Here is a 142,431-nt window from a genome sequence, read left to right on the forward strand (position 1 = left end):
TTGGGTATAGATTATATACGTAATGGAGGAGAATAAAAAAATGATGGTATCTCATCTATAAGAAGAGCTATGGAAGCTATTTTCATAACATAGGTTCAAGAATCAGTGACTGAAGTTTAAAACCAGAGTTTGATTGGTTTTTATAAACTAGTCAAGACCCTTTACATGAAAAGAAAAGAAACAAAAAGAAAGAAAAAAAGAAAAGGGAACTAGTTCAGATGAGAAATGCGAAAAGTACTTTCAGATGCTTATATAATGATCAAGGAGCGAAAACTGTTGATGGATAGCAGATAAAGATATGGTTATTGAGTTCGACCAAAGGTTGTTGGGGAGTTGTATTTAGAATAAATCATCACTCAAGCTGGTCTAGATCAAACAATATAGTTTACTAGTAGCTGAGAAAATGAATTTTCTACAAAATGGTGTGATTGGTATAGAAAGCAAGGAGACTATCTTTCATTGAAAGGGGACAAGACTCCTAATGGCTATTCATCCCATTCTTTAAAAAGCATGGTATGTGCTTCATTAAGAAGCTATTGAAGCAGTTAAACCCTTTTTCACTACAGGCAGGCTACTTGGGGAAGTTGATGCCACCAGTATCATATTGGTTTATAAGTTTGTAGCCCCTATGAAATGAGTACTTAAGAGCAATTTCATGTTTCAACATAATCTAAAATCTAATTACAAACATCTTAGCCAAATGGTTGGATAAGTGCTTGACTGATCTCATAAGCCTAACCTATACAGCTTTTATAACAGCAAGGAGCATAACTGAAAATGTACTCCTAGTCCTTGCTCAAAAGCTGGTGAAAAATTATCACAGGATCCCTGGCCTTGCTAGATGCACCCTGATACTAGATACAATGAAGGCATATGATTTTGTAAAACAGTAGCTCTTTTCTGAATTGTGCCACTATCATTGGCTTTCCTATAATATTTGTAGTGTGGACGAATGAATGCATCACTTCTCCTAGGTTCTCTTGCAATACATGGAAGTTTAGTGGGGTATTTCAAAGGGGAAAAAGGAATAATACAAGGATATTCTTTATATCCTTATTTGTTTGTTGAATTCAAGAAAGTATTTACAAGAATGTTAATGAAAGCTGCTGTGAAGAGCTTTAAGTTTCATACTGGGGTGTGAAAGATTAAATCTCACTTGAAATTTGTTCATGAAGATGCAGTGTTCTTTGCTAGGATGTCACAAGAAGCCAAAAATTTAGAGTCACTCTATCTTGCATTCAAGGACGGTAGGTTGTTAGTAATACCTTGTATTGCCTCTAATCTCAGCTAAAGTCAATGCTTGAGATTGTAGGCTAGTTGAAAAGATTACAGTTAGGATAACATCCTAAATAGGAGTGGAAAAAGAAACTCTCTTTTACAGGGAAGCTTCAAATGCTGCAATTTGTGCTTTATGAAATCTAAATGTATTGGACCAACATTTTTATCTTATCAATGAAGATCATAATGGCTACTGAATAAAGGTTTAACTGCTTTCTATAAAGTTCCTCCCATTCGAGCAAACATAACTTGGAAGAAATTTGTCTATCCAATATGAAGGAAGGTTTAGACATGAAAAAAATCAAAGAATGGAAATTATGGAATAAAGCTACCATTCTCAAGCCTGTACAAAACCTATTTTCTCAGTCTAGCTCGATATGGGTTGCTTGGACATATAGGTAATTATCAAGAGGAAAAATCTTTTTGAAGGTCAAAATTCCTTTAGCCAGTTCATGGGGAGGGGGAAAATGCAACAGAGTAAGAGAAATAGCTAGACCTTAATCAAATTTTGGGTGGGGAGGGGAGATAGGATCCTTCTTTGGCATGATACTAGCATCCAATGGTGCTGTACTTCATAAAAATGGATTCAGAGTGATACATGCATGGTTCAAGAAGTTCTACCACTATTAAAATTTCAATTTTCATTTGAGACGGGCAAAGATATTGGATACCTGCTACATTGGATGATCTGGTGGACTTCCAACATAATCTTACCAAGTTAAATTTGATCAGGAAGATAAGGCGTATGAGATTCCATCCAAATCAGGGAGGTTTCTTTGCCACGGTGTCACTAATCACAGAATGAAATAAAGAGCAAGGCTTTGAGCCTGTGACAATTGAATGGTGAAAGCTCATATGGTGTTCGACAGTCATTACTAAGCACTCATTTATTTACTTATTGGTTGGCACTGAACGATAGGCTCTCAACTCTAGCAAAATGGAGTCAACACTGGAGATTTTCTATTCGTTTAATGCACAAGTCTAATTGAGAGTCAAAAACATGTAATCTTTGAGTATTCTCTTACTTGAAGAATATGGCATCATGTGTTATATGCATGTCTATTTGATAGGATTTTTTTTCCACAATGGAAGACTCTTGACAGAGGAAGAAGCCTCTCAAATTGATATGGGATGATATTTGGTGTAGAAAGGGAGTTTGTAGAAATATCAAGAACTGAATCCTAATGATCTCATTTTCTGTTTTGCATGGTGGCTTTGATCCTGAAAGCCGATTTAGATACTGCAGTTGATTTACGAGATTTTATAGATAAGGGTTGTGCATCTATGATTCAGCTGCTTGTAATATTGTTATTTTGGCAAGTTGTATTGTCCTGTATTTCAGCTTGTATTTGTTGCTTTGTGCAACTTTCATTTTGGTGGTAATTAACGGATCAATCAATCGGTGAAGGGCAAGGGTACCTATGTTTCGCGAGTGAATGAGTCTTGTTCACGTGAATATAATGCAAGATAATGATCAATCAATAAAAGGGCAAGGGTAAAATCTTTGTTTCATGCGTTAACAGGTCTTGTTCTCGTTTGGATATAATGCAATTAGACGACATAAGTCTTCCACAAAAGGACCTCACAAGATTGGATGTTGGTTGCTAAACCATTAATTAATTCCCCAAATAGCAGAAGAAACAAGACTATATGTTTTTCCCGACTAAAACCCAGGAACCAAAATAAACAAATAAATAAAAGAAGAGATCTCAGCCAATTTCAATGAAATCCTGAGCTCTTAAGTCATAAAAAATTATGAAAAATCTGTCACGGGAAGAACAAGTCATTATTATGTGCCACATTTCGTGAACCATGCTCACAGGCCACAAACCTAGGCAGGAGGGTCTTAAATAATTTGCTAATTACGCAAAACGTCTTTATATTACAACTTCGGGGAAACCAAAAACTATAGCCGACCCTTACTGGACTGAACTCCAGAATTTTATTAGGAAGCCATTGTTTCGTACAGTTCGATAATCAAGGCATTCATGTGGAATTAATTTCTAATAATAAACACTTGATATTCTTGGAGGAAGGACAATCGTACAATATAGACAGATTCTTGTGGCAACACGTGACAATTCAGTCTCTGTATCACCCAACAAAGGTACTTCATTTATGAAACATTGAATTTTTTGGTAGAAAAGTTTGAAAATCAGAACCTGCCCTTTCTGTTTTTCCTAAATGTGGGAGAAAAACAGAGAGAGCAACTTTCATGGATGGGGGTAAAGAATCATCAGCCCTATTTAACAAACACCGCCCCCATTGATGATGTACAGAAGGCTCTTAAAAGTTACAGTCGCCTATCCAACCTCCAGAATCCATCTTCCGACCTGCTCAATGTTGCATCATATGAGTTAGCCCAATCAAACCGGTTCTTACAAATTTACATTAGTTGCCGGCTTCCTTAACATCCTTCTCTTCTTCTCCCTCAGGAGTGCCTTCCTTTTCTTCAGCCACCACCACATCATCAGAATCAGATGGGCCTAAACTTGATTTCTCATTATCATCCCTTTTGTCTTCTTCTGCCTTAGGAGTGCCTTCTATTCCTTCAGCCACAGCCACATCATCAGAATTGGTTGGGCCTAAACTTGATTTTTCATCCTTTTTTTCTTCTTCTGCTATAGAAGTGCCTTCCATTGCTTTGGCTGCAACCGCATCATCAGAATCAGTGGGGCCTAAACCTGATTTCTCATCAAAATCCTTTTTTTCTTCTTCTGCCTTAGAAGTGACTTCCATTCCTTCGGCTGCAACCACATCATCCGAATCAGTGGGGCCTAAACCTGATTTCTCATCAACATCCTTTTTTTCTTCTTCTGCCTTAGGAATGCCTTCCTTTCCTTCAGCCGCAACTACATCCGAATTGGTTGGGTCCAAACCTGATTTCTCATTAACATCCTTTTTGTCTTCTTCAGCCACCGCCACATCATCAGAATTGGTTGGGTCTAAACTTGAATTCTCATTAGCTGATTCCAACTGCTCAGAAGGATCAGGACTTGAGTTTGCATCTGCTGATTCAGGCAAATGTCCTACAGCGGTTTCATCATTCTTTACCAATCCATCAGTGGAAGATGAAGCTTCAGCTGCATCTGCCTCACTAAGTTCTAATCCAACTTGAATCTCACCATTGGGTAGAACATCAGACGGGTCACTGGAATCTGTAGTCTCCCTCCATTCAACCCATTCAGGTGGTTTATCAGTTTCAGCGTGTCCCGTTTCTCTTGAGTTATCAAGATGTGTAGTGTCTTCTGACTTTGTCCCTGCTTCTGGAGAAGATGTTGCAGTGTCAACCAAGTCGTCATCTTCACCAACAATAACATTATCATCACTGCCACCATTAATTACACACGTCTCCTCAGTGTTGGGTGATGGGGATGCGTGTGAGCCAGTTGAGCGTTCATTGGCAACTCTGTCATCCTCAAAAGCAAACCAGTTGGAATTTGTAAAGAGTGAGCCACTGCACACACCCCAAGAAATGCAACATATCATTTAAGTTTCTAGAAATAGAATATGAACAGAAGGTTTGAACTACAACAAGCCCCACCCAAAGAGAATTAACCCGCTAAATCTTCAAAGTGCATATAAGCCAAAATCACAAGTTAGCCATCACTAAGGTTCAAAATATTCCAGAAAATTCTAAAATAGCTCCCCTAGCCAATTGAGGTATAAGCTGAAATTCACACTGCACCCCTACCATCCTGATCAACAGTTCAACACATTAGTTTTTGAAAGGCCAACCATTCTTCTCTGTACGGACTTGGACTGTTAAGACCATTATCAAATTCAACAAAAGGCACATGCAAACATTAGGCACATGCTCTTTCTTAAGGTTCTACGTAGTAAGGCCACTTTTTAATAGTATATGAGATTTATTAATTAAAAATAATCATTCACTCAGCAACCGATTAAGATTGACCATTGATTTGTAATACTCACTTCGTTGTTATGGTCTATTTCACTGCACGCAAGTCAATTCTTTTTTCTTACGCTTAACTGCGCCTTGAGCTTCTAACAACACTAACCTACATGCATAAATTGTCACCTATCACCCACCGCCCCCATCTCTCAAGACGCATATACACACGAAATAAATAATAATAATAATAATCCAATAAAACAGAAAGCAAAGATGAAAGGCAACTTCCAGCTTTGCAACCGACAAAACAAACTGAGTTCTAATAAAGAATTGGAAGTGTACCTTTCCTGGTCATCTCCCAGTCGTAGAGAAGATAAGACAACTTCAGCAGATTCATCATCAAAGTAAACATCCTGCCAAGTATATCCAGGTAAGAAACTTCTATTATTCACAAAACTTCTGTTTCCCACAAAAACAGCCTGCTACCAAGAAATAGAACAGTAGCTACATATGAAATGCATGTGTAAATGAGATCATGATCAATCAAAACCATGCAAACCGTGAACCAAGTTTCTTGTATTTTCTTTCTCAAAAATAAAAATCAATATTAAAAATAACTTCAGGAATTTAAAAATAAATAATAATAAAAAATAGGGTAAAACATTTGACTGCTCTGATAACTCAGTTACAGAAACACCACTTAAAGGGATGAGATGCTAACATTAATACATATTGAACTGCAACCTAAGTAATCTAACTCAAGCTTTAGCATAATTCTTTAACCCATCTAAATTCTTGGACATGTGACTTGAGAAACATGACTCATGCATGATTCATCATAGCAAAAATGCAGATAATATGACCCAATTTAATTTAAGAAAATCTACGTCCATAACATTTTCACAACAAATCCTAGGAGACAGATTGTTAGTAGTTTTAATCTGAACCCACCACTAAAATTACTTTCTTGCCGTCCAATAACAGCAAGTAACAACTTGTGTACTTGGGCTGTTTTATTTTCTTAATAAAAGTTTTAACATTACTTACCAAAAAATAACAACAACCTGCCACCAAAGATTTGAGGCAGAAATGTTGTGAACATAGCATTTTCCATTTAATTTTTGCATGACACATTCAAGCCAACATTGTTGCGTTCATCCCAAAAGACCAATTCAGTTAAGATCAAATTGTACAATTTCAAGTTAAATAAAGAACATATAAATTGAGTATACTCCTATTCATTTAATCCCCCCCACCCCCAAAAAAAAAAACTGTATATAGCCCCCTAAGAGAAGGGTTAAGCAAATAACTCTTAATGAGTAATGTCCTAGTCAATCCCCAAAGAGGAAGTATGAACTACTTAAATGCAGTTAATCAGACAAAAATGAAAGACAGTGGCCTCTTCTGGAAGTACTTGGCAATTCATAGAAACTAAAAACATATTCTTCCTATACTAAATTTAAGTTTAAGCTAAAATGTGCCTCTTAATGTACAGTTCTGATGACTACATCAACCTTCCTGACTGAAAACGCGAGTAGCAAAAGATATTCATAGGCTGCCAAAAGATGATCCCTTGTACAGACCTAAGATCATTTCCAAATGAGGCACTAGGCTAATGATAGAACATAGCACTCAACATACAAAACCAACATGTTATATACTTATATTTTTCTAACTAAAACCAGTAAGTTTCTAAGGTATCTCATACCTCGTCATCTCGTTCAAGTGAACCATGAGCCTGAAAAGTATGAAAAAGAAGTCAAATAAGTAAATGAACAATTATCAACCAAATGAACTGTAACTGGACATAGCAATGTACACATGATAATAGTATGATAGTAGGACTGAATTAAAATACACTAAGGTTGCATTTGGAAACTTGAATTTGGATTTTAAATCTATAGATTTGAAATGCCTTGATTTTAGATGTTATTTCAAATCCAATGATTTTAAAAGTTTAAAATCCCTGGTAGATATGGTCCAATCCAAATCCTTGATATTTTGAAGCTGTCCAAACAAGAAATTTGGATTTTAATTGCTCAAATCCAAATCCACAAATCTTGCTATCCAAATCACACCATAAATTAAAGTGAGTTCTTGAAATTGCATTTAGTGTGGACACTGGCCTTCCAATGATTGTTTAAGAAATGAAAGTGAACAGAAAGTTTGATTAAGAATTGTAGAGAATAATACATGTTTTCAACCCTGATTGGTCTGTTTGAGGATTTATGGCTGACCCAATAGTTCTGGGACTAATGCTTTGTTGGGTTATATTCTTATTAAAAAAGAGTAACATACAAAATTATTAAAATCTTAAGTTGCTGTTCAATAAAAGCTCAGGGGAAGAAAACACAACACAGTGTGATATTAGGTAAACGGGTAAAGACTGACCAAGCCAAGGATGCTTAGCTGGTCTTTTGGGATGCTAGCCACATTTTTTATTTTTTATATTCGTTTATGCTTAGTGCTTGTTCATCTCTTTAATTTCACAAATCTCTACTGAATCTTTTCCTCAGGATCCTAGCCCAAAAGCTAATATATAGCCATAAGATTGGTCTTGAGGTATGCCCATCTTATTAGGGACTTATATTTCATACATCCCGTTTTGTTGCTAACTTGTTTTATTCCTATGGCAAAATCCTTTCTTTTAAATGATAATGAGATTATAAGAAATTATTTCTGTAACTCTCATACTGCCACTTAAAATATATGTTTCTTATCTAAAAAGATAACCAAGAAAAGCAAAACTAAATGAGCTATTATGTGAAATTTTTAAAAGTAACCTCATCAATATCATCATTACTGTAAATGCCATATCGAAAAGCCTGGCTTAAGTTATTTGCAAGAGCTGCAACATCATAGTCTCTATCTTGGTAATCGTCGTCATCGCTATCCCTATTCCGATCTTGCAGTGCTGTTGGGCGCCTATTAAAAATAATTAAATCATGATAAATATAAAAAGTAAATGTGGAAAGAGAAAATTTAAATAAATAAATAAATTAAAAATAAAAATAAATAAAAAAAACAGGCCCATTATTCTATATGATACGGTTATGACCAGCTCACTTCCAATTTCCTTCACCTCCTAAGTCTCAGAGATTACTGTAAAGCATGAAATATTTACAGTTCAGTAGGTTATTTAAGACTCTAACCCATGCCTGATATACCTCTCATATCAGCCATACCTGAGAGAGAAGCAATATTGCCTCACAAAAAGCTCTTAACTGTGAGCAAAGCAACAAGTATATCTAATAACTAGAAAACCAACTGAAAAAGTGGCAACACACCAAAAAACAAAACAAAATTTTGGCTTTTGCAAGCATCAGTGGCTGCTCTGACATACCATTGACGTGATCATTAGCATATTTTGCATTATATATGGTAGGATACATGAAAACAATAAAAATAATAGATTCACAAGTACAAATGACATTTATTACAAACTACAGACATAATCAATCAATTACTTATTTTATGGTCATTAATGCAGTAATATTTCACAAAGACTAATTTCAATTCATGAAAATATATTACCATACTCAAAATTTAGGAAATTATTTTATTTTCAAGTTACAATGCATAAAGTAAATAATTCACACTTCACATTTAAAAGACTCACGAGAAAGTGACAACACATCCTTACGGATAACATGATTTGAGAGCTTTAATGATTCTATACCATTGTTTGATACGATACATGATACACTCGATTATAACAATTATGCTCCATACATATGTAGCTAAATGATACTAGAATACACAGACACACAAGCACACAATAGGTACTTTTTCTTTTTTAGATTCGTAAGTTACAATAGCATCTATTGGGTCTTTGTACCCAAGACCCTCCACCCTGCTCTTATTTGAAAATTTATTGCCATTTAAGCAAGAGCTCATTGGCGCATGCATAGTGTGGTTTTCAACAAGCTGTTCCGCTAGTTGCAATATGACTTAGTTCAAGTTATTCCATGCATGGTCCAATGCAGAGTGATTCATCAGAATATCAACCATGCCTGTCTGGGCCATGCATGGAATAATTATAACATATGAAAGTACTTTAATTTCATTTACTTAAGCTGGAATCAGAATATTGGGAGCTGCAGAAGTGAGAAGAGTTGGAACATTTGAAATGAAGAAAACATACCCACATGCCCATTGAAAGACATTTTCCACTGCATTCCGCTTGGATAGAACATTTGTATGCCAATCAGTCCACTCACTATTTTCCTGTCAAAAGTAAATTCACTTTAAAGCATGATTTTTGTGGATAAAAATGATAAAGCGTAACACTGCTATTTAGCCTTTTCAGCATCACTTTATTACTTCTACTGTTCTACAGCTCATCTCATTTGATCACCACCCACAAGCAAAGAGGATGTACAATACAACCAATGGAAGAAAAGAAATTTACAGTAAAAAAATTTTGATATAAAATCAATTAAAGCTTATATCTCAACTATAGATCTTATTCAAATATAATTAGAACAACCAAAATTGTGGAATGGAAAATTTTATTAAGGCCAAAGAGACATATTACTGAACTTGATAATAATATGAAGTTGTAAGGCAGATGTAACCTTTTTTTTTCTTTTGATCTGTAAGGCAGATGTGACTTATATAAGAGAAAAGACACAATTAGATTGCATAATTGTACTAACAGACTCCAGTCCATTTTTAACTTAAAAAGCATGTCAGATAGACAACAAAAGCATTTACACTGAATCATAGCCCCACAAATATTGTTAGGATAAATATGTCAACAACAACAACTACTGGAGACTTAACACTACACCTGCAAATATGCCTGAATCTTAGAGCTGTTATTCCCCAGTTGAATAAGTTTGTTAGATATACGTGTCAAGTGGCCAATATTCCCAATTCTGGGTGGCAATCTACCCTCAGAAGGGACAGTTGGCTGCAGAAAAGAATTAAACAAAGATAGTGTCATATACTTTTTACACATCTGTAACAAGATCCCGAGAATATTTAGATTTAAAAGAAGTAAAACAAAAAAAATCAAAAATCCTAAGGCCTGTACTGCCATGAAGACATTAATCAATTATAGATGACTGCACCACTACCTTGTTCAAATCAGCTGCCAATTTGTAATTATTTTCAGCTTCAAGAATTCTCCCAACAAGATTACATTCATGAAGAAGATGTTCAATAAGAGGAACATTCTTACTCTCCAAACACGACACTAGAATGTTCTCTATATGATGATGCAGAAAGTTATTGTACGGGTACCTTCACAAGAAAAGAAATGAATAAGAGTTGAGTCCTGCCACCCTTCATAAATAAAAATTTTAGATTTTAAAAAAAAAAAAAGAAAATTAACTTACTCAAAGAACAAGTCTAAAATTCTTTGTACAGCACCAAGGCGAATTAATTCCTTCTCAGCAGCTTCACTACCAACTGTCACTAAGACTGAGATGAACTCTACAATCTGAAAAAAATTCTATGCTCAGTGATTACCAGCTAAAATGCAAATATCACTAATCAGAATCTGTTAATATAATCAATACCATATGTGTACAGGTAATCTGTTAATAACAAAATTCAAACAAATTAAGACAATCAAACATAAAAAAAGGTCCATGATTATATAGGAAAGAAAACATATGAAATAGTCAGTACTCCTGACACACCATGAACAATACCTTTACATGAACAATACCTTTAAACGATGTTTTCCAAGAGGTGGTTGTAACTTTCCATAAGTAGTTAACAACTCATTCTCCGCAGATGAGACCTCCAAAAGCTTGAGTAAATCACCTGCAGGATAAATCTGATCAATACTTGATTTGCTGATGGGAATTTTAACAAAATAAAATGCTCATCAGATTTCCAGGAGATTAATTCCCAAAGAGAAGGAATAGAGGAAGTAGGGGAAGTTAGTGTTAAATAATTAAAAAAGAAAAAAGACACGAAGATATAAGAGGTACCCTTACCTAAGCTTTCCAGCATGCCTTCAACTGTCTCAGGATTAGCAGTTACAGGAGGTCCCTGAGTTATCTGGCGGTTGTATGTATGATGATATACTCCCAAGGTTAGCCTCTTAGGGTCTAACAAAGATATGCATACAGACAATGAGTTAACCAGAACGGACTTTGGTCGTGCATCTTCCAAAGCATGACGAAATAATCTTCCTATAAAACTGCAACCAGAAAGACAAATTTAAATAAATAATGGAAAAGAGAGTAGAATTATACATATTTCCATGCAACATGAGAACAAAAGCAAACCCTACCTTGGGCTGGAGATTTTAGAAGCCAGCCCAGGTGGAGCAAATCGTGTAATAGCACAAAGTGTTTCTGCTGCATTAGCATGAACTTCAGGAGAGTCCTGTAAAAACCATGTCCCACAAACATTTCTTTAACATCAGTACAAAGTTCTTACAAAAATATATCATACTCATCAAACAGATTATCCTATAAATGAGACAAGCAATACGGGAAAAAAGGCGCAGTATATGCTGGCATGATACCAAATAACTATCTGACAAGAAGATTATCCTGCCTCAGTTCTTATATTTGTGGGCAAAGATTCCGGTAACAAACCTTAAGAAACCAGATTTTGGTTCCTAAAAGGAAGTTTCATCAGCACTATAGTGCAATGAAAGATCTGCGGGTAGTAGCAAACAAAATTTACAAAAAGAGGCATACCAAATTCAAGTGTACAAAGGTGTAACATCAAATTTCCATCAATTCGATCAAAACTCTTTTATTCTAGATAGACACACCCATGACATGTTCATATCCTATATTGAATTTTCAGTACAGCATCTACATTCAATCAAAGGATATTTAAAATCCAGGTGATGTTGCAGTCATAGCATCATTGAATAGAAAATCTTATCTTTGCAAATCAAACCTAAAAAATAGTATATAAAAGTTATAGACGTTTCAAGTACTCAGAAATATCTAAACAATATATCTAAATATGATGATATTTCAATTACATCATTTATTATTATTTATTTTATAACTCCTTCGCAATAGCATGATGCAGCCACAAATGATCTCGAGTCTCCCCAGCCCCTTTGCACATACAACACCAACTCACCAAAATTGCACTTACGTACATGTGGCTAACCTTACTAGTTTGTTGAGGATCCATAGCCAACCCCAAAATTTGGGCTTAGTTAGAATTTTGGCCTCTCTCTCTCTCTCTCTCTTCACATTCAAAGCACTAATTATAGTTTCCAAGACCTTTATTGCAATCATGTTAGATAAAGTCTAGAACTCTATTCATTAATCATTTAAATCCTTTAATTCCCCAGACTGTAGCTGCCAAATGATCTATTAAATCATACTCAAAAACCCTTCTAATGAGCTACATTTTTCAAATTTCAGCATTTTGATTTCTTAAAGAAACAACCCCTCTTGCTTTTGTTCCATATATTTTCTAACCTGTAATCAATCTACAAACCATGTGCACATTCTTCTAATTCCAAGCACTTAAACTAAACACTCTCAGATTGCTGAGCCTGATAACATAGGCTTGTCAGAAAGTGGGCATCAAAGTGGTTGGATCTATGTTAGATTTGCCAACGTGGGATCACTGGGATGTGGCTGGTTTATTGGTCTGTCTTCCTCACCCATGGGCTAACGAGTGAACCCCATCCATCATGGGTAGGTAGCCATCACAAACCATAGCCCACCATAAAAACACTCATAAGTTGATAGGAAGGTTATCTAACCCATCCAATATCACTAAGTTTCCTACTTAAAAGACTATCAAATAATAAATAAACCTCGTTGCACCAAATCTCTTAAATAAGAAAAGAATGCTAAAGGGTATGGCATATGGGGATGATATGCGAGGAAAGGCTAAGACAGAGATGGATATGAGTGCTGGCAATGAGTGCTGGAAAATGGTTATAATCCAGAGGAACTTTGAGCTGTGATTGCAGGGAGGTCTTTAAATTCAGGAAGGATAAAGGCTACATTGTTTTTCAAAATGTCTAAGCTAGATATCAGAGTGCAAAGAAATAAAATGAGAACAGGAAATGGAACACATAGTAACATGTATAAAGTAGTGCCAAGAGCCTTGTAGCTCCACTGGTTGGCACCTCCTGATGTTTCCAATGGAGACATCCAGGATTCAAATCTCCCCTCTCCAATTGTAACTATTGAATTACGAAAATAAAAAATAAAAAGAGATCAACCAAGCACTGAGAGAGGACCATTCGCATCTGTAGGTTCTCGGTATGCATATTACTTACTGAAGAACTAAACTTGTCCACTATCATCTCTAGCACATCTGTGTCTTCAATCCACTGCATTGCTTCCATATAGTTTGTATACATATGTTCATCAGCACCAATCAGACGTATTAAAACCTGTTGAACAGGAAATAGGTCTCAGAAACTACACTGCCAAATTGAGAATAGTCAATCAAAAGTACACTAAAACTTTGACAGCTTCTTTTAATAGCTGATGGGGTCAAAAGTTCAAAATGCCAATCATTGTTTTAACTTTAAAAGATAAGAGGAGGTGAATTCAGTAATTCAGTTGCAAACTAAAAAATAAACTATGATAATGATGATGATTATGAAACATGTACAAATGACACTACAGGAATACACATGTACACAGACTGCAGATAACATATATTTGCAACTGAAGATGAATAAACACTTATGCAAGGAGTTCAATATCAAAAGCAATAAATGGATGGTATCAACAACTAACCTCCATGATAGATGTAATTCCAATCAGCTCAACTAGCTTCTTGACAATACCCTGATTAGCCTGGATGAATGCACAAAAAGAACAATTCAACCCTTATCTTTTTCTTTTTTTTTGGATAGGTAAATAAACTTGTTAAAATAAAGGTGAATTCCCAATACATAGGATGTGTACTTAAATAACACAAAAGAGTACAAAAGAAGAATATGAAAGCATAGAAAAAGGAAAGCTAGCTAATACAAAAGATCCATGAAATCTACGGATAATTACATTAAATAAGAAGAAACATTACACTTACTTGAATATAACGCATAAAAGGAACTGTCTTACGCAACAACAGGCATATGACAACCTAGCATTAAGAAATTAGGGCACAAATTACCCCAGGTAATATGTTATTGATAATTCCTTTGAAACAAAAAAGAAACTGAAGATATAAAGGGGCTCAAATAGAATGCATGGTAGTAAAAGTTACATCTACAAAAGGACCATCCTACTGAAGTAGAAGATAAAATAGATTCTAAAAGTTCAACAAAGAACAACCTTGCTAAAATACCCAGCCAATAGTGTGCTATGGGGCTGTTCTGGCTCCAAAAAGGAAAACAGCAAGTTCATCAACTGCCAACAACCAATGATCAAAAGAAATCAGTAACAGAAATAAGTTTTCAAAGTGTAATAGAAGTATAGTTTCAAACAAAAAGGGGCTTATATGATTAATGTTTCTCACCTCCTCATCCTCCACCAGTGTTTTGAGTATAATATCAACTTCACAAGTAAAAATCTCACAGGCAATAAAAGGAAACCTGTGAAAACAATAACTTGAAAAATCAGTCACAGGATTCATCAGTGTAAAGAAGGGCATCTGGGAAACAAAAGCACCCTACTTGAAAGTTCGCCTCTTTTCAGCATCCTCAGGAGCTTCTTCCACAATAAATCGTATGAGCTGTTCAACTTGAGCTCTTTCTCGCAAACTGCAGAAAACACAGTACAAGAATATCAAATAAAGCCAAAAAAGGATGAAACAAAATTCAGTTGATAAAGTAATTTAACATCTAACCATCATGAACACTATTCTACTAAAAAATAGAGTAAAATTTTTCTTTATTTATTTTTTATTGGTATGTTTCAAATGTACTAGCTTGATCTTGAACCCACAACCTCACCATCCATCTTTCTCTTATAGCGGAAATATGTGCCACTAGAGCAAGTGCTCATTGAACTGTGAAAATTAACTGACACTGTCTTAAGCTGTTGTTGGATGGCTGTGCCATTTCATAAGCTTTGTAGTCATTAACATGCCATAATTGTCAGTTTTGAAGGCATTTGGAATAAATAAGCTATTGTTATAAAAAAATTAAAAAAAAATTAAAAAAAAATAAAAAAACTAATCATGTAATGGCACAGCCATCCAACAACCTTAACTGGCATTTTTTTTGTTGGTAACTCAATAGTTACAATGGGGGAGAGGAGATTTTAACCATAGACGGCTCCGTGAAAACACCAGGAAATGTCAAGTGAGTTACAAGGCTCTTTGCCTTAATTGAAAATTCTGACCATGGCAACATTGTTACAAAAGGTATAATCATGTCCCTCACACAAAGGAAATTATTATCACAATCGATTTAACAAATAATTGGATCCTTAATTGGTTTAAAATCAGAATATTTTATTCAAACACATACTTAGAAAACCATAATCTACATCCACTTGACAAGATATGAATTCAAACCATGAGGGCCTACAATTTCAACTACTTATACCATATGAATTCAAACCATCCCCTTCTTCAATATCACGTAGCACATTCTTTATGGGTATCTATGCTTCTGGCTTTCGGTATTTAGTGGGTTTAGCCCAGCTCTATGGCAGAAGCATTATTTTGTTCGAGTCATTGGCTTGAGAAACATGATTCAAATGTTTGGAAATTGATTCCAAGTTGTTTGATGTGGACTATTTGGACAGAACAGAATCATCGTTCCTTCAAAGATTCTGAGAAGTCTTTGGTTGAGTTAAAAGACTTGTGTCAGCGTAGCCTTTTTAATTGGTCTCGGTTCTGGGATTTACAAATTGTTCTTCTCTTTTACAGTTTTTCTCTTCTCTTAGTTTAGTTTCCTGATTGTTTTTCTTTTTGTTTTCTGTTTTGAGCTTTGCTGTTGTTCATCCTCATGAACACATTGTATGTTTCTTTTTTATGATTTCAACAATAATAGTACTCATATTACCTATCAAAAAAATATTGATTGATCACTTAATGAACAAACTGCTCCCAAAATGCATAAATAAATGGCAATACTTGTATGAATGTATTTTATATTGTCACTTATAAATAAATAAATAAAGAATGTATCGAATATTGTCGCTTTTTATTAATATAGGTGGCAAAAGGGGAGTTTATAGTTGAAATATGTCATGTTACACTATAAAATTTTAACCCTTCATTGTCTATATTCAAATTATCAAAGCATAATGTCACGCCATACAAAATCCTGTTAAAAGCCTTTCTCCAAAAAACATAGTACGAACATCAATCACTCATTGACAGACGGTACATCTTGACACTAAAAGATATGGGAAAATGTGAAAATGAAGAGAGCATTACAAATTGATAAGGCGGCCATTAAGAGCTTTGCATTCTTGAATAATTTCATCCTCATCAAGAAGTTCCTCCAATGTATAATTTTCCTTATCCAATATAGTCTCCACCTGCCATGAGCATATATCAAAAACAAAGACAAAGGAAGAATAAAAATCACATATCAAAAAAACCATTCACAAAGAATATATGTTACCTTCCAAATTACCAACAATCAAGTAAGGTAAGAAAGGACAGTTGAAATTCCTCAACAGAAAACTAGCAACAAGCAAAAGGTGATTTCAGCAAATCAGTCCAGCCCTCTTACAAGAGGCATGGCAAATGATAACCCTACTAGTCCACTCCTAGGTTTGGACAAAAGTTGAGATCACATCATCACAAAATTGCCAACCCTACTAGCGTGCTCTCAGGTTTACACATAAAATGAAACTCTATTCTCCTAAGCTTTATTATAAGCAGTTAATTTCTGCTTATAATGCATTAAATAAGCACAAAAAAGGTGCAACCCTAGTACACAGGAAGTATACAATAGAAACGCCAAAAAAAAAAAACTATCCCCTAAAATTTTATGAGTCTATGACTTCCAATATATATTATAAAAAAAATAAAACAAACAAACTAGTCTTTATCCATGCATATGGTGACTGCAGGAAATGAAGCCTCAACTCCATAAATTTAGGTTAATAAAGACCAATATTGCACTACCAAGTACCAATAACTCAATTACATAGCTTTCAAATTAAAGAGGCTATTCCAACATATGCTCTTCAGATTCTCATCGTTTAAAAAATACAATGTTACATCAGTATGAAGGAGAATGCTTATATAAAAACAGCATTATGGGTCAATTGGAATCCAGATTCTAGCATGTGAAAGGATTATATCCACTTTAGCTATATGACACCACTCTAGATACATCATCCACCCTGCTTCAAGGTAAAATCCTACTCAGTTTCCCCTTCAATAAGGATGCTCATTCTAACACATTGAAGATAATCCCTATTAGGTCTCCTCCTCTCTAATAAATTTTTAACACCTCCACTCGTGTTAGAGCATAAGGCTAAAAAAAATTGCAATCCAAACATTCTCATCATACTTAACCAAAGATCCGTATATTCCAATGTTTTGATATCATCAACTAAGACTATATTGGTGTAAATGTTTTGATAAGTAAGACTATGTCAGTGTAAAATACATGCATCAAAAAGCATCATCCTAAACATCCTGTGTATTGATATTGCACTTTTATTTTAATGAATTTATTTAGCTATCAATATTTACATTGATAGATAAAAATAATTCAATTAACAAGAGACTACTTCATGAGCAACATGAATAAACCTAAAGAATTACAAAGAAAATTATGTACAAAAGGGCAGCGATTGCAAAAACATCGCAATAGAGTCGAAATGCATAAGCAAGTACATGAAAAGGCATTTTTAAATAAATAAGTAACAAATACAAGAAACATTTTGATAAGTAACATTTTGGTTGGATACTTGTGTGATGATGGACTTCTATAAAATCTATGTTTTTTTTTTTTTATTGGTTCTATTTTTTTTTTTTTTTGGTAAGTTTAAATTTTTATTGGTTCTATTCATTATTATGGTTATAAGCACAATCCGTAATTCTCATTATTTGCTTAAGCATTCCCCACCAAGCAGCGTACTTACTTCAGAGTAACAATCATCACCAAATCTAATAAGTATCCAGCACGCATGTGCAGGTAACAATTAAAATATATATTCAAATATGTACCTGTAAATAACAAGGTGTAATTTTATCAAAATAAGAATGCTGCTCATATTACAGATGAAATTATGCATGGATATGTTTAGTGATCAATTCTTGAGAGTCTTTAAAGGGGAAAAAAAAAAGTTTTAAGTATCAAATACAGAAATGCATATACAGTGAAAGTACACATTTCAAAAGCTACCAGTAAGTAGAAATGATAACTTTATCAGGATATGGTAGGATAAAGCTTGACTATGACTGGAATACTGTGTGGATATGTCAGCAATAAGTTTTGAATCTTCTAGAGAGAGAGAGAGAGAGAGAGGTCTGTCCTGTACATATATGCAGGGAACAATGGAAATACATATTTGGATCCATAGCTGTAAATAATTTTTAAAAAAAAATTCATAGGATGGTAGGTAGGATACAGATTGAATACGATTGGGATATGGCATTTTTTTTTTTTTTTATGACTAGTTCTGCCCTAAGGGATGGGGAAATGGGAGAATCAGATTGGGGGATACAGCATGGATATGTTTGAGAGTAATTTTGGATTCTCATTAACCAAAAAACAAAAGAGGGCTTAAACATAAGCTATGAGATCCAATGCTTAAGTGAGAAACATTCATATTCTCAATATCTACGTATGTCAAGTATGGGTTATGTGGACTTTGTTATATATAGCTTCAAAATAAATTTTACTATTTTCACATTTTATACATACTGCCTTGACCATTTTTTTTTGATAAGTAACGACAAAATTTTATTAAAAAATGAAGAAATAGCCAACCCGAGTACATTGGGAATGTACTATGGGGGCATAAGTCTACTGCCTTGACCATTTCCTCAGCTTCATATAATTCCCCATTATCAAAGCCCATCTATGCTTTTTGTACCAACCAAGTTTAGCCAACACTATCCTCAAATTTGAATGGGCAACGATTGCAGTGACACCCATCAAAGCAAGAACATGAACAAAACACCTAAAGTTAGTCTTCCCTCACAGTACCATATTGTAATGTCACTCTCACAAAGAATTCGGTGAGCATAAAAGTTCGTTCCAACTGCCATTTTACCTTAGTCCTGATAAAATCCAAACTTTAATGAAAGAACCATTCAATCTAAATCTCAAACCCCCCCCCCCCCAAAAAAAACAAAAAGCAAATGATATTCATTGAGTTATATTCCCTAAGAAGATAAATAACGCTTTTAACAAATAAAGACTCAAAATCTACAAAGACTCCTAAATAGCTGTAAAGTGCGCATTGTTAAACAAGATTCACAAATTCAATTTCCTACATTTTCCCAGCAACCAAACATGAAAAAAAAAAAAAACCAGGCACAATCCACACAAATCACAATTATCTCATTGCTCACAAAAAAATGCAAAACGAAACCGAGGACTCACAGGAGAGGCCGTGGACAAGCCCGCCATACGCCAAAACATTTTGGAATTGTAGAGCGAAATCTCCCTCCAAGGGAACGAACCAGTCTCAGATCTACGTAGCCTCGGAAACCCTAGGGCGAAGCCCAACGAATCGCCGCGCGAATGATCGAAACACGAAAACCCTAGAATCCGATTCGAATGGAATTGGATCGAATCCACAAAGCGAATACAAGAGAGAAAGAGAGCGAGCGATAGAGAGAGAAAACCAAACACCTGCAATCGCGGGAGTGAGTGTTTGGAAATGGAAATGAATAGAGATGTGGTGAATACGGCTGAATAATAATTTCCCCTAATATATAATACAGGGGTCTTCTTTGGTTAATTTTAGTGTTTTTCTTTTTTTTCTTTTTCTTTTTTTTACATAGGAAATGATTTCTTTTTTGTAATAAATGGTTTTTTTATTTTTTTTTAGTTATGAAATGACGTTGGGGTATTAGCTATTCGGGTATGGAGAAGAGGTTATGATCCGCCAAGTAGGATATTGTTGCTTCAACTCTTCCTTTAATGTTGGAGGTTTGTTGTCCACTAGCTTCAGGGCATTAATGTGTCTCACTGTCTCCACGACTTTTGTTTTTACTTTTCTTTTCTTTACTTTTCTTTGAAAATATATATATAGAAAGCAGTATATTGTAAACCTTGTATTCTCTTTTCTTTTCTTTTGAATTTTATGATAAACTTCTTCTTCTTTTTTAACTTATATGGTAAACCCTTAAACTATAAACCATATGATTTGATTTGGGGCTCGTTTGATATGTGTGTTTAAACAATAATTTTCAGTTTTTTTAAGAAATATTTGTGGGTGAAAAAGTGTGTAGAAATACATGTAATGTTATTTAAAAACTGAAAACATGTGTTTAAACACATGTACCAAACATGCTAATTTCTCTCATGTACATATGCTTTGTAATACAATTGCACACTCACTAGCACGAAGAATTATTTTTTCTTCTTATTTAGTAATTTGGATAGAAGATGTTCCACTAAATATTTCATATATATTTCAAACTAATTTGAACAGTCTTCCTTAATTATATGGTGTAGTGTCTTTCTTCTCAAAAAAAAACATATGATTTCAAAATTAACAAATTTTAAATTCTAAGATTTCTTTAAACTACGTAATTTTAAAAGTAATAAATTATTCTATCTTTTATCTCAAAAAAGGCAACAAATTAGACCATATAATTTCAAAATTAGCAAATTTTAAATTCTAAGATTTCATAAAATAATAAAATAAATCTAAAACACAATATTATTCCACTTAAATGGGTTGATATTTAATTTGTTAGTTTTTGAAACAGTAGGATTTGATTTGTTACTTTTGAAAACACAAGTATAAGTGCTTGTAGGGTGTAAGAAATAAAGGTCGAGGTTCAAGTCTCCAGGATGAATTTTCACACACATATATACTTAGATTAGACTAGAATGTAATTTCTATCTTGTATAAAAAAAAATACAAGATTTGATTGTGTATTAAACTATACATATACGGTTTAAATTGTACCTTTCGTATTTTCTACAGGGGAAATATGTACTTTTTATATATTAGAAAGAACCCCAAGGGGTTGGTCTAGATTTAGTGGTTCTTATGGTCTCATGAGATCCATGAGGCCCTTAACCCACAAGTCCTAAGATCAAAACTTAGCTCCAATACTAATGGTGATAATCAATGTCTTTCTCAAATTGAGATTTGAATGGTGGTGTTTGTTACATGATTGAAACACATAGTATCCATAATCTCATATGCTTTTATGAAGTTGATAAGAAAGATTAAGATTTGCTTTTCTTGGTGTTGTTCCATGCAATACTATGTGTTAATTTTATTTCAATCATTTGCACCAATGATCCCTAACCCCTTTTATATAGACAACCAAATGGTACAAAGATAAGAGATGCAAATCTTTGTCAATAAACACAACATTTTGCAATGGGTTGGTCTGTACTCACTATTAGGCACAATTTATTTAGGTTTGGAATAACACAATATTTTGAATTGTTTAAAAACCTTTAGCCAACATTTTGGAACCACCTCCAATGATTTTTCTCTATAATTATCTAGTGTAAGTGAGACGAAAGTACTACACACACCCATGGAAATAGTAATGTTTTCAAAGATAATGATTCTAATAACTCATTGTATGGATGAGATTAAAAAAAAACACTCATAATGTGTGTGTGTGTGTGTATTTTGTGAATGAGGGTTTTAAAAAAATTTAAAAAAAAAAATTTATCAATATTGTATTAGCCATTTGGGTAAGGAAAAAGGGCTATGATCTACCTATATACTCCTAGATTAAGCTGTATTGTTGAAGGTCTATTCTCTATTGAAAGATACTACCTAAATACTCCTAGATTAAGTTTTCTCTATTGAAAAATCACTTTTAACCTAAACTAACATTAAGTCCCAATACAAGTGAATAATCAATTTTATAAAGCAATATGAAAAGTGGATCAAAAATATACAAACCACACAAAAACACCAAAGTTGTTTTCAAAGAGAAAAGTTCAAGCTCTCTACACACACACACACACACAAAAATCTCTAGTCTCTGCGACATCACTGTCAAATCTCCACTAGTGAATAGTTGTAGTATAAGTTTACAATAGACCTTCTAAGCCTAAAGCAACCCTAATACTTGAGCACTCTAAGCTCTAGCTAATAACTGATTATTCTGAGTACTTTTTTCATTTAGTCTCTAGAGTTTACGAGTTGAGCGATCAACAATAAGCACCAAGTCCTCTTAGATTTGTGGTATTACTTCTATAATGATTTCCAACATCAATCAATCACCAAAAATACTCAAAGGCAATATGGAGTCTTTGGATTCTTTGGATAATCCCCTCTCAAGCTATGGAGATTTTGAAAGGGAAAGGGAAAGAGAAAAGAGAATGGTAGAGATTCACTCAAGGAACATAGGTTCTCTCTCTCTCTCTCTCTCTCTCTCTCTCTCTCTCTCAAAGGGATGAGTACATTGTTGCTCTCATAATTTACTCTCTAGGGTTTCTCACATAGTACATGCAAATTGGAATGGGTAGAGATTGATTGGAATGAACTGGCCTAGATGATAAGAATGACTTGCTAGATTCTATCCTCGAGCAAATAGCAAGTGCTACTTGGTCATGACTTGCACAGAAAAAGGTCTCTCCTTTATTTGTCATGTGCCCATCTTGCAGGCAAGGCTTGAATCTTGCGAGCACGACTTCGTCACAACTTCTTGTTCACAACAAATTTGACCAAGACTCAAGTACATATATTCAATCACATTGTAATTCCAAGATACATGAAAATTAAGTAGAATTATAAGTAAATTTGACACATAATTAAGCCAACAAAAAACATAAACTTAACATTTGTTGTCTACAAGAGGAAGAGCTCCACAAAGAATACTAGAAATTACAAAGAAAAGAATGAATAAGCTATTCAAAGCGAGAAAAAAAAAACACTAGGGTTTAGTGGTTTATGAGCTAGTTGTTTCTCCTTACTACGATTGTAAGAATGAGGAAAAGCGCAATTGAATTTCTATAAATAAATAAATAATTAATGGGAATTGGGTGTCCTCGAGAGTAGGGAATTGTGGTTTTTTGTGAAGTTCTATAAGAAGTTATTCAAATCTAATAACCCATAATTTCTAGAGGAAGCACAAAAATGTAATATAACCAATGGTTATAAGAGATGATAATGATGAGCTCATTAAGGTCCCTATAGAAGAAAAAAATCAAGAAAACAATTTTTAGTATGAGATTCTTTGAAGCCTCAAGATCATATAGCATGCCCCCTTTATTTTTTAAACACTATTGGAACATTGTTAAGATGGAGGTGGTTGATGCAATGCACTTTTTCTTCGTAAACAAGTATATGTTCTTCTATAATAAGAAAAAGTATATATGTTAAAACAGCTTAACCACTCCTTCATAACTTTAATTCCAAATGATGAGGGAATTGCCAAAGTGGAAGGGTATAAACTTATCAGCCTATGCAAATAGGCTAAAATAATCTCCCTAAAATGATATCCCCTTAATGGCTTGTTTGGAAGTTTAGAGAGGGAGGAGAGTAGAGGAGAGGAGAGTGGTGGGGAGGAGAGTAGAGTGAAATGATTACCCTCCACATTGTTTGGATGTTTTAAAATTAGTAAGGGGGAAGAGGGTAATTAACTCTTCCCCTTGTTTGGATGTTTTTAAAATTGAGATGGAAAGGAGAGGAAATGATTAAATAGACAAATTTACCCATATTTGAAAATAAATTGCAACATTGGTTTATGATTAATTGGTTTGTAATTTTGTTAATTTAAAAAGGATAAATTGGAGAATTCATTTAGTCAATAATTTATCTACTCTACTCTCCCTCCAAATCTCTCCAATTTGGGGGAATTAAAAATGAAGGGTTAGAGGTAGTTGAAACCCCTCCAAATCCCTCCCCCTCCTTCCTTAAAAAACTTCCAAACAAAGGATTTAAATTACTCTCCCTCCCTCTACTCTACTCTCCCTCCTTTTTTAAACATCCAAACAGGCCATAAAGGATCCTTTGTATGGGGAGGAGTTAGACAACACAACAATACAAATAATAGTGTATGAGCTAACTTGGGCAATGAGAAAAATGAAACGAAAACATGACTCTAAAAGTTTGACATGGAAAATGCCTATGATAAAATGCAATGATGTTTCATTTTGGAGACAATCGGGATTTTTGATGAATGGATTGATATGGTAAAGCAATGCATCTTAAGTCTCAACCACATTCTTCTCATTGATAAATGGTTCACCCTCAGGTATGATTATTCCTAAAGAGGTTTGAGGTAAGGAGACCCTGTTTCTCCATTCCTCTTTTATCCTTGGGGTTGAGGTCCTTTCAAGACTTCTCCAAAATAGGAAGGTATCATTAAGGGCTTTTGATGGAGTGTTTTAAAAATAATAAAAAATTATAATTTATTTCCCCACTAATATTAAATGAAAATTTGACCATGAGGTTTTACCTATAGATTGAGGTTTAAGATTTATAACCATATTAAATCCATTGTTTTATGCCCATTGTTTTAAATTTATTTGGTCTATTTAATCTCTTTGTAACTAACAAATCCATTAAACCTATAAATAGGTTCTTCTCCTCCTTTTCTCCGGGGAAAAAAGGTTTTTCTCCTCCACCTATAGAGATACATACACCATTATATTAATATATATTCTTGTTTATTGTGTTATGGAAAAAAGGTTTTTCTCCTCCACCTATAGAGATACATACACCATTATATTAATACATATTCTTGTTTATTGTGTTATTCACTCGAATTCCTTACGTAAAACCTAGTTTTTATATATAAAAAAAATTAAAACTTCGAGTATGAAGGAGAGTACTATTTTACTAAGTAGTCCAAACTAGTAAAATAATGGCAAGGGTGGCTAAGTTGTGGTATCTTGGAGATGGTGTCTGTAAAAAGTTTGTTGCATTGATTGATAAAATATTATGCAGACAATGGATATCGTCTCAAGAAAGCAACATTGTCTACACAACTTGGTCACCCACAAACTCATGGAATTAATAGTAACATTTCTATTTTTCATGTTAAAAGATATGTTGAAGCACCAAGAAGGTAACATCTCTTTTTCTTCTTTTTTCTCCATCTTGTGGTGAAATTGATCTTCTGTGGGATATTATAATTTAAAGTATAAGTTTTTACATTATGAAATTCATTTTATCTATTAATTTATGTTCATAGGATTAAGTTTAAGCTAGCCCTAGGGTTCCCTATAGTCTTTTTTTTTTTAATTTTATTTATAATTTGATAATTTCAAAAGACAAGGGGAAACTTGAACCTTGGATATTGGTCACTTATGATTTACGAATAATTTAATCATTTTTATTAAGGCCACTCATGAAAATGTAGTTAAAGATTGGGAATGCTTATCAAAGAATAAGCAGTGGCCTGGCCAAATGGTAAATTTCAAGAAATCTACAATAATGTTCAGTAAAAATGCCCCCCCTAGAAACAAAAAAACCAAATATCTAGCTTCCTTAAATTTAAGTCGATGGATTTGCACTATAGATATCTAGGTCTCCCCCTGAATCACAATGTCTCAAATAGTAGCACCCTAGAGCAAGTTATTGCAAAAGTACAACACAAATTACAAGGGTGAAAACAAAAAATACTTTCCCAAGCCTCCAGTTCTTGTCTAATTAAGTCAGGGAAAACTAACAGATTTACTATGGGTGTTAATTTAAGAAATATTTTTAGAAATATTTTTATGAAAAAAGAAAAAAATAACTAATTGTTTTGATAATTTTTTATATTTTCTATAGAAGTGGTATTAAAACTTTTCTAAAAATCCATTAACAAATATTCTAAAGCAGTCATTAACCGAACCTCAAAACAATAGTTGCAGACACCTAATTATGCTGTCATCACTTAGATTCCCAATAAAAAAAATGTGAGAAAATTGACTCAAAACTTAAGAGACTTATGGTGGGGAAATAAAGAAGAGAAAAAACCATGTGAGAATCAAGAGAAACGCTGGAAAAAGGATATGTTGGAAGATTGGAAACAGTAGGGTATAGCATATTAGACATTTGGAATGCTCCATGGACCCCTGAGCTAAATTATTTTAAACCAAAATCTAGAATAAAGGTGTGTTTGGATACTGCTTATTTTGTTGAAAACTGAAAACACTGTAACAAAATAATTTTTAAATATGTAAATAATGCCGTGTGACCCATTTTTAATAAAAGTTTTGTTGAAAAAAAAGGTTTGTGGGTCCTGTGAACAGTGCACGAGACCCACTGAAAGTGCATTGGCTTTGCTGAAACACACTTCTCATAAAAAAAAAAAAAAAGCAAACATAAGGATAGTGCTCAAATGCTTTTCAGCACTATCCAAACGGGTACTAAATATCCCAAATAACCCAACTTATGTCTTGAAAATTATCATGCAAAATCTAGTTATATGGGATGAAAGGAAGATTACAAACACTTTTTTTTTTTTTAGAAAGTTTCAAATTTATGACATCTGCTCTTAATGATAGCTTTTTATTATCAGACCAAGACATCAATCGGTTTTTGGTGTAGGCGAGGATTGAACCTCAGATTTCTTATTCAACTATTAGATACTTTACCAGTTAAATTAACTGGAACCTACGATTACAGACACATTTGATAGTATAACGACAAGGAAAATACTCTGGATCCATTTGCCTCAATCCCAAAACTCCATTTTGTAGGTCCCCGGTTCTTTGGGCAAATTCTCTACAAAATCAGCCTATCAAATTTCCCAATTAGCTGGAAACCTAGGGATTGGACCATTCAAAGCCAAATATTGGAAAAAGTTTTGGAAATTGAGAATACAAGACAGATTAAAACTTTTTTTTTTTTGGGTGGGAAAATGGCTTGGCAAGTTATCCGTACAAGAGACGTGAACAAGAAGAATGAACATTAATGGAAAGGAATGTATCTTGAGTGAAGCTGAGGAAGAGAGCATAAAGCACCTCTTTATAAACTGTCCAATTGCTAAAATAGTATGTGTACTGATGAGTCAGACATTTATGATCGTCACTAAGCAAAGATCATCATTGACCTAGAGAAGATGTTGCTCATTTATTACGCTCATTGATGACGAAACGTAATGGACGGAGCAATGGTCATAGAATGAGCTATAAACTTTAGACAAAGATTTTGTAACGCACTAGCCGTTGAGCATAAATACAGCAAATCATTGCCCATTAATGAGGCACACAACTATAAAAAAGAAGGCAATAAAAGTTAAAGGGACACACAAATAATCTACTAAATCACTCTTTACTCATTTTCTCTCTAAAACCTTTTTCCCTCACTGACTTAAGCATCAGAGGCAGTTTGGCTGATGCCACATCGACGTATTACTCTTCCACCTAGTCATTCTTGTAGGTTCCACTACAACAAAGGCGACTCCAATCACAACTTCGTCCATTCACTACAACGAGGAGCTCAACTAATGATTTTTCGTATCATGACAAAAGAGTTCCTCGAAGTACGAGATGGAGGCAAAGACTGCACCTCAGCTAGACGCTGTGCAACAACAACAAATACAAGCCCTCTTAGCTAATGTGGAAGAGCTGACTCGCCAAAATGAAGAACTACGAAAGACAATGGAGTCTTAAAATGCAGAACGTCGACGAATAGCGAGACAGGAAGGAAGAATCATACTCTTAAGCTAATAGGCGGGACAGCAATTCAGGAGAAGATTCCACTAAGGTGGAGAATGTGCTTCTCAATATGAGGAAAGAGATGGACAAACTAAAAAGCGCTATGAAGGATAAAGGCGGAGAAAATTTGGATGGGATGATTCGAAGGACGGACTCACCATTCACTAATGAAGTGTTGAATCCTCTCCCACCAAAATTCCATCTCCCACAATTGGAGTCGTATGACGGTTCCAAGGATTCCTTGGATCACATCAAATCATTCAAGACACTGATGTTATTGTAGATGACCCCAGACAAGGTAATGTGTAGGGCATTCCTAACAACACTAAGGGGAGTAGCCAAGGTATGGTTTAGCAAGATACCCCCAGGAACTATTGCAGATTTTGAACAACTTAGCAATGGTTTTGTTCGTCATTTCATTGGGGGGCAAAGACACAAAAAGTCAACTAGCCATCTTCTCAACATTCAGCAAGCAGAAGGAGAATCACTAAGACAGTACGTCACTTGGTTTAAAAAGGAGCTGTTACAGGTAGATGAAGCTGAAGATCAAGTTATCCTAACAACTTTCCAAACAAGGTTGCTACCAGGAGATTTCTTCTTCTCAATCACTAAAAGTCCACCAAAAACAATCGTGGAGTTGCTTCGTAAAGCTTAGAAGTACATGAATGCAGAAGATACAATGCTTACAAAGGAAATGAAAGGAAAAAGGAAGAGAAAGGAAGGAAAAAGTAGCAATCGCAATAAGAAGAAAGAAACATGAAGTATTCGGCAGACCATAAGGAAAAAGAAGGAATTCCCAGACAGGAAACCCAAGTTCACTAACTTCACTCCTCTATAAAACCAATTAAGCAAGTCCTTATGTAGATAAGGGATGATCCTTCCTTGCAATGACCGAAGCCAATTAGCACTCCAATGAAAAGAAGAGACAAGAGCAAGTAATGTAGGTTCCACCAAGATCACGGGCATTGCACCGAAGAGTGTAGGCATTTTAAAAACTAGGTGGAGACTTTAATCTAGCAAGGAAACTTTCAGAAGTACGTTAGAAAGATAGAGCCCCACAAATACCAATGGAAGGGCGATCAAGACAGAACTCTAGAAGTAGGAGATAGCAAACCCCCTGTAGGAGAAATAAAGACAATCTCAAGAGGACTAACGGCAGGTGGAACACTGAAATCCTTGAAAAAAGCACATGGGAGAGAAATAAACAGCATCCATTCGTGGCTACCTCCAATGAAGATGCCAAAGAATGACGAGCCTGATATTGTCTTCTCAGAGAGAGACAGTTGCGGCATCAAGCAACCCTATGATGATCCATTGGTGATCATGCTCAGGGTAGAAGAGTTCAATATCCACCGGGTACTCATTGACAACGAAAACTCAGCAGATATCATCTATTAGCCTGCATTTTAGCAGATGAAACTAGATAAGAGAAGGATCAAGCCTTTCACCTCGCCTTTGGTAAGCTTCACAAAGGATAGAATCGTCCCTAGGGGCATCGTCACTCTATCCATGATTGTAGGAACTTATCCAGCATAGGTCACCAAGAAAATTGATTTCCTCATAGTTGATTGCCCTTTAACATACAACATCATCTTGTGAAGACTTGCATTCAACAGACTAAGAGCAGCAACATCAACATATTACTTGAAGGTGAAGTTTCCAATAACCTATGAGGTAGAAGAAATTAGAGGAGACCAAATTTTGGCAAGAGAGTGTTATCAAGTTGCCTTAACACCTGGAGAGAACCACACATGGGTGATCAATGAACCAGAGCCTATTCCCAAACTATCGAAAACACCACAAGAAGTTGAAATCGTCCCAGGAGATTCGACAAAGATATTGAAGATCAGAACAACACTCCTAACGTCAGAAAAAGAGAAGATGATTTCCTTCTTAAAGGCAAACTAAGATGTTTTCGCTTGGAAACACGAGGATATGCCTTGGATTGATAGGAAGATCATACAATATCATCTCAACGTCAACCCATAATGCAAACCTATATAGCAGAAGCGAAGAATATTTGCCCCAAAGCGCAACAAAGTTGTAATTGAAGAAGTAGAGAAGCTACTAGAAGCCGATTTCATCAAGGAAGTCTTCTATTTAGATTGGCTAGCAAACATGGTCATGGTAAAGAAAAGCAATGCCAAGTGGAGAATGTGTCAATTTCATAGACTTGAACAAAGTCAGCCCAAAAGATAGCTTCCCCTTGCCAAGGATTGATCAACTGGTAGACTCAACTACTAGACACAAACTCTTAAGTTTCATGGACGCATTTTCTAGATACAACCAGATTTTTATGGACAAATACAATCAAGAGAAAACATCATTTGTTATTAGTCAAGGGTTGTATTACTATAAGGTTATGCCCTTTGGATTAAAGAACGCATGAGCCATGTACCAAAGATTGGTGAACCGCATGTTCTCTCACCAAATTGGAAGAAATGTGGAGGTGTACGTAGATGATATGCGGGTGAAAAGTAAGGACCAAGCCAATCACTTAGATGATCTAAAAGAAACCTTCGACACACTACATAAGTATAATATGAAATTAAACCCTGCAAAATGTGTTTTTGCTATTGCTTCAGGAAAGTTCTTGGGATTCATAGTGTACCAATGAGGTATAGAGGCAAATCCAGAAAAAGAAAGAGCCATAATCGAGGTCAAATCACCAAAAACAGTGAAGGAGGTGTAAAGCTAGACAGGAAAGGTTACGACCCTAAACAGATTTGTCTTTAGGGCAACGGACAAATGCATGCCATTCTTCAAGGTATTGAAAAATGCCTTCCAGTGGACTGACGAATGCGAGGAAGCCCTTGCCAAGTTAAAGGAGCACTTGACGAAGATGTAGAAGCCAGTTTACTATGCTAGCCAAGCATTCTAAGGAGCAGAGGTAAATTACCCAAGGATAGAAAAGATAGCTTTTGCATTATTGGTCGCCTTTAGAAAACTTCGTCCTTATTTCCAAGCACACCCCATTGTCATCATGACAAACCAACTCATAAGAAAGACGATGAACAAGATAGATGCAGCAAGATGACTCATTCAATGGGTGATTGAATTAGGCCAATTTGACATCGAATATCGGCCCCGACGGCAATTAAAGCCCAAGTGCTAGCAGACTTTATCGCAAAGTTCACTTACCCCTATAAGGAAGAAAAACCTCCTATGGAAACATGGATAGTCCAAACAAATGGTTTGCCACGAAGAAAGTGGGAGGAGCAGGAGTAGTACTCATATCTCCAGAAAAAGAAACATTGAAGTATGCAGTTAGATTGCAATTCCCAGCAACAAACAACGACGCAGAATACGAAACATTGCTGACAAGCCTAAGTTTAGCAAAAGCTATAGGAGCAAAGAGTCTTATTGTCCAAGCTGATCTCAGCTAATAATTGGACAGGTGAAGGGAGATTATGAAGCCAAAGAAGAAAGGATGCAGAAGTACTTGAAGATCATCCAACAACTCTCATAGCACTTTGACAACCTAGACTTTGTGCAAATCCCAAGAACCAAAAACGCAAAAGCTAACTTCCTAGCAAGATCGGCCTCGTCAAACTACTACAATGCAACCTCCGAACTATGTATAGAGATAAAGGGGTGGCCAAGCACAGAAGGTGAGCATGTTCTGAAGATAAAAAAACAAGATGAGTGGATGACTCCCATCATCTATTACTTGAAAGAAGGATGGCTCCTTGAATATAAGACAGAGGCAAGGAAGATACAAATCAAAGCAGCTCGCTTTGTCATTATTGATGACATGCTATACAGACGAGCATACTCACTCCCATATCTAAGATGCACCAATTTAGAAGAAGCAGATTATGTGTTCTACGAGATACACGAGGGAATCTGTGGAAATCACGCTGGGGCAAGATCCTTAGCAGGAAAGGCGTTCAGAGCAGGATATTATTGGTCAACCCTACAAAAAGACGCATACGACATCGTCAAAGCATGCAATAAGTGTTAACGCTTTGTAAATGTTCAGATGAGACCAGGAGAGACAATGACACCTATATCTTCACCATGGCCCTTCGCCCAATGGGGAATTGATATTATGGGTCCATTCCTTCTAGGGAAGAAGCAACTCAGGTTTCTGATCGTTGCAATCGATTACTTCACAAAATGGGTAAAAGCAGAACCAGTGATGCCGATAACGGAGGCTACAATCACAAGCTTTGTGTGGAAAAACATTATCTACAGGTTTGGAGTCCCATATGTCATAATATTAGACAATGGAAAGCAGTTTGGCAATCCCAAGTTTCGAAAATTTTGCCAAGACCTTGCAGCTTATTGGGGGACCTAAAGCTGCGTTTTTATAAACGCGGCTATAGATCCCGCAGGGGGTTATTGTCGCACAGGATAGGCTACGTTTGAAAACACAGTTATAGCCTATAGCTGCGTTTTTAGGGTCTATAGCTGCGTTTTTCAAACGCGGCTATAACCCTCGTTTTTTGTAGTGGTTGAAAGACTTTTATTTTTTTATTTTTTATTCATGATAAAATGTCAACCAAATGAAATATGGATATATGACAATGGAATGAGGATTGTTGTATATATATGTAGATACAAGATAATTGTAATATATAATAGAGAGTATACCATTTGAATAAGATGATGAGTTGTTTAAGGAGTTTGACTCCTATTCAAAAGGTCGAAGAATTTCGATTCCTTTTTGACAGGTTGAAACAATGGTTGAAAATTTCTGGGCTTTCGAATTTTTTCAATTTATATTTGATTTATGTTCAACCATGGTAGCCATAGTTTCACCTTTGTGGTCGCATATAATCAACATTGATTTTGTACGAACCTGAGTGTGGCGATACCCATCAACACTCTTTGTGTTGCTTTGACTCTTGGCACCTGTGGTTGTGAAGCCCCCATTTCTTGAATCAAAGTCAAGACTTCATTATATATTTGCTATGCTGTGATTCCGGTTTCCTCATGAATAATACGGTTGAAGTGTTACCTTACAGTCTAATACCATACAAAGAAACTTCTTTAGCCTCTGCTGCAAATCGACACTCAAACAGTGCATGCCTAACAGATTTGGCCTCTGTTTTGCAAGGAGGACATGCTGGATCATTGCTTATATGGCATTGGAATTGATTATTTTTCATTGGCAAAACGTTACGGCTAGCTCTCTAGGCAAACATTTTGATCTTGTTCGGCGGCCATATTTTACTCCACCACAAATGAATATTTTCTTTTAATATTGTCGAATAATACTTGCTTGACAAACTAAACATATTTCTTTCATATTTATTTACATATGCTTCATAGCTTAAATTACTTGAACATGAAAAAGCTATTTTTCTCATCACTGCTTATATTATGGTTTTTCCTAGGAAAAAAAAAAACCCACAACAATAACAATCATTGAGTGATCCATTGATATGAGTACTAGACTTGATTACTGGGAATATTGGACTTTTCCCCTTATTTTGTAAAATTTTTTGCACAATGTCCCTATTTTGAAACTATTTAAGTCTATGTCCATGTTTTAGTACTCGATTTTAAAAAAATCGAGTTTTAGGTGGAACTCGACATCAGCAATATCGAGTTCTATGCATAGTTTGTCACTTAATTTTAAAAACAATTTTAAGTGAAACTCGACTTCTCTAAAGTCAAGTTTATTAAAAATTTACATATAACTCGATTTTGAGGATATTAAGTTTTATAGCAATCTCGATTTTGTTAAAATCGAGTTTCAAAAACAGGGACATGAAACTAAATAGTTTCAAAATAAGGACATATTGCTATTATTTTTGTAAATTAAGGGCAAAAGCCCAATTTCCCCCTTGATTACCCCAAAGAATCTGCTCTAGTTACTAACCTATCAAAGTATGACATGTGTCATGGCCATAAAAAGGAGAAAATGGGCATATGCCCCTAATTTTCTAACTATGCAGTAAAATGTCCAAGTTTTGAAACTATTTAGCAAAATGCCACTGTTTTTAAAATTCAATATTAATAAAATCGAGTTATATGTAAAACTTGATACCCTCAAAATCAAGTTATATGTATATTTTTATGTGGTATATTTTTATGTGGAACTCAACATTAACAATGCTGAGTCTTACTTAAATTTTCAAAAAAAAAAAAAAATAGTGGCAAAATATGCATAGAACTCGATATTGCTAATGTTGAGTTCACTTGTAACTCGATTTTTTAAAAATTTAGTTTAAAAAATAGGGATATTTTCTTAAATAGTTTCAAAATAAAGGCATTTTGCTGTATAATTTTCAAAATAGGGACAAATGAGAAAAAGGCTCATACAACTTCTATTATTTTTTTGATTTTTTTTTTTTTAATTTGGTGACTTTTGTTAGAGTGGTAAATATAAGCTTTTGCATCTGTGGGGAGTAGAAGGACCCGAGTGGGCATATGGGCCTTTGGGCTGTAACATGGAGGGCCGACCTGCTCCAGGATTAAACTCTATGAGTTGGCCCATACGCCGAGGGTCCGAGGATACAGCCGAGGGAGAGTTTCACCTCGGACAGATCCAAGAGAATTCAAGATTTCATTATAAAGGTCAAGGCACAACTCTGGAAAGACTAGAGGTTAAAAGGGGGCATCCTGAATCTTCTAGATGCACCAGTATTAAAGAAAATATCAAGAGTAAAGGCTGCCACCTCCGCATTAAAAGCTCTGCACCTACCTCCCTGGCCGCATTAATGGGGAGGTGACCCCTGAACAGTGAGGTGGAAACTTCTAGTCACTGTTCAAAAAGTATCAGAGAAATAAGTATAAAAGGGGGGTAAAGGCCAAAGAAAAAGGGGCGGTAGCTAAGAAAGAAATTAAGAAATTGTAATCTTTAAGGAAGAAAGAGAAATACTAAAGAAGTAGTTCTCGGCTCGAGTCCGAGGAGATCCATTGCAATTATTGTTCGTTATTTACCTGTATTTGTTTATAAAAGCCTGTTATCAAGCTCCCAGTATTTCTAACCTAGGTTTCAAGCCCACACTCTACAAATTTTATTGTTTAAGGCTCATTGGGCCTGAGCCCGTGATTATCTTTGGGTCTAGGTGCAATTGTGCACTTACAACATCAATTTCTTATTTAATTTAATATATATTTTTTCAATTATTTTTTGCAATAAAGTTAGGTACCCTAAAAAGTTCATAACAATTTCGTAGCATGTCTAAATTAGCATACTACATCATATAAGAATTTACCACAATCTATAATTTATAGGTCAATTTGAAAATGTTGTCAAATTATGATTTTTGTTATTAAATATCACAATTTTTATGAAATTATGATATTTTTTCTTTAAAGCTTGTATGGATTTCTACCTAAATTTTAGAAAAAGTTATGTTTTTTACACCCCTTAAATTACTTAAAACTTTATTCCTTTTGTCAATTATATATATATAAAAAAAAAAGAGACTTACACTATATTTACTTAAACTTTGAAAGGAGTTTTTTTCCTATAAACTTTTTTTTTTTCTTTTTAGTCTTGTAATGCATATAGAATAAAACACTTTTCATCCTTAAATTTTATAAATATCAAATTTCATCTTGAAGCTATTTTATTCAGTTAAAATAAAAGTTATTTTGTCTTTTATTGTATTTTTTCTTTAATTTTGTCCTTCAAAGTTGTGCTAAATGAATGCATATACAGTTGAGCTTAAAAAAAATAAAGAAAAAATTTGTTTAGAAATCGCAAGAAAGAACAAAACTTAAATATAAATACAAAAACATAGGCAAGACAAATTTTTTTAAAAAATTGTTGAAAATAGCTTATTTAGTTTTTTTTGTTGAATATTTTTTTTAAAATTGTATTAAATTAAAATATAAAAAAGTAAAAATTTTAAGAAGTTGTAAATAAAAGTGTTATAAATTAAAAAGCCCAGCAGACTTTAATTCCATTGTGAAAAAAATAAAATAAAAAAACCCCTAATTGAAGCCAATCTCATTCTCTCACTCACATAACATCACACGCCCAATTCGATTCAAATCAAGCCTGCTACTTTTTACTGCCGCATAAATCTCTAATAATTCAAAACCCAAAGCTCCCACCTTTTCAATGAAAAATTTCCCAGCTCTTTGTTTCTCTAATTATCATACTACTACTACTTTGACTGTGTAAAAAAAAAAAAAAATCGACTTCGCTAGGGTTTTCCAGAGCCACACGTGTCGAAATGCTAGGTGGGTTGTATGGAGACCTCCCTCCACCCTCTTCGGCCGACGAAGACAAGCCGAGCAACACCACCGTCTGGTCCAGCAGCGCCAAGATGGCTCCGCCGACTCTCCGCAAGTCCTCCTCGGTCTTCGCTCCGCCGCAGACCATTCTCAAATCTCAAACCAAACCCAAAACCCCCAATCCGGCACTGGCGGCGCAGCCGAAGAGCGTGACGTCGTTTTCGGCTTCGGCAATGCCATCGCTGATGCAGGAAGACTCGGCGCAGCCGGCATTGGTTGGGGTGACGTCGTCGGTGATCGAGGAGTACGATCCGGCGAGGCCGAATGACTACGAGGAGTACAGGAGGGAGAGGAAGAAGAGGGCGATGGAGGCGGAGGTGAGGAGGGAGCTCGATCGGCGGCGGCAGGAGGAGGAGGAGAGAGAGAGGAGGGAGAAGGAGGAGAGGGAAAGAGAAAGGGAAAGGGAAAGGGAAAGAGAGAGGGATTACAGCGATTCGCGGCTGAATATATCGGGAGAAGAAGCTTGGAGGAGGCGTGCGGCGATGAGTGGGGCAGTGCCGCGGCGGTCTCCATCGCCGCCAAGCAATGCCGACGGGTTTATGATCGAGAAGTCGGAGACGGTAGGGTTGGGCGTTGGGGCGGGCGGGCAAATGACCGCGGCGCAGAGGATGATGGCGAAGATGGGGTGGAAAGAGGGGCAAGGGCTTGGGAAGCAGGAGCAGGGGATCACTACTCCTTTGATGGCGAAGAAGACGGACCGGCGAGCTGGGGTGATTGTCAATGCCAGTGAGGTGAAGCAGGATAAGAAGGTGAAAGGCGTCAGCTTTAATGGCTCGCCTACTCGGGTTTTGCTGCTTAGAAACATGGTATGCTTATATGCCCAACTTTTTACAAAACTTGATGATGATCAATATGAACTTCAATTATTTCAATTGTTTCCATGTGAATGCACATTTTTAGTGAAGTGTATGTGTGTATTTTTGTGCTTGTTTCTAATGCTGCCATCAAATATAGCCAACTTTCTAAGCAGTACTAAAATTAAATTGATCTGTTCTGGGTTGTTTGTTGTTTCTGATTCAGTTTTTGCTTTAATTTTTTGTAGCTAGAAAATATCAATTCTTTCTGTTCATTTGTTTCGTTTAGTTGTTATTGTTTCTATCTATTGTATAACAGTTACTTACATCAGATAGAAAGTATGGTGCTTTCCAGGATTATGTCTTGATGTATAAGTTGTTGAGTAAATCATCAATTGAGTTTTAGATTTCAAATTTAGTACCTTTTGCACCTGCAGTTGTCAATAAGAATGTTTGTTAACAAGGTAGAGGTTTATTCATAGGGCTAGTCCAATCTTTTATGGTCTGCACAGACCATTTTTTAGCCTAGTTAGGTTGTTGGAAACTAGGGTATTTGTGTAGGGCCTAGTTAAATAATTAGTTTTTTCAAAGCACTGGCTTTAACATATTCATGTAATGATCATGTTCTAAGCTGTGAGTGTGTAGTGCTGATAAAAAGTGTTGGCAAGCTAGCGTTTACAATGGTCTTCAAGATTTGGTTTTGCATAATGTTGGTTAGGCAATATCTAGAACATTCGTTTGTTTATTCAGGATCCGTAGCCTTTATATAAGGCTTAAGTCAGTAGCGGTAGTTCACAAGTGTTGTCATTATACTTTAAGTTCATGAATTAATAGTTGGGCATGCAGCCAGACAAAATGGGTGTGGGATAGTTCTTGTTTGGTTGGGAATTGAGGCATTTCCAGGCTGATCTGGAAATATACAGAGCCGTAGAAGATCTTTCTCCTCCACATGTTAGTGGCACTAGATAGATTTTTATCAGTTGATTATCTTATTGAAAGAAATTGAGTTATTCTTTTGATTAAGTAAGTTGGGTAAAGACTAAGCAGAGTCAAATGGACCATCTTTTTATCCAGTGGTTGTTCTAGGATGAGAACTGGTCTTTCTTTCTTACAGATTTTTTCATATCTTTTGTCATTTCTAGTTAACCAGCTTGTGGGTTATTGGATTCAGAAGGTTTGGCCTCTTAAATCTATTAAAGATATTGTGAATTTCTTAAATTCTTGGTATTTATTTTGTATTTGATGCCTTATTGTTGGTATGTGTGGATGTTCCTTTTGAGTCTGTTTATTCATCCTCATTGTCATTCATCCTTCTTGTTAGTGTAATACATGCCTTATTAGTATTCACCCTTAATTGCTTTCTGTAAATGCAGAAACATTGGCTTTTTTTTTTTTGTGTGCGTGTGTGGGGGGAAGGGAGCTGGATCATTGAAGTTACTTTGTGATAATCAGCTATGAACTTGGTGTTGATGGAAATCAAAAGTAAAGTTAAGTTGTTACTAGAACTGTTACATTAACTTCTAGAGGGTGGACGGCTACCATAATTATGATCAAGCTTAAATGCTGTAAAAGCCTATGACTTGATTAAATTTATTGGTATTACCAACAGTGAAATAAAAAGTGTTATGTAGATGATAAAGAGTTTGAGAAAATACAAAATTAAACTCCACAACATTCAAGAGTTGTGGTCTAGTTTTGATGTTGGACCTTCTTGGCACATTTCATAGACTACTTTAGATATTATTGAGTCTAAGTATTGAGTTTCTTTAGGTTAGAAAGTTGCTGGTTCAGTTTTAATTAAGTTGTTATAATAAGGGCAATTTGGTAGATTCCAAATTTTCTGGAATGGGCTATCCTTGGCTGTAGAAAAAGGTCTTTAATAAGTTGTATAGAGTCCTATTACTTCTAAGAAAGGATGTAGCTATAGCCTATATAGAGGCTTTATTGTAGTCAATAGCATTTGTAGTGAGATTGATTTTAATAAAATTCCAACAGCTTATTTAAGCTTTGAGTGTGTGATTGCCTTGTTCTACCTAAGTGTGATTACTTAAGAAAACCTAGGTGAGATTGCCTAGCGTTTATCTTCCTTTTCTCTCATTCTATTCATTTTTTAATACCAAAGCCATCAAACATATTAAAGATCCAATCTTATATTGACCTATATCCACTTAAACCATTAAACATCAAACCCTTTTCAAGATCTCATCCAGAATCTAATTTAGTGCTGAATTTCTGAAGATCCTCTATCAAAGTGATGGCCTCAACACTTCACTCCTCTTGCACATACAACACTAATCTACAACTGTACTATTTTGATTGCAAAGATTGTCAACTGCAAAATTTTACCCAATGTTACTGTCAAAGTAAAAAGGCAACCTCTCAAGGTACCTTAGCACCCCAAAATGCCCTTCATGGGAATCATATGCATGTAGATCTTTTCATGTCATAACATGGGCAAACTTCAAACTTTTCTTTCTTAGTAAAACGCCAATGTACCTGATCCTCTTTTTGAGTACATGGGAAGTTAGAATACAATTAGATTAAAGAAATTCTCTACATTCTCTAATTTTCAATCCTGAAGGAACTAAGTGAATTTAAGATTACATTGCCAAGTACCTTGATTATCTGTGAGATACATGACTATAGATGCATCCTCTTTTTTTCTTGGTTAAGTACTATTGATGTATTATTATCCACCGCCAATCTAAACTGCTCATGAAAGAGATTGTTGAGGGTGCAATCTTCACACCATGATCAGGCCAAATGTGAACACAAGAGCCATTTCTAATAATAAATTTAATATATTTAGGTTGCTTTTAGGTTTTACTGGTTAAAGGAGACGAAAGGCCTCCTTTAGAAAGGCCTCCTTTAGAAAGGTTCCTTGCATTATTAAAAAATTATACTGATAGAAAAGGCATTCCACCCTCCTCTAACACTATTCATAGACCAACCTGCCGTGTATCTCCATGTTTCACTAATCTAACACATCTCCAAAGGTGCTCCTTCTTAACTCCAAAACTTCATAGCTATTTCCCTGAAATGGCTTTATTAAATGTACTCAATTTATGAATCCCCAAATCTCCCTTCTTCAATGGAGAATATGTCATATTTTTTTTTTTTTGATGAATAATAAAGATATATAGAGTCCGTTTGGATAGAACTTATTTTGCTGAAACTGAAAACTGAAAACTAAAAATACTGTAGCAAAATAATTTTTAAATGTGTGAATAGTACTGTGAGACCCATTTTTAATGAAAAAGTTACTGAAAAGCAAAATTTGTGGGACCCATAAACAGTGCATTTGTGCACTGTTCATGGCTGAAAAGTCCAAACTTGCGGCTGGGTTAAAAAAAAAAAAAAAAAAAAAGCAAAACGCGGACGTAGGAAACTTGGACGCGCTATCCAAACTCCACCATAATGAAGAACACTACCTTATGCAAAAGGAAAAGAAAAATACAAAGGGAAAAGAAAGAGAAAAAAGAAAAAAGAAAGGAAAAGATACTAAATACATAGGAGAGAGCTAAGGAACATAAGGAAAGGATCACTAGAGGTGAGTCTCCAAGCCCTAGACCAGTCAAACAGAGAACCACTGTAGGTGGATCCGCACATGCATATCTACTGTCCAATTCTTTGTCTTGTTTAATGGGTCTCCAGTTGATTTTTTTGGGAGTTCGAGGGGATTGAGACAAGGGGACCCGCTTTCCCCCATGTTGTTTTTGGTTATGATGGAGGTCTTTAGCAAGATGATGAAAAGAGCTGAAGGGGCTGGTTTACTTCGAGGCTTTAGGGCTGATGGTAGACGGGGTGGACGGGTATGTGTCTCGCATCTTTTGTTTGTGGATGACACGATCCTATTTTGCGATGCAGATGAGGAGCAAATTCTACATGTTCGGATGCTTCTTTGTTTTCAGGCAGTGACAGGTTTAAAGGTTAATGTGCTGAAGAGTGAGATGGTTCCCATTGGGGAGGTTCCTAATGTCAATGTCCTGGTTGAGATTTTGGGATGCCGGATCGGGTCTTTGCTAATGACCTATCTTGGTATGCCATTGGGGGCGCCTTTCAAGTCCCCTATTGTTTGGAATCCTATTTTGGAGAAAATTGGGCGTAAGTTGGCTGGTTGGAAGAAGTTGTATTTGTCAAAAGGTGGAAGACTAACGTTGCTTAAAAGCACGTTATCTAGTCTTCTCACTTATTATTTATCCCTTTTTACCATTCCTACGCATGTGACCAATAAAATTGAGAGGATACAAAGGGATTTCTTGTGGGGGGACTCCAAGACTCATTTGGTGGGATGGGGCAAGGTGTGTGCACCTTTGAAAAACGGTGGGTTAGGAGTAAGAAAATTAACTACTTTTCATAAAGCCTTATTAGGGAAGTGGTTATGGCGGTTTGGGATTGAGGAGGCAAGGCTTTGGAGAAGGGTTGTAGCTCTCAAGTTTGGTGAAGATTGGGGGGGATGGACTTCCAAACTAGGTAGAGGGGTTCATGGGAGTGGCTTGTGGAGAAGTATCTGCATGGGTTAGGAGGATTTTAGCAAGAATATTCGCTTTGAGGTAGGGGTGGGAGATAGAGTGAAGCTTTGGACAGATCAATAGTGTGGGGATTCTCCACTTAAATTGACTTTTCCGAGTGTGTATGGGATTGCATCCAATAAAGAGGCATCAGTGACCTTTTCTCTTGAACGATTGGGGGTAGAGGAGCGGAGAAGTTGGGATGTTCATTTTACTCAGAGACCAAATGATTGGGAAATGGGTGGTATGAATGATTTTCTCCGTACCCTGGGCTCAAATCTACCTCCCACTGAGAATGAAGATCGTATGCGATGGAAGTTGACAAAGAATGGGAAGTTTGATGTACGATCGTTTTACAATAAGTTGAGGAGTCCCTTGCCCATTGCTTTTCCTTGGAAAGGTGTGTGGAAGGTTAAGGCTCCGCAGCGTGTTTCCTTCTTTGTGTGGACTACTGTATGGAATAGGATCCTTACAGGTGATAATTTGAGGGGTAGAGGGATGGATTTTGTAGACTGGTGTATCATGTGCCGTAGTAATGGAGAGACGGTGGATCATTTGTTACTACATTGTGGTAAGGCTTTTTGGCTGTGGAGTTTAGTGTTCAGATCTTTTGGATTTTCTTAGGTCTTGCCAAGATCGGTTGCGGATGCTCTATTTGGTTGGTGGAATTGGCCTGGAAAACATTTGTCTAGCATTAGCATTTGGAATTTAGCTCATTTATACTTGATGTGGTGTCTTTGGAGGGAGCGAAATAGGAGGACTATTTTACCATACCAGATTGAATTTAAAGGCATCTCCTGTCCCTCCCACAGAAAATCTCTTTGGAGATTTTCCACCCTATTTACCATATAAATTGACATAGTGTCAAGTTATATGACATACCTAGGAAGGGAAGATAATGTGTTTTTGCTGAGAGTGACCCTTCCCACCTTTTGAAAGATACAACTTTTTTCCCCCAGCAAGCCTTCCCATCAATAATGGCATTCCAAATTGCTCAATTTTTAAGGAAGAACTAAAAAGTAGTTTGAAATTACCTACTTTACGACCCACTACTAAGGCTAACTCAATTTTTTCGCTCTCTACCTTCACCCACTGGCACTAGTTCTCTAATTTATTTCTAAACTTGGAACTGCTTCAAAACAAACGAGGAGGCATCAAAGGTATCCTAGCTGTTCTGGATTTGCATTGGAAAATTTTTTGGTGTCATTAGTAAAGAGCAAGTGTGAAAATTCCATAACTCCTCTATTGCCTCCTCCAACCTTGAACCTCAATAAGAACTCAACACTGAAAAATGCTTTGTAAACAACCATTTTGAACACGATTGGCACATTGGACTGTGTAGAATCACATGAAGTTGAACACAAGGTTGGAAGGTAATTAGAGAATGTCAGGCAAAATGTCAGTACAAAAATATTTTTGCCTTGCTGCAATCCCCTCGAACTTTTAAAGAAACTGTCTGAGTTGCCATAAACTATAATGGAGAACCGAATGGTTGAAATGCAATTCCAAATTAATTTTTTCTGTTTTTCACCAAATCCAAACTTTTCCAATCAGAATTGCAAACAATCCCAATTAACACGTTTGTATGGCTTTTCAATATCTTGCTTACGTAATACCCCAGGGATACCACTCCACATTCTACCGTCCTAGCCATTTGTTTCTTTAACAATAATTATTGAATCAAGAATTTGTCTTCCGGTAATGATCCCGATTACTCTGATTGTTTGTTTTTGAGTTCAACGTATTCCTAGATTACTACTTCAGGAGATAACCCTTTTTGTTGAAAGCTTATTTTCTTATTTGCTGAACATATAAGCTGTTGCCAAACTAAATACATTAATTTTTATCACATTAAAGGAACAGTAAATGATATACATTTAAAATACTGTTATGAGCAAAATGTTACTTTACCTATTTTTAGTATGAAATTCTCTTCCTTGACAATTTAATGCAATGCTACATTCCTAAACATATATGTGGATAGATGAGTAAATGAAAGAGTTGGAAACAGGGTTTTAGGTCATTTTACATTTCTTGTATTTCCATGGGAAGTAGTGTATATTGTTGATGTATTCTAGTGGCAGCATCCATATACTTCCATTACCTAATTGGTTTCTCTTGGAATCAGTTTCAACCTCACACATCTGAACACATTTCCTTGGAACTCCTACACCATACATAATACATGCTATATACACCATGAATCACCAATAATAGTTTAATCATGCTTAGTGCATAAAATTTGGTGTGGATTAAAAAAAAAAAAAACTGTATACTCTTTATTGGTGTTTTGGGAAAGTGGAGATTATTAAAACGCAGCTAGAAACCCTCATCAATTTCTGCTTGTAGCACAAGAATGTTAAATTTATGTTGACAATTATACCTCACTTTCTAAAATTGATTGGCTTCTTCTGATGTCAGTTAACCCATGCTATATGGGCCATGCAGGCTGTCATCTGTCTTCCACCCTCTCGTATTTAAAAATCTTGGCCAGGAGCATTGTAGCGCTCCTGGTGTTTTCAAATGGAGACATCCAGGGCTCGAATCCTCCCTCTCTCAATTATAATATAAAAAAATAAAATAAAATAAAAATCTTGTGCAGGATTTTCCCAGTGCCAGCTGAGATATATTTCCCAAAGACATTCATATTGGCTGTATCTTTTATGTTTTATCTCTTTCCTTTTCTTATTTAATTAAATATTTTTTAAATCACTATTAAAATCTCTCTAATTGGATGGAGTAGCTATAAATCAATATTTAAACAAAAACTCAGTGGTCATCATACTATATTATTGTCTTGAGACATTTGTTTTCTTCATGCTTTTCTATTATATGATGCTCTCCTAAACAAAATGAAGATGGGGATGGCTAATTATTTTGCTTTCCCATTCCCCCTCCTCTTGGTGCCAAAACTTATAAAAAAGAAAACTGTTTGCTTTCTTCTTGAAGGTGGGCCCTGGTGAGGTTGATGATGAGCTTGAAGATGAGGTAGGATCAGAGTGCGCCAAGTATGGAACAGTAACTCGGGTTCTTATCTTTGAGATAACTGAGCCAAATTTTCCAGTGACTGAGGCAGTCAGAATCTTTGTTCAGTTTGAGAGACCAGAGGAAACAACCAAAGCGCTTGTTGACCTAGATGGTCGATACTTTGGAGGTAGGGTGGTCCGAGGCTCATTCTATGATGAGGAGAGGTTTAGCAAGAATGAGCTGGCTCCAATGCCGGGAGAAATCCCGGGCTTTACATAGATTAACGGACTGTTTTTGTTCCAATTCAAACGTCCCTTGTCTAGGGTGGTGTTGAAATAGATAGATCAACTTGGATTTGATTTTCGTTGCTGTGTGAGAGTTGCGTGGTGTTGTAAGTAGCATGCAAATTCAAGGAGCAACTCTCCATCTCTTAACTAGGTCCAGGTGATGTTTGTAACAGAAGCAAACAGTAATTGCATAAGGAATTTGTTGAAATCATATGAACAGACAGCCTTTTATTTTAACAATTGGCCCGCTGATGGTGTATTGTGGTTAAATTGTGTCCTGGAAAAAAAGTATGGCTATTGCAAAGTTATGATTTCGTTGGGGGAAACAAGGTTGGAAATCATCAAGGCTGTCCTTAGATGTGAAAGGAAAATTTACTTTTAATGCTTTATGATAAAATGATTCCTGATAGACTTTTTGTGCATTCGCTACAAATGGTATTGAATTTATTAGTTTTCAGTTTTATCTATTTTGTTGGAATCCTATTAAGAGCTCTCTCTCCTCTGTTAAATGTGAGGAGATTAGTCGTTGGAGTAATATCATTATTTTGGATGGATAACTTATGTAATTCTATTCTTTTTGAGTTTCTAACTTTTAAACTTTTGAGAACAATAGTTACCCAAACACATGGGTCAGTGATGATATTATCAGGTCACCAGTTTAAAATGGCAAACTAGTTGTTCTTTCAGTGTAGCAGCAACACTTCAGATTGAGTACTTCAAGTTAAAGGGAATTTGCATGGTTTGAAGATCACGTTTCATCAGCTCCAGTGGTCAACTAGTGTGTTTCCAGTTTTGTTTTGGAGCCAAACCTCTCTTACCCCTTTGGCTAAAAACTTTGTAAAGCAAATTACATCTTTGTTTTTTGTTTCCAGAAAAAACAAATTACATTAGCACTTAGCAGTGTCTGACAACATTGTACCCAGAAAAATAAACTACTTGTTTTAAAGTCAATTCACTGCATCTGCATGTAGCAGCACAAAGGAAGGAGGATCATGTAAACTCCTTTTTCTTTTGGAGTTCGTTTTGAAATTCCAACACGAATGGTTGTCGTTGTTACTCGGTTAAAACATTTGATCTTCGTGAAAAAAAAAAAACTCTTACTATCTACAGCAACAAAGTTGTTCGTTCTATCTTGAAGCTGTTTCCAAGACAGATCAATTTAATTAAATAAAAAATGAAATTGGGAGCCAGGTCCGACCTCGGTGCAGCTAATTCTGTATGAGAACAAATAACAAATAAATAGAACAGAGAGTAAAAGAATCAAAGAGTATATATATGACTTGGGACATGTAATAGGTACCCCAATAAAAAAATATTACAGGAAAATTATTAGTTTAAATAGATCTATGGTAGACTAAACAAATAAATTCAACATTGTACAATAAAAAGAGTGTAATATTATATATATTTGTTTAGTTTATAATATAAATCTTATATTGGTAGTAAAATATAAACCAATAATTATCTAAATAAATATTTAATATTTTATACTTGTTCAAACAGATATCTCAATATTTTATACTTGTCCAAACAGATATTTCAATATTTTATACTGTTTAACATATATAAATTTTATGGAAGTTTTTGATGATCCAATTAGGTTACAAAATATACTTTTTAAATTTGTTAAATAAAATTTTCTATATAAAGAAAAGATTTGGAATGAGAAATTTACTTAAAAGATAGGAGTTGTCTTATTGGTAAAAAAAAAATAAAGATTGGATAGATCCTATTGGTAAAAAGAAAATTGTTTGAGATTGTTTAGTTATGCTTAAAGAAGAGCAATTACTAGATCATTGAAATCAAGTGAATTGATTTAAGTTGAAGAAATAAAAAATAGAGGTAGATAAAAATAACTTTAATAGATATAATAAGAAAGGACATGACAATGAAGAAAATAACGGTGAGAAAAAATTACATGTGAGGATTTATAACTAATCTCATAGATTTTGGAACTAGTTTTATATATATATTACTTATCAAATAAATATTAATTATCTCTTTAATATTATACTAATGAGAAATTACTTTGCTTAATATCATCTGTCTTGACTCCTGATCTTTTTTCCTCCATGAGTTCTAAAGGTTCATAACACCTAACTTCCAGATGTGTAATCCCTGTCTTACTATTACAATATTTATTAAAAACATATATAACCACTTTGTTTTAAAATTTTCACTACAATCAAGGCACCAATGGTAAGCAAAAAAAAAAAAAATATACATATATATACACACACACAGTTACAAACACATTATCAATGATCCTATTCTCTTTCACTTAGTCATTAATTTGGACATCTTATATTCTCTTTCAATCAATCTTGCATCTCTATAACCATTTTACGATGATCCTTTCTTTTTTTCTTTTTTAATGAAAGGCAAGTAAATAAGAACTATGACTTTCTTGAGTCCGATATGATATATATCTCTCTTTTATAATTTTTTTGATATTAGGTTAACATTTAATATGATTAGTATTTCCTCAACAAAAATAAAAGAAAAAGAAGAAAGATTAGGGCTAACCCCAAAAAAGAAAAATGAAACATTTTTATAAGATACGATCAATTGTTAACACTTATAAATAATGTTTCTAATAACTATTTTTTTCCACCATTAATATGAGCCACAACCCTAAGCCAAAGAGAAAGTGATATAGTAATATTAATTCAAAAACTATTACTAATAACAAACTGGGCTTCTTCTTCATCAATTAAGCAAAAAAATTAAGAAAAACCCACATCCATACCTGTTTTTTTCCTATTCTTCTATTCTTTTCCATTACTATTTTAATTTTTTCCACTTTCAGCCTCCTAGTACCACACAATCAAGAAAAAGTTTCCAACTTTTTAATATCTAATCAAGCTCGACGCAGTGGTGAACCCACCGGCGTGTTCTGGTTGGACGCCATGGCTTCTTGCACGTACAACTGAATTTGCTGCTGCTGCTGAGGATATTGGGGTCCCATTACCAACGGCCCACCAACACAACCACCAGAAGCGGAGGAGGGGTGGTGGTGGAGCCCACCGGGAAGCCCATTATCGTAGATGTAGAGCTCTAGTGGACTATTCTCACCTTCAGGCAGCGAACTACTCGTGGACCCACCAAATCCAATCCTGTTAATGTTGTTGTTCACCATAGACACAGACATAGACATAGACATAGAGTCTCCTATAGGCGACGCAGTGGTTGAAGCACAGTACTCTCCTCCACCACCACCACCACCCCCCATCACAACGGAGCTGCACGGCGTCGTATTGTTGCTCGTTATCCCTGTCCCACACATTGCACAGCAACTCAAACCCTTAAACCAAACAAAACAAACACAGTACGGTCAGTACTAAATTAGCTTCAGTTTGGTTGGTGAGAAAGTAATACTTAAAAAAAGAGAGAAACTTTGTAGCTGCTACCATACATTGGAAGAGGAGGAGGTGGAAGAGCGGAAAGTGGTTCCGTCAGGAAGGACGACCCAGCCAGCCTCACTGGCGAGGTGGCGAAGAAGCTCGTTGATGTCGGCGCGAGGAGAAAGGCAGTAACAGCCGTGTTTCCTCAAGCCCTGAAAGATTTTGGTGGTGATAGCCCTTCTGTTCCTCTCTCTCATCTTCGTCTTCTCCTTCTCGCTTTCTGTTCTCCCCACACTACTACCACCATTTGATCTCTTCATAGTCTTTCCCTGATGGGTCGCACTAGTTTCTCCTTCCTCCACTGCATTTCCCATTGCTGCTTCCTTCATCTTCTACTCTCTCTCTCTCTCTCAGTCTCAGTCTCTGTTGCTTTGTTTCTGTTTTTCTTTTACTTTTGTAGTAGTGGTGGCAGTGACGGTTTTGGCTTTGGGTTCGAGATCGGACGGGTGTGGGAGTGACACGTTTACGGTTGTGATGTGTTGAGAGAGGAAGGAGATTCTCTATTTGATTTTGTAGTGTACTGATGATATGTACTGTTTCTCTTCTCTTCGTTTTGCATGAGATGGGGAAGGTGGAGGAGTCACAAACGCGTGTTCTGGTTTTGAGAGAGAGCTAAGGATAGGTACGCGCTGAGATTAGCGCGTGAGGGAGATTGGGATTGATTGATAGTGTCTGGAAGTGGTAACTGGGAACTTGGAAAGAGAGAGAGGAAGACGGGTGGGCTTGGCGGCTGAAGTGACAGACTTACTCATTGCTCAAGATCAGCATATTATAGAGTGCCTTTACTTTCTCTGACAAAATTAGTTACTCTGTTTGTTTTTACTCAGTTTAATTTGGTCCCTTCGAAACTAAATCAACGATTAGTCTGCTTTAATTATGTTTTCCTTTCCAAAAAAAATAATCTTTTAATTAAAATGTGTTAGTTAATTTATCACAATTGGCATCTGTTTGTTATGATTTAAGTGAAAGGGAGATATGATTATGAAATTTATTTTTCTTTTTTGGTTGATAATTTGATAATTGAGACTTGAGGATGAGAGAGGGGAGTTTGAATTTTGTATACCTTTATTAAAAACGTCAAATAGTTTCTCATGAGTTACAAAGCCTTCGGGATTATAAAATTGAATTAATTTTGTATCAATTAATTAGTTCATATATTTTAGTAATAATTAATTTGGTAAAATGTAAAAATGACCTTCTAATTTTTTTCAAATTTCATTTCAATCCTCTAATTTTGTTTTTGTTCATTTTAGTTCTCTAACTTTCAAGTTTATTCAATTAAGGCTTTTCCATCAACTTTTGTTTTATCTTATGGTTAATTTTTCAATTTTATAAATTTTTCTTCAAATTTTTTAAATTAAAAAAATTCAATTAATGATTGAAAAATATTTTCTAGATTTTTTTTTTCAAAAAATTTTAACAAAAGTTAACGGAAATGCCTTAATTGAATAAATCTAAAACTTAGAGGACTAAAATGAACGAAAGTAAAGTTAGAGGACTGAAATGAAATCTGAAGAAAATTAAAAGGTCAGTTTTGTATTTTTGCCTAATTAATTAATTACATAATTTTTCATTAGTGTTTTAGCTCAATCAGCTCAAGAGAAAGTCTATGTACATGTACAGTAAATTATCATAATAACTTTATTTTAAATTGCAATGATTCTATTTATTTTTAGTTTATTTAAAGTTATGGTAGGTTGACACTTTTAATATATTGTGAAAATATTATGAGATTTTGTCGTGACCGATAAAAGAACTCTTTAACCCAAACATCCTAAGGCCCAAGATTTCATGTGAGAATTTGAGATATCAAATAGGGTTGATGAGAAAATTATTAGATATACTGAGTATACTATGTGTGAAGAGAAATGAGAGGCAACAAGTAAAACTAGTCACATATAATGCAACATTAATGAAATATATAAAAATTGTATCAACTAGCATGTAACTGTACTATGTGTGACTACAATTCTACATACACTAAGATTTGAACATCCTTTACTATAAAAATAAAAAAAATAAAATAAAAATTCTAGATCATATGTTTAGCTATAGTATTTTAATATTTTTAGGTTGTATTTTTTATTTTAAATCCCTTTATATTGTAGCTTATATTTAACTTAAACACTGATAATTTCATTAATTTTTTCTTATTTTGAATATTCTATCATATAGTTTCAAGGAGTTGTTTTGATCCTAATCAACATGTATATACTTACAATTTGGTCAATAATTTATCATTTTTTAAGGTACTAAAACGAAACTAATCAGTTGCCACATGTTGCTTCTAGCATATTACATAGTTCATAAAATGCCACATATTATCCCAAGATCAATCTTAAGGTGATTTAGATAATATGTATTTATGCAAAAAGAAAGATTAAATTAGGTGTATAATTAGTTTTTTTTTTTTTTTAATATGGTTCATTTAATGTTGGACTCTACGTTTTTTTTCAATGAATAATTAACTTGGCACCAAAAAAATAAAAAATAAATAAATTGGACAAGTGGTGCAAAATTAAACCTCAATTGAAATACAATTTAGCACTAATTGTATTTTCTCTCAATTTTGGTTATATATATATATATATATATATATATATATATATATATATATATATAAATATGGTCCGGTATCATAGGTTGAGAAAAACACAATCTTAATTAAGTTCTTTACACAAGAGCACATTAATGATTTTTTTTTTTTATAAGAACAATTCAATTGTCACCCAAGAAAAACCTATGGATTGGGTTGGATTGGTCAACCACGCATTGTATATCTTAGGTTTTTTTCCCCTAAATAAATTAATGAAAAAAGAAGAAGTGAATGGTATCTAAAAAATATGCTTTTAAACCTTTTTTTTAATCTAAAAATTATTTACGATGCCGTTAACTGCAGCATTTTGTCCTTTTTTTTGCAACTTTATTGCAACTTCATGTAATATTTTTGCAACTTTTCAGTCGTGGGACCAGCTTCACAAAGAAAAAAAAAATATCAAAATAAATTGTGAGATTAATTTTATGTCTTTTTATTTATTTATTTAATTTTTTTATTAAATGGACCCACGTTAGTATAACTTTAACAATCACCAATTTGTTCACATTTGCCTATTTTAGAGAATCAGCATTGAAAATGGTAAATGGGAAATGAAAGGAATATTTTGCCATTAGAGTCAAAAACACCCAGCAATGAAAATTGTAAACTATCAAAATTGTAAAAAAATTTACAATTGAGCTACAGTAGCATCTTATTAATAAGATGCTACTGTAGCTCAATTGTATTTTTAAAAATTAGTATTTAATTGTCTCTCTCCTCTCTTCCTCATTTTTCCGTTCATTTCTCTATCTTCCTTCTCTCTCTCTCTCTCTCTCTCTCTCTCTCTCTCTCTCTCTCTCTCTCTCTCTCTCTCATTCTGCTCTCCTCTCTTCAGACTCAACCCAGCCACCACACCATGGCCTGACCCACTGTCACCAGCCATGGCAAGCCACATCCACTCATTATTTCTTCTCTCTCTCGTTGCAGATCAGTGTGGTGGCGTGGAGATCGGCGTTTGGGGTTTGGCGCGGAGATCGGCATTTGGGTGTGGTGTGGAGATCGGCGTTGGGTTGTGGGTTTGCCGTGAGTTTTGTTTGGGTTTGCCGTGGGTTGCATGGGTTCGGATCGGCGTGGGTTTTTCTTGGTGGTTGTCGGCGTGGGTTTTGGTGGTTGGAATGGTAGTGGGTACTGTGATTGGGTAGTGGTGGCTAGCTGATGCCGTGGTGGTTTTGCGTGGTGGTGGCTGGGTTTTTTCGCTGGGTAGGCCACGATTTCTTGGATTTCTTTGGAGATTGGTGGAGTTGTGGCAATTGGGTTGACAGTGGAAGTGGGTTTGGTGTGGTGTGGTGATCGGCGATGGGCATGGTGATCGGCGTTGGGTGTGGGATGTGGAGATCGCCGTTGGGCATGGAGATTATGGGATGTGGAGATCGGTGTTTTTGCTGGGTTTTTGTTCGTCATGGAGATCGGTGTTGGTTATTGTTGGTTATTTGTGGGTTTTTGTTTTGGCGGTGTGAGATTTTGTTGGTTATTGTTGGAGATCGGTGTGAGATTTTGCTCGGTTTTTGTTGGTTATTTGTGGGTTTTGTTTTGGCGGTGGTGGGTGATGGGCAGTGAAGCAAGTGGAGGTGGAGGTGCTCATGGTTTCAGTGGAAGAGAGACAGAGGAAGAGAGTTAAGAATCAGAGAGAGGAGAGAGATGGGAGAGAATGAAATATATTAATTTATTGGGTAGATATATTATTTTAAAGAGTAGAGTAGAAGAATAAAAGTTTTGATGTTGGGTATGTTGAAAAATGGTATGGTATAAATAATAAAGTAGCTTTTTGATGGTAAAATAGGATAGAATTATGAGAAATGAATGCTGATGCTCTTATATACATGATTGTATTAGGCACAATGTGACGTGACACATCACAATGTTATGAATCTCATTCGGAATCTCAACCTGGAGGAGATACAAAGTAAAATGGGAGAAAAAAGAAGCTTAAATCTTAATTGGTGTGAATTGTGAATTTGGAATGTATTGACATACCCAATTTTGAAAATGGGTATGGGTTCCTAGTTTTAAAGGTAGCAATCATTCTTCTGACAAAAAAAAAAAAAAATTTAATTTTGGACTGGTTTGGAATAGAAAGATGAGAAAGTAAAAGTAACTGTGGTTACAATTTTGAACCGGACAATGATGGCTACAACAAAGGCATGTCTGTGGGAGTAATTCTTAGGAACTCCCAGAGCACGGAGAATGGTGCTCTTTCCTCTCATATTCATGGTGGAGTCTGTTCATTAAATTTATGATGGGGTCTACCATGAATGTGAGAGGAGTAAGCACGATTTCACTATACTCCGAGACTACTTAAAATTTTTTTCCGTTCGTGGAGTTATTTAAGAATAGGTGAATGTGGAAGCTAGGTACAAATAATAAGGGGTTTCAGAGAGAGATTTGGGGATCTTTCTAGTTAGGGACTGACTGGTTAAGCATAATAGAAACTGTGTGTCCCTCCTGTGTAATCGTCCCAAGGAATAGAGAGGTTGAGCTACTACTTTCCAATGCTATTAGTGTGATTTATTTATTTATTTATTTTTGATAGGATAGTGTGATTTATTAAAACCACGCACTTCTGAACTTTAGGTTGCGTTTGGTTCGACAGAAAATAACTTTCAGAAAATGTTTTACGCGTTTGCGTGTGTTTGGCAACAACTGAAATCTTGGTCAAACAGAAAAATCACTAACATTGACCGTAAAATACTCCCTCCCCACCCGTAAAACATTTTCCATTTCTATTTTACCTTCAATTGGTTTCAGTCTCTCATTTCCCCTCTCACGCACTCTCGGCTTCTCGCATTCTTCCTCACTCCAGTCGAGCTCCACTCTCTGCCTCACGCCAGTCCGAGCTCAACCATCTCCCTCACGCCAGTCTGAGCTCCACCCACCGTCCGTCGAGCGCTGCCACTCTCCCACGGTGAGTTTCCTCCACTGTTTCTCTTCCTTTCACAGTTCGACTGAGCCTCTACAACAGCCGATCCACACACCAAACGACCCATACACCTCCGATCCACACACCTCCAATCCCCACACCTACGGCCCACACACCTCCAACCCACTCGACAAAACCTCACCCACACACCTCCGGCTCACACACCTCCGATCCCCACACCTACGACCCACACACCTCCGGCCCACTCGACAAAACCTCACCCACACACCTCCGACTCATTCTACACAGCCCGATCCACCCACCTCCGACCCACACACCTCCGACCCACTCTACACAACCTAATCCACCCACCTTCGACCCACTCTACAAAACCTCCGACCCACACACCTTCGATCCACTTCACAAAGCCTGATCCACCCACCTCTGACCCACTCCACAAAGCCCGATCCACCCACCTCCGACCCACACACCTCCGACCCATTCTACAAAACCCAATCCACCTACCTCCAACCCAAACACCTCTGACCCACCCTCTACAAAACCCGATCCAAACCTTCGACCCACCCTCTACAAATGCTACTCTCAGGGTTGAACCAATATATATATATATATATATATATATATATATATATATATATATATATATATATATTAAATTATTTAATTAAATACATATTTAATTATTTATTTACTTTTTTTAATTATCTAGTTATTTATTTAATTATTGATTTCATAAATTAAATTTTGATGCTCTTACAATTATACAGAAATAGAAATGCAATGTGATTTGTTGGTGTTAAAGCTCTTGATGTTTTTGTTGATGGTTATTCTACTGTTTAGACAGAAAATGTTTAGACACTTAAAATAGGGGTATGGTTAATATAGTAGATTATTATTTAAAGGGGAATTAAACATTTTATGGCTTCTCATAATGGTTTTGATCTCACTTGTCCAAAAAATAAAAAAAAATAAAAAAACTATAAAATGTGCATAAATGTTTGGGAGTTGGCTGGTTTGTATACAATAAAATATTGATTGTGATGGTATTATGTTGTGTACCTTGTTGATGGCTATGGTGATATAGAAATATATGTGCATAAATTTTGGTACTCGTTATGACTGTGATTTGTGAGCTGGCTGATCAATGCATATGGCACCTTGTGAATACTATGGACAGCCTGCCACAGTAGTTGTGTTTTTTTCCTTGATCTTGAACTGGGCTTGTTATAACATTTATCTGAATTTGGATTGTTTAACAAACTTTGAGCATGGCTGTATATACTGATTGTGTTAGAGATCATGGGTGTTGTGTTGGTTGATAGGGTGTGCCCTGTTGTTTTACTGTTGTGGCTGTTTTTATATACTTTGTACTTAATATCATGCTTGTTTGCATACCTCTTAGACCGCAATGTTTGTGATGTTTAAGATGAAGAAAAAAACCAAAGCAGCAGTTCTTGCCTCAGTTGCATCTGTCCTCCTTGTGGGGGTTGCGTTGGTAAGGAAATTGCGACGTAGACGACTACCTAGGGCGCTTTATGTTAATCATGCAGCCGAAAGAGAGCATTACATAAATAGTATTCTGCATGGAAGTGAGAGACTTTGTGTTAGTCAAATTAGGATGAAGCCTATAACTTTCCACCACTTATGTTACATCCTCATTGAGGGGGAGCACATACGTCCTACTACGCACATGTCCGTTACGGAGCAAGTGCTACTTTTTTTACACATTATTGGTCATAATGTGAGGTTTCGTGTAATTGGTAGTCGGTTCCATAGATCGACTGAACCGTCCATAGATACTTCAACGTTGTCCTTAGGGGGTCCTGAAATTATATAAAGCTCTAATAAGACTGCCTAGCGAAGATACACCCCCAGAGATAAGGGATAGCAGAAGGTTCTACCCCTATTTTAAGGTAAATATTGCGACTTGTGTATATGTGTAAATTGTGAAGGTTTATGTAATTCTAAATCATTATGTTTGTCAAAAAATAGGATTGTGTTGGAGCGATAGATGGTACGCATGTTCGTGCATCTGTGCCACCTGAGATACAAGGAAGGTTTCGTGGTCGCAAAGGTGGAATCACACAAAATGTGTTAGCTGCCATTAGTTTTGACTTGAAGTTCACTTATGTATTGGCTGGATGGGAAGGCAGTGTACATGATTCACGTGTGTTAAATGATGCATTTGCTAGGCCAAGGGGATTTTCAATTCCCTCAGGTATTATAGGATTACTTCACCTTTTGAGTTTATTAGTTTAATAAATTTTGTGAATTTTTCTAAGCATAGTAGTGATTTGGTTTTATTTTTGAACATATGTAGGTAAGTATTATCTTGGTGATGCTGGGTATGGTAATAAAAATGGAATTTTGTCACCCTATCAGAGTGTGCGATATCACTTGAAAGAGTTTAGTGATCGTCCTCCTGAGAATGAACAAGAATTGTTCAACCTCCGACACTCTTCCTTGAGAACTACCATTGAGCGAGGGTTTGGAGTGTTGAAGAAACGTTTTCGAGTGTTGGATGCATAACCATTTTGGTCTTTTGAAACCCAAGTGAAAGTAGTATTAGCATGTTGTGTGATTCATATTCACATTATGGGGGTTGATCCTGCTAACTATATTATGGAAGCTGCAATGAACCAAGTAGAGGGTAGTGGCTCCCAACAAGAAACACAGTCACGTCGGAAGTTCGTTGAAGACAGTAGAGTGTGAAATGCTAAGAAAGATGAGATATGCAAAGCTATGTGGTCTGATTATACTAGGAGTGGAGAGTAGAACTTTATTTAGATTTATATGATTGTCATATGTACTATATTCTTGTTTTCTATATGCTCAATCTATTTACTGTAAACTTTTGGTGGTGTACGGATCATTATTTTCAACAATACATTGTTATTTCCAGTAGTTGTTTCGTTCTGTTGTGCACATCTATAATCGTGGTTGTATGTATGTTTGATTTGTTGTTCATATGCACAGTAATTCGTGAATTCTACTTGGATTGTTTAAATGCTAGTCTCATTATACAATTATCATATGTAATAATGTCGAAAGGGAAAGAAAAGGTGGGTAGTAATCAATTCCGATGGTTGCCGCCAATGCACACAATGATGCTAACTGTACTTGCCGAAGAGGCCACGAAGGGCAACAAGCCCTCAAACACTTTTAAGCCCGGTTCCTTCGCTACTGTTGCCAAGGCGATAACTGAACAGTTTGGGGTCGAGTGCCACCCCTCGTATGTTGAGAATCAGATGCGTACTTTGAGGACAATGTGGACTACCATTCAAACTCTTCAAAAGAAGAGTGGGTTCGGTTGGGATGATAGCTTAAAAATGATCACGTGCGATGCGAAGACGTACCAAGAGGAAGTTATGGTATGACTTTCAACTATATTTTCTTAATATAGATGATAATATATTTTTTTGGCTTTTATAATCTATTAATTGAGAACAAGACAAGGCTGACTTAGTACCCTCTTTATATAAAAATTATAGCGTCATTCTTTTTAGGATTCCATTGCTTCTCAAATGTAACTCAATGTGTGAGGATCTATTGTAAAATCTAGTGTTAGCATTTGTGCATTGTATTTTCTATTGTTCTTATCCCATAAATCATGGATTATGTCTCTTGTGGTAATAACAGTTTTTTTTTTGTTTATCATTCACATAAATCATCTAATGACATCTATATTGAATTGAATATTGAATTTATGAGTGAAGTGATCATTGCATTGTTATTGTATGTTCCTTTCTCCCTTATAGGCGCATCGTAAGCATGCTGATTTTTTGAACAAGAAGATAGAGATGTATGATGAGTTGGCCATTGTAGTAGGTAAGGATTTGGCCATAGGAAGCTTTGCTAAGTCATATGTTGATATTGACACAGAGCATGAAAATGAAGAGAGCACTGAGATGGTGGCTGATAATGGGGAGGAGGGTGTGGTGGATAAGGGGAAGAATGTGGTAGAATCATCCACCACTGGGTCCACACTTTCGAAGTCCTGCAAAAGAGGTCGTGCACCTCCCTCTGATGATAGTGCTTTGACTGATTTGTCTGATTAGCTTAAGGAAATTACTGTGGCCTTGAAAGAAATCAATCGGGGGCCTGTTGATTTTAATAGTCTTTACTCTGAGGTGATGGCTATGGCGGCGGATGGGTATAGTGAAGATATGCTCGCAACTGCCTTTGACCATTTGTGTGAAAATAAGAAGGTAGCTAGGGGATTTCTGGCCAAGAATGCTAAGCTGAGGAAACTTTGGATGAATAGTTATTTGTTCACTCGACTTTGACTTGTCTGTTTAGTGCTGATTGTGATGGTAGTAGCTTTAGGGATTATGTGTGATGTAGTACTAGTATGATCCTAACATTGTATTATATATGTGACAATTGTATTATCGGTAAGCAGCCTATGTATGTATTTGTAACCTGTAGGATGTGAACTCTTTTGTATTATTGGGACAATACAATTGCCCAAGTTATGTATGGTGACTTTAAGCATGTAGGGCACATGTGTATTGTTCAGATACCACGTGTAGGTATTAATTTTGCACACCATGGACTTGTAATGGTAATGGTAAAAGTACATTATGTGCGTTTTGATATAAATATTATGGGTATATTCGGATGCTCTTTATTGATGTTGAAGTCGATGATTATTTTTGTGATGCTTTTTGCAAATGTTGAAGTGGATGATTATTTTTGTGCTATTACAGGTTCATCTAGGCAATGCAGGTTTTTATTTGTAAATGTATTTCATATTTTCCGTAAAATGTGTGAACAAACCAAACATGGGAAAATGAATACAGTAAAACGAATTTCGAGACAGCCAAACAGTGGAATTTGTTTTCTGCCTTATTTTCCATGGTGCAACCAAACAGCTTGAGTACATTTTCTTTACGGGAAAATATTTTCCCTTGAAATGATTTTCCATCCGGAATTGATTTACCGTCGAAACAAACGTAGCCTTAGTGGAAAATGGCCATCACTTGTTTATAACACATTTTTTTTTTTTTTTGAGGATTTATAACACACATTAATACCATTCTCCTTGCAACTCCTTATGACATTCCGAGAATTAAAAATGATAGTTTTTTTTTTTTTCCTTTTTATGTTCATATGGAATTCACTTATTAAATTTATAGTAAGTTTTACCACGAATATAAAAGAAGAAAGAATCATTTCTATGTAATCTAGGAGGAATTGAGATCTGGTGCAATTAACCTCTCTCCTTCTTACAACAATTTTTTACTATTCTTACTTTTTTAATTTTTCTTTAATTTAATAGTAGAGTTTAGATTTGTTTTTTACAACTTTAAATCTTAGCCATCCATAGCAATTGCATCAGGTATAATATTTACCTTAGGTATTGCATATGATTTCAATCCGACCTTCTGAGAAGAAAATTTATTCAATCTTCCTAGAGCAATGCTCCCCCTCTCGCATGAGGGATGGGACTCATGTGTACAGTGTAAGACCCACTCCTCATGTGAGACAGTGGCGGCTCTAAAATTTTTTTCTAAGATGGTCCTTTAGAAACTTAAATTAAACAATTTAATAAAAAGAGAACTTTATATATTGATAACAATTTTTTTATATATAATATTTTGGGTAGGAGATGAATCTTGGGTACATGATTTTCGTATCAAATATTTGTCCATAATATTAGCAAAAAAATAAACAATAAACTATAAATTCAATTGAAATATTATTTCTTGATATAATAAAAATATTAATTATTATTATGTCCATAGCATGACTCTATTAACAATTTTACCCAACATAAATTTTTGTTGTTTAGTTGTTTCATTATTTTTCTTTATTGACCACTAACAGTCTAGCACACACCCCATTATCACAAGGTAAAGTCTAAACTAGTATATACAATACCTCATCCCACTGCCTTACAATTGCATAGTTTAATTTTTTTTTCTTTTATAATTATTTGTTTACTTACTTTACTACCACTAGTCAGCTAGTCCATTACCCCAATTGCGCAAAGCATACTCAAAGCTCCCGTTTTGGCTTGTCCATTAGAACAAAATATTTTAGTACTAGTCTATTTCGATGTACTATTATGAAGTTACTATTATTATAAATATGTGTGTATAATATTGACTCATATAAATTATTAAGAGTCTTAAAATTATAAGTTCAATTTCAATTAGTATGTCAATCTTTAAGCCCAAAAAACAAATTAACAATCAATTTTTTGAAATATAATAAGATTAAATTGTATTTTATAATGAAAGAAAGAAAGGAAAAAAAGAAGAAGGCATAAGCTGAATTAAAAAAAGAAGAAGATGATAACGTGAAGGTTGACAAAACTAAAAATAATATTACATAAAACTAGGCAATAAAGTTGAAGTGAGCGGACAAATGAAGAGGAAATGTAGAAGAAGAAGAAGGAGGAGGAGGAGAAGGAAGAGGAGGAGGCGACAGCTGTGATGGGCTGCATTTCTTCAGGTGACCGGCCGGGGATGCGACTGGATGGGTTGATTTAATTAGGCCATTCTTGAGGTTGAAGCGATGAAGGATGGGTCAGTGGGTCTGGGATCAGCGGTGGTTGGGACAGTGGGACAGAGACAGTGGCTCTGCCGTCTGGTAATGAAAAGGGCTAGAGCGGACTGCCGAGAGGTTGAACTTATTTCACCTTTAGGTTACGATTTTTTTATTCAAAATTTGATTGGGTATTTGGTTTATAGCAATTTAATTTTTATTTTCAGATTTTAGTTCTATAATTTTTTTTTGATTGGGTTGGGACAATAGGATAGAGACCATGGGTCTTCTTTAATTTTCATATTTTGGTTCTATAAATTTGTTTGAAAGACCACAACTTTATAACACCAAATTATGGACCAATATTTAATTTTTTTGGGCTTAAAATTTTTTTAGAGTGGTCACAACTCTTTTTTAAAGGGTGGGCAAATATAAAAATTTTAAATTATTATATATAATTTTTTTTTCCAGGTCAGAGCGGTCCTGTGATTACCCTCACCTGAACGTGGCACCACCTTTGATGTGAGATGAAAAAACATTGCTCCGAGAATATGCAATAACTTCTCCTCTGAGAGTATTTAAGAAATTTCCCCCTTCTTCATCACTCTTTTGACATTTCCTTTTTTTTACCAAAAAGAGGAATTTGTTAGTTTCTTACTTTTTGTGGAACTAATAAAATCAATCTTATGAAAAGGGGGAGGAATTCTAAAAAAAAAAAAGAATAGGAAATTAAGATTTTTTTTATAAAAAAAATTTGGTTGCAGTGAAAAAAAAAAAAAAGTGATGAAAAAAATGAGAAATTTTTTATCTTGCCGCTTTCTATTATTTCACTTTTAATAATAAAAGTATAATAGTAATTTACGAGTCTTTTGGCTAAATATTGCAAAAAATAAAGTTTTTTGGTGTTATAGGCACTGTTCAAAGTTATTTGGCAAAATGAGGAAAGAGACTAAATTTCGGCAACAGTATTGCCGAAATTGCAACAAAAAGTATGAGAGAGAAATAAATTGTCAGGTGATGGCAGGATTTGAATTTCGGTAATCTCATTACCAAAATTCTGTTGCCCAACTTGCTGCCCAGAAGTGTGTCCAAAAGGTGGAGTGCTCAAAGGAAACCAATTGTGGCAATCAAGTTGACGAAATTGCAAGGGAGAGAGGAGAGAGAAAATATGAATTGTGGCAACCAAGTTGCCGAAAATGGGAGAAAAAAGGAAAAAAAAAATCTCTTTTTTTTTTTCCTCCCATTTTCGGCTTGGTTGCCACAATTCTCTCTTCTTTTTTTTTCTTTTTTTTTTCCCTCCATTTTGGGCAACTTGGTTGCCGCAATTCATATTTTCCTTTGAGGACTCACCTTGCATAACACTTCGGGCACACTTCTGAGCACTCACCTGACGATTTATTTCTCTCTCATACTTTTTGTTATAATTTTAGCAACGCTGTTGCCGAATTCAATTTCTTTCCTCATTTTGCCAAATAACTTTGAACAGTGCCAATAGTAACAAAAAACTTCATATTTTGCAATATTTAGCTAAAGGACTCCGTAATTTACTCATTATTTTTTACTTTTTCATCTTTCTTCACCGTTTACATGATAAAAAATACAAATACTATTTATTATCTTAATCTTCTATTCTTTCGATCAATATTTTTCCCCCTCCCTCTTTTTCATTCTCCCAACATTAACCAATCTAAATTTGTTTGGGTCATATGTTTTGATCCATACTAGACCTAAAAACAAACAAATCAAAATGGTATAAAAACCTGAAAACATATGGGTCATATATACTGAGTTTATTTGGCCCAAAAAAGACCATGCAAGGATGATAAAACAGCATTATGTTTTCCTGTTTTAGTCCGATACATCTGTGACTCCTACATGGTTTGATTTGTACCTAATTGGTTCAAAAAAGTTCAAACACAAATCGATTTGACTTGATTCATTAGTTTTTTTTTTTTTTTTTTCTTTTTAAGAAAAATTTATCAAGTCTAGTATAAAGTGATGATGGTGTAGTTTTGAAATAAAGCTATTTGTGAAAATTCCCACAAAAATAAAAGCTATTTGCAAAAAAAAAAAAAAAAAAAATTTTCCCACTCTTAATTTTTCACTTTATAATTCATTAATTGTCGTATGTTATGCGTCTAATTTTTTTTTTTTTTTAAATCAAAATGAGAGAGGATTTTTATTCATAACTTACCAATATAAATACAAATAGCATTCCATGTATTAGTACTCTTTTCCATTTTTAATTTCTTTGTGTACGATCACAGGCTCACGGTGAGATTGTGATGAATCTGATGATCAATGGCATAACTGTATAATGATTAACAAAATCGTGATCTGAATCGGAATAAAATCACCGTAAGACAACAAAATTGAAGTAAAACTGCATGCGCGTTGGACTATCCATTTTTCAGCCTACACATTTTTTTTTTTTAAAACCATTTAGAGCCCAAACTGAATTCTTTAAAGTGAAAAGAAATATATTAATAATAAATTGAGAGTATTGTAGCTCAACTAATTCACATCTTTTGGTATTTGTAACAAAAACATCTAAAATTCAAATGTCCCTCCCTCTCTAACTATCGAATTAAAAAAAAAAAAGGGAACAACTTCTTGTTGTGCGTGTGTTTTTTTCCCCATACTTTTAATTTCTTGGGCATTTGATTCTTTTGAATTTTAGGAAAATTTAAAAATTTACAATCATGTTGGGGCTATATGAATAATTATGCATAGTTGCATACCAATTGAAACTTACATTAATGTTTACAAAATATAACGTAAATGTGATTAGATTACAAATGATATCTTGACAATAGAATACTCTTTGGGAGCCGCACACACGAGTTGTACAATGTCATAATTTGCTCGTGTGCAGTGGAGCCTACATGTCTATGAGAGGAATGCTATATAAGATAGACGCAAGAGATACTTTCTCGGCTGTTTGGGAGAGTCTCACAACGACTAGAGATGGAAAGTTTGAGAAGTTTAGGACTCCTAAACACCACTTGGGTTAGCGTTTTGGGCTCAAAGGATAGAACTAGGTGTTACATATAATATTAGAGCATTATCCTACTTTTGAACTGAGGGTTAGTAATTGTTGTATTTGAATATATATATATATATATATATATATATATATATATATATATATATATATATATATATATAGAGAGAGAGAGAGAGAGAGAGAGAGAGAGAGAGAGAGAGAGAGATTCTCTAATTGGCCTGAATAATATTTTTATTCGTCTTTTTAACGAGACCATGCTAGTTGACTAACATAGTCCCAATTACACCCACCTGCTATAATTTTGACAGTCCCAATTACATCCACCTCATATAATTTTGGCATTGTTACATAATTAAAAATGTTGTAGACGTATCACTACTCTTTTATAGACATGTATTTTTGACAAATATAGTCATTAGGACTAGGATCTATGATATTTCTTTCTCTTTTTTCTTCTTTGTAACAAAAACAAAGATTGCAGTAGAGAAGCTTTAGAATTTAGAAGAATAGTTTATATAGACAGTAAGTCCGTTTTACCGAATGATCACCCTTATTTTCTAGGCTTAATTCAGAAAAATAATGGAAAGCATGTGTTGGACTACTGTCACCAGTCATTTGATGGTTAACCTTGATCCACTGGATGCATACATAACACGGAGATGACATCATATAGAAATCCAAACAGACTACTGTCAAGCATCAACACAGAAAAAGAATTGAACTCAAGAATAGTAGGGAAATAACTCTTACACACACGCTAACACACATAAACGAACACGTGAGATTTAAACTGAATTGTGACTTCAAACCAACCAATAGATGACTATAAATTAAATCTAGTATCGAGTCAAGATTCTCTTTATGGTGACTCCTCGCAGCTGCAAACTTCAAATATTATTGTAGGCACAAAATCATTCTTTCACCTTGCTATCCAGTAGTTGCCCCCATTAATGTACCTACACATGAAACAAACCATTTCATAGGCGATTCTTTGTAACCACTATGGGTGCTATCATTTGCTATTTGTGCTAATAAAGGAGTAACAAGTGCCATGGCAGTTAATCGACTTCAGTTCCTCCTATAGTCCCAATTATAGTCACCTGCTACAACTTTTGGCATTTTTACACAACTTAATATCTTTCTATTGGATTAGGATTAGCATTATGACATTTCTTTCTCTCATCTTCTTTTTGACAAAAATAGAGGTTGCAGTAGAGAAGCTAAAGAATTTAGAAAATAAGTTTACACAAACCTTTGAGTGCGTTATACCAAATGATCACCTTTGTATTCAAAGCTCAATTCAGAAAAGTAATGGAAGGCACGTGCTGGACTTTGTAGAAATCCTCTCCTCCTTCTTCAAGCCTATGTTTGAATGCTCTTGGCATCCATCGAATCTCCAGTTCCTGAAGTGCGCTGACAAACTTCAATCCATCTGGAACCGTCTCCAACTTGTTGCAATCTGTAATCTCTAAACGGAAAAGACTTGGCATGGCACCTGCTTCCACTATCCACTCTTGTAAATTAGGCAAGCCCCGTAGGAGTAAAGATTTGAGTTGAGGAAACCCTTTTTCAGAACAAACCATTTGCTTTCCAATGAAGGCTTCCCATCCTCTTAAGACCCTCAAGTAAGGTAGCTTCTCGAGTATTGGCATTGGATCTTCCACAAGTCTAGATCCCCACAAAGTTAACTTGGCAAGGCATGGAGGAAATTCCTGGTGATTTGGTAGTTTGTTAATCCGCCCTTCTATGTGCAGCTTGTGAAGACGAGGACAGCCTTGTACTACTTGTTCTATGTCTACTACCTTATCAGGGAATGAAAGCATTTCAGTCTTCATGGACAAGGACCGAAGGCTGCTTAATTTTTTATTAGGAGGATTGAAGATTTCCCCAAACTCTTGGAAATCTCTCGGGTCATTTAGCACCAATTTTTTAAGATTGGTCAAACTGAGAAGATGTCTTACATCACATTTGTTTGTGGGAAAGTTCACTAGCGTCTGCAAGTTGTTCAGTTTTGCTAGTTGCATCTTATCATCAGTTAAATAATTACACCACTTCGGAAGATATAGATGTCTCAACTTTTTCATCTTCCATATCACTGCCGGTATTAGTACAGTTGATTCCCAACTCAGTTCTTCAATGGTTTCCAAATTTAGGGTCTCTAAACGCACCAAATTGACTATGGAGGAAGGCAATTCTCGTATATGAGTTTTCTTCAAGCTTAAGAACCTCAAATGAATCAAGCTTCCTATTTGCTTTGGTAACTGTCCATCCAATGACTGGATTCCTTCTAGATCCAAAACTCTAAGCAATTTTGAGTACTTAAAAACTAATTTGACTTGTTTGCTAATATCATTGAAGTATATAATGGACCTGATTTGGGGATTCTCTTTGAAATAATTATTTGTGGGAACATCAGAAAAGATGGCAAGCCTTCGAATACTACTACTTGATGAATCAACTGTCTCATCTCTACTCCAAGGACTTAGTATGTGGAGGAAATTTTCCTGCTTTGCCTTTGACAAGCATAGGTCTCGCATAAGATCATGGAGACGACAAGATTTAATCCTTCCATTTGACCCAATTACACCCACTTGAACCATGCATCTATTTATCAACTCAACCAAGTAGCGTTCTGCATAATCTTCCAACTTTTCATCTCCCTCTTGTTCATACTTTGGTGGCACAAAGCCTTCTGCCACCCATAGTCGAACCAATTTCTTTGCTGGTATATCGAAGTCCTCTGGGAAATGGCTCAGATAGAGAAAGCATGGTTTCAATTGGTAAGGCAATTCAAAGTAACTTAAAGCCAACACCTCGTAAACTTTTGATTGTTGACCACGGCCTCTACCTAAGTGTGACTTTATATTTCGATGCACAATATCCCATTCATCCAATGTTTCTTTTGTTGCCAAAAGTCCTCCAATCACAATAATTGCCAATGGTAAACCAGCACACCTTGCCACCATTTCCCTCCCTATATTCTCCATGTCTTTGGAAATTCTGAATTCTGCATCATGATGATAAACATTTATAACGACAACACTAACACCATCAACAATAATAATAAAAGGAACTACATTAGAAAGTATAACACTTTCAATTATTAGAAGCTCAACATTGTTATTGGAAGCAAAAGTGATGTGGATGGAAGGGGTAGAAAGAGAAAATTAGAGGCACAAGTTTAAGAGATAGATAAATGGGACCTATGCTCAACCAAATGACAATACTTAATATAGAATTAGTTCAAAATGCTTAATTTGGAATCTTACAGTTTACTACCATATATATAGTCCAGAGACAACACCACCCTTATTATTTCTACCACCTCCAACAATTGAAAGCACGACACACAAGACAAACTCAAATTACAGGGGCACATAATTATACATCTTATATTCAAGACAAAGACTTAATTGACCAGGTCCACACTTTAAACTGACTTTTAATCTGCAATGGCCGTCTCTTCAGCGCTTGCTTGGAAATTACTTACATTTTTTCCCAGGTCGGAAAGAATTTGTCCTCTAGTTTACAATTTAAATTGATAGCCTTTCCCCTGATCTTTCAGAAGCCAAAAAAATGATTCTAGTCCTTTTTAGCAAACAAGACAAACTAACAGGCTACTTATCAATCTTAAATCATTAGTGATATGCATTGTTGAATGAATTTCAATGCATAATCTTCTTTTCATTGATTGAGATTGAAGTCGTTTGCACCTAATTACATTGTAGCTTAGTAGCTTTCGATAGCTGATTTGAAGCCCTACTCACAAGTTTTAAGTTAATACCTTGATTAAATATTACCTAAATAAACTAAAAACTACAATAGAAAGAAACCACTTGCGTTTCTCAGCTTTTAATACCTTGATCAAATAATAATTACAATAAAAACTACTATAATAAAAGAACATTTATGAGATTATAAGATGTTCTAAACATGAATCAAGATTTCCTCAATTTGCAGTGTGTCAATGCAATTGTACATATGTAAACCATAAAAGTGGTAGGACGAGAATATACCTGGATCTTGTCTCTGAAATGCCTTCTTCTGAAACAGCTCCCAGCTCTGTTCTTCGTTTAAACACCCCGGTTCATGTAGAAAAACACTTGGATCTATATGCAAGGCTACTTCTCGATTGCGAGTTGTTAGTAGAATTTTGCTACTAATTACCTGTCCTGACGGGAAACCCGGACTAAGAAAATCCCATGCCTCTGTGCTCCAAATATCATCCAGGATCACCAAACATCTCTTCTCTTTCTGAACTTGATTAAGCTTCTTTGCCACCTCTTCATCTTTCATTTTCGAAATTTGATCCCTCTCGTCTTTGGTTGGAGAGGTAAGTTTGATTAATATTCCTTCCCAAACATCCCTTGTTTTGCATTGCTGGGATATATAAGCCCAAGCGAAACCACCAAAATGACGCCTAACATCACTGTGATGGTAAACTTTCTTAGCAAGAGTGGTCTTTCCAAGACCACCCATCCCACAAATAGACACAACTTGACACTGTTTATCTTCATTCACCAACTGACCAACAACTTCTTTTATATTTTCATCCAATCCCACAATATACTCTTCAACAATATGGGAATATGACCATCTCAATTGCCTTTGCCTGTCCAAAGCTAAACTTGAACCCTCTTCTTTCATGGGAGTCACACCATAAGTTTGTAAGCTCCTAGTGAGATCGGAAATTCTTGTTTTAATGGACTCAATCTTGGACCCCACTTTGTGAAGCTTTCTGCTGTTGTTGAAGCTAGGAACATATCTATTGACTGGGTTGTTGTCTCTGTTCTTTGAAGCGATCTCAAGGGCGAAAGTTTCAATGACATCCTGAACGTCGTAGGCAGCTTCCCGAATCTCTGAAACCCAATTTTGAACACTTTCATCATCGTTTTGCTTTTTGTCTGCGTCTTTTAAGAAGCACTGCATCCGCTTTAGTTCGATTTGAATCTGATTTACTTGCCGGTTCACCCCTTGTAAAAACGCTGCTTCTTCAATTAGAAGGTTGCCTAGCCTTTCCACAACAAAGGACACTACGTACTGGGCCATGCTGTGCGCCTCATCCACTTTTTTCTTCCTGAACCAGAACAAGAAGCAATGGCAACTCTTCAGGCATGAAAATATCAAAACTCTAAAACAAATGGTCAAATGTGGTTTTGGTTCTGTCCAATTGATTTGAATGTGAACAGAGACTTTTTTGACCAGCTGCTGGTGGGGAACGAGGCCCACGAGGGAAGACTCGGATGACTCATACCACACTCGGATTTTAGTACAAAATTTATCAACAAAATTAATTGTAATTTAATATTACAATTTTACTTAATAAATTTAATAAAATAAATATTATTATATATTTTAAAAATTTAATTGTTTAATTACATATATATTTTAAAAATTTAATTGTTTAATTACATATATATTTTAAAAATCTAATTGTTTAATTATATATTATTACACTCTTAATACACATGTCATATTTTGTGTTAATTAGATTTTATTTACTATATAATCTATAAACTTATATTTTATGCATAATTTTAAATTACAAAAATTTGCAATTTAAAAAATTTATTAATGACATAACTATTAATTTTTAATTTTCTAGAAATTTTGCAAGAATAGAAAATATAAAAAGAATATGTTATTCAATGGTGGATTTGTTAAAATTCACTTCTAATAAAAAAAATATTGTATAAAGTTGTAGCTTAATTTTGTAGCTAAATTTTGTCATTGCAAAAATTATTGCACTAAAATCCTTTTTTTACTTGCTCATTTCAATTTATTTATTTTACACTTATATTTTATTAAAATATTAATTTTACGGTTATTGTAGCATTTTTAGATATGAACAGTATTATACACCCACTAATATAAGTAATTTTTAGGCCAAAATGTGTAAAATTTACCACTTTTCTATTTTTCATGGATTGGTGCGATCGCGTTACCCTTTTGATAATAGTTTCTCTAAAACAAAAAAGGAAAAAAGAAAGAGTCAGACTTAGATCTAGTGTTCAGTAATACTAGACTCGTTAAGATGATAACATGTGTCCAAACAATGCATTGGACCTAAACCAAGTAAAAAAAAAAAAAAAACCTTTGATACTAAATAGGACACCAACTTGTAAATGTGAAGTGTACCATGGGACTACAAATTTCTAAAATCAAGAAGATGTTTTTACCAAAATGCTCCCACAAAATTAATAAATGAGTCAGGGTTTTGGTGTTTAGCAATCAGTGACGTGTTCCGAGGCATTTCTGGTGGCACTTTTTTTTTTTTGTTGGAGTAGATAGTATTCCATCACTGAAAGAAAACCAATCATGTATTGCCCATTTTTCCTAGCAAGTGCGCCTCTCTTGGTACCTACTACCTAGCGAAAGATACAAGAAACAGAGCATTGGGATAACGCTTTGAGATTTAAGAAAATTCAACCGATGGACAAAATTGCCTGTCTTTTTTGATAAAATTTTAAATAAAATGACGCGTTCTATCCATTCACCGTGCATCAGTTTGGTTGGTTTGTTTTTTTGTTTTTGTTTTTGTTTTTTTCTCTTTTTGAGGAAATTTGGTTTTTTGTTTTTTTGTTTTTTATTATATATTTATTTTATAATAATAAATATTTTATCTTAAGGAATTTTTTATAAACAAAGGAATACGAATTGTCATCTGCCTAAAGTTCTAAACCATCAAGCCTTCAGCAAAAAAAAAAAAAAGAAAACCATCAAGCCACCCGCCGCACAAGACTGGCAAATGATTCTTCCCTCAAAGTTAAATGTTAGCTTGTGTACGAGATAGCTTAAGAACTTGTTTGGGATCAACTTTAATTTTTAGTTTTTATGTCAAACTTTTTAAAACTTTACTTATTTATTTAGTTATTTATATTTTCTCAATTTTTTAAAATAAAAGTATGTTTTAGTATATTTTCAGCAAAAAATTAGATAAATTATTTTCAAATGAAATTGATTATATTTACTACAAGCCGTGTAGTGCTGTCATTTTACCATTCATTTAGTTAAGGTCCCATACTAGTTAGTGAAGTTAGTTTTGTCTGTTATTGTTAAATCTGTTTAGGAAGTTATTTCACTTAACGGTTAGATTGTTATATCTTAGATGGATTTCTTCTACTATAAACATCAAGCCATGTAATTGTACATAGAGGTGAATAGTCAATGCAATCCGATCAGTAAAATCAGTATTCTTTCTCATTAGAGCTTCACTCTTTGTTTCTTATTTCCTTCACTTCCTATCATATGGTATCAGAGTCATCTATCAGTTCTCCTCGTCGATAGCTTCAACAGCAAAAGAGAGCCGAGAGCTCATGGTGCAAGAACATCTACATATATTATCTTAAATCGCAAAGAAATCTATATAACATCATCCATCTTTTTTGTTTTTTTGAGAAACTATAACATCATCCATCTTAAATGGCTTAATTGCATTGGATTTGTTACAGGCACAACTAGCTTCTATCCTAGGCAAAATTTAATTTAACCTCAATGTTAATCCATTTGATATTTTACAGTCATTGTACAAAAACAAAAACTTTACATTAGCATGCAAGGGAAATGGGGAATGCTTACCTACTATAGTTATTCTACGAATATTAAAGAAGGATCACACAATACTATTGATGATGTACAAAAATTATCAGTGAGTTGATCGTCCACACACGTACCAATGGAAGTGCCTAAAGAACAAAAGAGAAGAACCAATCAAAGGGCACTGGTGGGGTACCGGCCAAAAACCATCTGAAGGTTAACTCAATGATAAAAGAATCTCTAAGAACTTGAGAGTGCCAGAGCTAGGAAGAATTCACATACTTCAAGAAGGGTAAGGTTTGTGGTTTATATAGTGGTAGAAAGCTGACCCGAATCCCTTAATACAGGAGAATTTCCTTGTAAAGAGAAGGGCTCCAAGATACTTGGGATTACCTTTCCATATATAAGAGATCTGATTGCATGGTAGGGACTTTGGTTGTGAGGTGCAAGCAATTTCCATATAAGGATGTGTGAGTGAGCCCCACGTAAGCCCCGTGGAAACCCTAGGGGATGGGTCGTTCGGATCAGGGATCACCTGATCCGTCGGCCCCTAGGATGATCGTCCCTTTCAGGGGCTGATCATCCCTTTCGAGGGTGGGCTTCCCTTCAAGGGTTGATCACCCCTTTCGAGGGTGGTCTTCCCTTTTGGGGTTGATCTTTCCTTTCAAGGGTTGATCTTCCCTTTTTAGGATTGGTCGAAATTTATCCTTATCAACTATTGTCAACTTACAGTTGCAAATAAGGTTAAAATTCAATTTAATTAGCTTTGTAGCTCAATGCCAAGAGTTTCGTAACCCAATTGGTTGGCACCTTTTAGTGATATTAACATTGTATAAAATTAAGTAGTAAATGACTCAGTACAATAAAGACCACTGCATAGCATAATCTACACCACTTGGCAGGATAAGAACCTCTCAAACGATACTTTCTTAACCCAAAAATATATTATATATGTAGAAAGCATGATGATATATATTTTTAACAAAGTGGGTGAGGAGTGGGAATAAAGTGTATAGTCTATCAATAGAAGAATAATTTTTCATCACATGTTTACACCATGGATACATATGGAGCTCACGGATAGCCTTTCCATTAATTTGATTCTAGATATCAAAATGAATTTCAAAACCTAATTACATGACCTGTAAAACCGCATGACTATCATAACATTTTATGTATTAAAACATTTGATAATAAGGGCAATAACGTTTGGCTATTGAATTGAGCAACTAAATGGGTGAATAGTTAACATGGCGGATATTGACGTTAATGAAAAGTTAAAAGATATAAGTATCAAAATATCATGGAGTATACATGTTATCAGTTACTTAAATGACTATTTAATCAAAACTATAATTGTTATAAAAATACTCCAACAATCTTGTCCAAGTTATCTTATGACTTTTTACAAAAAAACAGTCTTGGAAATGTTGAGATTATTGTGGTTAATTAAGGCTTACAAAATACAAACAAAGTCATCTACATTAATCTATGAATATTGTGTACGTAGCATCCATCACCGTCAAAACTTCCAACTACAATTCAACATATAAATCTAGCAAAACAAAAATAAGATCCATTTCCCAAAAACACCAAACCAAGATTTGAACGTGAAAGATGAGGGCAGACTTTGATGACTCACGTACCCTTTGATAATAAGTTGGACACCATCTGGTTTAAATGAGAACACCTGACTTTTTGCTTTTGACCAGCTGGTTCTTCCGACAGTTGGGTCTGGACGTGGACCACATAGGACTACAAATTTCTAAAATCATGAAGATGTTTTTACTAAAATGCTCCCACAAAATTCCAAAAATGAAAATACAAAAAAAACTCTATCCTAATTAACCATTGTGGGGGATGGAAGAATTCTCACCCGGGTTTGAGGCCCAAATGCCTACAAGATCCCGTGGAGTGAAATGGGCCAAACCCATCTGCTTCAGATAATGCCCAATAGCGTAGAAGATCCCGTGGAGTAGAATGGGGTCCGGTCCATCTATTTAGAAAGTGAAGGGAATCTTTGCGGATCATCCCCGCGAAATTGACGATACACTACATCTAGCAAATTCTTATCCGAGGTAATGAACACGGATAGTCCATGGTATTCCCAAATATAACCTCGAGAAACCCTCTAGACAGATAAGAGTGGCAGAGATATTTATCTTCGCATTAATGAGGGGAACTCCACCTAACCTCCACAGCATTAAATACGTGTGAGACAACCTGAGCAATAAAATCACCTCCAAAAGTTCTGTTTTTGGATAAGAAAGGGGGGAACCCAATAAAGAAGAGGGAAAATATCCTTGAGAATCCAGTTGGAAATAGGACAGGTGGGAGGATAGTGGCAGAGAATATGTCTATATAAGGAAGGGGACTGACAAATGGAAGGGGGGTCGAGAGAGAGAGAGAGAGAGAGAGAGAGAGAGAGAGAACAAGACTAGAAACTCTTGTCTATGAAAGTTCAGTACCACAAGAAAAGTGGTTCTTCTAGTGTAATGATCATGTTTCAATACAAATACTAGTCTCATATAATAAAATCAGTTGTTTGAGTTTCCCATTATGGAGTCTTCTCCTCTATATTTTTCATAAATAAATTGTGTTTGTCAATCATCACCACCCCTTATTAATTCTTCAGATTTTTTCTTTAAGCGGTCATTTGACGCCCATTTCTCTCGTCCGAGCATCTCTGAAGAGTCTGTTCACAGAGATAGGTGTTTGCGATTTGAAGTTCATAAAGAGAACTAGGGGCAACCGTTGCAAACTAGTAATCGAAAATTTTCCTCCCACTTGCAGGAAGAAAGGTCGGCTACTAACATCACGGGACCATTGCAATCCAATAGGGATAGGGATGTCTTTGAAGGAAGGACAAAGAGCTTCTTTACCAAAGGGGTCTAAGCCTTGCTCGAAGTCATTCCCAAAGGGATGAACACAATGTAGAAGAGTGACTCAGGAGACGGGGTAGGAGGCAATCCCCTCCTCGGGGCGCAGTTTGTAACATGTAGTAGAACCCTGAAGCCATTTGACTCTCTCCTTACCATGTCAATGAAGGAAGAAGAAACTCTCAGGGCTTACTCAGATCGCTACTGGGAGTTATATAAGGAGATTGGAGGAGATAATAGGGGGATTGTGGCCAGTACATTCAAAGTGGGGCTCCCCATTGACTTTGATTTAAGGGCTTCATTAGCTCTTAAACCAGTCACGGATATAAATAAGCTAATGGAGCGAGTGGATGAGTATACGAAGGCTAGAGGATGATCAGTTGCAAGAAAAGGCTAAAGCTAAGGCACCTGTTTAGGAGAAGAAAGAGGTCAAAGTAGATCATGCTCCCCGGCTAAGAAGAGACTTTTTCCCTAAATCCAGAAACTGAGGTTTGAGATAATGAGTTCACTGTACAAGGAGCCAGTTTATCGAATTGTAGAAAAGATAAAGAACGAGCCTTACTTTCGTTGGCAAAATAAGATGAGTGGAGATATAACACGAAGGAACCAAAACCTTTTTTGTTCTAATCATCGGGACCGGGGGCATACAACTGAAGATTTTCAGACTCTTAAAGATCATTTGGGCAAGCTTGAAAAAGCAGAGTACTTAAAGGAGTTCATTGCTCGGGATAATCCTCAGCCTCAAGACGTTAAAAGGTCAAGCACCTCACAGACTTTGGCTCCCTCTCGGGGCTCATAGAGGTGATACATGCAACCAAGAAACCAGTTAAACCAGGACAAACTACACCCTGAGTTTTGGTAGTGGCCCTGGTTTTGGATCTAGAAATGGATTCACCCCTTCCCCCCCCCCCCCCCAAAAAAGGGGACACTAGGAAGATGAGAGCATTGATTTTACTAGAAAGGACAAGGAAGACATCATTCAACCCCATGACAATGCGCTGGTGGTGATACTAAGGATTGGGGGCTTTGATGTAAGAAAAGTGATGATAGATCAAAGAAGTGGGGCTGAAGTAATGTACCCTGATATGTATGAGGGTTTGGGCCTCACCCTGATGACTTAACCCGATATGATACTCCTTTGGTAGCCTTTGACAGGACCATAGTCACACCAGCTAGTCAAGTGAGACTACCCGTGGAAATTGGAGGAAGGAAATAATTAGTGGATTTTATAGTGGTTCATTCGTATTCCCTTTACCAAGCTTTCCTTTGACACCCATGGATCCATTCCGTGGGTGCCATACCCTCTTCCTTACACCAGAAAGTGAAATTCTGAACCGAATAGGGCATTGTTGAACTCCGTGGAGATCAAAGTATGGCTCGGAAATGCCGAGTAGCTGCCACTGGGCACAAGCAAGTGGAAGAAGTTAAACCAATGGATTCGTTATAGTAGTTACAGCCTCCACCCAAGGATATATGTAAGCAGTTGGAAAAGATATCCATAGACCTCAGAGACAAATATTTCCAAGTAGGAGAGAGCCTCCCGATCACAGGAAAGGTGGAGTTGATATTGTTTTTGATAAACAATCTGGATGTGTTTGCATGGAGTTCGTATGAGGCACCTGGGGTAGATTCGGAGTTCATAAGCCATTGACTTAATGTTAACCCTCGCTGTCTTCCGAAGAAGCAAAAACCACTCAGGTCTTCAGATGTCCATGCTAAAGTAGTGAAAGAAAAGGTGGATAAGCTTAAGGAGGCTGGGGTTATCAAAGGGGGTTTTTTTTTTTTAAATCCCGAGTGTTTAGCTAATACAGTGGTGGTAAAAAAGAAGAATGGAAAATGGTGAGTGTGCGTTGACTTTATAGACCTAAGTAAAGCTTGTCCGAAGGATCCTTTCCCGGTACTAAAGATTGACCAACTTGTTGATGCAACTTTTGGACATCCAAGAATGAGCTTCCTTGATGCCTTTTAGGGATACCATCAGATAGCTTTAGCACCGAAGACCAAGAGAAAACTTCCTTCATCACCCTTATGGGAAATTATCATTACAAGGTTATGCCATTTAGGTTAAAAATTGCAAGGTTGACATATTAGAGGATGGTTACTAAGATGTTCAAAAAATAGTTAGGAAGAAATATGGAGGCCTATATAGATGATATAGTGGTAAAGAGTAAGGTCGTTAAGGATCACCTTTCCGATCTCGTTGAAACTTTTGAGACTCTCAGGGAACATCGATTAAAGATGAATGCCTCTAAATGTGCCTTTGTAATAAGCTCGGGAAAGTTTCTAGGCTACATAGTTACGCACCGGGGTATCAAGGTGAATCTTGACCAAATTGTAGCATTGCAAAATCTAAAGTCCCCGAGAAATCCCAAGGAGGTCATAGGTATGACTGCAACACTTAATCGGCTTATTTCTAGGTCCCCGGATAAGTGTAGACCATTCTTTCAGTTATTGAAGAAATGAAAGGATTTTTAGTGGTAAAGAGAATGCCAAGTAGCTTTCGATGAATAAAAGCTATATTTATCTCGAGCCCCAATCTTATCCCGGCCAGTAGCTGGGGAGATATTATATATGTATTTGGTCGTGAAAAATCATGCAGTAAGCGCTGTTTTAATTAGACTAGATTAAGATGTTCAGAAGTCAATCTTTTATGTCAGTAAAACTCTTGTGGAGGGAGATACACACTATCTCCCTTTAGATAAAGCAGCGTTGGCAATAATTCATGCTACTTAAAAATCACCTCACTAGTTCCAAGCTCATACAGTGGTAGTACCAACCGGCCATTCCTTGCAACCCTTAGTTAGAAGGGCTGACTTCTCAGGAAGGATAGCGAAGTGGGGAGCTTCTTTGGGGGCCTTTGATATCCAATACAAGTCCAAAACCTCTACTAAGGGCCAATACCTAGCAGACTTCATTGAGAAATTCACCCCAAAACACCCTGAGGTCCTATGGGTGGGAGGAAGTAGGCCGGAAGAATCCCAGAGAGATGCAACATGGAAAGTGTATGTGGATGGAGCCTCGAATTGTCTAGAGCAGGAGTTGTATTATCCTAATCTCCTTGAAAGGTATTAGGATGGAGAAGTCGTTCAAATTGGGTCAAATAATGAAGCAAAGTATGAAGCTTTTGTAATGGGGCTTCAGATGTCCAAGCAAGTTGGACCAAGAAGATTACGGTTGCATTGTGAATCTCGGCTGGTTGTCAGTCAAGTTAATAGAGAATTCAAGGCCAAAGATCAAAGGATGATGAGCCACTTGAGAAGTTGGAGTCTTAAAGTGTTAGTTTGATAAGGTGGAAGTATCCCAAATTTCTAGAGTTAGTAACAGCCATGCTGATTCTTTAGCCACTTTGGCCTCCTCCGTTGTAGACCCGCTCCCGAGGATTGTATCTGTCGAGCTCCTGCCCTTTACCAGTACTTTTCCTCCTAAGAAAATTTTAATCTCAAGTACACGCCTATTTGTTAGTTGGATAGATCCCATTTCTAGCATACCTTCAAGGAGGAATTCTTCCTGAGGATGGAAAAGAGGCCGAACAAATTAGACGAAAATCACCTTGATATTAGGTATCCGAAGAGGGGAAGCTTTACAAAAGATCATATTCAGGACCCTATTTGCTGTGTGTGCATCTTGAGGTAGTTGAGGTACTTCTAGAAGAATTGTATGAGGAAATTTGTGGAAGTCACACGGGAGGAAGATCTCTGGCCCACAAAGCCCTTACTCAAGGGTACTAGTGGCTGAACATGTAAAAGCAAGTTCAAGACTTCTCTAAAAAATGTGATTAGTGCCAAAGATATGCTTCTAGCATCCATCAGCCTGGGGGCCTACTTAATCCAATATTTAGTCCGTGACCATTTGCCCAGTGGGGATTAGACATAGTGAGACCTTTTCTTAAAGCAATTGGTAGCAGAAGATGGCTCCTAGTTGGGACAAACTATTTCACCAAGTGGGTTGAAGCGGAGCCCTTAGCTAATATTCAAGACACTGACGTTAAAATATTTTTATGGAGAAATATTGTGACACAATTTTGTGTACCCAAGATTCTCATATTAGACAACGGGTTGCAATTTGACAGTAAAGCTTTCTGAAGATACTGCTCGGAACTGGGTATCACTAATAGGTACTCTACTCCGTCTTACCCCCAAAGTAATGGTCAAGCCAAGGCAACCAACAAATCTATTGTGGATGGTTTGAAGAAAAGACTGGATGATAGAAAGGGAGATGGGCTGAAGAACTACCTAGTATGCTATAGGCATATTGAACTACCCCGAGAAGATCAACAAGAGAACTACATTCTCAATGACCTATAGCGCGGAAGCTGTAACACCCGTGGAGACAGGGCTACCTACTTCTCAGACTAATAGATTCGAAGATGAGAGAAATGACCAGTTACTTTGTAGGCACCTGGATCTTGTAGAAGAAAACCGTGAAACTGCCTCGGTGAAGTTAGCCAATTACCAGCAAATGATTAGCCGTGGATACAATAAAGATGTCAAGTGTAGGGAGTTTATACTGGGAGATTTGGTGCTGAAGAAAGTCTTGGGAAATATTAGAGATTCTACCATGGGAAAGCTAGGGCCTAATTGGGAAGGGCCATATCAAGTTACGTCTATTGTTGGGACTGGAGCCTATTGATTAGAAGACTTGGATGAAATACCTGTAGCGAGGTCTTAGAATGTATCTAATTTAAAGCACTACTTTTGACTACTATATAAAAGGATGAGCATTACTCATATTTCTGCTTCATTTATTCTAAAGAATGGTGAAAGACATCAAGAAAGCCTAATCTATGACATTAAGATTATCATAAGGGAAATAAATCTCGTGGCACTAGACCCTGTCTTTGCCTCGGGTAAGTCTTAAACTGAGTTTTCTACTTTAGCCTAACTATAGGGGCACTAATGAAAAACGAAATTATGATTAGGCTGAAGATATAAATAAATCTTGTGGTACTAGACCTTGTTTTTGCCTCGGGTAAGTCTTAAATTGAGTTTTCTACCTTAATCTAACTCTTGGGTCATTAATCAAAAACGAAATTAAGATTTGGCAGAAGATATAAATAAATCTCGTGGTACTAGGCCCTGTCTTTGCCTCGGGTAAGTCTTAAAATGGGTTTTCTCCCTTAACTTGACTCTAGGGTCACCAAAGGAAAACGAAATTAAGACTTAATGAAAAATATATGAATATATCCTGTGGTATTGGACCTTGTCTCTAACTTGCATAAGTCATAAAACTCAATTTTCTATCTCAACTTGACTCTAAGCAACAAATCTCGTGTTAGTAGAATTTGTCTTACTTCGGATAAGGTTTAAGTTAAGTTCATTAGAAGATTGACTTAAAGAATGCTAACAAGAGTAGTAAATGAATAAAGAAACTTAGAAAGATTCTCAGGTAAATCCATAATGTAGAAGTTTAAAGCATAAAAAGAGAGTTAATTATTACAAAACACTGGCCCCTAAAATGGGGAAAATAAAGTAAAAATGTTTTAAAGTAAGTAAAAAGTGAGGGAAACTAAGATTGAGCTGCCCCCTTGGTAGTAGGTACGACCATGGCACTAGCCACTTCTCCACCTAACGCAAAATTTAGGCCTACTTCCTTGGCCTCCTTGATGGGGGATTCATCATTAATGATGGCCTAAATCTCAGGGTTTGGAACTACGATCAACGCTGAAGGGATGGGGATATTATCAGCTTGCCTCATGGTGGATGTAGCTTCCACTAGCATCTTATCCAAAGCTGTGATCCCCTTGGAGAAGTAGACTTACAAGTTCTTCTATACCTTAGGCTTCATGGTGGCAATACAATTGTACTGGCCTTGATAATAGGCGGCTTCGATTTTTTCATTGTCTGCCATGAAAGCCTTCAGCTCGGCACTCTTGTCCTCAAGGGTCTTTTTCATCTCTTGAAGCTCCTTTTTCAAGGCCTCCTTCCTATCGGTTGTGGCCTTAGTGTTCTCCTCAGCTTTGGATCGCAGGTTCTTGGACTCGAAAACCTTATTCATGACATCAAAAATATTATTGAGAAGATCTTCATTATTATTACTCAACTTCTTAACTTCGGCCTTTGCTGCTAGGTATCTGCCCTCAATCACTACGGAGCATTGATAGCCCTACAAGAACACAAGTGGAAAAAGTATGTAAGTATGAAAACAAGAGAGAAGGGGGAAATTCAAAAGGATTATATATTACCATGATGACCTCCCTCTATATGTTAAGCAGAAGGGATTCATTATCCCACTTCGCCCAATGGCTCATATCCTCAGCAACTTCACCCCCGCGACCTTCCCTTTAAGGCCGGACTCTATTAGTGGTAGGAGAAGGCTCCCCGTCCACCATAAAGGCCGTAATATAGGTTAGAGCTCTAATCACCTCAACGGGAGCATTGCCTAGGTCAGGAGGAGAGTTCTCGAAATCAAGCACTGTCACTCTTTGGCTTAAACTTGCCCCTCTTGGACACTTTTTTCCAGAGACACCAAAGTTATTAGAGGCGCATCAAGGACAGTAGTAACCTGACCTTGCAGAATGGGTGAGCTTTGAGCTTGAGCAGTGCTTGCTCACTCCTAAGTGCAAGAGATCGTAGCAATATAATTCTCGGAGTACCGAGGTCGAACCACAAGGAGCAGGGTAAGTTCAAAGACAATATAATTAAATAACAATTTTGGTGAAGAAGAAAAATACTTTTGCTTGGTGATTGTTAACAAGAATAATAATAAAAACTGATTTAAATCAATAATGTAAATACTAGGGCATCGGGGTGTTTCCTTATATCGATGTGAAATTCTTTATGATCTAAGAAAATATATATTTCATAATTGATTGTTCTTATACAATTAAAAACTTATGATTCGGTTGAATTGAGACAATTTAAGAACGCATGATAACCTCGATTAATAATACAGTTAGAAAAGTTTTCAAAATAACCCATTCACTTTAAAACCTGATTTCTATTTGAAACTATTAGAAATTCGTCTAAACAATAAGAAAAATATGATTGAACTTATTGAAAGCATGGAAGAACTAATACATCAAAATAAATCTAATTGAACAATCAAATATGTCGTTGATAAAATCCTAGAAAGAATCACATTGAATATTCATAACGTATAGAAGAAACATAACCCCTACCCCTACAAAGAGTTTAGGCTGCCATTAAAGAAAAAAAAAAAAATACAAGATTTGCTCTGCCCAAAATTCGTTCTCACAGCCTCCCTTCAAAACCCTAACATAAAAGTGTCCCAAGAAAATAAAACTTTTACTATTTTAATTTCCGTCCAGGTTTACAACGGTAACTTGTGAGTTAAGTTCGGCCTTCACAACTTGAGAATTTAGAAAAATTTAAAACTGAAAAGTTGTAGATATTTAAGTCATGGTTCCAACCCATCTGGATTTGTGTCAATTGGATTTTTGAGGAGAGATATACGCCCAAAATACCAATCAGTGCTCAGATAAGATTTTTCCTTTTCAGATTCTGCCTCTTTGATTTCTTTCCTTATTTGAAGCTTCCAATCATGGTAGACGATCTAAGCACTCCAGCTACATCTCCTTATACATTTAAGCACGGTCCTTTAGCTCCACTTAATTCTAGTTTGACCTCCATTCTCTTACAAATTCCTGTAAACTCATCTTTCTCACATGATTTCTTGAAAGTAGAAAATTACACACAATGAATGACATCTTATTCAAGAAATTATATAAAGATAAATAGTAGAGACTAATGCAAATCATGGCTTAATTTATACAAATTAAGCATAGTAATAAGGAGATAATGCCCACATAAATATATAACAAGTATACATTTTAAGGCGTTATCAAACCCCCCTCCCCTCCCACTTAAATCTTGCTAGTCCCTAGCAATCCACAAAGCACCCATGTCTACTAAAAGTGAAAAAAAACTAAAACACAAGCCACTTTCGTAGGCTACACGATTACACTTCCCATGCGCAACAAGTCTTTGAACCCCTAAGTCATCCTAGTGGATGAGTTTACTCTCGTGAGGGTTTGCAATGACTCTACCCACAAAAGTCAAAGGTTTTCTAAAAATTCATGCAGCAAATGTTAATCTGCTTTATCATTATATCATACAAATGAACTTTTAATTTTGAGTTGGGATACTATTCATCATATTAAAGAGTTTCACTAGCTTCACTTTTAGAGTGTGTGTGTGTGTGTGTGCATAGTCCATCCAATCAAACCGGCTTTTCCAAACATGCATTGACCAAGAATAATCTAGATTAGAGCCTCTACTCCAAAACCTCTCTTAAGTCATCAACATTCTGAAAGAACACACATAAAAGTAATGGTTTCTCTCTTCAAATTACATGTGAACAAAAAGGAAAGAAGAAGTTTTAAGAATATCACATGTGTATACAAAAGCAGCCGCTAAAACAACAGAAAAAGATATCTTGGCAAGGATGTTGAATTCCTGGAAACATGAGGTTAATACCATTCTCATCCCCAGTTTTTATCCCAAACACATACTAGCCATGCACCTTTAGGATCAAGTAGGACTTTAAGCTCAGTGGTAGTATAATCTTATGAAGGCAAACTGCTCTCTTTGAAATATGAGGGATATGAATCAAATGCAAAAAATTCAAGCCAAATGCAACTCATAGTGATGACAACCAACTTGAATCAAAATAACCTTTACTCAACGATATAACCCTTTTGAAATACATGAAAGATGTGTAAGACACTAATGATTTATTGATTAATTATGAATGTCTCGTCTTTCTTTCTTTTTTTTTTTTATCTTTCTTTTCTCTCTTTTTTTTCTTCCTTCTTTTTTGATTTTTTTTTGAAGAAAAGAGAGACAATGGTGGTATTTAAACACATCAATTGCTCAAAACCTGAACTCCCATGAAAATACCCATAAATAAAAATATTTTGTGGTATTGTAGAAGTAATTATCATGGCTCAAATGATGGTGACAATGGTTAATGTAAAGGTAGGCTGAATATTTGTTTAGCTGGTGACAAAAAATTGGTGGTCTTAGGCTCTCATCTCCTAAAATTTCACATAAACCAGCATGCCTAAGGACAAAAATAAGTAGTGTAAGGACACAATTCAAGTTCCCAAACTACGACTGGGAGAAAAATGGGCTTGAAAGGCCTTTCTTTACAATGAATTTGTAGAGGATGGGCTTGTAATTTAGATTTCAAGGATGGTTTAGACAATTACAAAAAGAACGGGCTTTGGGCCCAATAGAACAGAACAAAGAATCGTTTGCAAAGAGTAAGACTGAGAAATCGTCCTCGGATTGTGTCCGAGGATGGTTTCTAATGATATTTCTCAAGTTTGGATACAAGTGTTGATTATCATTTACTATTGGCTCTATCTCTTTTACTCAGAAAAGTCCTCCTCCTCTTCGTATGCCTTTCCTCCTATTTATATCCTTTCCTTTCCCTTCATCACCTTCCACTTTTCTGGTTGCAATCCCCCTTTTTGGATACTTGTCCCATCCATTCTTCCCTAAAGCCCGCTGGGATTAGGGACCAAGTTCCAAGCTCGATGTTCAGGTCCCATCCTTCCATCTATACAGTCAGCGTATCAATTTACAGAGCTTTTAATATATGGGCGGTGGTAGCAGCTTTATTTTTAGACATTCCACCGTTCTTTCTCTCGCCCTCCACGTATACCGTGCATCCCCATAATTGTAGGACTCATTATAATATAACCCAGGGATACCAAACTTCTCTTTCTATGTCCTCGGCCTTGAAATCCGAGGACAAATCTACTCCTCGGACGTGTTTGGATATGTAAATAGTCCACGACCATTTTGATGTCTTCGGATTTTGGGTTTCCAGCCCAAAATACTTCGTTGGGCCATCCTTCATATACTATTGGGCCCAATACCCCTACAAGTAGAATCATGGTATATCTCCCCATAATGTTTCCAGCAGTCAACCAAAAAATACAGAGATCTTTTACAAATATTGAAACATACGAAAAAAATTTAAGAGTTCAAACAAAGATATACTCTCACAAAGAAAAGTAAGGCTTAAGAACTCTCTATATGGGTTGAGTTTTAGCTTATATCTAGCTTATTCATGATCCATGCATATCCAACATCCAACCATCCGCTAACCTGGCTATTGTGCTCAAAAGTTTCCAATTGTGCTCTTCATGAAAGAGTCTTAATATAACAAATAGTGTAACCAACTCAGCATTATTCATTCCATCACATGATATAAAAATAAAGCTTATAACTCTTTTGCATTCAAATTCAAGGTTTTTTTATTATTTTATTTTTTATTTTTAGAATTGAAAAGTTGCAACAAAAAATAAAGAAAAATAAAAATCATGCAAGGTGCATCAAAATATGTAGACCTCTCCCCCCTAACTAAAATAATGCATTGTCCCTAATGTATCAAAGCCAAAATAAATTCAAGTATATAGGGAAGAAGTTACCTTAAGCATTTAAATTTTATTTTATATTATTTTTTTTGTGTTTTGAAATTTCTTTCACACCTGTAAATGTTAGCTCACAAAAGAAAAATAATTACAAAACAAAAAACAAAAACAAAAACAAAAGGCAAAAAGAAAAAGGAAACAAAGAAAAAAAATTAAAACAAATATGGTACAATTTCTTAAGGCTTTTACAGAGGTCACTTAGCATCCCAATAGGCACGGATCTCCAGTAACATAGTCTCCGCCTCTGGTATAACCCCCCTAAGTATGGTTTTAACCTTTGTCCATTTACTTTCAAAATTCTACCATCCCTAGGGCCCTCAATTACTACAGCTCCATGGTTAAACACTTCCCTTACAATGAAAAGGCCATCCCACTTAGTTTTTAGTTTACCTGGAAATTTATGAAGCCTCGAATCATAGAGAAGGACTTGCTAATTTTTCTCAAAATTTTACTCATAATGCTTTTATCATGAAATAATTTCATCCTTTCTTTATTATTGCAAGTGCTTACATAAGCCTCATTCCTAAGCTCTTCTAGCTCATTCAATTGGAATTTCCTCAATTTTTCAGCCCCTTGTAGATCAAAGTTAAAGGCTTTAATAGCCCAATAAGCTATATGTTCCATCTCTATGGGCAAATGACAAGGTTTCCCATAAACAATACGATAGGGAGACATTCCTAAGGGTCCTTTATAGGCTATTCGGTAAGCCCATAATGCATCAACTAGCCTTAAAGACCAATCTTTATGGTTTGGATTGACCATTTTCTCTAAAATTTGCTTAATCTCCCTATTGGCAAGCTCAACTTGCCCATAAGTTTGAGGGTGGTATGGGGTGGACAACCGGTGCACCACTCCATACTTTTTCAACAATGCTTGAAAATAACGGTTACAAAAATGGCTACCATTATCACTAATTATAGCCTTTGGCATTCCAAATCGTGAGAGAATGTGTTCTCTCAAAAATTTCAAAACCGTTTTATGGTCATTAACCTTGCATGCTATGGCCTCAACCCATCTAGATACATAATCTACTGCCAAAAGAATATATAGATTACCAAAAGATTAGGGAAAAGGTCCCATGAAGTCGATTCCCCAACAATCAAAAACTTCTATCTCAAGGATAGGGGACATCGGCATCATGTTCCTACGTTTGATATGCCCTAACTTTTGGCACTCTATACACACCTCTTACAGAAGTTGTAAGTGTCCTTAAACATAGTAGGCCAATAAAATCCACACTGCAAGATTTTTGCAGCTGTTTTTCTCACAAAAAAGTGGCCACCACAAGCTTCTGAATGGAAAAATTTTATAACATTATAGGTCTCATTATTAGGAATGCATCTTCTCAAGATTTGATCAGGGCAATATTTAAACAAATAAGGATCATCCCAATAAAAGTTTCTTACCTCAACAAAGAATTTTCGCCTATCTTGTGCGGTCCAGTGCTCAGGAATGGCACTCATGACTAGGTAATTCACTATATGTGCATACCATGGCAGCTCAGTGACAGCATAAAGTTGCTCACCTGGGAATGAGTCCCGATTAGGCATTTCTTTTAGACCCTCATCAAAAGAAAGTCGGGATAAATGATCTGCCACTACATTCTACACTCCTTTCTTATCTTTAATCTCAATGTTGAATTCCTGTAAGAGTAAAATCCAATGTATTAATCGTGCCTTAGCATCCTTCTTAGAAAGAAGGTATTTAAGGGCGGCATGATCTGTAAAAACAACAATGGGAGTACCAATCAAATATGAGCGAAATTTATCTAGAGCAAATACTACAGCTAGTAACTCTTTTTCTGTGGTGGAGTAGTTCATTGTGCACTATTTAGAGTTCGACTAGCATAGTATATCACATAAGGATTTTTATCTTTTCTCTGTCCAAGGACTGCCCCTATTGCATAATCACTAGCATCACACATGATTTCAAATGGTAGAGACCAATCTGGGGCTTGCATTATAGGGGAAGACGTAAGCATGTGGACTAGCTTTTTGAAGGCTACTTCACTCTCTTCCGTCCACTCAAAATTGGACTCCTTAAGTAGGAGATTACAAAGAGGTCTAGATATAGAACTAAAATTCTTTATAAATCTCCTATAGAAGCCAGCATTCCTTAAAAGGGATCTAACATCTTTTATTGTCTTAGGGGTTGGTAGATTAAGAATTAAGTCTATTTTAGCTTTGTCCACCTCTATGCCTCTAGAAGACACATGTCCAAGAACAATTCTTGAAGTGACCATAAAATGACACTTTTCCCAATTAAGAACTAAGCATTTTTCTTCACAACAGGCTAAAACTAATTTTAAATTATTAAGACAGTCATCAAAAGAGTCTTTAAAGATAGACAAGTCATCCATAAACACTTCCAAAAATTTCCCAACCATGTCACTAAAAATACTAACCATGCATCTTTGAAAAGTGGCTAGTGCATTACATAGCCCAAATGGCATTCTTCGAATGGCGAAGGTACCAAAATGGCAAGTGAAAGTGGTCTTTCCCTGATCTTCTAAGGCAATCTCTATCTGGTAATAGCTCTAATAGCCATCTAGGGAGCAATAGAACATATGGCCAGCTACCATTTCCCATATTTGGTCAATGAAAGGTAAGGGGAAGTGGTCTTTCCTAGTTACAGCATTAAGCTTCCTATAGTCTACATACATTCTCCTGTAACTAATCGGGTTGGGATCATCTCATTGTTTTCATTCTTGACCACAATCATTCCAGACTTCTTAGGAACCACCTGCGTCAGGCTTACCCACTTACTATCAGAAATAGGGTATATGATACCTGCATCCAACAATTTAATTACCTCATTTTTAACAACATCTTTCATTGTTGGGTTAAGCCGATGTTGGGGTTCTCTAGAAGTCTTACAATCATCCTCTAGGTAAATTTTATGTGTGCAAATCAAAGGGCTAATGCCCTTGATATCATCTATGGTCCATCCTTGGGCTGATTTGTGGTCTCTTAAAACATTCAACAACTTACCTTCATGTTCCTCATTTAATGCAGAAGAAATAACTACAGGAAAAGTTTCACCTAGACCCAAATATGCATACTTAAGACCATTGGGTAGTGGCTTAAGTTCTAGCTGTGGTGCCTCTTCACTTGAAGGCATAGGCTTTTTGTCACTCTTTGGTAGCTCCTTAAAGCGAGGTCTCCATCCTTCATTAATTGCCATCACCTGTTGTCCTTCCAAAACCTGTGAGGAGTCCAACAAAGAACAAATTTCAAATAAATGAATATCACTTTTTAAATCATTAGAATCAATATAATTATTAAGAAGAGCTTCAAAAGGATCAGAAAAACAATTCTTATTAAACTCTTCTTGAACCATTGCCTCAATGAGGTTCACATAAGCATAGTCATCATCCTCATGTGGTTGTTTAGCCACATGAAATATGTTTAGCTCAAAATTCATGGAACCATAAGTGAGTTGCATCCTTCCATTCTTGCAATTAATTAAAGCATTAGCTGTGGCAAGGAAAGGTCTACCCAAAATAATAGGGGTATGAGCTTTAGGATGTAAAACAAGTTGGTAATCTAGAACAATAAAATCAACTAGATAATAAAAGTGTTCAATTTTTACCAACACATCCTCAACCATCCCCCTTGGATCCCTTATAGAGCGGTCAGCCAACTGTAAAGTTATTGACGTAGGTTTTAACTCACCAAGTCCAAGTTTTTGATATACACTGAATGGGATCAAATTAACACTTGCCCCAAGATCTAGCAATGCATGCTCCATGATGTAATCTCCAATAGTACAAGAGATCGTAGGACAACCTGGATTCTTATACTTTGGTGGGGTCTTATGTTGAATAACTACACTTACCTGTTCTGTTAGGAATGCGGTCTTCTTCACATGATGCTTTCTCTTGATGGTGCATAGGTCCTTAATTACCTTTGCATATGCAGGCACTTGCTTGATAACATGTAATAATGGCAAATTTATCTTGACTTGATGCAAATGCTCCAATATCTCAGATGCAGTGTCCCATTTCTTAGGTAATTTTAAGATTTATGGAAATGGTGGAGGGATTCGGCATTGTTCAATGTCATCAAGCCCAAGTGACTCAGTTTCAACCTTCTCTTCTTCAACTGGGGTCTCCTTAGATTTCTTAGTTATTAAAGGAGCACTTTTATCAATCTCTTTACCACTCCTCAAAGTGGTCACAGCTTTTACTTCATCATGTTTATCCTTAGAGCCAATTTTTAGATTTTGATTGATGGGATTGGGTTGAGTTTGGGAAGGAAGCTTCCCTTTCTCTATCCCACTCAGTGAATTTGTAAGCCTAGTTATATGACTCCTGGTCTCTCTTACCTCTTCATCTAGCCTAGTGAGCATGGATTCAAACTTTTGATTTTGCTCACTTTGCCTTTGAATGAAAGAACTAAGTGCATCCTCTAAGGAAGGTCTAGATGATGATGATGCATGTGGTGAATTAAAATTCCTTGGAGCAGGAGGATTCAACACATTGTCACTCTTATTTATATGGATGGTTTCGCATATTTGGGTTATAATTGATAGAATATGAAGAATTATTTGGCCAATATGAATTAAATGCATGTACTTGTTCTTCTGGCACATTTAAGAATGATGAAAGTGATGTACATTCATTTGTAACATGGTTTATCTCATGATTGATTTTACACACCTCCATTGGGTCCTCTCTAAAGGTAGCACTAACACTATTACTTCCTTTCATTTTGAGTGCCTCAATTTCTTTAGTTAACATGCTAATTTTTGCACTCATGTTATCATCTTCCTTCAACTTGAAAACACATCCACTAGAAGTGGTAGTGTTAGTTCTAGTCCTATCAGTGGAGTCTATAGGGCTAGGTCTAGTCCATGTGTTAGAGTTTTCAGCTATCTCATCAAGATAATCCATTGCATCTTCGGGTTCTTATTGTAAAAATTCCCCTCCGCATAAGAGTTGAACAAACTGTTGGTCCCTAGGTGTAAGCCCTTCATAAAAATAGCTAACCAACCTCCAATCTTCATACCCATGAGTTGGGCAGAAATTGAAAAGATCTTTGTACCTTTCCCAAGCTTGGTATAAGGTCTCATTTTCTCCTTGGACAAAACTAGCTATCCTTCTTTTTACTTGCTGGACTTTGTGGGAAGGAAAATGTTTCTTAAAAAACTCTTTGGTCATCTCCCCCCAACTACGTATAGACCTAGGTTTCAAGGTGTAAAGCCAACTTCTTGCCTTATACTTAAGAGAAAAAGGAAAGAAACGTAACTTAGCAGTCTCAATAGCATTTTGTGCATAGAAACTACTAGTTACCTCTTCAAAAGCTCTAACATGGACATCGGGATTTTCATTTTCTTGTCCCCTAAAGCCAGGAAGTATTGCTAATAAACCTTGTTTCAATTCTACATGTGGTGCATTAGGTGGAAACATGATGCAAGAAGGAACATAATTTTGTGTGGGATGCAACAATTCATACATAGTTCTTCTAATCTCCTCATGATTATTACATGTTTCATCACCCATGATTAATGAGGAAGGTGAAGGTGAAGGTGTGTCAAAAAGATTGCCAAAGTATGTTTCAAAAATTTCTAATCTGCCTTTATCGTTTCTAACCCAAATGCTCATGCAACAATGAATACACAATCAAATGAAATAAAATAAAAACAAACAGAAAAATAAAAACAAAATAAGAAAAAATGGAACGAAGTTACCATTAGAAGAATTTCCACCGGTTGTGCTTTGCTCCCAAAAATTGCCTCCGAACAAGCAACAGCTCCCCGGCAGCGGCGCCAAAATTGCTTGCTCACTCCTAAGTGCAGGAGATTGTAGCAATATAATTCTCGGAGAACCGAAGTCGAAGCACAAGGAGCAGGGTAAATTTTAAAGAAAATATAATTAAAAAAAAATTGGGTGAAGAAGAAAAATATTTTTTCTTGGTGATTGTTAACAAGAATAATAATAATAACTGATTTAAATCAATAATGTAAATACTAGGGCATCGGGGTGTTTCCCTATATCGATATGAAATTCTTTGTGATCTAAGAAAATATATATTTCATAATTGATTGTTCTTATACAATTAAAAAATTATGATTCGGTTGAATTGAGACAATTCAAGAACGTATGATAACCTCGATTAATAATGTAGTTAGAAAAGTTTTCAGAATAACCCATTCACTTTAAAACCTGATTTCTATTTGAAACAATTAGAAATTCATCTAAACAATAATAAAAACATGATTGAACTTATTAAAAGCATGGAAGAACTAATACATCAAAAGAAATATAATTAAACCATCAAATATTTCGTTGATAAAATCCTATAAAGAATCACATTGAATATTCATACCGTATAGAAGAAACATATCCCTTAGCCCTAGCAAAGAGTTTAGGCTGCTATTAGAGAAAGGAAAATACAAGGTTTTCTCTGCCCAAAATTCAAGGTTTTCTCTGCCCAAAATTCGTTCTCACAGCCTCCTTTCAAAACCCTAACATAAAAGTGTCCCAAGAAAATAAAACTTTTACTATTTCAATTTTCGTCCAGGTTTACAGCGGTAATTGTGAGTTAAGTTGGGCCTTCACAACTTTAGAATTTCGAAACACGTAAAACTGAAAAGTTGTAGATATTTAAGTCATGGTTCCAACCCATCTGACCTTGTGTCAATTGGATTTTTGAGGAGAGAGATACGCCCAAAATACCGACCGGTGCTTAGATCAGATTTTTCCTTTTCAGATTCTGCCTCTTTCATTTCTTTCCATATTTGAAACTTCCAATCATGGTAGACGATCCAAGCACTCCAGCTGCACCTCCTTATACATTTAAGTATGGTCTTTTAGCTCCACTTAATTCTAGTTGGCCTCCTATGGACACGGCTACGTGATGCCTCTCGGGAATGGTTTTTTTTAAAAAAGAAAGGTTTGATTTTGGGAGTATTTTTTTTACTAGAAAAATCATGAGTCTGAAAAAGGTTGAGGAGTCGTCACTTATTTTATTATTTTTTTAAGGGAAAACAAAATAAGAAATAAAAACCCTTTCTTTTTTATTTGATTGACTCAATGGATAAGGAAAACGGTCTACGTCCACCAAGGACAAGTCCGGGGGTCAAATTACGCCGTGGGAAGGTATAAGGAACCCACGCACGCCCGATATGTCTACCGGCCTCTGCTAAATACGTAAGGACTATTTGAAATTGAATTAATCATTCAATGGGCACAATGCTATTAACCAAATTCATTACACCAAATCAAGCAAGTAGTTGATTTTATGGCATGGTGGTGTAAAGCTAGATCGTAACACAAGATAACGATAAATAAAAAGAAGTGGCAAGTTGATAACAAAACAAAATGATGACCAAGAAATTAACAAGCATATTTAAGAAATTGACACAACAACTACTATAAAAAACATGTGTAAGCTTAAACTCTTCCAAGATATGATCTGAGCAATATGAGAACATTTCATTTTAAGGGAACTAAAGGGATTGTAATTTTTTAAAGAAAAGAGTGGGGCTAAATCTGATTAGCTTGTGGTTTAGTTTTGATTTGAAGTAAAAGAAAAAAATTTATTTTTATTTCTGTTTGTGGAAGCTGAAAACATAGACTTGATAAAAAAAAAAACAAAGTCTATTTTTATTCTTGCTGTAGAAACCGAAATCAAGGACTGCTTTGACTTGAAGTAAGAAATAAAGTATGTTTTTTTTTATTGTTTGTGAAAATCGAAATCAAGTATTTGCTTTTGCCTTGAATTAAAACATAAAGTATATATATTTTTATATTGTTTGTAGAAACCAAAATAGTGGAAGTTATAGGGAAAATCATGGGTCTAGGCAACTTGTAGAGATTAGCTACAATGAAAGAAAAAATAATAAAAAATAAAAATAAAAACCTACGTCCTCGTCACAAGCCATCAATGCACAGTCCATCTTTTAAGAAATCACATGCTTACATGATTTAAACCCACTCTTCCCTTTTAGCTTTCTTTTATTACAACCAATTTTTGCTCTTTGTTCACAAGGCAGCCAAGCTTCGACTCTAACATTCAGACTGAAAATGAAACACTCAGTAGAACAAAAGAACTGAAACACACAAGAATAGAGAATGGGAGGGTTGAAAACATACCCAGCACCCTTGAACAAGTTTGACGCCGACTCCCCTGAGACAAATGGCGATGACAACGGCGTTCTCTGATGGATGGTCCTCCCCACCACTCGACGCTCCACCGGTGACAGTTGACGGAGAGGTGCTGAAAAATTCGTGTACAGTGTGGGGTTTGTCCCTCCTCAGGACCGGATTTTCTCCCAAGAAATCTCAATCTCTCAATGTTTTTTGTTTTTTTTTTTTGTGTTTTTTTTAAAGCTTTTTTTTTTTGAAGATTAGAATCAAAGAGGTGTGATGAAAATGAGTTTTTGAGATCAGAAAAAAGAATAAGGGTCTATCCTCTTTCTAGAATCCAGTGGAAAACCAAGGAAAAATGGTCTCCTTGTTTTCCTCTCTTTTCTCTTTTTTTTTACTCCCGTTCCCTCTCCTTTTTTTTTTCTCCCCCTTTTCTTTTTTTTTCTCAGCCTTATATGGTCTGCCCCTCTCTGTTTTTTTTCAAAATTTCAAAATCCACGCCTGCCCTCGCTCGAACAGTGGTATGACAACCAGGACAAAAATCCTCCAGAGGAGGGCATGCCGGACTTGCTTCATGTGGGAGGTGTTTGTCTTGTGTACCCAAAGTATACCCTCTCATCATTCTGATTTGTTTTTGTCCTTTTCTTTTGGACCACTAAAGCTAGGTTTACCAATACATTTGAAATAAAATGCAATTGTTTTTTTTAAAGTTAAATTAACAGAAGGAGCTTGAGGAACAAAACTTGATTTTTTATTATTATATAACTTTCAAAAATTGAGGATTTTGTGGAAAAGGGAAAAAAAAAGACAAGCATGCATGGATTAAAAATGGTTGGTTCAAATGCACTTAAAATAAAAATTGACAATTAAAACTATGAATAAATAAATAAAGGAGTTAAAAATAAATAAATGAAGATGTGTCAAAAGAGAGAGAGATTAGGGAGTTATACATATCATTTAATAAGTTCATCATTGGGAGGACGCATGTGCAAAAGATGTGCATTATAATTGAGGAACGAAATAGGCTGTCTACAAATATGCCCTTCTTCGACGGAGATCGTGAGTGAGTGAATGCATGTGTGCATGAGCAATGGAATGAGTGAACGTCGAAGTGAAGGAAGGCAACCAATTTCGTTCTTATTATAATGCACAACCATTTGCCACTGAGTCACTGAGCATGCGTTCTCATCGGCTAGCTTGCATGGCTAAGACAACGAAATTCAGAACACAAGAAACAAAATATACATGACAATATGTTAAATGTCGCAGAAGATAAAAGAGTTTTTATTTATTTTATTTTATTATTATTTTTTTAAGACTAAGCCATGCAAGCCTTACGAAAATCCATAAACACAAAATACTAAAGAAAATGGCGAACGAAAAAAAAAAAGTGATGTGATATCAGGAATATAAACATGCAATGTGATAGGAAAGAAACGACGTGATTCCATGAAAATTATGCAAGCATTGGTATTAACCTTTGAAAAACGTAAATCACAAACATGGGGTGGAAAGATGCCGGGCTTGACAGCAAAGTAAAACATGGGGTGGAAAGATGCCCACGTGTCGGGTGGAAAGATGCCGGGCTTGACAGAAAAGTTAAACATGGGGTGGAAAGATGTCCATGTGCCGGGTGGAATGATGTCGGGCTTGACAAAAAAAGTGTAAAACATGGGGTGGAAAGATGTCTTTGTGCCGGGTAAAAAGATGCCGGGCTTGACAGAAAAGGTAAAACATGGGGTGGAAAGATGCCCATGTGCCGGGTGGAAAGATGCCCATGTGCTGGGTGGAAAGATGCCGAGCTTGACAGAAAAGTAAAACATGGGGTGAAAAGATGCCCATGTGCCGGGTGGAAAGATGCCGGGCTTGACAAAAATGTTAAAGTGATAGTGATAGTGTATGTATTTGTGTGCGCGCGTATGTATATATTTTAAAAGCAAAGTAAGTGAAGGCAAGCAAAAAAGGTTTTGGGAGCACATCAGATCATCTTGAGCCCTTTTTTTTTGAACAGCCAAGCCAAATTTGAATGTCATCTCGCCTTAGACCATAGATGGATATTGATAAATGTCCATTCTCCTAGTTCCAAAATGTTCACCAATGAGGTCAAACCTTACCACCAAAACTCATTAGTAACCTCTTCTGGCCGTTTCTTAAGCTTGATTAAATCCAAGATAAAGGGGTTTCCATGCCCCTGGTATGAAAGGCTTTTGTCACAAGAAGCTCAAATTGATTACCGCAAACCAAGAGAATGTCCAGGCTCCTAGTGTTCAAACTTTGGAAAGTCACTTGAAAGATGTGATGTCCATAGTTCAGATTCATAACTGAACGTGACATTTGAGGCACCAAACTCCAAAGTTACCAATTCTAAGCCAATATGTTGCTAGAAGATAAAAAGTTTGAAGTAATGACCATGACTTCAGGGTGGACCTGTGGGTTGCGATGCCATGCAGATAAATGTGAAAGAAATGAAGGAAACTAAATCCAATAACACACCCATGCCCCTAGTGTGGGCATCTCAAGGAATAGGACAAGGTCAAGTGTGACAAAGTGACAACAATTGGTTAATGGCAAGATAATCATGAACCAACGATGAGGTTTGATGATAAGCAAGTGGGGAAAGGGATGGTGATATGAGAAAAAGAACGCGTGAGCAAAGATGGGGATTAATGACAAATGAGACCGAACCTACTTTTAAATAGGTTGCTTACGTATCTAGTGGAATCAGGTCTAACGTAGTTCTAGGGAAATAATTGATTTTTTTTTTTTGGGATAAATTTTCTACAATAGACTCCAAAAAGTAATTCCAAGGGATGTCACACTTTGAAAGCCCTACCTAAGGTGAACAAGGGGGAAGTGGGTATCGTAACAACAGAGTTAATAGCAAAGGATCAATGAGGCTAGGTATGTAAGAATAGGCTTAAGTAATGAAGATCACCCATCATTTGGTCATTACTTCAAACATGATATCTTTTAAGCTGGTCAAGATTAGTTGGCTCAAAGAATTGATTCCCATCTAAGTCCATTAGCCAAGTCGCACCTTCGGGGGATAGTTCTCTAATGATAAACAGGCCACTCCAATTAGGCCTAAACTTGCCTCTTGGGTCTTTCACCAAGCATTTGATCATCTTTACAACCATATCCCATTTTTTTAGTCCACAGGATTTCACCCTTTTGCTGAATGCTCTAGCCATTTTCCTCTGAGAAGCATGCATGTGATTTACGGCTTGAAGCCTTTTCTCATCCATTAGATTCAATTCATCAAACCTGGATCTAATCCAATCTTCCTCTGACATATGGTGCTCCAAGAATACTCTCAATAAAGGAACCTCAATCTCAACTGGTAATACTGCCTCCATACCACATACTAAAGAGAAAGGTGTGGTTCCAATTGCTGTCCTAAAAGATGTCCAATAGGCCCATTGTGCGAATGGTAATTTTTCTGGCCAATCACGATGTGACTTAATCACTTTCTCTAATATCTTCACCATGTTGTTGTTTCTGCTTCCACAGCTCCATTGGTTTGTGGTCCGTAAGGTGATGACCAGTGATGTTGGATGTTATATTTTGCCAAGAGGGTCGAAACCTCTTTCTTGAAATGAGAGCCCTGATCAGATATCAACTCATGTGGCATCCTATATCTACAGATAATGTTCAGCTTGATAAACTTGGAAACTTCTACCGATGTCAACTTGGCGTAAGATGCTGCTTCAATCCATTTCTTGAAATGATCAATTGCCACTAGAATGTATTCATGGCCATTTGATGCCTTAGGGGTGATTTTCCCAATTATGTCAATGCCCCACCCTAAGAAAGGCCAAGGTGTAATCAGGTAATGAAGTTCAGAAGGTGGTATGTGATTGAGATTCCCATGGAGTTGGCAATTGCTTAAGAGGGAGTGGTGTGATTTTTCTGGCAGCCAAAAGCTTTTCAAAAGTACAACTGAGAAACATCCCCAAGTTTGTAAATACATGCAGTGCTCTGTCCTGAGGAGGTCGTGAATTAAAAGGAGGTGGAGTCTGAATGGCATGGACATGTGGCTGGGTGGTTCGAGGACACCAAAAGGTAGGTTGGGGGTACTGATGATGAACATGACTATATTGGGTAGGTATAGGCTGGTGATAGGCAGATTGATTAGGCCTATAACGAGCAGACCGAAGCCCCTTTGGGTGTGAGTAGCCTCGGCTAGTGGGCCCCCATTGCTGAGTGTCAACGACATTAACTTCGGGTTGCTTAGCAAAACCACTTGCCTGTCTTTTCCCTTTCTGATTATTCAAAGTAGGCTCTGACCATAATCCCCTAAAAAATCCCTCCTCAACAGCAATACCAGCTTGGGCTAAAGCCCGAAAATCAGGATAACTATTCCCAACCATTTGCCTGGCAAACTAGGGTCTCAAGTTCCGTAAAATTATCTGAATCTACTCCTCTGTAGGTCTATCAACCATTTGAGCTACCTTAGCTCTCCACCGACTAAAATAGGCACTAACAGTTTCCCCATCCTCTTTTATGGTCTCCAATTCTCTTCGTGACAAGTCAACATCATTGTTAAAAGAGTACTGTGAGAGAAACTCATGCATCAAATCATCCCACGTTCTCAGCCTAGATGGACTAATAGAATAATACCACCGTTGGGCAGCCCCAGTCAAAGAAAGAGGAAAAAAAGCTTAACAAGCAATAGTTCATCCAACTGTTTGGAACTCATCAACTTTGGCATAGCCTTAAATGAATCTTTAGAGAACCTATCCCATTATATTTCTCCATGTCGGGCATCTTGAACTTAGGCGGCAACTTAGTTGCAATCTCTAACCCAGAATCTTCCACGTCAAATAAGAAATCATCCATTCCTCTAAACTTCTTCAAATACCCTTCAAGTTTCATAAATCTTGCATCATGTTCAATGAACTTAGAGTTAACTACAGGAGACGGAGCCACAGGATTAGGGATAGCAACATTATGATCAAAAGCAACGGGCTGAATGGGGACTCCTTGATTCACTTGAGGTGCCAAAACGAAAGGAATGGCCTCAGGAGGTGGCTGTTGCACATGCTCAAGTGGGGGTACAGGAACATATGGTGGGGGTTGAGGTTGTTGTGGATTGTCAGGAGGAAGCTGTGCATTTTCATTCACTATTGTCTCCATGTTCTCAGCTCGTACCAACAAATTTGCCAACATCTTTTGAATATCCGTCAGAGTTATTGGAGTGTTACCCTTTTCTGCCATATCTAACAAATGCGAAAAGACCACCAACCCGAACAATGAACCTTGCTTCCACTATTGCCAAACCTCTTTACTAGTTCACCGACAACTGATCCCAAATTTCCAAGCTTTACTGAAGATTTAGTATTGACCCCATTCATGTATAATATGGATGTACCCATGCACTTGGGAATGTTCAATCAAAGGGCCAAGACCGAAATGACGAACGCATTTGACTTGGTTGTGGATGCAAAGATATTTAGGCCAAATGATGAGTGGCTTCAAATAAAATATTTTTTTAAAAAGGAATGCTTAATTAAGGATTTGCCTTATCATTCATCCAAAAATAATACCTGATGAAGCAGAATATCGTCAGTTGAGGAGGGTTCGTCCAGATGAATACCAGCCGGTGGTAGTCCGTCCAGGTGATGACTGTATCACTCCTGCAAATAAGACAGAAGCCTCTTTACTTGGTCATCGGTGCGGTACCTGCCACAACACCTCCGATGCCAAAGTTAGCACAAAAAGAAAATAGAGTCTTTATAAAGGAATTACTTTGTTTTTCCTATAATTGTGTTTTCTCGTGTCGCCCCTATGTGGGTGGTGCCTCTCCTTTATATACCTTTTTTTTGGTGTCTAGCCGTTGTGGCATTAATTCCTGGCTTAATGGTGCTTCTGGCCGAGTAATGGTTCTTTAATATGTTTCCAACGGTCTACCCAGCTGGCGTCGTAACCACTCGAGGTATTACTGCTGGCATTGAATCATTTTGGTGCCTTCGTCAGTGACGTGGCAATATTTTTCTTGTCATAGGGGTATAGGTCGTCTGTGGCATTATACCCGTCTGTGAGACATTCTCGTCATTCCCATCAGATGCCCCTGGATCATGTGGTCGACGTGACACGTCACGTCGTCCACAGAATGTGAATCGTTCGAATACGTCGTCCACAGAATGAGAATCGTTTGAGCTGCAGATGACTTTTGGGGTTTCGTGCTGTAATAAAGGCGTAGTGGCGGCGCCATTTTAGTTGTTGCCACGTGGCGCTTACTGGTGGGTGCAGTTACTGTTTCTTTTGTGCGACCTTTGGGGTTTCTCGCTGATTTGCGGTTTTTTTCTGGGCTTCGTTTAAAAACTCCCTCTTTTCCTTTTCTTTTTTGTTTCTCATCTTCTAAAATTCCCTGTTTGTGCTCTTTTCTATCTCTTCGATTTTCTCCGTAAACTAGTGCGCATTCTCCATTTTTTCAAAGCTGGTGCAAGGCAGGGTTCCCTAGCTTCTCTATCCGAGGTATGTCCTTCCCCTCTCGATCTTTCCTTTCTTTTTCCTTTTCTTTTCTTCTTCCCCTCTCCTTTTTTTTTTTTTTAATGAGATTCTGATGCCCCCTTTTTTTTTTCCCTCTTTCCTTTTTTTTTTTTCATTTTTTTTTTTAGTTTCTTCGGTCTTTCTATGATAGATAGTTCTGAGGTTTGGACTATTTGTCCTTTGGTTTCTTTCCTTTTTGCGCGCTTAGGAGGGTTAGTAGGAGTTTCCCCAAGCCTTGAGGGTTTTGTCTCAGAGGGTAACGGTTTGGGAGTAGTGGTGGCCAATTTGTTGCCATTGCTTCGTCTATCCGTCAATTGGTTGGGGAATTTGTTGCGGGAGTGGGTAGAGATGTCCGAGGTGAGGACTAGTGAGCTCGAGACTCGGGTTGTCATCTAGTGACGACCCAGCTGGGGGTGATACCGCCGTTTCTTCCTTCCGGAGGTCGTGGCTTTCCACGCCCTTAGAGAGGTATGTGGGCTGGATTCTCGAGACTCTAGGTCGATTTAGGGAAAGATTTCGCTCCTGAGCGGGTTAGGGTTCGTTTGCCCACCATGGAGGATCGGGCTTGTCACTCTTTCCCCGGGGAGGTCTCGTTTTGGCGAGTCTTCCTTTATCCGGGTGTGCCGAGGCTCCCGTGGCCATCCTTTTTTTATGGAGTTGTTAGATCGTTACGGCATTGCTCCGGGGCAACTTATGCCTAACTCCTGGAGAATACTGGTCAACTGTATGGGAATATGGCTGGCCGCTACGGACGGTGGAGAGCTTAGGGTGGACGAGCTCACCTATTTGTACCATCTAAAGGAGTCTAAAGAGTTCGGGTACTATGAGTTAGTCCCATGGGAAAAGAGGACCAGGATCGTCCGAAATCTACCCTCGTCTTTCAGGTACTGGAAGTCCCGGTTCTTCTTTGTGTCGGGGGACGATTTTGAAACCCCCTCTGGAGGGGTTTGGGGTGAACTCCCGAGGCTATCTCGTCAATGGAGGACCCCAAACTTAGGTGCATCATTACTTATTCTCGTCACCTGAGCTTCGTTGAACTTGATTTTCTTTTTTTTTTTTGTTAAACTTCTCTGTTCATTGTTTTGCGCAGTAAAAAGGCGTCCTAAGCTCAAGAGCAGGTATGAGGAACGTGTGGAGAAGGCGATCGAGTACGCGCGGACAATTGAGGATTGGGACGACCTTGTAGATCCGCGCACTCTCGCGTTCTATTGCCTCGGCCCCGAACCTTCTGCTTTCGTCTTGCGTAACCTCAAGATTGAGGGCAAAAAAAGTAATTTTTGCCTCGTGTATTTCTTTCTCATGTATGTTTCTTTCACATGTATGTTTTTTTATGTATGTTTCTTTCTTACAGAGACGACGACCAAATTTAACAAAGGCATGTATGACAAGATGAGAGCAAAAAAGGACGAACCTCTGTCCCACCTCGGGAAGAAGGTGGTACGCATTACTGGGAAGGGCCCTCCGGTTACTTCTGCGGCTTCGGTCACGCATCTTGCCTCCGGGACTGACATGACGAGGTCAGCCTCTCCTGCTGCCTCTATCGAGGAGATCCCCACTCCTGCTTCTAAGAAGCAGCGAACTTCAGACAAGGGGAAGGAGAAGGTTGATTCCCGTTCGTCATTAATCTGGGACGACGAGAAAATTGCTGTGGACAGGGCTCGTGAGGTTGTGACGGCAGAGGACTTGAGGGTTTTTTCAGGCTCATCAACAAAGGACCTCGTGGATCGTCATTTGCACAAGCTAGTCCAGGTAATGCCCTTGTGTCATTTTTGCTTCATATGCCCGTCCACTTCCCCCTTCTCCCTTTTTTTTTTTTTTTTGTGACCTCCCTGTGTGTTCTACAGGTGTTGGGGGAGAGTATTCATCTTTCCTCCGAGTATTTAGCTCAGGAGGCCAAGGTCGAGTCTGCTTTATCGCAGATATCGGTCTTGGAGATGGATAATTCAAAGCTGAAGAAGGAGGTTATAACTGCCGTGGGTGAGGCCAATGCTGCAAAGGAAGAGGCCAGGAAGCTTCAGGATGACCCCGTAACCGAGCGGCAGCGCTGGTTCTGCAGAAGGACGAACAACTTGCTTCCGCTCGGGAGCAGGCCGAAGGAGTTGCTGCGAGGGCCATGAGGGCTTCCCAAAGAACCGAAGAGTACAACTCGTCCTCTTCGACTCGGGTACTTCAAGGGATTCGAGCCGTCGCGGAGATGCCTCGATCAAGCACCCCTCCGGAGTAAACTTGGAGACGCTAGATATGGAGAAGGTAGAGAGAGATGTCTGCTGACGAGGCCGCGCAGCAACCGGTTCCTGATGCTAGTGCCCCAGCTGAAGTTCCTCCTGCTGATGAAAGAGATGACGAATGAGAAGTTGTTATAATTTCTGTTTGTGTTGTTTTTTTTTTTTTTTGGATGTGCCCTTTGTATTTTGGGCTTTAATTTGAGAACAATTTTACTCATATTTTGAGAATACTATTTTTGTTTCAAAGAAATTGCTCACTGCTCTTGGTTTCGTAGCTCCTTGTTTTGTTATCTCAAATTTTATTCGTACTTTGAGGATACTACATGTTTTGCTGCCTTCACCTAGAATATACATCCGTTATTGTGGAATTCTTTTACTTAGACTTTTAGAGACAATCTTTCTGTCTCGTCAGTAATGCATATCTGTCATTACTTAGATATTTTTTTTTGGGAGACATTCTTTGTGTCTCGTCAGTAATGTACATCCGTCGGTGCAGGATCCCATCACTTAGAGATTTTTTTTTTGGGAGACATTCTTTGTGTCTTCGTCAGTAATATACATCCATCGATGCGGAATTTTATTACTTAGATTTTTGGAGACATTCTTTGTGCCTCGTCAGTAATATACATCCGTCGATGCGGAATTTTATTACTTATATTTTTGGAGACATTCTTTGTGCCTCGTCAGTAATATACATCCGTCGATGCGGAATTTTATTACTTATATTTTTGGAGACATTCTTTATGCCTCGTCAGTAATATACATCTGTCGATGCGGAATTTTATTACTTATATTTTTGGAGACATTCTTTGTGCCTCGTCGACACATTTCAAGTATGGTAGGGAATAACCTCTTTTGTATAGTCGGTCATTCAGAATGGTGAATCTGGTTGCTCTTTGCTTGATTTTCCTGGCGTCTTTAGGGTCCTGAGGGAGGTGCCCGTCTTGGAGGAAGGATATGATTGGTGCCATCCAGCTGTTTATTCTCTGGATTGTGAATATCGAGATTTCTTCGATGCTGGGGCGTTCTTGTATTTCCATGGTCAGCTCCGTGCATGCTGGTTCATCTTCTGACGAGGCTATCTTCGCAATCTCGTCTGTTTCCATATTCTGGCCTCTTGGGATCTGCACGAACTCCAGTTTGTCAAATTCCCAGGCCAAATGCTTTGCTATCTTGAGGTATTTCTGCATTCTTTCCTCCTTTGCTTCGTACTCCTCTTTGATCTGTGCTATTACTAGCTTCGAGTCACTTTGGATGACCAGGTTTTTTGCTCCGATTGCCTTCCCTAGTCTCAGCCCTGTCAATATTCCTTCGTACTCGGCTTCGTTATTGGTGGCTGGGAACTTAAGTCGAACCCCATACCTAAGTTTTTCTCCGTCGGGAGTTGTTATAACGATCCCTACACCTCCCCTTTTTTGGGTTGATGATCCGTCAGTATGGATCGTCCATCGTTCCGCAGCATCTTCGCAGTTGTCATCGTCGTTAGGGGTGAACTCGGCAATGAAATCTGCTAACGCTTGGGCTTTGATGGCAGTTCTGGGAAGGTACTCGATATCAAACTGGCTAAGTTCCACTGCCCATTGAACCATTCTCCCGGCTGCCTCTGGCTTGTTCATGGACTTCCTGATCGGTTGGTCCGTCATTACCAATATTGGGTGTGCTTCGAAGTATGGTCGCAGCTTCCGTGAAGCTACTATCAAAGCGAATGCAATTTTTTCAATCCTGGGGTACTTGGCTTTTACCCCCTGGAGGGCTTGGCTTATGTAATAAACTGGCAGCTGTTTCTTGTCTTCTTCTCTGATCAGGGCCGCGCTGACGGCAGTTGCTGACGCTGCCAGATATAGGTAGAGGCTTTCCCCTTCCTTTGACGGACTCAGTAGGGGTGGATTGCTTAGGTAGCGTTTGAGCTCTTGAAACGCTGCTTCACATTCGTCAGTCCAGGCGAAAGCTTGCTTCAACGTCTTAAAAAAGGGGAGGCATTTGTCCGTTGCTTTGGAGACGAACCTATTCGAAGGTGCAGCGATCCGCCCTGTGAGCTTCTGGACATCTTTGACGGACTTCGGTGACGTCATGTCTAGTATTGCTTGCACCTTCTCCGGATTGGCCTCTATCCTTCTTTGGGACACCATGAATCCCAAGAATTTCCCTGATGCTACCCCGAAAACACACTTGCTGGGATTCAACTTTATCTGATATCTCCTGAGGGTGTTGAATGTTTCTTCCAAGTCGTCCAGGTGTGCCAGTTCTTTTTTGCTCTTGACGAGCATGTCGTCCATATATACCTCCATGTTTCTGCCGATTTGCTTGCCGAACATTTTGTTTACTAACCTTTGGTACGTTGCCCCCGCGTTCTTCAGTCCAAAAGGCATTACCTTATAGCAAAGAGAGCCCCGGCTCGTGATGAAGGCGGTTTTTTCTTGATCTTCCTCAGCCATCTTTATTTGGTTGTATCCTGAAAAGGCGTCCATGAATGTCAGGATTTTATGCCCGGCCGTGGAATCCACCAGCTGGTCTATCCTAGGCAAGGGGAAACTATCCTTTGGGCATGCCTTGTTTAGGTCCGTGAAATCTACACACATTCTCCATTTTTCGTTTGCTTTCTTTACCAGCACGACGTTGGCAACCCACTCGGGATAATACACTTCCCTGATGAAGTCTGCCTGCAACAACTTGTTAACTTCGTCGTTGATCGCCTGGCTTCGTTCGGGGGCGAAGACGCGGCGCCTCTGCTGGACGGGTTTCTTTTCGGGATCTACGTTTAATTTATGCTGAATCACTTGTCGCGATATGCCGGGCATATCCTCATGACTCCACGCAAAGACGTCCTGGTTTTTCCTGAGGAATTGAATGAGCTTCGTTCTCATTTCGGGGCTTAGTGCTGTCCCTATCCTCGTCATCTTCGCGGTTTCCCCCTCTACGAGCTCGACGGCTTCCAAAGCCTCTGCTTTGTCTTCTTTCTCCTTTTCTATCGTCCACGTGTGACTCTCCTTTATGGCCACTACAGCCTGGTAGCATTCCCTGGCCAGGACTTGATCTCCTTTAACTTCGCCGACACCATCCTCAGTTGGGAATTTCACCTTTAAGCAATATGTGGACGTGACCGCCTTCCATCTGTTGAGCGTAGGTCTACCAATGATCACATTGTACGCCGACGAGCAGTCTACTACCAGAAAGTCCAGCTGACGTGTTTGCTGCTTTGGGTATGTTCCTATCGTGACTTTTAATGTTACTATGCCCTTGGGGTATACTTTGTCCCCACTGAAGCTAACGAGAGGAGAGTCGAAGGGGCGCAGCCTCTTGGGATCAAGTTTCAGCTGCTGGAAAGCCGGCAGGTACATAATGTCTGCGGAACTGCCATTATCTATAAGTATCCTTTTGGTGTTAAATCCCTCGATCGTGAGTGTTATAACTAGGGGGTCGTTGTGTGGCTGTCTTACTCCTCGTGCATCTTCTTCGTTGAAAGATATGTCATGGTCTGTTCGTCTCTGCTTGAATGGGGGCTGCATATGGACGCTATTCACTTGCCTCTGGCATGCTTTCTTGAGGGACTTGCACAACCCTCCCGTTGGTGGCCCTCCTGCAATTGTGTGTATTTCTCCAATCACGTCTTGTGGTAGTTAAGAAGTGCTGACCCCATTCTTTGCCGAAGACTCGCGCTGGCCCTTGCCTTCGTCTCTGAACCTGCCGGGTTCTCCCTTCTTTACATACTTCTGCAATTTTCCTTTCTGTATTAACTCTTCTATTTGTCCTTTCAGGTCTCGGCAGTCCTCCGTGTAATGGCCGTGATCCTTGTGGAATCGGCAGTATTTGTTCTTGTCCCTCACGTTAGGGGACGAATGTAAAGGCTTTGGCCACTGAAGGGAGTGTTGATCCTGGATCTGTGTCAAAATTTTTTCAATAGGCATAATCAGAGGGGTAAATTTTACCGTTCGTGGCGTCTTCTCTTCCTTTCGTTTATCTACGTCACTTCCCCGACGGTTTGGACGTTCCCTCTTTTGACCCCTACGTTCGTCCTCGTGCCTGACTTCCTTTTTTGATCTGCCCTCGTCAATAATGGCTGCCAGTGCGTCCTCGGCATTCATGTATTTTTGCGCTTTCAGGAGCATCTCTGCCATCGTCCGGGGCGGATTCTTTGTCAGCGAGACGACGAATTCCCGAGACCTAAGCCCGGCCTTAAATGTCGTCAGCTGTACTTTGTCATCTGTATCGTCCACTTCTAAGGTCTCTTGAGTGAAGCGCTTCACGTACGAGCGCAAGGTCTCCTTCTCGCCTTGCTTAATAGTGAGCAGGTGATCCGCGGGTCTCTTGGGACGTTGCCCTCCGACGAAATGGCGCAGAAAGGCGCTACTTAACTGTTCGAAGCTGTCGATAGATGAGGTGGGCAGCCTCATGAACCATTCCCTGCCAGCTCCCTTTAGCGTGGTAGGGAAAGAACGACACATTATCTCGTCAGGGGGCTGTTGGAGACCCAATGTCGTCTTGAAGGTATTAAGGTGGTCTTGGGGGTCCTTGAGTCCGTCAAAGGGTTCGAGTTGAGGTAACCGAAACTTTGGCGGTATTGGCCGTTCTAAAACTGCCATGGTAAAGGGTGAATCTGTGGCCCTCACCATCTTATCTAGGCTCCGGTCCATCTTCTCCTTGATGGCATTTTTCAGCTCGTTCATCTCCTTTCTCATTTCCTGGAGGAGATCAGAATGCTGTTCCTCCGGAGTGATGGTCCTTCGTCTGGCCGTCCTCCCGTGGCTATCTCCTTCGTCTCTTGGACCGTTCTCTTCCTGCTGAAGCTTTTGCCTCATTTCTTCATTCTGTCTGGTGAGCTCTTCCACAGTGGCCGCAAGAGCTTGAACTTGCTGAGCCAAAGCTGCTGGGTCTTGGTTGGACTCCATCTGGATATTGAAGTTGGTAGGAACTGCGTTTTCGGATCGTAGTACGAGAACGTCGTTCCCACAGACGGCGCCAAACTGATAAAGCAGAATATCGTCAGTTGAGGAGGGTTCGTCCAGATGAATACCAGCCGGTGGTAGTCCGTCCAGGTGATGACTGTATCACTCCTGCAAATAAGACAGAAGCCTCTTTACTCGGTCACCGGTACGGTGCCTACCACAACACCTCCGATGCCAAAGTTAGCACAAAAAGAAAATAGAGTCTTTATAAAGGAATTACTTTGTTTTTCCTATAATTGTGTTTTCTCGTGTCGCCCCTATGTGGGTGGTGCCTCTCCTTTATATACCTTTTTTTTGGTGTCTAGCCGTTGTGGCATTAATTCCTAGCTTAATGGTGCTTCTGGCCGAGTAATGGTTCTTTAATATGTTTCCAACGGTCTACCCAGCTGGCGTCGTAACTGCTCGAGGTATTACTGTCGGCATTGAATCATTTTGGTACCTTCGTTAGTGACGTGGCAATATTTTTCTCGTCATGGGGGTATAGGTCGTCTGTGGCATTATACCCGTCTGTGAGCCATTCTCGTCATTCCCATCAATACCAAACCATATATATGTGTATTTTAGTAAAACTTTTTTTTTTTTTTTTTTTTGTGAGAAGCAAATAGAAATGGTGAAATTTTAGTAAAACGTTGAAAAGGCAAACTCTTAACCATGGCGTGAAGCATGGTTCATCCAAATTTAGCTTAAATTTCTTGCATCCACTTTGGCGTTTGATTTTTAAATCGAAGTCATTTGTTCAGGGGAGCCCCAAGATGATCTAAATGCATCCAAGATAAACTTAGCGAGTACACCACAAAACTGAGAGCATCCATCTTAGTGAAATTCCAAAAAAGTAAAACCATGTGCAGAATACCAAATGTGATCCAAACAACCGTGGAGAAATCATTTACTGTAAAACTCTAAGAAGACAAGCTGTGCTGAAGAACAGAGAATGTTGATGAACTTCTGAAGCTTCATATTTTCTGCTGCGCAACAATGCACCCACGTGACGGCAGGTACCCTAACCATGGTTCTAAGTCCATTCTTAAAGGATATGGTAGGCTCTAAAGGTGGGTAAAAGGTTTCCCCGCATACAGTGTTTACACACCTTCTGCGCACCTCCTAGGAGGTGTGGGTGGCATCCACACGACAAGTCCGGATCCACTTCCGGGATCAAGATGCTACGTGGCCAACCCAAGGAAGTTCCTATGTTTCAGGTTACCTGCTGGTTTAACGCACCTTATGACTCCCCATACATTCAAGCATATCGTTCTAGGGTGCTTAGTGTGTGAGGTAGGTGCATTCCCCCATCCTGTCAAACCATAAAAATAATAATATATAAAAGAAAAAGGCGCAACCAGGAAATAGGGCTCGTAAATATCCGTGTCATAGGGAGGGCTATATAGGTCTTCTCAAAAGGTGATTTGGACCATTAACGAGAAAGCGCTCTCCACAAAACGATAAAAGGACCTTCACATTGCGTAACAAATGTGCTTCTTTTTATCAATGGTCTGTCTTTCAAATCTCCATGGTACAACTATATAGCCCAAGCTAATGACCAGGTTCCAAACAACCAGTTCGCCGAGAAACAAACAAATTATACAATCAAGGCCTCAACCTGGTCACTTAATTTAATTACAACCCGAATATGTAAAACATAGATATTGAAATGTTACATCAAAGCCCAGAGAATTGAATTACATAATGCGACCAAGCTTGATTGTTTGGAACCGTGGGGATATGAACGAGCCCACAAACACATGCAAGAAAGAAAAAAAAAATCACACGAGCGGAGAAATAAACATACTACCAGAATGTATCACTGGATCTCAAATGGCAGGCTTGGTCGAAAAGCAAACTTGAGTACACGCAAAGACCGTGATCCAGCCAATAATTAATACAATCCGATATCAATGAATTACAAGGGGGACGACAATTACAGGGAAAATTGAATTACATTGAATCTGGTTACACGGAAGGGGTTGACCAAGTTGCTACCATTCATAATGCCAATGATACAAACTAGTCACACATGCAATCACACAAGCACGAAAATCCACCATGCCATTACTCTCACGTGCATGCGCACAACCATCATGAGATTAACACATATTTAAAGAAGGCAATAGTAGCCAACATGTAAATATATATGATAAAGCAAGACAATGCAAGCAAATCACAGCATTTCAATTTAAAGATTGCACGTGAGAGTTGCGCCCATCAAACAATTAATTAAAAAAACAAAATTGCCCCTAACTCTTAACTAGTCCCCAACGGAGTTGCCCGTTTGTGGACATGGCCACATGATGCCTCTCGGGAATGGTTTTTTTTAAAAAAAGAAAGGTTTTATTTTGGGAGTATTTTTTTTACTAGAAAAATCATGAGTCTGAAAAAGGTTGAGGAGTCGCCACTTTTTTTTTTTTTTTTTAAGGGAAAACAAAACAAGAAATAAAAACCCTTTCTTTTTTGTTTGATTGACTCAATGGATAAGGAAAACGGTCTACGTCCACCAAGGACAAGTTCGGGGGTCAAATTATGCCGTGGGAAGGTATAAGGAACCCACGCACGCCCGATATGTCTACTGGCCTCTACTAAATAAGTAAGGACTATTTGATGTTAAATTAATCGTTCAATGGGCACAATGCTATTAACCAAATTCATTACATTAAATTAGGCAAGTAGTTGATTTGATGGCATGGTGGCGTAGAGCTAGATCATAACACAAGATAACAATAAATAAAAAGAAGTGGCAAGTTGATAATAAAACAAAATGATGACCAAGAAATTAACAAGCATGTTAAGAAATTGACACAACAACTACTATAAAAAACATGTGTAAGCTTAAACTCTTCCAAGATATGATCTGAGCAATATGAGAACATTTCATTTTAAGGGAACTAAAGGGATTGTAATTTTTTAAAGAAAAGAGTGGGGCTAAATCTGATTAGCTTGTGGTTTAGTTTTGATTTGAAGTAAAAGAAAAAATTTGATTTTTATTTCTGTTTCTGGAAGCTGAAAACGTAGACTTGATAAAAAAACAAGGTGTATTTTTATTCTTGCTGTAGAAACCGAAATCAAGGACTGCTTTGACCTGAAGTAAGAAATAATGTATGTTTTTTTTTTATTGTTTGTGAAAATCAAAATCATATATTTTCTTTTGCCTTGAATTAAAACATAAAGTATATATATTTTTATATTGTTTGTAGAAACCAAAATAGTGGAAGTTATTGGGAAAATCATGGGTCTAGGCAACTTGTAGAGATTAGCTACGGTGAAGAAAAAAAAAAAAAAAAAAAACCTATGTCCTCATCGCAAGCCATCAATGCATGGTCCATCTTTTAAGAAATCACATGCTTACATGATTTAAACCCACTCTTCCCTTTTAGCTTTCTTTTATTACAACCAATTTTTGCTCTTTGTTCACAAGGCAGCCAAGCTTCGACTCTAACATTCAGACTGAAAATGAAACACTCAGTAGAACAAAAGAACTGAAACACACAAGAATAGAGAATGGGTGGGTTAAAAACATACCCAGCACCCTTGAACAAGTTTGACGCCGACTCCCCTGAGACAAATGGCGATGACAACGGCGTTCTCTGATGGATGGTCCTCCCCACCACGCGACGCTCCACCGGCGACAATTGATGGAGAGGTGCTGAGCCACTAATGTCGTGGCGAAGGTTATACCTCAGAAAGTCAGCGAAGCTAAGGTTTCGTATGTGTTATATCCTTTCGATCGAGCGACAACTTCTAAGGAAGGCCTTCATTCCCCTTTGAAAGAAGTAAAAAAAAATAGCGCTAGGGAAAGACCAATGGAGAGAGAGAAGGTTGCAGAAGTGCTTATAGATTTCATAGAAAAAAAGCATTTAGGAGATCAAATCCTGATTACATTACCACAGGCCAAAATTGGATTTGGAAGAGCAAGCCAGAGAAAAGAAGCGTTGAGATAATATACTTTCATCCTAATCTCATCTACTGAAAAAGGGGGCCCGCTTGATCACCTGAAGAGATTTGTAGGCAGAATTGGCATAATTATTACCGTGAAGATTGAGCTGCCAAAAGATATTTTTTTCCGGCTGGAAGATAAGATTTATGCAGTCTATAAAAAAAAGTATTATGAAGCCAAATGCTCTTGGATGGGCAGTTGAATAGGGAGAGAAATCCTTTTTTCTCATTCATATTGAACGTAGTCTATCACTTTGAGGTCATGAGAACCTTGTGAATTGATATATTATGGCATGCATCTCTGAGGAGAATGGCACGGCCAAACATCATCCCAGAAACGAATCCGCTTACCATTACCCAACCAAAGTCTAACCCAAGTTTTGCCTGAAAGTATCTCTGTACCAAATAATACCTTTATAGATGCAGGATATTTTAGACGAAGGTTGGTCAATCTATTTTTGCCATGGGAAGAGGTACTTAGCAGCCAAATATGAGCACCAAGGCTTTTTCTTTTCCTTTGGAAATCTCCATAGCCACTTCATAAGTAAGAAGGGCTGGCTTGGTTGAAGTCCACCTTCTTCGTTAAGGTGATTGAAAAAATCCAGACCATAAAAAAGATTTCATTTTTTGTATGGGATGTTAGCTGAAGAATCCGTGTACAGTGTGGGGTTTGTCCCCCCTCAAGACCAGATTTTCTCCCAAGAAATCTTAATCTCTTAATGTTCTTCTTCTTTTTTGTGTTTTTTTTTGAAAGCTTTTCTTTTTTTTTTTGAAGATTAGAATCAAAGAGGTGTGATGAAAATGAGTTTTCAAGATCAGGAAAAAAAGGGTCTATCCTCTTTCTAGAATCCAGTGGAAAACCAAGGAAAAATGGTCTCCTTGTTTTCCTCTCTTTTCTCTTTCTTTTTTTTACTCCCGTTCCCTCTCCTTTTTTTTTTCTCCCACTTTTCTTTTCTTTTCCTGGCCTTATATGGTTTGCCCCTCTCTGTTTTTTTTTTTTTTCAAAATTTCAAAATCTACGCCTGTCCTCGCTTGTTCAGTGGTATGACAACCAGGACAAAAATCCTCCAGAGGAGGGCACGTCTGCTTCATGTGGGAGGTGTCTGTCCTGTGTACCCAAAGTATACCCTCTCACCATTCTGATTTGTTTTTGTCCTTTTCTTTTGGACCACTAAAGCTAGGTTTACCAATACATTTGGAATAAAATGCAATTGTTTTTTTTTTAAAGTTAAATTAACAGAAGGAGCTTGCGGAACAAAACTTGATTTTTTTATTATTATATAACTTTCAAAAATTGAGGATTTTGTGGAAAAGGGAAAAAAAAAGACAAGCATGCATGGATTAAAAACGGTTGGTTCAAATGCACTTAAAATAAAAATTGACAATTAAAATTATGAATAAATAAATAAATGAGTTAAAAATAAATAAATGAAGATGTGTCAAAAGAGAGAGAGATTAGGGAGTTATACATATCATTTAATCAGTTCATCATTGGGGGCACGCATGCACAAAAGATATGCATTATAATTGAGGAACGAAATAGGGTGTCTACACGTCCATTCTCTCACAAATTTCTGTAAACTCATCTTTCTCACATGATTTCCTGAAAGTAGAAAATTACACACAATGAATGACATCTTATTCAAGAAATTATGTAAAGATAAATAGTAGGGACTAATGCAAATCATGACTTAATTTATATAAATTAAGCATAGTAATAAGGAAATAATGCCCACATAAATATATAACAAGTATACATTTTAAGGCGTTATCAAGTAGCGACAGGAGTAGCCAAAATTTGGCTAAATGTAACTCTTCCCCTTTAAAATGACATCTTAGTAGAAGTTTCTTCCAAAGGGATGGCAATCTAAACCACAAATTCTTGATGGACAGGTGTAGGACTTTGCGAGGAAGATTTTCCTGTCTTTTTTCTCCTCCTGTGTTGTGGACGGTCAATTGGAGTAGGAGTAGTAACTGTGATCCCTATATCTTCTAAGGTAAAGGGAGGTAGAGAATTGCTACGCCATCTTCCGTCCTTTCTCTGAGCTCTTTTGGATGAAGATAAGATGTACCCTTTAAATCAAATGTTGATGTAGGGAAGCAGTGGGTGATTCTTGGTAATAGCTCTCCCTGCGGCCTGAAAGCTCTAGTATACAAGGGAATATCCGAGGATAAGATATGCTGCTCGAAGCTGCCCGACTGAATGTAGATAGATGGAGGACCTCAACAGTCTGTTCAGGTTGGTAGAATTGATCAGTGGCCTTTTCTTTTTTAAGGCGTGGTCCTCTGAAAATACAAAGGTAATAAGGATTAGCAAAAAGAATATGATAAGCAACGTGGATACATAAAGAGCAAGTAAATGGAAAACTCCTATAAAATCTACCCACCTACTCTACTAGCAATTATAGGACAATGGATTCCGTCGGGGTACCAATTCCCCGAGATGACTAAATAGTCTCCTTCTGTCTCTTTGTCAGAATCCTGAAGGCCTGAAATGAGTCTCACCTCCCCGTGCTGTATTTTGAAGTAAAACCCAGAAGTTTTACTATCTTGGAAACTATAGATATAATTAATATCATGCTCGGTCAACATTGAGAACATCTACACTACTGACCACTCTAAATACATTGGGCGTACATTGGTTGAGGAAAACTTTAAAATGCCTTAAAAAATTAGTGAGTAGGTCACTCATAGGGATCCTAACTCCACCCTCTACGATGGTAACTAATGGAATCACTACCTTGTCCTTCCCCCTTGAGAGTATTACCTCGGACTTAGGGCAATATCTCACCTCAACATCATCAGGGATGTTGTATGCCTTTCTAAATTCAGCTAACCTTTCAAATGTATCAACCATAGGTTTAAATTTTCACATTATCTATAGGTTACTAGGGTGGTGATGACAAAGAGAAAAAGAATAAAAAGTAATATGAAAGAGAAAAGGGAATGAAAACGATGGACTTACAAACAATAAAAATGGAGGAAGCACACCAAAAATCGCCTAAGGATCACCGGAGGAACTCATAGCTAGAAAAGGAAGGATTTTTCTAAGAAGATAATAATAGAAAGGAACCTAAAAGCTGGTTTGAGTTCCTCCTTATATAGAGAATACAAGGAGTGGGAGAGGGCAAAAGTGACCATTTGTTTTCCAACCTTTTTCCATTTTCCAAAACTCCAATCTGGCCGTCCATTTTGTAACGTGTGCCTATAATTGTGAGGTGGAGAGCTTGGGCATTAATTGCCTGACGCCGCCACTATCCATAAATGATAGTTAATGATTACCCTCGTTTATCTCAAACCACGATCTCTGCTTCAGCATTAATGATTTAGAAATTGTAGGGGGCTATTATGGGGGGAGGGAAAATTTCTCACCTGAGCTTGAGGCTCAAATGCCTAGAAGATCCTGTGGAGTGGAATGGGCCAAACCCATCTACTTCAGATAAGGCCCAATAGCTTAGAAGATTCCGTGGAGTAGAATGGGTTTGGTCCATCTATTTAGAAAGCGAAGGGAATTCTTGCGGATCATCCCCGTGAAATTGACAATACATTACATCTAGCAAATTCTTATCTGAGGTAATGAACACGAATAGTCCATGGTATTCCTAGATATAACCTCGGGAAACCCTCTAGACAGATAAGGGTGGAAGAGAGCTTTACCTCTAGATTAATGAGGGGAACTCCACCTAACCTCTGCCGCATTAAATACGTATGAGACAACCTGAATAGTAAAAACACCCAAAAGTCCTGTTTTTGGATAAGAAAGGGGAGAACCCAATAAAGAAGAGAGAAAATATCCCTGAGAATCTGGCTGGGAATAGGACAGTTGGGAGGATAAGGGCAAAGAATATGTCTATTTAAGGAAGGGGACTGGTAAATGGAAGGGGGTGAGAGAGAGAGAGAGAGAGAGAGAGAGAGAGAGAACAAGGTTAGAAACTCTTGTCTATGAAAGTTCTGAACCACGGGAAAAATGGTTCTTCCAGTGTAATTATCATGTTTCAATATGAATACTAGTCTCATATTATAAAATCAGTTGTTGGAGTTTCCCATTGTAGAGTCTTCCCCTCTATAATTTTTATAAATAAATTGTGTTTGTCAATCATCAACACCCTGTCTAGTTCTTTGGCTTTTTTCTTTAAGTGGTCATCTGACTCCCACGACCATGATGACAATTCATCAAAAGACATTATCCATAATAATCTTAAATCTCAGAAAACCAGCAAAGAAAAATTTTCAAACAACATGAAATATTGAAACCCAATATGGATGGGTGAAATAAATTCATTTAGCAAACAACTAAAATTTTCCAATTCTACATTAAAGACATTGAACTCAAACAAATTACAATGATTCAGCACTGGTATTTATCATCTCTTAGGATTCTGAGACATTGAAATCGGCTCTTTTCCAATTATATTTAATATTTAATTGTTTATTCTCAACCGTAGACGGGAAAGTACTTTTGCCATATCTGTTCATCTCAATCGACGAAGATTCTCCCGGAGAATCATTACAGGTTAATCCATCAATGGGATAGTCATATTCACCATCCTTCCTTGCAGCATCTGCGCTCTCTTGCAACTGCAGTGCATGTTCAATTTTTACCTCCACTTCACCAATTGTGGGACGATCCTTTCCTTCATCTCACACACAAGAACTCGCAATGTCAACGTAAATCTTGAAACACTCTGGAGCTATCTTCCCCATAAGATACGGATCAATTATCTCATTGATGGTTCCTTCTTGTTTACAATTGCCGGCCCAATGAATCAGATGCTTCTGTTCTTGTACTTCCAATCTCCCATTAAATGTATTTCTGCCACAGAGTAGCTCAAATAGTACTACACCGAAAGAGTAGACGTTGGATTTATCGGTCAGCACCCTGTGTTGGATATACTCGGGTTCAACGTATCCGTAAGTACCCTTCACCAAAGATTCGATCCTAATTAAAGCCTTTGACAAACTCAGGACCCATTTTGGACAACCCGAAATCTCCCAACTTGGCCTCCAATTTCTCATCCAACAGAATGTTGGACGTCTTCAACCCGAAATCTCCCAACTTGGCCTCCAATTTCTCATCCAACAGAATGTTGGACGTCTTCACGTGACGGTGGGTAATAGTATGCTTTAGGCTTTAGCCCAGTGTGAAGAGAGTGCAGTCCACGTGCGACTCTGATGCAAATCGATAGCCTTTGTTTCCACGGGAGGGGATTGTGGTCAGTGCCGTAGATGTGTTGGGCCAGGTTTCCATTGACCATGAATTCGTAGACAAGGCACCCTTCGCCTTCATCAATACAATATCCGATAAGAGGGATGAGGTTAAGGTGGTGTAGCTGGCAAAGCAACACCGCCTCGTTCGTTAACTCGCGAGAACTCTGCCATGATGACGACTTGATATCCAAACGCTTTATTGCAACGCTTATGCCACAGTCATCAATAAACCCCTTACAGACTTTGCCAAAACCCCCCTCACCAATTACTAAATCGTCAGCGAAGTCATTGGTAGCTTTCTTGATCTCACCAAGTGAAAATCGGCGACATAATCCCTCCGGAAGAACTGATGAAAATTGTTTTGTTTTGTCTGACCTTCCCTTCCCGGACGTCCATACTAACTTTGAAATAGACTCTGATATACCTTCCATTGATGCTTCGGTCCTATAACCACGAGCTTGACGACGAGAGAATGATGTAGGATTAGTTTTGGATCCCCTATAAATAACTTCAACAAGTAAAGTGTTGTTGTTTATGTTTTGTGCGTGTTTTTTGGGAGCAGATAAGGGTAATTAATTATGGGCGGTCTTTGTTGTATGTTCATTTACACTGGAGTGGCAATTTGTACTCATCTTATGTTTTTTTTTTTTTTTTTTTTTTATGAGAAATACCGCAATTTTTATTCAATAAAAGGATAAAAATAGCGCATCCTGAAACACTAGAGAGTCAATAAAAGATGAAGTTTCTTCGATCCATGTTACAAAATTATCAATGCCTTTGGCGTGGCGTGCTAAAGCTTGAGCTGGTTTGTTTCCCTGTCGGCGAACATGCAGTAGTTCAGAGCTTCTGAAGTCTTGCAATTTGTGGAGAATGCTGGTAACAATGTTGTCAATGGAAACCGGAGCGATGGTCGTACCAGTGAGAGCATTATTGATGATGGTTGAGTCGGTTTCAAAGATAACGTCTTGTAGGCCAATATCTTTGGCAAAGGAGACTGCTTTATCCATGGCTTTTACTTCAGCTTATAGAGGACCCAGCGGAAGTGATAAGCGCTTGCTTAAAGCCGCAATGACTGCTCCCTCGTGGTCTCGGACCACAACTAAAATCCCCACCGCCTTGGTATTGGAGAAAACAGCAGCATTGTGTTTACTTTATACTTCGGGAAGCCTAGGGGGGTCCACCGCATGTCAGTAGCTTCCTTGTGTTGTGGTATTCGTAGGTGTGCAAGTCTGACGTCTTCAAGCATGGTGCATGCTTTATGGATAATATCTCTACATGACTGTCGTGGGGCCCCAAGTCTTTTTTTTATTCCTACCAAACCACATGCACCAAGTGGTAGTGATAACAAACTCAAGTAAATCCATCCCCACGTGTTGAACAAATATAAGGTGCCAAAGAAGGTCTTTGTACTCCCTGTATTGCACGCCTCTGAGATCAATTGGTATACCAGCAGCTTCCCAAGTTTCTCGGGCTAATGTACAATCCCAAAACAAGTGACCACTAGTTTCATCGCTTAGTCCGCAAGCCTCACAAGTGGGGTTATCTAGGACTCCACGGTGACAAAGATTCACTTTTGCAGGTAGAATATTGAGGCTGGCCCTCGAAGCAAAGGTTTTCAACTTATTTGGGATGTTGAGACTCCATAATGTTCACCAGAAAGTTTTATGGGTTTGGTATCTTGATGTTCGGCATGGGTGTGATAATGAAGATAGTGATGAAGCCACTTTGTACGCACTGTTGACCGTGAAGGTACCTCGTGGAGTGTAGGCCCAAATGAGACGGTCTCTAGCACAATATTTGCTTCGAGGGATACTCAGGATTGTGTCTGCATCGTCTGGGAGAAAAATTTGACGTATCAAGGAAGCTTTCCACTCACCTGTGTTTTCATCTAGCAACTGAGAAACACGTGCATCTGCAGGTAGTATACTTGGAGGGGCGATGGTTTGAAAAGTGGTAGCTTTTGGGAGCCACTTATCCAACCAAATCCTCACCGAAGACCCATCACCAACTTGCCAACGGCAACCTGCTCTGACCACACTTTGGGCAACCATGATGCTACGCCAAGGAGGGCTTTGGGCCTAGTTCTGCATTGAGAAAGTCACAGTTGGGAAAATAGCGAGCTTTGAGGACCCGGTACACTGAGTGTGTATTGGCTTGTAGACGCCAGCCCTACTTGGCTAAGAGTGCCAAGTTAAATGCTTTGAGATTACAAAAACCCAAGCCACCTTCTATTTTCGGAACACAGACTTTATCCCAACTCAGCCATGCCATTCTATTTTCTTTCATTAGATTGTCCCCACCAGAAAGCCCAGACCATGCTAGTCATCTCATCACAAAGAGTATCCGGAAGTTTAAAAACACTCATGGTGTATGTTGGGATGACTTGTGCTATTGCTTTAATGAGAATTTCCTTGTCTGCTTGTGAAAGCATCTTCTCCTTCCACTCTGATAGTTTGTTGTCCAACCTTTCTTTCAATGTACGAAAGGTGTTCTTCTTTGACCTGCCCACCAAAGAGGGAAGGCCAAGGTATGTTTCATGCTGCTTTATAACTTCTGCTCCAAAGCGCTCCTTTAGCTCTTCTTGGAGGTCTTGTGGGGTGTTTCGACTGAAAAATAAAGAGGTCTTCTCACGGTTGATTTTTTGGCTAGATGCGTGCTCATAAGTTTCCAAGATGTGCTCAAGATGATTGCATTCTTCCTTAGTGGCCTGACAAAAAATTATGCTATCATCTGCAAAAAAGAGGTGAGAAATCCATGGGCCTTGAGGACTAGCAGCAACCCCCTTAAGTGAGCCAGCGGATGTGGCTTGTTGAAGTAGAGATGAAAGGCCCTCTGCACAAAACAAGAAAAGGAATGGGGAAATGGGATCCCCTTGCCTCAAGCCCCTAGTGGGGGTAATGCGGCCATGGGGTTTGCCATTTAATCTAATTGAGTATGTAACAGAGGTAACACATTGCATCATGAGAGTTATCCATTTAGAATCAAAGCCCATTTTCTGCATTATATCTCAGAGACATCCCCATTCCACCCTATCAAAAGCTTTACTTTTATCAAGTTTCAAGGCCATCTCTCTAGTTTTACCATTTCTTTTTTGGTTTAGGTGGTGCATAGTTTCAAAAGTAACTAAGACATTATCAGTAATAAGGCGAGAAGACATGAAAGCACTCTGATGTTCACTGATTATATTGGGGAGGAAACGTTTCAGCTATTGGTAATAACTTTAGAGGCTAATTTAGAGAGGACATTGCTCAAGCTTATAGGTCTGTACTGTGTTATCTTTGTAGGGTTTTTAACTTTAAGGATAAGGATAATATGAGTTTCATTAAATTTTGGGGGACAATTCCCAAATTTAAAAAATCAAGTACAACTTTAGTAACACATTCACTAGAAAGTGACCAAAAATATTGATAGATTAGAGGAGGCATACCATCGGGCTAGGTGATTTCTTTGGATACATTTGCTTGAGGGCTTTGTGCACTTCAACTTCTTGGAATGGTTGACACAAAAAGTTGTTCATGGATTTGGTCACGACAGGCTGAACCGCTTCAACAATAGCTGTGGTATCAATGAAACCATTGGAATGAAAAATATCAGAAAAATAATCTAATATAATCCTTTCCATATTCTGGTCGTCATCATGCCATACTCCGCTGTCATCAGTGTGGCCATTAATAAAGTTCCTTTGCTTACGGTTAGAGGTTTTTTGGTGAAAGAAAGTAGTGTTCTTATCGCCATTAGTGATCCACATGTGCTTTGCTTGTTGGTGCCACATAGTATTTTCAGCATCAAGCCAACAATTAAGAGCTTTACGGACCTCTTGTATATGCTCAAAGTTATGCAGTGGATTTTGTTCAAGGACTTGGAGCTCTTTCTCTAACCGTGCTATTTGGCGTCCCACATGGCCAAACTCATTTTTGTTCCAGGAGGATAATCGTGCTTTGCAACTATCAAGACAGTTTGTGATCTGGGAGCCATTTGGTTTGCATAATCCTTCCAACCATGCTTCTTTGACCACTTCAGCACATCTTGGATCTCGAAGCCACATTGCTTCAAAGCGAAAAGGACGGTGGTGTGGAGAATGGTGTGGTCTACCTGTGGGTAGATACACCGCAAGCATGGAGTGGTTAGAAGTGGACATGGGTATATGATGGACAGAAGCTCCTCGAAACAATGAATTCCATGCAGGGGTGGCAAGTGCTTTGTCTAACCGAATATGAATACGGCCTTCAGTAGGGTGGTTTCGAGACCAGGTGAAAGGTGAGCCAGTATAGCCTGTTAACGTACACTCATATGTGGGCTTGGCCCATCTAGATCACTTACTTGTAGAGCACACATTGTACTATTTGTACTGCACTCATATTTACTTGTACAGCACTCATATGCCTCCTATATAAAGGCACTCATGTATATTATTTTAGTGTGAAATACAATACTATTGAATTCAGTATTTCTAACATGGTATCAGAGCCACTGCTCTGACCTTTTCTTCGCAGTCTTGTCTTTATTGGTGTAACTCCATTCTTAATATTGCTTTCGCTGTCACAACAACTGCCACAGCCTTTTGCCGCTGAACCTTCGAGTCTTCTAGACATCGTCCTCAGGTTTCGAACCTGTAGTAGCCGCCGTTGAGGAGTTCGAACACTGCAAAGACCACTGCCTTTTTCGGCACCGCCGTGAATATTGCTCCGATAAATTTTCCGAAGGTACCACGAAGATCGCCTTGCTCCGATCTACCTGTTCATGAAAACCTCACAGTAATTGGAGCATCCACGCGCCCTCACGCGCCGCCCAAAGTTTCTGCACTGAAGGTCACGCGCCCACGCGCCGCCACGCGCCTCCACGCGCCAGACTGAAATTGCTGACGTCAGCCCTAGCCACGTCATCGCTGACGTCACTTACCAGCACGCTGCTGACGTCACCGCCACGTCACCTTTGACCGTGACCGTTGACTTTTTTCTGGAGTTGACTTTTTGCAGTCCAAGTTCTCCTTACTCAGTTTTTCGCGTAGATTTCATTTTTGCAGTCTGTTTTTGCATATTGTGTCTCTAAATGGATAAAAAGGATGTTTTTCTTCCTCGGCCCATCAATACTGTATTGGAGGGGACTAGGAATTACTTATCTTGGTCTCAAGCTATGCGCAGTTTCCTTAAGGGTCGCATGCTCTGGCATTATTGCACTGGTGCAATCACTATTCCTGTGAAGGGTGCAAGTGAAGAAGATGCTGCTTTTCTCAATCGCATGATTGAATGGGATAGTCACAATCACATGATCCTCACATGGATTCGAAATACTTCCATTCCCTCCATCTCTAATCTGCTGGGCAGCTTTGATGATGCGAAATCAGCATGGGATATGTTGGCCAAAAGATACTCTACCACTCACGGATCCATGAAATATCAGTTAGTGGTTGAATTGCATCAACTCAAGCAAGAACCGGGGCAGTCCATCAATGACTACTATGATCAGCTTCGCTTCATTTGGGACCAAATTGACCTTTCTGATCCAACTTGGGCATGCTCAAAAGATGCCCAACAATATGTTGCTATTAGAGATGAATTTCGTCTCTATGAGTTCCTGATGTCACTCTACAAGGACTATGAGCCCATTCGAGGTCAGCTTCTGAATCGTTGTCCTCTTCCGTTTCTTGATACTGTTATGAATGAGTTAGTCAGAGAAGAAGCTCGCCTTGCAACTCTTCGAGCCCAAGATAAGTTTAATGTTCTGGCCCTTACTCCTTCTGCTCCATCCATAGAGCAACCTCAGCACTCAGGTGATCCTTTTGGCTCCAGCAATCGTCGCAGACAGACCAATAAAAAGTTTTGCAACTATTGCAAGCGCCCTGGCCACACTATTGAGACTTGTTACCGTCGCAGCAAATCTACTGCTGCAGTTGCTAACACTGAGTCTACTCCGCCAATGTCTCCCATTTCAGCTGAGTCCCAGTCTTCTGGATCCACTATCAACCTCTCACCCACTGACCTACAGGAGATCATAGCTCAAGCTGTTCGTATGGCTGGTAATGCATCTCTTTCCACTGCTCTCTCAGTTTTACCCGGTAAGTCTCAAACTTGGCTTTTTGATTCTTCCTGTTGCAATCACATGACACCTCACTCGTCCTTATTCTCCAAACTTGACCCTGCTCCACATCCCCTCAATATTCACATAGCTGATGGTTCCACCATGCATGGGAATAGTCTTGGTTTTGTTTCAACCTCCAACCTCTCTGTTCCTAGGGTCTACCATGTTCCAGACCTATCTTATAATTTGTGTTCTGTGGGACAATTAGCTGAACTAGGTTATCGCCTTATTTTTGACTATTCTGAGTGTATTGTGCAGGATCCGAGGACGGGGCAAGAGCTTGAGACCGGCCCTAGAGTTTGGCGTATGTTTCCAGTGGACAATATTCATCTTCCACCTGTTGCTCCGGTGTCTGTTGCTGTTGCTGCTGCTGCGGTGTCTTCCTTACCCTCTCTCTCACTTTGGCACTCTCGTCTTGGTCATGCACCCTCTTCTCGGGTACAACAGTTAGCTTCTAAAGGCCTGTTAGGTTCTGTGTCCAAAGACAATTTTGATTGTACTTTATGCCAGTTAGGAAAACAGCCAGCTTTACCTTTTAATAATAGTGATTCTATTTCTAATAGTATTTTTGAGTTAATTCATTCTGATGTTTGGGGACTTTCTCCTGTTGCTAGTATTGGTGGATCTCGATATTTTGTTGTTTTCATCGATGATTATTCTCGTTACAGTTGGATATTTCCTATGAAATCTCGTTCTGAAATTTTGCCAATATATAGTAACTTTGCAAAAATGGTTGAAACCCAATTCTCCAAAAAATCAAAATATTTCGTTCTGATAATGCTCTTGAATACACTCAATATGCTTTTCAAACTCTGTTACACTCCTATGGCACTATACATCATCTAACTTGTCCAGTTATCTCTCAGCAAAATGGTCGAGCTGAATGTAAACTTCGTCATATTCTTGACACTGTTCGTACTCTTCTTCTTTCTGCCAAGGTTCCTCCTCCATTCTGGGGTGAGGCTGCTCTTCATGCTGTTCACACCATCAACCGCATTCCAAGCACTGTCATCCATAATCAAATTTCGTATGAGCGCCTCTTTGGGTCACCCCTGACTATCATCACCTTCACTCTTTTGGATCTGCTTGTTTCGTTCTTCTTCAGTCTCATGAGCATAACAAACTTGAGCCTCAATCTCGACTTTGCTGTTTCCTTGGTTATGGCGAAACACAAAAAGGGTATTGATGTTATGATCCTGTCTCTCATCGCCTTCGTGTTTCTCGTAATGTTGTCTTCTGGGAACACCGCTTGTTTGTTGAACTCTCTCATTTTCGTTCCTCCCTCACTACCTCATCTGTACTTGAAGTTTTTCTAGAGGAGTCTCATGTTCCTTCTCCAACTCCACTTGATCCTCCTTTAGACTTCTCTATACAAACACCCAATCCTTTTAATGTCTCTTCTGGACAGGTCGAAGATGAGTAGATTGATGACAAGCTACCCCAACTCGAGCCTGGGTCCCCCGCTCCTGCTCCGCCTGAAGATCCTCCACAAAACCTTCCACCTCCACAAGACATTCCACCTCGTCACTTAACCCAGGTAAGATTCATTCCTGCATATTTACTTGATTATCATTGTTACACTGTACTTGCTACACTTCACGAGCCTCAAACCTATCATGAGGCCTCCACTGACCCTTTATGGCATATTGCAATGAAAGAGGAAATTGATGCATTAACCAAAAACCATACTTGGGACTTAGTTACTCTCCCTCCTGGACAGTCTGTGGTTGGTTGCAAGTGGATCTACAAGATTAAGACTCGCTCAGATGGGTCCATTAAGCGCTATAAGGCTCGCCTTATTGCAAAAGGTTTTACACAGGAGTATGGGATTGATTATGAAGAGATCTTTGCTCCAGTTGCCCGCATCTCATTTGTTCGTGCCCTCCTGGCTGTTGCTGCTGCTAGCAAATGGGATCTTTTTCAGATGGATGTTAAAAATGCATTCCTTAATGGGGACTTGAGTGAAGAAGTTTACATGCAACCTCTTCCAGGTCTCTCCATTGACTCCAACAAGGTTTGCTGCCTTCGTCGAGCATTGTATGGTCTTAAACAAACTCCTCGAGCCTGGTTTGCAAAATTTAGCTCTACTATCTTTCGCTTGGGTTACACTGCCAGTCCTTATGATGCTGCCTTATTTCTTCGTCGTACTGATAAAGGCACCATTCTACTTCTCCTCTATGTGGATGATATGATCATAACTAGTGATGACCTTAGTGGCATACAGGAACTCAAGGATTTTCTTAGTTAGCAGTTTGAGATGAAAGATCTTGGACATCTTAGCTATTTCTTGGGTCTTGAAATCACTCGTTCCTCAGATGGTCTTTATATTACTCAAGTCAAGTATGCTTCTGATCTTTTGTCTCGTATTGGACTCACTGACAGCAAGACTGTTGACACTCCAGTTGAGCTTAATGCGCATTTGACTCCCTCGGGGGGGAAACCATTGTCTAATCCTTCTCTTTACAGACGATTAGTTGGCAGCCTAGTTTATCTCACAGTTACTCGTCCAGACATTTCTTATGCTGTTCATCAGGTCAGCTAGTATTTGTCTGCTCCACGGTCGACTCACTATGCTGCTGTTCTACGCATTCTTCGATACTTGAAGGGCACTCTCTTCCATGGCCTTTTCTACTCAGCTCAATCTCCTCTTGTATTCCGTGCATTCTCTGATGCTGATTGGGCAGGAGATCCCACTGATTGTAGATCCACCACTGGCTATTGTTTTCTACTTGGCTCTTCCTTGATTTCTTGGCGAAGTAAGAAACAAACCTTTGTGGCCCGCTCCAGTACTGAAGCAGAATATCGTGCTCTTGCTGATACCAAATCTGAGCTTTTTTGGTTACGATGGCTTTTTACAGACTTAGGTGTGTCTACATCCTCTGCTACACCTCTTTATTGTGATAATCAAAGTGTCATTCACATTACTCACAATGATGTCTTCCATGAACGGACTGAACATATTGAGATTGATTGTCATTTTATCCGTTATCATCTTGTTCATGGTACTCTCAAGCTCTTCTCCGTCTCCTCCAAAGATCAACTTGCAGACATCTTCACCAAGTTCCATCCTAAGGGACACCTTTGTGATTTGGTTGACAACCTCAAGTTGGTCTCACATCCACCTTGAGTTTGAGGGGGCTGTTAACGTACACTCATATGTGGGCTTGGCCCATCTAGATCACTTACTTGTAGAGCACACATTGTACTACTTGTACTGCACTCATATTTACTTGTACTGCACTCATATTTACTTGTACTGCACTCATATTTACTTGTACAACACTCGTATGCCTCTTATATAAAGGCACTCATGTATATTATTTTAGTGTGAAATACAATACTATTGAATTCAGTATTTCTAACATAGCCTAAGTCAACAAAGCCATAATAATGAATTACAGTGCGAAAGCTGTCCATCTGGCGGGTTGGTCTCAAACTTCCTCCACTTTTCTAGGACTGGCTAATGATTTCATTATAGTCTCCTACGCACAGCCATGGGAGATTATTGGAGTGTCTAAGTGACTCAAGTAGTGTCCATGTTTCCTCTCGCTTGCTTGTATCAGGATGAACATAGAAGCCGGTGAGCCGCCATGTCATACCTGTGTTAGTACAAACTACATTAGCGTCAATGAACCAACGAGAAAATTTTTTGATGTGTACCTGAGTGTCAGGTTTCCACAAGACCTTGGTTGTAAACCCAATCCTGCTTCATGTTGTTGAGCTGTTCAGTGGTGAGTTTGGTCTCCATTAAGAAGACACAGATGGGAGCTTGTTTGTTCATGGCTCTCTTAAGAGCATTAACTGTTTGGAGGTTTCCAAGCTCCCGACAATTCCAACTCAAGATACTCATTGCTCCCTGTGGTGCTTCACAGCAGTCACGGCCGATCCTAAATTGTCTGCATGAGCTTGCCCAAGGCTTTTGTTTCTGCATCCAGTAAACGTTGCTTCTTGTCGCTGAGGACACCACCCTGTGTTTCATCTGCATGTGCTTTACGTTTTGGGCCCAAAAATGATCCCTTAGCTTCAGTAATATGTTTTGGGCCCAAAGTTGGTCCATTAGCTTCAGTAATATCCATTGCATGGTTTGGTGGCCCAAGTCTTTTCCACGTGCCAAGTCTTGGGCCCACCTGGTTATCTGTGTTGGAGCGTGTGGAGTTAATGGCCTTGGTGTGTATATCTGACATGTGTGGCTCGGTTTGGGTATGGGGAATATTTTGTTGGGGCGTTGCCAAAGAATCTGAGATTTCCTTTTGTAAGTGGTTGACGTTGAGGGGTCGTGAAAGGAAATATTTTGAGTATTAGTGATGATTGATTGTGCCAGCTGTATGTGTTGAGGTTGGGAGTTTGAGTTTGGAAAGTTTTTCAAATCATGGTCAATATTCGCGATATGCGTATGGAAAAGATTCAAGTCTGACAAAATTTCCTTATTTGTCGACATGGGTTTGTGGGTAGTTGCTGGAGTCACGGCTAGCTTTAATGATGGTGTTGGCGGCGTTGTGGTCATCGTCGGAGTAGGTTTTGTGGATGGTGAGGGTGCTGGGCGGTGGTTCGGGGGTGGTGTGAAAGTTGGATTAGACTTAGCTTTCACAACCTGTGGCTGCTGGAGGTTGGTTGTGCTGGCCCGCAACCAAGGACCATATTGTTGCTCATCCTTGTTCAGAGAGCATCCACTTTCTGTCCATAATTTACAGTCTTTCTCATTATGATTTATGAGCCCACACCAATAGCAAAAAATGGGCATTCGTTCATATTGGAAAGAAATCCAAAGTGGGTCTGAGTCACCCATGTTTACGAACTGGCCGCGACAAAGAGGTTGGTTGATATCAATATTAGCCCGAACTCTGATATATCGTCCACGACATTCTCCGTTTGGTGGGGCGTCAACTTGCTCAACATCACCCAATGATTGTCCAATAGCTTCAGCTTTTGCTTTGTTCATACGGCTGATGGGAAGGTTGTGAATCTGTATTCAGAAGGAGGCCCTATCGAATTTGGCATCATCCACAGACTCCTCAACAGTGGGTTTATATAGACCAATCAGATATTTGTCGAATGACCAAGGTTGCTTTGAAAGGATTTTATGTGTGTCGGCCTCTTTGGAGAAGATGATTAGAACTGTGTTGGAGTCGAGATCGCGGATTTCAAAATCTTGTACTGAGCGCCACATGCTCTTGAGGGTTCTTGATAGGGCTTCAGCGTTAACTCTACGCTTGGTGAAGAGTTTTGCTACAAGAACTCTGCTATTGTTCTCTATATCAGGGGTCAAGGTGACCATTTGACTCTCTTTTGCATTGAGTGATAAGCGGGCACATTTTCCAGTAAGGTCGTCCATGGAGCACCGTGTGGGAGAGGGGAGAAGGAAGGATGATGTGGGGTTAAGAAGAGAAGGACAGAGTTCCACCGGTGTGGGGAAGAGGTGGCCTATACTAGGATAGGCGTTTAGGTTTTCATTGTCGCAAGCTTCCTATGAGAGAGCTAACGAGAGGAAAACAAAAAACAAAAAAACAAAAAAACAAAAACAAAAACTGTTACCAAATATAACCTAAAGCTTTCAAGCACATTTTTTTTGTTTTTACGTAATTGAGATTCAAATATTATTTTGGGAGTGTACTTTGTCTTGAAAACAATTTAGATGATTTGGTCATTTTGGAAACTGCTAGATTATCGAGAGAATGATTTAATTAAGAGTCTCATTTTGCAATTTAATTTTTGGGAATAAAATAAGGGAGCGTTATATTTAGGCTTTGTAAATCATTGCCCCAATGTCAAGTTAGGGGAGAAGACTAGAAGAGTGCACATTTTGCCTACATTATTGGTAGTCTTATAGAGAACTTGCTTCATGCTTCTTTGAAGCCTTATTGTTTTAACCAATCTTGGCCCCTTGGAGCTACAAGTTGAGCTAACAACATATACACTATATTTAGAATGTCTTTGAGTAACTACATAGAGAGAGGCATTGGTTTTTTGAATTTCATATGATGAAGTACCCAAGGAAACTCGTTCATGTTGGCCCTAACCTTGCAGCTTTCACTAGAGCTGCACTTCAAATGCATTAGCGTGGAGATAGATGTGATAGATTATGAAGATGAAATTGGAATGCCCATCTCTGACGTCAATATGAGTGAGAACTTGAAAGCTGCTCTTGGGATAAGTGATGCATCTGCTCTTTGTGACAAAATAACTAAAACTCAGAGAAACAACGGTACCTTCTACAAAGTAGGAGGGAAAACTCTTCCTAGGCATGCAAATGTGAATGCATGTCAATAAATTTTATAAGCAACAGCAGCCTTAGCTACACGGAGAGGTCTTTGATATAGTCTGCCAATCTGCATTATATCCTCTTTTCTGATGAACTCCACTGCCACTCAAAAGTGAAAGCAACGTGGAGAAGCAAGGTTTCTGCGAGCAAAATCCTAAGCCAGTTGCAAACTGGAATGGATTAATTATACCATTCAGCAAGCCCCTGATCAATTAATTTACCTTCCTTTGCCTAATGATAGTTCACACCACTTCACGGATGTAGATTTTCATAACTTTTGACTGAGGACATTGCCCTAGCTAATTAAAAACATTGATCTTGCAGCCTTTGCCCAGCATAAAGAATCTTAGGGAGCTGAATCAAAGTAAAAGTTCCAGCGTACATTCAAGACAATTGGAAAATTTTAAGCAATGGAAAAGATGCCACGGAATCTTGCTTCAAAACAATATGAGTACAAAAGCTTTCACCTAAAATTAAAAGCTTCATCATAGAGTTGGACAGATAAGGTTTCCATTTCATTCATCTCTGATAAAAACTTTTTTGTACTTCCACCAAAAGATAATTAAGCAACCCCAATAATCATTCAATTATCTGATTTTAAGCTTCATGCATACTCAAGCTCTCAAAGTCCATGCAATGGTGAGCTTGAATCACTTAATTAGAAAGAGAAAATGTTCAAGAAGAATTGGCTACAAGCTTTTCCTTTTTATGTCTCTTTCCTTTTCCATCTTTCTTTTTTAATTTGTGCTCTATGGACATATATATGCATTTTCTATTTTCATCGATCAGACTAGCAGCATATAATTAAAAGACTTAAGTGACAAATAAATCACATTGTATTCATAAACCAAAGGGGGGTGGGGGGGAGGGTGGGGGAGATTCTTTACTTACATTGTGTTTCCCAAGTGGTACCCATGATACATATTACAATTTGTGAGCAGCTTGACTAATGTTAGGCATTTCAAGGTCCGGTCTCCTGGCAACTACTTTAGTTGAATCCGCTGGAAATGCACCTGTATAGGTAGTCAAAATCCTTGATTTCATGCTCCTGCTAATGAGAGAGAGAGAGAGAGAGAGAGAATTAAATCACCAAATGGCACCAAAGTCTGGATAGCCAAGAGACAACAACCAGTAGTTTAAACTTTCAAGGTAACAACTTCAATCAAGAATCAAGATAATAAAACAGATCTGGGACGATGTAAGAATGAGGAACTTGGCATATGCAGAGCTTCATAATCAACAGTATAGTTGCAAAACACATCAACTTTACAAGTCAAATAAAAGAAAAGTTCAGACATTCGGGAAGTAAGAGATGATTCATTTAAAGAAAATATAGAAGGTGGAGGCAGGGCAAGGTAAAGTTGGAGATTCACCCTGACAAAATATTTCTAAATAAGTGCAGCATAAAAGGTTGCATAACTGAACTCATAACATCTTAATCCAAAGGAATTTGGATAAAAAAATTATTGCCCAATAAAAACTTGCAACCTGCCACCTGAAATTTAAAAATAGTTTTATACAAATACACACAAATCTTCATAGGTTTTGAGCATATACAGGTCCTTTCCAAGAAAAGAATGAATATATGAATGGAAAGCTTAAAGTTCTCTTAAATTATCAAGATGCCACACACATTGATTTCATGGTATTGAATTTGGTTTTTTGATTATTGAATCCATGTGTGCCTGAAAGCCATTCCATCCAATTTCAAGCATGAACGCACTCATGCAGTGCATATGGGTGTTCAAGTCACCAAGCAAACCGATTGATTTCAGCCAATTTCCTCATTTATCATGGTTCAGTACAATGCTTACTCAGGGGGAGTGGGGGAACACCTATGATATAGACTCAGTAGTAGGTTCAAAGGTCTAAAGGACAAGTTTAAACCAAGAGAACCAATCAAATTATCATCTAATCCTTATGATATAACTGTATAAGGGTGATATAAAAAAAATCTTGGGAATATGATCACATCTAATAAATTATTTTATTTTAATTTTACATCCCAAACAGTCAAACCTCCTAATCTCTTGCCGGGAGCATATCACCTGCAGTTGGTGAATATGCAATCCCTGCAATCATAGTTTGGAACTTTAGTTCAAGTTGTCTTCTATTACCTATTAATTTTTTTTATTTAAAAAAACTTGTTTTTGATTACTTTATTAGGCTTTTTAGTTTACCAGTCTAATTAAGGGTTTGTTTATTGTCAAAATAGGAGTTCTGTTTTATTAGTAAAAGTTAAGATCTGGAGTCTATACCAATTTATGACTATCTTAAGTATTTTGCAGCATAAAAGCTATAAGAGCATTCACAGCAGTGGAGCTAAATAATTATATTGCTATTTTATCTCCACTCAAATCACAAAAACCCACCTGCAGCAGTGGAGGCAAAGCTAAAAAATTTTAGCTTTGCGCTACAGTGCTCATGTATCAATACATGAGCACTGTAGCTGAAAGTTATAAAAAAAAAAAAATATTTTATTCGGGCCCCGATTAAAATAATTCAAAGCCTCTCTCTCTCTCTCTCTCTCTCTCTCAGTCACTCTCATCTCTGTGTGCACTGAAGCTTTCAACTCTCTCAACTCTCATCTCTTCTCTTTCAACTCTCTCAACTCACTCAAGCTCACCGCCGCCGGCCCGTCACCGACCCACGCCGTCCAAAGCTCTCAACTCTCTCAAGCTCACCGTCGCCGAGACCCACGCCGTCCGAAGCTCTCAACTCTCTCAAGCTCACAGTCGCCGAGACCCACCAGCTGAGACCCACCTTCACCGACCCACCAGCTGAGACCCACCGCCGATCAACCCTCTCAACCTCAGACCCACTCCGTCCCAAGCTCTCAAACCCACACCGTCACCGACCCTCCAAGCCGCCGATTAGCTCAGACCCACGCCGCCGATCCTTATGAGTTTGATCTGGGTTTTTGGTTGAGTTTGACCGCCGATCCTTCTGAGCTCACCGCCGATCCTTCTGGGTTTTGCTCCATTTTTTTTCCTTTCTTTTATCACCGTGCCTCTCTCTGTCTCTCATTCGCTTTCAGAAAGAAAAGTTCAGAGGATTGAAGAAATGAAGCAAACAAAGAGGAAAAAAAAATACATGTATTTGGATGAAACCAACAAATAAGATAAATAAGAAAAATAAAATAAAGAATAATAAGAAATTAAAATTAAGTAATGTTTTATAATATTTTTGTAATAAATTTTAAGCGTTAGATTATTACTATTTAATATTGGTGAGAAAAAAATAATTTTTTTGATGGTGGCGGTTGCAGTGGTGGTGGCAGTTGTAATGGCGGTGGTGGTAGTGACAGTGGTGATGACAGTGGCTGTGATTGTTGTTTATTGTAGAGAATATATTATTCTATTACGTGGCGGCGGTGGCGGCGGTGACGGTGGGCGGCGGTAGCGATTGCGGTGGCGGTGGAAGAGTCGTTGGCGGTGGTGGTAGTGGTAGTGGTAGTGATAGCGGTTGCGGTTGGTTGTGATTGTTATTTATTGTAATGAATATATTATTTTATTGTAGTAGATATATTATTTTATTGTGAGGTTTATATTATTTTATTGTGTTGAAAGTTAAAATAGATCCACTGCTGCAGCATGTTTTGTAAAATGTATAGGTAAAATAGATAAAGTAACTTTTTGTGAAGCTAAAAAGCTAAATTTTTAGCTCCACTGTTGTGGATGCTCTAACTTAGTGTTGGTCCTGCCAAAGTGGTTTCTTTGGAGGAAAAAGGCACTTCTCTCTTACAACTCAAGACCATCACCGTTGCAACAAACAAAAGGCCCCGAACCTATCTTGCATCATAAATGTTGAAATGATCTAATAAAGGCAACTTGTGATTATTTCAAGTGTTCAACTTCTCCATAAGGAAACCAGAGAATACATTGTCGTTGAAATAAAAGACTCTTTAACAAAGAAAAATCAATCATTTAAAAGCAAGTGAATTAGACTGATTAACCTTCTCCAAGTTATCATATGACGTTTTACAAAAAAAAAAAAAAAAACGGTCTTGACAATGTTGAGATTGTTGTGGTTGTTAATTCAGGCTTACAAAATACAAACAAAGTCATGTACATCAATCTATGAATACTGTGTAGCAATCATCACCATGTAAACTTCAAACTATAATTCGACATAAAAAAAAATCTAACAAAACTAAAATCAGATCCACTTCCCCAAAACAAGAGCACACCTTAAAAATTTTCCCATATCGTGGCAGTGATATCTGAATCTGAAACAGATTCCTCTGGCTCAGACTCAGGGGGAGAAGCACTACAGGTATATTCAACAATGGGATAGTTATAATGATCACCACCAGGATCCACATCCTTCCTCGTAGCATCAGCACTCTCTTGTAGCTCCAGTGCGTGTTCAAGGATTATCTGCACCTCACCAATCGTGGGACGATTCTTTCCCTTATTTTGCACACAAGAAGTGGCAATGTCAATGTATTTCTTGAAACACTCTGGAGCTATCTTCCCCATCAGATACGGATCAACTATTTCATTGACGGTCCCTTCTCGTTTGCATTTTCTGACCCACTCAAGAAGATGCCGCTGCTCTAATGTTTTTTTGCCACAGAGTAGTTGCAGCAGTACCAACCCAAAAGAATAGACATCGGATTTATCAATCAGCTCCCCGCATACGAAATACTCCGGATCTATGTGTTCTAAAGTACTACTCTGTACTCCAGAGTAGGCACTAGAATCCACCCTAATCAAAGCCTTTGACAAACTCGGTGGACCCAACTTGTACGACACGAAATCTGCCAACTTGGGCTCCCATTTCTCGTCCAACAGAATGTTACTCGGCTTTACGTTACGGTGGATGATGGTATGCTTCAGCCCAGTGTGAAGGTAATGCAGAACACGTGCCACTCCAATGGAAATCCGGAGTCTTTGTTTCCACGGGAGGGGATTATCGTGGTTAGTGCCGTAGAGATGTTCGCCGAGGTTTCCATTGAAGATGAACTGGTAGACTAGGATCATCTGTCGATGATCAAGACAATATCCAATGAGAGGGGCGAGGTTAGAGTGGCGTAGGCCGGCATAGCAACAACAACTCAGTCTTTAACTCGTGAAAACCCGCCCTTGAATCGATATTCACACCCTTTATTGCAACGCTTATTGTAGTAGGGTCATCGATAAACCCCTTGTATACTGTCCCATAATCCCCCTGACCAATTACGAAGTATTCATCGAAGTTATTGGTAGCTATTTTGATCTCAGCGAGTGAAAAACGACGGCATAATCCCTCAGGAAGAACTAAATCAGATTGTTTTGTTTCGTCTGACCTTCTCTTCCTGGACGGCCTAAATAACTCTGAAATTCCTTTCATTTGAGGCTTCCGTCACCGCCCTTTTTCTTCTGTTTCTTTTTTTTTTTTTTTTTTTTTTTGGGGGGGTTAAAAAAACATACATACACGGTGTGTTTTTATAACTGAAATGTGAACAACACCGCCATTTTTTACTTTGCTGTATACCATTACCAATTGCATTGAATTTAATCAGTGCAAGGAATTTGACCAAGAAGTAGCACCATGTCGGTGTCCCATTTATATGATTGTGCACGGGTCAAATTGATGTGCTGCTCTTTCCAATTTGAACTCATTCTCCAGGTCGCACTAGTATTTTGTCTTGTTATGATGATCATCATTGTTATTATTACTAGTCGCAATAGTGCAATTATCTATTCAATAGTGACTTTCTTTAAATATGATGTTTGCTTCAAAATCACTTAACACATACTTCAACAATCTTACATTATAAGTATATCTAACATGACCACAATCATCAATTTGCATAATTTGCATATTTTAGAAAGCAACATGCATCATAAACTTGACATCTCACATAATGTTCATAAAATACTGTTAAGAAAATTCTAGTGCACCTATGTTCATAAGAAACCTACCATGATACATACTGGTTTTTTAGGCAACCAATCATGGGTAGTGAGTGGGCCATGCAAGCAAATCCATCTGCCAAGGAATTCATTACAATATAATAAACAAAAATGTTAAATGTCTCATAACTAAAAAGCATTGCTACAATCTGTTTTTGAATCCATAATTGTAGTGCTGGTAGTCATGATGCAAGTGAGCAAAGAATGAAAAACCATGTAAAATATTTGTCATGGTAAGAACATGGAAACACATACTTACAAAGATGCCCTTAAATCAATGTCATAATTGTGAAGCTAAAATTTTCTTAACAATGACTTATGAACAATTACAAAGCATAAGACATCTAATTATCTCCTTAAACATGTTACTTATTAGTGAACTATTTCATTTTACCCATAAACAAAAAATTAATCATTAAGCAAACTTTTTTCCAAGATCAAACACATAGATAACAAATACTCACAGAGCTCTAGAAATATTGTTTGAGAGCTTTTCAAAATCATCAAAGAAAATAGAAAATCAACCACAAAATCTAGATTGTTCTAATTTTGCAGCAGTTTTTTAAGTTGTTTAAACTGGTCATCCAAATATCCCTTTTTATCACCAATACCAATAATTAGAATTCCTCTACCAATCCAAACTAAATTAATTAATAGACCAGTAAAAATTTTGTTTGATTCAGTGGAAAATAGGCTAGTTTTCCAGTGAAGTAACAAAACCAGACAAATACAACATAAATATCCTTTCAAAAATAACAAATCTCAGGGGAAAAAGAAACATTCCCAAAAAACAAATAAATGCTTAAAGAGAACAAAATCCACCTAGAGTAGAGATCCACTTCACACCCAATTTATTGAACAATCTCTCAAAAGCAATTATAACCCCACCAAAAAAAAAAAAATCACCTCATCTAGATAAGCAGAGTGTTCTGGCCACTATCTTTGAAATTGAGTCATAACATCGATGGTGGCTTCTTTTTCTCAATAGAGTGAGCTTTTATCACTCAGCAAGACTAACCCATAAAACAAAGTGCTGGATTAAAGCAAATCTTATTATAATCTTAGAGCTTAGAGAGGGCTTTGACTAAATAGTTATAGTATGCATAATCTCTAGAGTTATAGATAATTCAATAAAATTTTAATTACATAAATCCCTTATAGATAATTCAATAAAATTTTAATTACATAAATCCCTAACCCTTTAATTTACAAAAGTAATGCAAGCTGAAAAGTATAAAAAAAAAGAAAAAAAGAAAAAAAAAAGAAGAAGATATAAAGCATAAGTTTGAGGAATGGCCTTTTGCATATACATTTTGAACATGGCTTGCAAAAGATTGGGGTTAAATGTCCTTTGGTTTCTCTACACCAAGGTTATATTGTCCTACTATACTGAAAGATGTACACCTTCCTTGCATTCCTCAGGTGCCTCATTTAAGTCCAATAGATATGTAAATGCAAATCAACACATATTGAAGATTAAAGCCCACATTAGCTCTAAAGCTTGGATATTTAGCTCTCAAAGATTTGTTCTTATACTCCTATAATTATATTGAAAAGGCTAACTATATACTAAGTCTTTATCCTCTTTAAGTACGGAATTTCTTATCAATCTAACAAAGAATAGGACTCTCCTTTAGGCCTTGAAGAAATACAATAATGAGTATGAATAGTTGCAAAATAACATAATTAAGTCCACCTTCAAAATAATATAATTCTTTCCTCTTTCCATTTCAAAAAGATCTAAAATTCAAATCTGCATAATCTAGTTCTTCTTCCAACCCCAAGAAACCCATAAACACCACTCCATACCTAATCCCTACCAGTTTTCCCTCACCATACCCAATTCTATGCATATTTAATATCACAAAACCTTATTAGAATTCCCAAAAACAAATCTGATTTCCCTAAACCCAAAACTTCTGCAACAAATTTCAGATTGCATTTGTAGAAGCCTCAGCCTTTAAGGTAATCTTATAGATCTACTACCAATCTCAAATTTGATGGCCAATGATATTATTTTGTTGAGTTTCACATATATGGAAAATGATGCAAAAGATTTGACATGGCTATATAAGACTGTACGCAATTTAGGTAGAAATCAAATGCTCTAAGTTATTGAACTTACAATTTCTTGAATTTGTATAAGACTATAATTTCTTAAATCTAAAATACCGTACGCAATTTAGGTAGAAATCAAATGCTTTGTCAATGCTGACATAATTATGTAGGAATAAAAGTTCTTGACTTCAAGAACTAAGAATCAAAAGATAATCCACTTGGTTGTATAAGACTATAATTTCTTGAACCTAAAATACTGTACGCAATTTAGGTAGAAATCAAATTCTTTGTCAATGCTGACATAATTATGTAGGAATAAAAGGCCTTGACTTTAAGAACTAAGAATCAAAAGATAATCCATCTAATGGACATTCATTACTATCACTTCATATTAACATTTTTTGTAAGTATTGAATCTATTGGTGTATATGACAGAGCTCCAATTAAAAACCACAACAATCAAAACAATCATCTACACCACAACACAAAGTACTGAACCAAAAAGACAAAGCTCCAATTTAAAACCCCAGCATTCAAAATTTCAACATAACAATCATCCACACCATAGCACGAAAGAGGCATTAACAAAATGTAAAAAGGGAAACAAAAAGCATTAAGAAAAAGAATGGAGCATAAGAAGAACTGGGATTTAGAGATACCTCAATCGAATCCTCTAGGTTCTGTCAGTATTTATATAGGCTGAGGAGAGGAAGATAGGAAGGAAGGAAGTCAGATAGGCGGCTGTTATCGTGAAATTGTAGAGCAGGAAGGTGGGGAGATTTTCACGGCTTCAAATCGTATTGGATTCTTTCCCCTTTACTATGAAACGATGTGAAACTGTAGAGCAAAAGTTCAAACCATTTGTTTGTGCGTAACCGTAAAACAGAAAGGTGGGAGAAATTCAAACGGTCTGTTTCCCATTCCCCACGCTGTGTTTCTCATGCAATACTTTGGGGGAATGTGCAGATTAGGCATGTGGATGGCATGAATATAGTAAGTTAGGCATGGTTTGAAACAATAAAGGAAAATAACAACTCGAGTTTTTGAAACTCGAGATTCACATAATAAATCGAGTCTCAAAAACTCGCTTTATGCTCGCTTTGGGCTTGCTGAGGTGGACAAAATGCCACCTGGATCTCGAGTTTCTAAAACTCATTTTACTTCCGATAGAACTCGAGTTTTATAAACTCGAGTTTTACTATATCTTATTTTAAATTAAGTTTTTATACGCATGGAACTCGAGTCTTAGAGACTCGAGTTTTTATGAGTAACTCGAGTCTTATAGACTCGATTTCCTCTAGGCATGTTATATACACCTCAGCCCGTGGCATTAACTCTCACAGAAACTCACACCCTCAGTAACACACAGAGAAAACCTAAAACAAAGCTCTCAGCCTCACTAACTCTCTCACTCACTCACTCTCACTCACTCACCCTCACTAACTCTCACTCACCCATAACTCTCTCACACCATAACTCTCTCACACCACTCACTCTCACAAAACCACATTGTCCACTCTCACTGCTCTTCCCTCTCAGCAAATTCATATCTAAGGTAAGGGTTTGCATAATTTGATTGTCATTGTAGTTGGGTATGTTGTCTATGGGTGTGGGTTAAAGAGTTTTACCATTTATTTTGTAGATAGTTAACATAACTTAGTTAATTTATCAATATTGTGAATTATAGAACTTTGTTTTGTTAATGTTAATTTTTTGAGTATTTATTTGTATAGTTTTTGTTATCAAAATTTTATTCATCATTTCTAGGTTTTTATTTTTATCATGATCTTACAAATTTCTTTGACTTTATTTATCATTAGTTTGGGTATGAAATGGGTAGTGAATGAATGTAATGAATGGGAATGGGTATGTAATTATCAAAATTTTATTCATCATTTCTAGGCTTTTATTTTTATCATGATCTTTCAAGTTTTTTTTGACTTTATTTATCATTGGTTTGGGTATGAAATGGGTAGCGAATGAATGTAGTGAATGGGTATGTAATCATGCTCCTCTACCCACCTAGTTCTTTCAGAACCCTTTTAGGCATTATAGGTCACCACACAATGGAGTAATAGATAATTTCGTCTCTCCATCCACTAGGATTAGAAGGTTTACGTCTTGGCCTTTAGATATTAATGGGCACTCTATAACCTGGCTTGAATATGTTCATTGGTAAGATTGCATTACTTTTTTCCCTCACTTTACGACTATGTGATTTAACTAACATAGGACTTGACTTGAACAGTTCACAATGCCTGATATTGTTATAATCATATACCATGGTGGTCCGCTTAAGAACCCCAATGCGAACAAGGGATTGCCATTTGAGGGGCCGGGTATGAAAACCTATTATGCCGAAGTTGATCGTAGGTTGAAAACCCTTGATGAATTGAAGATATTTGTGATGGAAGAGTTGGGTAAGAATCCTGATGCGTACAACATGCAAATTACTTATCGTATGCCAAATGAAATCATGAAGCACCGGATTAATTACAAGTATATGCTGATAGAAAAAGACAAACATGTGAAGATCATGTTTGACAAGTTGGAGAGTATAGCTGAAGTAAGTAACATTGAGTTGTACATACAGTTGGAGCCGCGTGCAGTATGGCAAGAGGATATCCAACAAACAACCATAAGCTTACAAGTTGTGCTTCCAGATGCTCAATATGAGTATTCTACACATGTAGAGGATGATGATGTTCATGCCGATGGAGATGATGATGATGATGACGACGACGACTATGTTGATGAGACTACTGCCGTTAACAATGATGATGACGATGATGACGACGACGACGACTATGTTGATGAGACTACTGTCGTTAACAATGATGATGACGATGATGATGACGATGATGATGAGGACTATGTTGATGAGAATCTTGCCATTAACGGTGAAGATTTTGCCGATAAAGATGACTATGAAGACATGATTGAGAGAGGGGACTTTCGGGACTTTGGGGACTTTGAGAGGGACATTGATAACGATGAGACATTGGACGGTGGTGAACCTGATGCAGACAATGTTATTAGTGTCCAAAACATTACAAACACAATCCCTGCCTACGCACCTCCTGCGTTGTCATTCTCTGCAAATACTTGGGAAAATATGGTTGATCCTTCGCATATTGAGATGCCATTTGTGTCTACTTGGAGAGAGGGGATGAATTTGTGCAAAGGGTTGACTTTTGCCAGTAAAGTGGAGGTGAAGCGCGTATTAACAATTTGTGCCCTCAAGGAAAACAAACACTTTAAGATCACTAGGTCGACGAGGAAAAATTTTTGTGCGAAATGCGTGCATGAGTCGTGCAAGTGGTATGTCTACGCAGTTATGAAGCCCGAGCTCCAAAATCTATGGATGGTCACCGTGTATGTGGGTCCTCACACGTGTATACCGACTGGGGTGCGAAATGATGGTAGAATGATGAGTTGTAATTTTATTGCAGCAGAAATCCATAACAAGTTACTTGAGGATCACACCACTCAAATTAAGCATCTCAGATCTCTGATAGAGGCGAAATATAATGGCCATAAGCCTTCTTACTACAAGGTATGGGATGCGAAACAAAAGGCGATTGCGCTTATGTTTGGAGATTGGGAAGAATCTTACCAAAGGCTGCAAAAGTTGCTAATGGCGTATATTGATCAGGACCCGACTACCCAGTTTTGCTATCGTGTCACACCCACCGATGAAGATCACACCGTATTGTTGCATTATGTGTTTTGGTCTTTCGGTCCATGCATATCAGGATTCAAATACTGCAAGCCGGTTATCAGTATTGATGGGACCCATCTGTATGGTAAATATCAGGGAAAGTTGTTGGTCGCAATGGCAACCGATGCTAACAACAAGGTATTCCCTCTCGCCTTTGCTGTTGTGGATTGTGAGTCAGGGTCCAGTTGGAGGTGGTTTTTACGATGCCTCAGAGAAACGATTGGCCACCTGATACCTGACGACGGCATTTGCATAATTTCTGACCGACATCTCGGTATCAAAAACGCCATTGCAAACTGGCCTAGAAGGGATGATGGAAAAGCAAGGGTATTTCATAGATATTGTCTTCGACATGTTGCTAGCAACTTCAACACCCATTTTCAGAACTCGACTCTAAAGTCAGCGGCGTTGAAAGCGGGATATGCTAGTCAGGTAGTTAAATTTGCTACCATAATGGACTCCATTAAGCAGGTGGAAATTGAGGCCATTAGGAAGAAGAAGAAGGTGACGGGGAGGGATGGTAAGGAAAAGAATCAAGATTATCTTCCATACACATACCTAATGAGCGAGGATGTGGACATGTGGACCCAGTCATACGATGGTGGGAGACGTTTTGGAGCAATGACAACCAATATATCAGAGTGTTTCAATGGTGTGCTGAAAGGTGCACGGGGCCTTCCTATTGCCGCGTTGGTTGAGTTCACTTGGAGCAAACTTGTTCAATATTTCCACGACCGGCGCAAAGAATACCATTATGAGTTGTCAGAGGGTAAGAAATGGAGTGAATATGCCTTATCCACGTGGGATGGAAATAAGCGTAAATCTGAGAAACACTATCTCAAGCCATTTAGCAATGAAGAGCTGATATTTCAAGTAGTTACCCAACTCAACGTGTGTAGCGCAGGAGGGGGAAACCACAGTTACGAAGTTCGGTTACGGGAAAAAACATGCAGTTGTGGGAAATGGCAAAATATAGGGATCCCGTGTTCACATGCAATTAGAGTATGTGACTATTTACATATTGATTCGACCACGTATATTCACCCATGTTATGGTTTGAACCATGCCCTTAACACTTATGAGCATGCATTTGTGGTTCCTAAGTCACGCTCATTATGGAGGGTTCGCATGTGTCCAAAGTGGTTGCCTAATCCGGCATTGTTGCGGGCCAAAGGTCGACCGGTGAAGTCACGAATAAGAAATGAGATGGATGGAGTGAGGAATAAGGATCAAGAACCGGGATGGCGGAGGGAGGACGCAGATTTGATAGAGAGTCAACCGAAGCAGACATGTGGACTGTGTTATGCTTCCGGGCATAACCGCAGAAAATGTCCGCAATCCCGCGGTGCTTCCACAAGCGGCCATGTTCCACACTAGGTAGGTTGGCAAAAATTTATGCATCGGTTAAATAATTGTTGTTCATTCGATGTTTACCTAATGTTTACTATCTTGTCTCCTAACGTAAATACTCTACGTTTTTCAGGCATCCTTCCATGGACGACGTTGTATTGGCTCTATGTGAACTTTTTGATTGTTGTTGAATGTACTTGTAATTCTCTATCCAATGTACCTCTATGAAGATTGTGATTTGAGTAGTATGGTTAGAATTGCAAATTAAGCGTGGTTGGACATGTTTAGAATGGTGATATATTGAGAATGACTTTTGTTGTGATTTGAGTGCATTTACATTGTAAAACAATGCCTGAAATAGAGCATTTTCTGCTGGGAAAAAAAAAATTTGCCCAGTAAAAATCGAGTTTTAGACACTCGAGTTCCTTGGGAAAAAAAATTTGCCCAGTGAAAATCGAGTTTTAGAAACTCGAGTTCCACTGGGCAAATTTTTTTGAAACAGGGCATGCCTCTCGCCTCTCGCCCGAAACGAGCATGCCGTTGGGGAAAAAATTTGCCCGGTGAAAATCGAGTTTTAGAAACTCGAGTTCCACCGGGCAAATTTTTTGAAACAGGCATGCCTCTCTCGCCTCTCGCCCGAAACAGAGCATGCCGTTGGGGAAAAAATTTGCCCGGTGAAAATCGAGTTTTAGAAACTCGAGTTCCACCGGGCAAATTTTTGAAACAGGCATGCCTCTCGCCTCTCTGCTGAAACGAGCATGCTTGTTGGGGAAAAAAATTTGCCCAGTGAAAATCGAGTTTTAGAAACTCGAGTTCCACTGGGCAAATTTTTTTGAAACAGGGCATGCCTCTCTGCCTCTCTGCCTGAAACAGAGCATGCTGTTGGGGAAAAAAATTTGCCCAGTGAAAATCGAGTTTAATAAACTCGAGTTGCAGTGGGCACATTTTTTGAAACAGGCATGTCTCGCCTCTCGCCCGAAACGAGCAGTTGGGGAAAAAATATTTGCCCAGTGGAACTCGAGTCTCTAAAACTCGAGTTCCTTTGGTTACGAGCTCCTTTAATACTGGAGTTATAATGGAAAATAAAATCGGTCCATTTGGTCTAATTTGGTCTGACTTGGTCTATTTTGGTCTAATTTGGTCTTATTTGGTCTGATTTGGTCTGATTTGGTCTTATTTGGTCTAGTTTGGTCTGATTTGGTCTAATTTGGTCTAATTTGGTCTAATTTGGTCTTACTTGGTCTGATTTGGTCTGATTTGGTCTTATTTGGTCTGATTTGGTCTGATTTGGATATTTTGGTCTAATTATTTGGGGGTCAGCTGTCCACCATTACTACACTGATATTCATAGTGCTACATGTGCTGCTCAATAGCTCGGCACTGTTGAACCCTATCTAGTCATATCATTCACACTCACGTCAATACACAGATCTGCATCATTTTGCAATGCACTGTTTTCTAGGATGCGAAGACCCACGAAAAGTTTATGATGCATTTAACACAACTCGGTATTGTCTTGTCAAGTTCATGTCGGATGAAACACAAGCATGCTAAATACTCTTCACATGAATACTGTTCAGCTGAATAGTCATGGCAAGACACCGCAACTACGCGAGAATAAGAGAATCTCACTGTGACATTGGGAACATTTGAACAAAAAATTCGTGTAGTGGTTTTCCAGCCTGTATTGACATGACAAGCCTGAATATATTAAATTTTATTATTGAATACATAGTGGAATGAGGTTATAAATGTACCACAATTCTTTTCTTATTCCTACACCACTAACTTTGTAGGTTGAGTAAGCTATGAGTCGCAACGCCTCAACATCATCTCGTACACGTAGAAACAAGTTTCAATCTACTTCAACAAATGAATCATCACAAGTTCCAGCAGATCAACAACTACAAACATACACAGACCACTATGGAGGGAAATGGGTTGGAAAGAAGAGATATTTCGTTAATATGCCAATATACACGTACGAGAGTCTTGGAAGCGTTGGCCACATCATGGTCGGAAAACCTACAAAACTAAGTACAGATACCACCGCAATGGAGTTCACCGTAGCAGAACCACCATGGTCAACCCTATACGAGAAGAGGTGTGAGTTGGAGGTGTATTGTCAATGGCACGGGTTACGAGTTCCTAAGGCACGCTCAGCCGAGTTACCTAGAGATGAACCTGCCAACATACTTGCTCGCCTTGAACAAGAGAACAATCAAATGCAAAGGCGACTAGACCGTTTTCATGCAGTCCAAAAAGCTAGGAAGCATCTAAAGGGGAAGGCGCAAGAGCGAGCCATGAAGTCTATTAATGAAATTACTGCGTTAGATGATGAAAGTGACATTTCAGACTTCTCAGATTCAAGCAATGATGACTTCCAAAAATTTCTACCTACGAACATTCAACGTTGTTGTTGATGTCTACACGTTTTGTGAACCTACTTGTATTAGTGTTGTTGT

The 142,431-nt window shown here is 37.7% G+C and overlaps 10 protein-coding genes and 2 pseudogenes across 13 annotated transcripts; 3 read left to right on the forward strand and 9 right to left on the reverse strand.

The window, feature by feature from the left end:
* Positions 1-3,201: 3,201 nt before the first annotated feature.
* Positions 3,202-19,880, reverse strand: LOC142634193 (uncharacterized). 2 transcript variants are annotated; one of them, XM_075808481.1, is made up of 19 exons: positions 19,563-19,880; positions 16,427-16,530; positions 14,712-14,798; positions 14,555-14,630; positions 14,371-14,445; positions 14,126-14,179; positions 13,831-13,890; positions 13,362-13,478; positions 11,385-11,479; positions 11,086-11,291; positions 10,812-10,909; positions 10,477-10,580; positions 10,213-10,381; positions 9,927-10,049; positions 9,279-9,361; positions 7,918-8,059; positions 6,843-6,872; positions 5,477-5,547; positions 3,202-4,735 (listed from the first exon to the last, which is right to left on the reverse strand). In XM_075808481.1, the coding sequence occupies exons 1-19, from the start codon at positions 19,599-19,601 to the stop codon at positions 3,670-3,672; spliced, it is 2,799 nt and encodes a 932-aa protein (XP_075664596.1). In that variant the 5' UTR covers positions 19,602-19,880; the 3' UTR covers positions 3,202-3,669. The 2 variants fall into 2 exon arrangements, with proteins under 2 accessions (XP_075664596.1, XP_075664595.1); XM_075808480.1 differs by having other exon boundaries at positions 10,216-10,381; positions 19,563-19,863.
* Positions 19,881-35,675: 15,795 nt separating this feature from the next.
* LOC142637002 (DNA-damage-repair/toleration protein 111) lies at positions 35,676-44,838 on the forward strand. Its single transcript, XM_075811294.1, has 2 exons — positions 35,676-36,769; positions 44,218-44,838. The coding sequence occupies exons 1-2, from the start codon at positions 35,903-35,905 to the stop codon at positions 44,512-44,514; spliced, it is 1,164 nt and encodes a 387-aa protein (XP_075667409.1). The 5' UTR covers positions 35,676-35,902; the 3' UTR covers positions 44,515-44,838.
* A 2,514-nt stretch (positions 44,839-47,352) lies between these two features.
* LOC142633676 (uncharacterized) lies at positions 47,353-48,291 on the reverse strand. Its single transcript, XM_075807914.1, has 2 exons — positions 47,938-48,291; positions 47,353-47,826 (listed from the first exon to the last, which is right to left on the reverse strand). The coding sequence occupies exons 1-2, from the start codon at positions 48,253-48,255 to the stop codon at positions 47,383-47,385; spliced, it is 762 nt and encodes a 253-aa protein (XP_075664029.1). The 5' UTR covers positions 48,256-48,291; the 3' UTR covers positions 47,353-47,382.
* An 8,150-nt stretch (positions 48,292-56,441) lies between these two features.
* LOC142635486 (uncharacterized) lies at positions 56,442-57,686 on the forward strand. The gene is made up of 3 exons (XM_075809632.1): positions 56,442-56,771; positions 57,159-57,359; positions 57,459-57,686. The coding sequence occupies exons 1-3, from the start codon at positions 56,442-56,444 to the stop codon at positions 57,684-57,686; spliced, it is 759 nt and encodes a 252-aa protein (XP_075665747.1).
* A 5,855-nt stretch (positions 57,687-63,541) lies between these two features.
* On the reverse strand, positions 63,542-68,026 carry LOC142636292 (putative disease resistance protein At1g50180). 2 transcript variants are annotated; one of them, XM_075810462.1, is made up of 3 exons: positions 66,916-68,026; positions 64,180-65,906; positions 63,542-63,855 (listed from the first exon to the last, which is right to left on the reverse strand). In XM_075810462.1, exons 1-2 carry the CDS (start codon positions 67,946-67,948, stop codon positions 64,195-64,197), a joined length of 2,745 nt encoding a protein of 914 aa, XP_075666577.1. In that variant the 5' UTR covers positions 67,949-68,026; the 3' UTR covers positions 63,542-63,855; positions 64,180-64,194. The 2 variants fall into 2 exon arrangements, with proteins under 2 accessions (XP_075666577.1, XP_075666576.1); XM_075810461.1 differs by having other exon boundaries at positions 64,152-65,906.
* A 5,445-nt stretch (positions 68,027-73,471) lies between these two features.
* Positions 73,472-74,113, forward strand: LOC142635487 (uncharacterized). Its single transcript, XM_075809633.1, has 2 exons — positions 73,472-73,678; positions 73,796-74,113. The coding sequence occupies exons 1-2, from the start codon at positions 73,472-73,474 to the stop codon at positions 74,111-74,113; spliced, it is 525 nt and encodes a 174-aa protein (XP_075665748.1).
* A 4,967-nt stretch (positions 74,114-79,080) lies between these two features.
* LOC142635489 (uncharacterized) lies at positions 79,081-88,610 on the reverse strand (annotated as a pseudogene).
* Positions 88,611-100,535: 11,925 nt separating this feature from the next.
* On the reverse strand, positions 100,536-104,031 carry LOC142635490 (uncharacterized). The gene is made up of 3 exons (XM_075809634.1): positions 103,132-104,031; positions 101,376-102,876; positions 100,536-100,624 (listed from the first exon to the last, which is right to left on the reverse strand). Exons 1-3 carry the CDS (start codon positions 104,029-104,031, stop codon positions 100,536-100,538), a joined length of 2,490 nt encoding a protein of 829 aa, XP_075665749.1.
* A 111-nt stretch (positions 104,032-104,142) lies between these two features.
* Positions 104,143-105,411, reverse strand: LOC142635491 (uncharacterized). The gene has a single exon (XM_075809635.1). The coding sequence runs from the start codon at positions 105,409-105,411 to the stop codon at positions 104,143-104,145; it is 1,269 nt and encodes a 422-aa protein (XP_075665750.1).
* A 6,360-nt stretch (positions 105,412-111,771) lies between these two features.
* LOC142635492 (receptor-like protein kinase FERONIA) lies at positions 111,772-115,997 on the reverse strand (annotated as a pseudogene).
* An 875-nt stretch (positions 115,998-116,872) lies between these two features.
* LOC142635493 (uncharacterized) lies at positions 116,873-119,483 on the reverse strand. The gene is made up of 3 exons (XM_075809637.1): positions 119,354-119,483; positions 118,028-118,872; positions 116,873-117,595 (listed from the first exon to the last, which is right to left on the reverse strand). The coding sequence occupies exons 1-3, from the start codon at positions 119,481-119,483 to the stop codon at positions 116,873-116,875; spliced, it is 1,698 nt and encodes a 565-aa protein (XP_075665752.1).
* Positions 119,484-127,802: 8,319 nt separating this feature from the next.
* LOC142636619 (receptor-like protein kinase FERONIA) lies at positions 127,803-132,291 on the reverse strand. 2 transcript variants are annotated; one of them, XM_075810892.1, is made up of 2 exons: positions 131,127-132,291; positions 127,803-127,985 (listed from the first exon to the last, which is right to left on the reverse strand). In XM_075810892.1, exon 1 carries the CDS (start codon positions 131,920-131,922, stop codon positions 131,128-131,130), a length of 795 nt encoding a protein of 264 aa, XP_075667007.1. In that variant the 5' UTR covers positions 131,923-132,291; the 3' UTR covers positions 127,803-127,985; position 131,127. The 2 variants fall into 2 exon arrangements, with proteins under 2 accessions (XP_075667007.1, XP_075667008.1); XM_075810893.1 differs by having other exon boundaries at positions 127,803-127,988.
* Between the last annotated feature and the right edge of the window lie 10,140 nt (positions 132,292-142,431).

The sequence above is a fragment of the Castanea sativa genome, chromosome 5 (genome assembly GCF_040712315.1).
Source record: "Castanea sativa cultivar Marrone di Chiusa Pesio chromosome 5, ASM4071231v1".
In the NCBI taxonomy this organism is placed as follows: Eukaryota; Viridiplantae; Streptophyta; class Magnoliopsida; order Fagales; family Fagaceae; genus Castanea; species Castanea sativa.

Coding starts and splice junctions, on each gene's coding strand:
- LOC142634193 (XM_075808481.1), bottom strand. CDS start 19,601: ATGTTTTGGCGTATGGCGGGCTTGTCCACGGCCTCTCCT. Junction 13,479..13,830: donor GAATTACATCTATCATGGAG/GTTAGTTGTTGA, acceptor CCTGTTCAACAG/GTTTTAATACGTCTGATTGG. Junction 6,873..7,917: donor GTAATGATGATATTGATGAG/GTTACTTTTAAA, acceptor CATACTTTTCAG/GCTCATGGTTCACTTGAACG.
- LOC142637002 (XM_075811294.1), top strand. CDS start 35,903: ATGCTAGGTGGGTTGTATGGAGACCTCCCTCCACCCTCTTCGGCCGAC. Junction 36,770..44,217: donor TTTTGCTGCTTAGAAACATG/GTATGCTTATAT, acceptor TTCTTCTTGAAG/GTGGGCCCTGGTGAGGTTGA.
- LOC142633676 (XM_075807914.1), bottom strand. CDS start 48,255: ATGAAGGAAGCAGCAATGGGAAATGCAGTGGAGGAAGGAGAAACTAGT. Junction 47,827..47,937: donor CCACCTCCTCCTCTTCCAAT/GTATGGTAGCAG, acceptor GTTTGGTTTAAG/GGTTTGAGTTGCTGTGCAAT.
- LOC142635486 (XM_075809632.1), top strand. CDS start 56,442: ATGTCGAAAGGGAAAGAAAAGGTGGGTAGTAATCAATTCCGATGGTTG. Junction 56,772..57,158: donor CGTACCAAGAGGAAGTTATG/GTATGACTTTCA, acceptor TCTCCCTTATAG/GCGCATCGTAAGCATGCTGA. Junction 57,360..57,458: donor TGGATAAGGGGAAGAATGTG/GTAGAATCATCC, acceptor TTGTCTGATTAG/CTTAAGGAAATTACTGTGGC.
- LOC142636292 (XM_075810462.1), bottom strand. CDS start 67,948: ATGGCCCAGTACGTAGTGTCCTTTGTTGTGGAAAGGCTAGGCAACCTT. Junction 65,907..66,915: donor ATTTCAGAGACAAGATCCAG/GTATATTCTCGT, acceptor ATCATGATGCAG/AATTCAGAATTTCCAAAGAC.
- LOC142635487 (XM_075809633.1), top strand. CDS start 73,472: ATGTCAATGAAGGAAGAAGAAACTCTCAGGGCTTACTCAGATCGCTAC. Junction 73,679..73,795: donor GAGTGGATGAGTATACGAAG/GCTAGAGGATGA, acceptor CCCTAAATCCAG/AAACTGAGGTTTGAGATAAT.
- LOC142635490 (XM_075809634.1), bottom strand. CDS start 104,031: ATGCAGCCCCCATTCAAGCAGAGACGAACAGACCATGACATATCTTTC. Junction 102,877..103,131: donor GGGTTGCCAACGTCGTGCTG/GTAAAGAAAGCA, acceptor TTTGGACTGAAG/AACGCGGGGGCAACGTACCA. Junction 100,625..101,375: donor TGACCGACTATACAAAAGAG/GTTATTCCCTAC, acceptor TTTCATCAGCAG/GAGGAACTTCAGCTGGGGCA.
- LOC142635491 (XM_075809635.1), bottom strand. CDS start 105,411: ATGGAGTCCAACCAAGACCCAGCAGCTTTGGCTCAGCAAGTTCAAGCT.
- LOC142635493 (XM_075809637.1), bottom strand. CDS start 119,483: ATGACGTGGCTAGGGCTGACGTCAGCAATTTCAGTCTGGCGCGTGGAG. Junction 118,873..119,353: donor GCGTGGATGCTCCAATTACT/GTGAGGTTTTCA, acceptor GTACGTTAACAG/GCTATACTGGCTCACCTTTC. Junction 117,596..118,027: donor AGAAATCACCTAGCCCGATG/GTATGCCTCCTC, acceptor GATATAATGCAG/AAAATGGGCTTTGATTCTAA.
- LOC142636619 (XM_075810892.1), bottom strand. CDS start 131,922: ATGATCCTAGTCTACCAGTTCATCTTCAATGGAAACCTCGGCGAACAT.